The sequence below is a fragment of the Thamnophis elegans genome, chromosome 5 (assembly GCF_009769535.1).
Source record: "Thamnophis elegans isolate rThaEle1 chromosome 5, rThaEle1.pri, whole genome shotgun sequence".
Lineage (NCBI taxonomy): Eukaryota > Metazoa > Chordata > Lepidosauria > Squamata > Colubridae > Thamnophis > Thamnophis elegans.
The window spans coordinates 75502716-75610689 of NC_045545.1; the positions used below are offsets into that span (position 1 = coordinate 75502716).

Below are 107974 nucleotides of genomic sequence, written 5' to 3' on the forward strand. Positions count from 1 at the left end.
CTAACTCAATATGGGATTGTTTATATATTAAGAACCTTTTTAAAACAATTAGAAATTTAATGTTGATTTTAATTTTGTACAAAACTAAAGTTAGGATTCATCTTGTGACAAGTGTCTTAAAGGATTTTCTTCTGTATATGCTGGGAAAGATGTAAAATAATTTCTGAATAATACTTCTGTATTAACCCCAAATATCTAGCAAGCATACACCAAAGGCTGTGTAATTCGAGTTGAATTAGCTGAAGACTTTCTACCAGTTGATTGAAGCATGTACCATTTTTATTAATTTTATAGTCCTGATGCTGAAACGAAAACACTGAAAAGCAAATGGCCAGTTGTCTGGGTGAAGATCTCCTCAAGCTGGGTTTGTCTTCTTATTTATGTCTGGACTTTGGTGGCACCCCTGATCCTTACCAATCGAGACTTCAATTAAATGGTAACTTCTGTGAAAGCATGGAGATATGACGTTCTGCTCTGCTGAAAGCCAAAAGTTATTGCTTCGTGGACCTAAGACTCCAGGCATCATTCCTACAACAGGCAGACAAATAGAAGTCTAACTTGTGTAATGCTTAATGCAGAATCTAAGCGCTGTACATATTAACGTGTTAAATTCAAAGTTAGCATTCCTGTTATCTACTACAGCTGTGCTGTTGAAGGATTTCGTAAAAAGCTTGTGTAAACATTATCGCTACTGGAAGTGTGAACGGAAAGTAATATATTCTAAAGTTGTTTGGATATTTCACTGTATGGAAGTGAGTACCATTGCTACATTGCTTTACATTCCATTTCAGGAAAAAAATGTATCTGATGGAGCTTTGAATAATGGATAAAGTGTTTTTCTTAACAGAACAGCACTAATGTAATATACCAAGCCTATAAATGGCAATTTTTGGGATCATTGTAGAAAACAAATTTTGTAAGAATCTAGCATACTGCTAAACTTTTACTTTAAACACATTCAAGTCATGCTTTTTGAAACAAGCAAACTAACAAACAATGCTTGTTAATATATAATTCCACTGAGTTTGACATTATTTGCACTATAAATATGTTGGATTAAAACTAAATTTTTAGTGTCATTTTTGGTGCCTGGTTGTTTCAGCAGTTCTGCATATGATTATCATCTAGCCCAAGCAGTGAAGTTGGTTTATGTCTAAAGGTAAGTCATCATACAACTTACTTGTGGTGTTAGGCAAAGAACCTCCACATGGGGCTCTTGAGTCATATGTTCATATTCTAGTATAAAAGTTTAGTTGGCACAAGCACTAAAAGTACCTGTTTACTTTTACTCTACATAGTCTGTACATTGCACAGAGAGACAATTGTGCTCAACTGATTCCCTGCTTTAGTTGTAGTCCCCTATGCTGGTGCCCATCATTCTGAGAACTTCAACATGCAGGAAAGCAAGAAGCAGCTTGAAAAACAAATTCATCTTCGCAAATTGCATTTTTCATTTAGATCTAATTCAGTTTTATGCATTTTCCTTCACCATCCTGCAGAGTTACACTAGTTAGGCTTTAATAGATCTGGACAGTCGCTTCAATGATATTAAAACATTCATTGAAACAGCATGTTTATATATTAATATTTTAATATTAATAAGATTTAATATCCACTCATGCAGACAGACTGTTCATTTTATAAAGTGCAGTATAAAAATAAATGTATATACTCTAATTCTGTACAGAGAGAGAATAAAACAGATCCATGAACAAAATTGCAAACTTAGCCATAGAAAACAAAGCACCTCAATTACCCTCTGGAAAAATTATTACCATTTTTCTACTTCGGATACAGATTAACAAAGACAATTTGACATTTGTAATGAATTGTCAATGTCTTTTACTTAAGGCTTAATATTCTTTTACCACATCTGCTTGGATTTTGTTTATAGAAAAACTAATATAACAAAAAGATTCCTATGACCAAGATGCCAGACAATATGCATATTAACTAATTTCTTTACTTTTAAACCATATATGCTTAACTATAGGCACAACATCAATGTCTTAGCTCTGCCAGTACTGCTTCTAAAACTAATTCTACAGATAAACAAGATAAACATGGAGTGCAATTTAGACTATGCATTTTAGAGGTAAATAATAGCCACAAATTTTACAGAATCTACTATTCCAATATACCTGGGGAAAGAGATGTATACCAATAAAATGTTTAGTACAGGGTGCTCAGTTATTTAAGCAAGAGCTCTTTAGATTGTTACAAAAAATTAAACACTAGGAAAAAAGAACCATGGCATTTTAAACTTTTGATATCATCATCATTCATTGTCATTTGAAACTCTTCTTATTTAACGGAGAAAAAATAGATTGGGTAAAGTATACTTTAGAATAGTGTCCTAGAAATTATAAGCTTCCACGCTTTGCTAAAGAAAAACCTTTCCTGACACTGATTTATAAAACATTTTGTGATTCAGACTAGTTCCTTTATAAATTCAATTTCAGCTGCCAAAAGCCTGGCAGTTTTGATTTTTCTGCATAAAAATTACTTCCAATAAGGAAAAAAAACATGCATTTTAACATATACTTCTCATTTCTAAATTTCACCAGCATTTTCCCTACAAGAACACATAAGCAGAAAAGTATATATTGTACCGCCTTCTATATCTTTAAACTTTTTTCTCTATGTGACTGTAGGGAAAAAACCCACCAATGTGTCAAGAGCAGCGTAGAAACCAGTTTCATGTCTGTTTAGATAGCTATAATACCACACTGGGTTTGTATATTTAGAACTCCCAATTGAAGCACAGTCACATGACTAAACTGCTTCACTTTTTGGCAATAAGAGAAAGCAAGTCACTAATTTAGAAAAACTGAAATACATTTTGGCACTGGCAATAACATGATCAATCTACAGAGAACGTAATATTTACAGTAAGCACCAACTTTCTGGTCTTACTTGGCACTAGGCAAGAGCCTCCATTTTAGTTCCAACAATTTTAAAAGTGCTATGAGCTGCTACCTTATGAGCAGCAGTGAGTACAAAGTTCCCGCCTGCTACAGTTCCAGTCTTGCATGTGAAGAATGGGCCCAAAGGATCTGCAACTTTAGTTAAGTGTGTAATTGAGAGACATCTGAAAGATGACCCGCTGGTAGAGAAGATCTAAAGTTACATCATTAAATCCAAGTGAGGCTCTGAAGTTAAGCCCTTTCCTATACAGTATATTTTATCCTAGAGGTGAGACTGCTGGCCTTAGGGAATGAGGCCAAGATCAAAACAGCACTGAGGTCCCACTGACAAAATAACATAGTGACTGAGGAGAAACTACCATTTACAAATGGAGTATTGTGCTTGTAAAATGTCCTATGTCTGGTTTGCAGAGAACATTTCAAAACTTCTCTGTTCCAAAAATAAAGCTATCTAAACAAGTCACCCCTTTTCCTATCAGGTAAACCTTTACAACTATCAGTCTGTGTTTTCCCCCAACCTCTTTTCATGAGATAGGTACCAACCAACAGTGCTATAGTGGTATGCAAAATTATGTGCCTTCTCAGTTGGTCCCGTGTTATGCAAATTCAAGTATGGGAATAAAATTGGCTCATGGATTATTTGATGCTTTCTTTATAAAAGAAAAAAATGAGCATGTGCTTTCAACAGAACATCAATAGCTAATTGTTTTCTACAAGAATCAATTTCAAAGTGTAACACCCTGTAGTATATAAAGCTGTATTTTTGTAAATAATGCTGAACTTTATAGATGGCAACAGAATAAGAACTGGCTATCTCTTAGTTTATGGCAGATAAAAACTTCTAGTCAACTATCCTTGTATCATATAGACCACATTTCTTTCTTCCTCTGCAGAGTTAGCATTATATTACTGCACTTATTAATTTGCACGTCATTTTTGTCCCCTTCAGCCTGAGAAAGAATCTAGTGCTTTGCACCTAAACCTGTTTATTTGGAAGCAAGTCCCATACATTTTATCGCAACTTCCTTCCAAGTAATTGTGCTTAGGACCTTGTTATCAAGTAGCTTTTCTTTAGCTGGGTTCATTTGTGGTATCTGAGTTGCTTTGGGTCAATTACAATAACCTCCTGCTTGCTCAAAATATTTCCATTTGCCAGTGTGCCACAGAATCTCTCTTTCTTACAACTTTCTTCTACTTAGATTTGCTTTGGCTCCAAAGTAAAGTAATATCCATCCACACACATATGTTGTAGAAGCATGAGAGAATTAATATTCCCTTTGTAAACAGCAAGATGACATTTTGGAAGCTTTATCTGCTAGACTAGTAGCAGGAATAGAGCTGTGTTTTGAAGCTTCGCAAAGAGTCATCATGCTGGTTCTCATCGACCTCTTCACTCATTAAGGGATCATGTGGTGAACAGTCACTGGAGAAGGGCAGATGTGAGTCATCATACTTGAAGTCATCCTCTGATGCCAGCAGTAGCTCATTCCAGGAAGAGATATCAAGCTTTCCTGCCGTGCCACCATATTCTTCAGGGAGAATTCGCGGTGGAAGGTTGTGATGAAGAGATTGCAAGTCTGACCCATGAAGAAAAAACTGGGAAGAAAAGAACCATTTCAACACCATTCCAATTCAAATTAAACATACAGTATTTTAGAAAAAAAATGATACAACTTCCCTTTTAAGCTTAGACAATGGTTTACAGTATTCCTCAATACTACAAGTCTAATTGACAGCAGCATTTGAGACTAGACTGATATTCTTGAGCATCATAGGACAAAACTGAAAGTCTCACAATCTTTATTAACTTTTAAAGATAATTTCTCTTTAAACTGTCTCAAATTGTTTTAAGCTATATCCTGTTGGATAAGCTTCATTTGGACGAACCATTGAACTCCACGAATAAGCCAAGATTACTACTGTGTGGATGAAAAGAAAATCAGTTCAGATTTGTTCTACTCTCTAGAGAAAGCAAGCTCTATAGAAGACCATTTCCAAAAACTGATGCAGCTTAATATTCACATGTATTATCTCCCTTTTAGAATATCTGTCCCTCCTGGATGTTGCTTAATATACAATGGTATGTGGATTATCTAATGGAGTATTTTTAATCCTTTCCTTTGTTTTGTAAATTGCCTTGAGGGCTTTAGAAATGTATGGTGCACAAACTTGTGTAATAAATATATAACAATACAGCAGTTATATATAGGGGGAAAACAAGACTTCTACTTCATCAATGATTACATAAGCTTCAACTTACATAAATTGTGTCTAATACAATAGCAATAATAAATAAATTATCTCAGTTTCTAACAGGAATATACTCCTTTTGGGGCCTAATCTTTTCACAGGAACAGTTATTAGTCTCCACAGTAGACTAGGATATTTACAGAAATGTATGAAAAGAGAATAAATAATAGATCTTTTCTGACTTTGCTGTGGAGAATTATATTGGGTTTATTTACAAGCTCCAAGTAAAGGAATATCCAAATTTAGCTGCAGATGGATTTAATTTGATTAGCTGCAGTTAAGGTTGAAGTTAAGACCTCAATAGAACAAATGAGGCTTTCTTTCCCAGAGTATATATTTTACTAATTCAAATTAAACATTTTGAATTTTTATTAAAGTCACTTTGCACAGACTGCAGCTTTTTAGAAAAGAACTTAGAAAATAGAGTGGAGGGGACCTTGGAGGTCTTCTAGTCCACCCCCTGCTTGAACAGGAGACCCTATACAATTTCAGCTAAATGATTGTCCAGTCTCCCACATCGCACAGAATATATAAATTTCTCCTGACGTTTAAAATGGAAGAGGAAATTGTGAAAGAACAAATGATAAAATGGGCGCAGAACTTTGGCTATAATATTGAATTAGACAAATGGGAAAAATTTTGGGGAACAAACTTAAAAATGACACTATCAGTTGCATACAAGGAAAACCAGTACAAAATGTTTTAAAGATGGCACCTGGCATCAACAAGGTTGGCTAAAATTTTAACAAACACCTCCCCAAAATGCGAATCAATACACGGAACATATTACCATTTGTGGTGGACCTGTGAGGAGGCTAAAAAATTTTGGAAAAGGATAAAAAATTGGCTGGAGGCAACAACAGGGGTTAAAATAGAATGGAAACCTGAAGTTTTTTTATTAGGAATAATGTCTGCGAAATACAAAAAAGAAATCCAGTATTTAATAATACATATAATTACGGTGGCAAGGATTGCCTTTGCCCAGAAAAGGAAAAACAAATTAACTCCAAGCGAAGATGAAATAATAAGAAAGGTTATGGATTGTGCTGAAATGGACAAACTAAGAAATCCAGGGAAAAGAAACAAGAATCAATGAAGGAATACAACAAAACTCAAAAATAATAGTTATGAGTAAAATAAGAGGGTTAAGAATGGCGAAATCCAAATGAAATATAATAGAAGGGGAAATAATATAAAGTGAGCGGTATCGATTGATAATTGCTATTAGAAAGAACAGGAAGCTCCTGTTCATATTGTATTATGTAAATGTGGTGTACATCTTAAGTTTTGTGTGTGTGTATTTTACATATTTGTAAATTTAAAAAAAATGATTGTCCAGTCTCTTTTTTGAAAGCCTCCAGTGATGGAGCACCCACAACCTCTGAAGGCAACTTGTTCCATTGGTTGATTGCCCTCACCATTAGGAAAGTTCTCCTTAGTTCTAAATTGCTTCTCTCATTGGCTAGTTTCCATCCATTGTTTCTCAATACAATACAATACAATAGCAGAGTTAGAAGGCACCTTGGAGATCTTCTAGTCCAACCCCCTGCCTAGGCAGGAAACCCTATGCAGCTTCAGACAAATGGCTATCCAACATCTTCTTAAAGACTTCCAGCGTTGGGGCATTCACAACTTCTGGAGGCAAGCTGTTCCACTGATTAATTGTTCTAACTGTCAGGAAATTTCTCCTCAGTTCTAAGTTGTTTCTCTCTCTGATTAGTTTCCACCCACTGCTTCTTGTTTTACCCTCAGGTGCCTTGGAGAATAGTTTGACTCCCTCTTCTTTGTGGCAACCCCTGAGATATTGGAACACTGCTATCATGTCTCTCCTGGTCCTTCTTTCAATTAAACTAGACATATCCAGTTCCTGCAACTGTTCTTCATGTTTTAGTCTCCAGTCCCCTAATTATTTTTGTTGCTCTTCTCTGCACTCTTTCTAGAGTCCCCACATCTTTTTTACATTGTGGCGACCAAAACTGAATGCAGTATTCCAAGTGTGATCTCATCTTGCCTTTTGGTACTTTGGAAAATAGTTTGACTTTACAGATTAACAGACTAGGAAGGGACCTTGTAGGTCATCTAGTCCAACCCCCCACCCAAGCAGACCCTACACCATTTTTGACAGATGGCAGTCCAGTCTCTTTCGAAAGCTTCCAGCGATGAATCTCCAACTACTTTTGGAGGCAAGCTTTCCAAAAGCAACTACCTTTCTGGATCAGACTTGCCTCTTAAATCCAATATCCCTATAGCCATGATGGTGAACCTATGGCACATTCTTTTGAGGCCAAGCCTCCGGAGTGAAAAAAAACGGGCCTATAGGCAAACCAGAAGTTCGGGAATGTACTTCCGGTTTGCTCGTGGACCGGTTTTAGCCCTACGGAGTTTTCAGGCGCCTTCAGGAGGCATCCCTGAAGGGTCTGGAGGGCAAAAAACAACCCTATGAACAAACTGGAAGTCACTTCTGGTTTGTCTGTAGGGCCGTTTTTCGTCCTCTGGAGCCTTCAGGGAAGCCTCCTGAAAGTCCCTGAAGGCTCGGGAGGACTAAAATCGACCCTACAAGCAAATCGGAAGTCACTTCCGGCTTGCTAGTAGGCTTGCTTTTTGCCCTCCAGAGCCTTCAAGAAGCCTCTGGAAGGCCCCTAAAGGCTCCGGAGGGCTAAAACTGGCCCTATGAGCAAACTGGAAGTCTGTTCCTAAACTTCCGGTTTGCCCATAGGGCCATTTTTTCACACTCCATTTCAGGAACTTCCCTGAAGCCTCCAGGGTGTGTGTGTGTTTTTGCCCCCCGGCTCCTATAAAGCCTCTGGAGCCTGGGGAGGGTGAAAAAAGCACACCAAAAATGGGGGGGAGCACTGGTCATGCACGCATGCACGCTGGGGGTTGTGCACATTGTATTATGGGTGTGGCATGCCCGTGCACAATCCCCCTGCGCTTCCCCCGCTTTTACCACGCAAGCCAAAAAAGGTTTGCCATCACTGCCCTATAGGAACAAGCTAATAGGTGTTGAAAGCTCATAAGCCATGCATATATCCAAGAGCCCTCCCTAATATCCCCATAGACACTATATATTTCATACAGTTTTATTGAGTACTTACCCTTTTTACTATTTTTTCCTTTAGAAATGGTTTGAGAATAGCAAAAATGCCTTTGAATATGCGAGGTTCATTTATGACATTAACAGCTTTTATTCTAATTGGAAAGCCATCCTAAAAGAAAGAAATGCAATAACGTTTATAAAGATTAGTGTTTAGAAATAATGGTATTGGTTTTCAAAACAAACTCAGTCAGTCTTAATTTGTTTATGTAAAAATATTTTAACCACTATGCTCTGTACACATTTCCACTATAAATTCTGAGTGGGATAGAAACTGTTTGTTTCAGAGAGAAATTCTTGGCAGAATGTGTGTTTCTCAAGAATAACAAAAGATTTTAGCACAAAGCTTTCCTGTACAAATAAGGTATTCCTCCTTTCTTAGTGAAGTCACCACAGGAGGGGCATTTCTCATGTCAACATAAATATTTCCAAATGTATTATGCCATAACATTTTATGGATCATAGTTCATCTAAAACATGAAATATTACCCTAGGTTGGCAGAAGTGGGGTGTGTAGCTCAAGGACAAGGCTTTTAGGATTAATATGTTAAAATACTGTTCAGTAGCTGTCTACATTAATGAGCACCAATCACAAAACTTGTAAAGAATACAATGCATCTATCTCTAAAGAAAATCACTAAAGAAAATGTCCACTAGCATGCATGCAAAAGACACAGAATTTGGCATTCCAATTTTTTTTCATGTAGAATGCAACTGAAAAGCATATATATATGCTTTTATATATATATATATATATATATATATATATATATATATATATATATATATATATATATATATATATATATATATATATGTGTCACAACCCCTGGTAAGCCCCAATTATGGGAGGAAGCTAACTGCCTCCAACATCTGTCAATCGGCTCGTCACAAGAGTCCATCACAACAGAAACCCAATATTTTTACTGTTGCCTTTTGTTATATTTGTGTTTTTATTTGTGCTGATAAATAAATAAAGGGAGACTAGTATAGATCTATTTCAAGCTATTTAGCTCTCATCAGCTAGCCACACCCTTAGGCAGTTAGCTTCCTCCCATAATTGGGGCTTACCAGGGGTTGTGACACTAATATATACCTTCTTCCCTGGCTTCAGCTGATAAGGAGGAGACCTGTGGCTTGATGGCTAAGACGTTTGCCTAAGATGCAATACAGCACAGGTTCGAATCCCAGTAAGGGTGTGGCTAGCTGATGAGAGCTAAATTACAGACAATATATATATGTAGCACTTGCTTACTAACTGCCTCACTTAGTGACCAAAGTTAAGACACTATTAAAAACAGCTCTGTGACCAATTCTTGCATTTATGACAATGGTGATATCCCACAGTCACATAATCACCATTTGTGTGCTTCACAATTGGCTTATGGGAGAATGTGAAAGTAAAATTGCAAATTGCTGTCACGTGATGTCTCGCTTAATGGGCACCGTGATTTACGTAACAGCCAAATGAGAAGTAAGGATGGAAGTCTGTCGCAGTAATGATTTCCCACTTAATAACCACATTGCTTAACAATAGAATTGTCGGTCTCAATTATGGTTGCTAAGTGTGGATTGCCTCTAGTTTAGCAACCACAATTTAAGTTTTGAACTATAAGCAGAGATTGTCTCTTACAATAAACATGAATTATATCTGCACTATTTATTGGTAAATTGGAAGCTCCATGTGCCTAAGACTTGACAGGGGATATTGTTCTGAGTGGAACCAATTGGAAAAAAAGTTCTGGGTATGGACTTTCCCCAGACACTGTTCTATAGCAATAGCACTTAGACTTATATACTGCTTCACAGTGCTTTGACAGCCTTCTCTAAACTGTTTATACAGAGTCAGCCTATTGCCCCCAATAATCTGGGTCCCCCTTTTACCCACCTTGGAAGGATGGCAGGCTGAGTCAACCTTGAGCTGGTGAGATTTGAACTGCCAAACTGCAGCTAGCAGTCAGCTGAAGTAGCCTACAGTGCTGCACTCTATCCACTGCGCCATCTTGGCTCTTATATCCAATATCCAATTCACACTCATAACTGCAAGGATTAATTAATTAACACAACACTAGGGTCAGCTCCAAGATGGGTTGCTTTCCATTTTGTGGAGGACTTTTTCTCACGACAGAACATTCACCTGGAAGCCAGCCTAACACTGGTTCAGAGGGAAGTTAGTGATTGGAAAAGCTTCAAGTGCTGCAGAACAATTCTCTCCCATCCGGCCACGGGCTCTGTGCCTCCAAAGCCATTTCTTGTTTGCCTGATGGGGAGGGGGGAGGGGGATTAGGAATAGCAATAGGAGATGTGTGAAAAGTATGCTAATCTGGTCCTGATCCTAAGGCCAACTGCAAGCCAGGGCATCATTGCTGCAGCAGGCAATATCAGGCATAGGATCAAAGAGGGCATGGGGATTGGAAAGCTACTGCCAAAAGATGGGTGGGGAGAGAAGGTGAGAGAGAAAGGTAAGAGTCTGGTTTGTGTCCTACACATCTCTTTGCTTCTTGATCTCCAGGAGGCACTCTTGGTCTCATCACTGTGTCCCTGGAGTACTTCTCATTGGGGAAATCCTTGGCTTTTCCTGAGGTCCAGCTCCCACCTTCTACCTACAATTGAGGAGGTGAGCTTTTCATCTATTCTTAAGAGAAAGGGCTTAGAGCCGAGGTGGCGCAGTGGTTAGAATGCAGTACTGCAGGCAACTTCAGCTGCTGCTGCTGCAGTTTGACAGTTCAACTCTCTCACCAGGCTCAACAATGACTTAGCCTTCTATCCTTCTGAGGTCAGTAAAATGAGGACCCAGATTGTTGGGGGCAATATGTAGATGCTGTAAACTGCTTAGAGAGGGCTGTAAAAGCACTATGAAGTGGTATGTAAGTCTAAGTGCTATTGCTATTAGCCAGTCTGTCTCACAGATGAATGCGTAAGGACAGAAGTGTCTGGGTTCAGCACTTCTGGTTTGCTCAGCCATTTTGTTAATAAATGACCGTAGGCTCCAAAGGTGAGAGAAAATGGAGTGGGAGAGAATGGAATCTGCATCAGGCACTGCTAGTCGGAATCTTGCTCAATCTTAAGCAACAGAAACCAAAGCAATGAAATAAAGTCGACCAGCACACAAAGAACAGTGTGCAGGCACGCACCCACAACCATAAGAACAGTAGTCAAACAGTCATTACATCAAATTATTAAGTAAATCCACCTTTTCCTTATGCAGGTAGTTCTTGACTTACAACAGTTCATTTAGTGACTGTTTGAAGTACAATGGCTTTGAAAAAAGTGACTTCTGACCATGTTTCACACTTATGACCATTGCAGCATCTCCATGGTCAGGTGATTTACATTTGGATGCTTGACAACTGACTCACATTCATGCTAGTTGCAGTGTCCCAGACTCATGTGTCCCATTTTGCAACCTTCTGACAAGGAAAGTTTGATGGGGAAACCAGATTCACTTAACAATTGTGAAACTAATTTTAGAACTGCAGTGATTCACTTAACAACTGTGGTGAGAAATGGGGCAAAACTCACTTAACAAATTTCTCACCTAGCAACGTAAATTTTGGGCTCAACTGTGGTCACAAGTTGAGGACACCTATACTGGAAACTGTTGTTTTGCTACCTGAGAGCAGCAATTGCCTCAAGGATGTAAGGAAAGCCCATCATCAGGAATGTGGGGAAGGGCCTACTAATACCTAATTCTTAATAATCAATTACCTTGATTTTGGCTTTCGACAAACTTACAAAGGAGAGTGGCATAATATTCACTATACACTCTGTGTATATAGCACAGCCTCCAAAGTCGATAGACTTAAATGTTTTGTCTAATAGACTGCCATCCAATTAGTGCTTTTGCTATCAACGGGAAGCTTACCTAACACACTCATCAATCTTTTAACTGCAACTCTGCCCAGGAACAATGTAAATCTTACTCTTGAAAGTCGGCAGAAGTATGAGAATGCAGAAAACCAACCCTCCATATTCATAGCAAAATAGGCACTTGCTGCAACTGCAGCTACTATGAAACAATGCATTACTAAACAACTTCTTCCCTGTATCAAAGCCAGTAAAAGAATACTAGTTTCAATTTATGTCTGCCACATTATGTAAGGCTAAAACTAATAAGTTAGATTTTTTTTTTTTGTATTAAATGTTTATTCATTTTCATTTTCAATTTTGTACATTCACTTATATACGGGATATTTGCAATAATAATAATATAATAGTAAGAAAAAAAAAAACCCCAACCTAAACACAACTCATAAACCCAACCTATCGCTTTTCATACACCCTTCTTCTCCCCCTCCAACTTTCCTTTCTCCCTCCAACGATCACCCCTCCTACTTCCCTTTCCCCTCCTATCTTCCTTTCTTGCCTTCCTCACCCTCCTTCCCCTCTCATCCTCCTTACATTCCCCTCTTCCTCCCTCCTTACTTCTCCCTCTTCCTTTCCTCTACTTCTCACTATGGTGCATTTCTCTATTCCTTACGCCAAAAGAAAAAAGAAAGGAAAAAAGCAATAAGAAAAAAAAGAGGAAAAATAAAAGAAAAGATAAGGAACAAACAGTATACAAGTGTATTCTTCTATTCTATATATTGAAACTATATCTCCACCCACCCACCCACCCCCAATGAACCCCCCTCCCTAACCCCCTCGACTTCCCAGGTCACACACCCGGCACAGTTCAGTACATTCACCTTCAAAATATCTTATTAACAATAATAATGAAAATAAAATAAAAAGAACACTCCGAAAAAGAAAAAAAGAAAAACAAAAAAGTAAATAAAAAAAAATTGAAAAATCTTTTGCATTATGCTCAGCCTCCCATCATTCTTAAAATTTAAACAGTGTGAATCATTCCATTTATATTTTGTCCTCGTCCCTTACTTCTTTGATATTTACCCCCATCTTCCTGTAGACTCTCCAGATAGCCTTTCTTAACCTTATATTCAAATATTAGTTTATACAAAAATCAATTTATCTTCATACTTTCGCTACTTATCTTCCTATCCTTCGTTTCACGTCTCCATTCCTCCCAAGCCCAAATTGCATAAGATTAGGATCTCGCTCTTCACTCTAAAATCCTGAGCTTTTTATGTATACTTCAAACATGTAAATTCGTAAAATGTGTGCCCAAAATCCATACCAGTTCGTTCAATCCCAAGATCCCTTCATCAATATCCCGCTCCACCTTCCTTTCTGCCCCACTCTTCCCAACTCCATTCATCCCAAACCGCAATTCAAATAAATCTTAGTCCCCGCTTTCCTCACAGAAAACACTTCATGTGCAGTTTGGATTGAAATTCAAATAAGTCTTGTAAAAGTCCCGTATAATATCTGTCTAGAATAAGCAATGCTTCTTTCCATTCCTCATCAGTACACAGCTTTACCATTTCATACCAAACAGAAATCCTAAAGTTTTAATCAGTCCAAAAGCTTAGAAAGTATTTTAAAGACGTCGCTGGGTCTATATTCTTTACTCTTCTGCCCTTCCGGAAAGAAAGGCAACCCTCTGCCTTATAACCACGTGTCCCGCTGCTTTGAAAATATGACTGAATCCTCAGTTTCCGCTCTTCTGCCTCTCCAGTAGGGGGAGAACAACTCCCTCCTTCTTGTAACCAAGTGACTTGCTGCTTATCTTTCCTTCACCTTGTCCTTCCGCGTTTCCAAGTGAGTCAAGAAGCCCCGCCTTCAGAGTTTTATAATAAAAGTCCCGAGCTTCCGAAACAGAATTAATACGAAATCTTTGATTTTCAAATGTAACTGTGATTCCAACTGGAGCTTCCCATTTATACTTTATTTGACGATTTCTAAGTTCTTGGGTTAAAAAAGTATAACCTCCTCCTTGCTTGCAGCATCTGGAGCGGGATCTCTTTAAAGACAAACAAATCATGGCCATCGATTCGGAGCCTGTTATTGTAAAATTTTTGAGTAATCGCATTTCTGGATTCTCTTGTGAAAAAGTATATAATTATGTCTCTTGGAAGCTGTCGTTGCTCTGCTACACGCGAATTCTGGCGATAGATTTTTCAAATATTCCAATCAAAATTGAGTCCCGGACCTCCCACCGCTTGGCTGAAAGCTTCTACAAACGTCTGTTTCAAGTTCTCTCCTTTCTTTTCGGGCAGTCCTCTAACTCTTATTGCAGACGCCTTTCTGTTATAATTTATCATTGTAAGTTGTGTTTGAGTATCTGTAATCTCTTGTTGTAATGCTTGGATATTAGAAGTCAAATTAAAATTAGCCCCCTCCAAAGTTTCCAATTTCGTCTCCATTTCTTCAATATAATCTGTTAAAGTAGACGTGACTTCAAACATATTCGCATTTATCTGGGCAATTTTGGTCTGTATTTTATCGCATAAATCCAACACAAATTCTTTAATTTCTTTTCTAAAGTCATTAATTATTTGAAAGAGAAGCTCCTGTGTCAAAGAATCTCCAGTAGATGGCGTAGGAGACAAAGGCAGCGATTTGGTAACAAGTTCTTTAAGCACGAGGGGGGAGGATTTTTTTGCCTGTTTAGACCTGGGAGACATTATAGATAAAATCTGAGAATAGACAGATAAACAGTGTCTTCAGCTGGTCAGTTCTCCATAAATTATTTGTAGATTTTGCTCATTAATGAGTAGCGGTCTCCGGGGAAATAAAGCCAGTTAATTACGTCATCAATCACCAACACAGTAAAAACGCCATTTTGTATCCCAATTGCGCAGAGAAGTTCAAAGGAAGAACAAGGCTGGTGTTTAGTTAGTTAAAAAAAAAAAAAAGCACATCACAGAAGTGAGACCCGCTCGTATTATCTTAAAAACAATTTATCATTGTCCTGAGTGTGGGAGTCGGCTGTCTAGGGCTGCAAAAAGGCAGCTGCGAAGAACTGGCTGGAGATAAGAGCTCAGTTACGCTGGATCTATTCTCTGTTCGCAGCCCAAAAAAAAAGGAAAAGGGCTGTGAACTACGAATAAATCCTAACACCTGAGCTTCTGCCTGTCCCTTTCTGCCAGAAAGGGATGATATCTATTGATCTTAATTAGATATCTGTATCCAGAACTCTAAGAGGGGCTCCGTTGAGCTCCTCGGCGACAGGCTCCTCCCACAGGAAGTATGATTTTTTTCATACTAACAACATTCTTATCTATATTAAACTGACCAATATTGTTTCCTCATTACCTCCTATCTACTATTTGGTATTTCCTAGGTATTTCCTAAGAGTTTAAAATGTTTTTTTTAAAGACAAAATTACAGACAACCCCCAGATAAAACACATTACTTATGCTTCACTCTTTAGTTGAAATTTGATTTGATTTTGATTTTGATTTGATTTTATTGACATTTGTAGGCCGCCCTTTTCCCTGAGGGGACTCAGGGCGGCTCACATAAAATCAGGGAGGGGGAAATGCAAACAATGACATAGACACATGTAATAAAAACAATAGGCAACATGCATTCATCATTCGGGAGGGGCAACTATCTCTGTCCCCAGGCCTGACGGGCTAGCCAGTTCTTCAAGGCTGTGCGGAAGGCCTGGACGGTGGTGAGGGTACGAATCTCCACGGGGAGTTCGTTCCAAAGGGTCGGGGCTACTACTGAGTAGGCCCTCCTCCTTGTGGTTGCCAGCCGACACTGGCTGGCCGATGGAATACGGAGGAGGCCCAATCTGTGTGATCTAATTGGTCGCAGGGAGGTAATTGGCAGAAGGCGGTCTCTCAAGTATCCAGATCCACTACCATGCAGGGCTTTATGGGTGACTAATAGCACCTTGAAGCGCATCCGGAAATCGACAGGTAGCCAGCGCAGCTCGCGGAGGATAGGTGTTATGTGGGTGAACCGCGGTGCACCCACAATCGCTCGCGCGGCCGCGTTCTGTACCAGCTAAAGACGCCGGATGCTCTTCAAGGGCAGCCCCATGTAGAGCACATTGCAGTATTCCAGCCTAGAGGTCACAAGGGCCCGAGTGACTGTTGTGAGTGCCTCCCGATTCAGGTAGGGTCGCAACTGGCGCACCAGGCGAACCTGGGCGAATGCCCCCCTAGCCACAGCCGTTAGGTGGTGGTCAAACGATAGCTGTGGATCTAGGAGGACTCCCAAGTTGCGAACCCTCTCTGAGGGGTATAGAATTTGACCCCCCAGCCTGAGAGATGGAATATTGGTGGAATCTTTGGGAGGGAAACACAGCAGCCACTCGGTCTTTTCTGGGTTGAGCACAAGCTTGTTAGCCCGCATCCAGTCCATAACAGCCTCCAGGCCTCGGTTCATCACGTCTGCCGCTTCATTGAGTTGGCACGGGGCGGACAGATACAGTTGAGTATCGTCCGCATATTGATGGTATCTGATCCCGTGCCTGCGGATGATCTCTCCCAGCGGTTTCATGTAGATGTTGAATAGTAGGGGGGATAAGACCGAGCCCTGAGGCACCCCATATGTTAGGGGCCTAGGGGACGATCTCTGCCCCCCCACTAACACCGACTGCGACCTGTCCGAGAGGTAGGAAGAGAACCACCGCAGTACGGTGCCTCCCACTCCCACCTCCCGCAGTCGTCGCAGAAGGATACCATGGTCGATGGTATCGAAAGCCGCTGAGAGGTCAAGGAGAACCAGGATGGAGGAAAATCCTCCATCTCTGGCTCTCCAAAGATCATCGGTCAATGCGACCAAAGCGGTTTCTGTGCTGTAACCGGGTCTGAAGCCTGACTGGAAGGGGTCAAGATAGTTTGCTTCCTCCAAGGACCGCTGGAGCTGGTCAATTTATTTATTAAATCACCATACTTGAGGCTAGTCAGCTTTTCTTACAATACTTAAAATGTTAGACATCTAGCTACACATCGATTTATAAAAATGGGGACCAGGCTTAGAAGGAGTGCAATTATAGCTTATATTTTAGATTAAAAAGTCACAGGAAGAAACGGAACTGTTCATCAGCAATTTATTTAAAATATTTTACAGGAGTTATTGGGTTTATTTGGCCTCAAGCTTAAAGGCCTTTTTTCCTTTTTGTCAGCACCAAGCAAACAATCACACAGAGAACTAGAAGTTTTCTACCCAGTTAAAACTCTCAAAGCTGTCATATCTACTTTTGGGTGAAAATATATAGACAGACAGAAATGTTAGGCAGCAGAGGATATTGGAAGTCAGTAATGTTGTTAGATTGCTCAGTGCAATGGATGTGGTACGCCAGGCCTGTCAAACTCCCGGCCTCTGGCCGGATGCATCGCATACTAGTCACACCCACACCTGGTTTAGCGAAGGAGGAAAAAGTTCCAATACATCACATGTCACTTCTGTAACGACATGTTTGACAGCCCTGTGAATCCAGGCACAGCAGGAGGAGAAATCTGCAGTGGAAAACCTGATAGCAAACAAGCCCTGAGATCTACAGAACGAATTGGCTCATGGAAAAAACTTCTAGATTTGGACAGGACAGAGCAGGCGTCAGTGAGAACAGCTTGCCAAAGGCCCTGAAATTCCAAGAAGCTCAAGAAAGACTTATTTTTCCCTTTTCCATTCTTCTCTGTAGCGTAAAAGCAAGCCACAAAAGGGAAAGTAAAGAAGAGCCTATCAGAGCACAAGAAAGACAACACAATAAGGCAATCAGGAAACTTCAAAGGCTCCATACAGAAATGTCTTTATAGCTCTCAGAGCTGTCATATCTACCTTTGGGTGAAAATATATAGACAGACAGAAATGTCAATGGCAATTATATAAATAATCAGAAATTATTTATCTAAAAGCCATGTTAAAAAAAAAAACCTCATAGTAATTCATAGAAGAAAAGTGTGCCTGGAAAGCTTCTGTTCTTTTTTCCAACATCTATTATTGGAACCACAAATATTAACTTTGTAATATTTCCCTTGCAAAAAATGACCAAAGCATTTATATTTTGCATTATTTCCCCCACTCTCCGCAAAAGGTCCTGATTTGCACCACTGAGAATCAGAAGAATCAATAATTTATATTGAATATTTTTCCTTTAATGGTTTAAATCTTACCTGGAGTATTCCAACCATTTTTTTCGCTATGAAGGGGCCAAAGTGAGATGCCTTAGATAAACCGAGCCCTTTGTAGTCTGCAAGAATTACAATTCCATTCACTTGGGTCTCCTCAGACTGAATGAGTTTTTCTAATGTCAAGTACATGGCACGAACGTTTTCGGTAATTGGATAATTACTTGGTGTCCATTTGTCTATGATTAATAAGACAGAGACAGAAGTTAAAAGTTAAAAGAAAAACAAAGTACATTACCAACCTGAATGTTTTAACAATTATTAATAATCCTGTAAAAATCTTTTTCTAAGCTCCCATTACCTCTTATTTCAGAAAAATCCTGCTGTTTTAAGAAACATAATTAAACAGTCACATTGGACAAACCTTTCATGGTTGGACTCCTAAGATCAAACTGAATTAATACTTAAATGAATGCTGAGATTTGCAGTCCTATACAAATATACAAAGATTATACAAATAATCCTCAGAACAATAATCTTTTAGAATTATATTACTTAATTAAACACTAGTAAACAAAATTATGTTAATTGAAGATATAGTAATATGTACTGATATATTTATTGAACAGGTGTGGGGAAAATAGGAGGACAGAATGGCACATATAGTACCTTGACTGTACAAAATAAAGACAGGCTATCAAATAAACAAACAAACAATATAAAGTGGGCATAAATCAAATAAATAAGAAAGCAAACAAAAGATTCATCCATCTTAAAAAGTTAATCATACCTGGGCGAATACAGAGAACATGGCGTCCTTCATTATCTAAATGAGAAAGCACAGTGACAAAGCCAGATTCCAAGACAGCCTTTATAGCAGATGGCTTCAGATTTGTAAAAACCTCAGGCCAACTTCTCCTACAGCAATGATAGTTCACAAGAAGCTGAAGCGCCCGATCATAATCAAATTTCCTTGCTCTAAGGAACCTAAGCAAGAAAGCATCATCTAGGCATGTCCCCAGATTAGGATAATCTTTGCACACCATGTCTCTGAGGGCTTGAACATCTCGAAGCCGCCACTCGGGTTTTTCCTGCAGCTCTTCACGTGCTTTGGCAATAAGCTCAGCAGACAGGGTACACACATATGTTTTCTGCACTGGCAGGATCTCAATTCCTGACAGAGATCCCTCAGAGGGACTTCTAACGGTGCCATCACTATCTCCTGACATTGGTTAGAGAAATATCTGGGGGGAAAAACGTGACAAAATGCAGACAAAGAAAAATGACCAAGCTGATCACCAACTTTTACAAATAGATTTTTGGACAGTAGTAAACTATTGTGCTAATGTGGATATATTTAGATGTGTCAAATAGCAGATAATTCCCATTTTCCAGTAATAATATTTAACAGCAAACTTAATTATACACAATTATGAGAAAACGTGGGATAAACATGATCACATGATCATGGGAAAATTTATCTCCTAAATTCTCAACTGCTCAGAATATTTGGATTGGTACTTATGGGAATTGACAATTTACCATTCCAAGCAATGTAAGGCTTATACTAAACAAACAATTTCTAATTAAAGGAATTCTTGCAATTTATGACTCTACGACAACCCTGTACATGAGTTTGGTTTTCAAATGAACATCCATGAAATACATGCTGCAAGCACATCACTTTGGCAACTCTTGTTTCTAATTCGGTTGATTAGATTACCCAGAGATTATTACTTTTGTTAATAATTCCTTCTGCTTAATTTCAAAAGGGATTTCTAAACTGAACGTTGCAGTTCAACTGCTTATCTTAAAGCAATCAAAAAGTGAATATCTCACTTCTCCAACACTTTGACTTATATTATACACATCTGCAGATCACATAGGACATGGGGGGGGAGGCAAATATTTCAGCAGCAGCTTCTGGAAATTTCAGCTGTCAGCAATCTTTCCTGACATTAACAGCCTGGGGTTTCTTAGAATGTCCACACTCTGCTATAGTGATATTTGAAAGCTGCTGGCAATAGCAATAGCAGTTAGACTTATATACCGCTTCATAGGGCTTTCAGCCCTCTCTAAGTGGTTTACAGAGTCAGCATATTGCCCCCAACAACAATCCGGGTCCTCATTTTACCTACCTCGGAAGGATGGAAGGCTGAGTCAACCCTGAGCTGGTGAGATTTGAACAGCCGAACTACAGAACTGCAGTCAGCTGAAGTAGCCTGCAGTGCTGCATTTAACCATTTGAAGAAAGGTGAATTGCACAATCTATGCTTGCACTTTGCTCCAAAATGGGTGTATCTGTCTCTCTTGAAAATTGCTTAGTCGGATGAGGCCAAAAAACCTCTGATTGATTGATTCATTCTCATTCTGTATGTATGTATGTATGTATGTATGTATGCGTGTGTATGTGTGTGTGTGTATGTTGCCCCTTCATGGATTACTGCCTTGTCGTGGCAAAGGCGATTGAATAGTTTACTAAAGCTATAACATATATATATACACATACATACGTACATACATATATACACTGTTGATGACAGATGCCTATCACAACCTCCGACGCTGACCAAATCCAAACTGTGCTGATCCATGTGATGTGAAAAGATGTCTGTGATGTTTCTCTTCTCTCAGTGCATTTCAGAAAAGACAGTTCAGTCTAATGGTTAAGGCATAGGTTTTAAAGCAGAAGATTGAGACATCAAGCAGGGGAAGTTAGTTTGGTTGTGGATGCGCAGAGGGAAGCCAGTTGGGCGACTTAGCAGGGGAAGCCAGTTGGGTGACTTTGGGCTTTCAGTCACTCTTTCTAAGCCCAACCCATCTCACTCACTGGTGGTTGTTGTTGTTTGGGGGGAAATAGGAGAAGGAAGGTGTGTTGGGATATGTCCTCACCGCCTTGGGCTGTTGGTAAAAACGATACAAATAAATAAAATAAAATCTCCTAGCTAGCCACTGAGCGAGGGGAATCTCCCTGCGCTTCCATAGTCTTAATAGAATGGAAGAAAGCAGCCACGCCTAACACTTCCCCTCACCCCAAATTATTCATACGCTGCCAAAAACAGAGCAAAAGAGGGGGGGGGGAAGCCATCCCTCCAATTAGTTGGATTTTTGAACCGGTTGATTTCGGCATCCAAAACTAAGCGCCATTGAACTCAATAGGATGCCTGCTAAGTACATCTCCCCAGGACGCGGCTGCAATGAATTCCGTACTTCGACTGTCACCTGCTTCCTAGGTGACGAAACCCATCCCGACGTCCCAGGCGCAACAGGAACGACCCACAGTTGCGCATCCACAACGAAACTAACAACCGCCCGTGCAATGCCCGACACTCACCAAAACACCAACTAACGGGAAGAGACTGTTTCCAGGAGAACCGGGTCATAACCCGGAAACGCTTCGGTCAGCCTCACCGAGGCTTTTTCCTGTCGAGGAGAGAAGGGGGGAGGAAGGAAGAGTGAGCATGCGTGGGATTTCTCGGGCGAAGCACCACCCACCAAAGATCGTAATCTCTACAGCAGAAGTCTTCAAACTTGGCAACTTTAAGACTTGTTGACTTCAACTCCCAGAATTCTCCAGCTCGCAAAGCTCCACAAGTCTTAAAGTTCCCAAGTTTGGGGATTCCTGTTCTATAGGTTTAAAGTGTCTGTGGAGATTTTCAGTCATCCAGGTCGTGATTGTCCCAAAGGTGCTTTTTTTCAAGAGGCAGCTGGACTTTCTGGGGTTTTTTTCTCTGAAGATGTTTCACTTCCCATCCAAGAAATTAAGCGAAGCTGAAGAAGCTTCTTGGATGAGAAGCAAAATGTCTTCAAAGAAAAACCAGAAAGTTTAGTTGAAAAAAAATGCATCTTTGGCATATAGGTTTAAACCTGTAATTCCGGTTCACAGTGTCAACACTTAGACGTGGTGGCTAGGAGAGGTAGAATAAAGCAGAGAGGGGAAAGGTTTTTATTGAGACCAAACTTCTTGCTATAGGGGGGAAAGTTTATGCAAAAAAGACAAACAATAAACCAACTGCTAAAGAGCTTGACTGAAAAGCCAATTGAGTCCTTCCATCGAAGTACGAATTATAAGAGACGTATAAGAATTGATACCTGACTGAGGTTGTGCCTTTATGCTGTAGGAAGTTATCACCCAGCCCCCACCCAGAAAAATGAAATATTCTAGGAAATATTGAAAAGGCAGACTATTACATTTCCCTGGACGTGAAAAGGGAAAAACATTTTTTAAAGACAGAGTAGCTCCCTGCAGCTTCCTGCCCCCACCCTCTTTGTCAATGGGCCATTAAGAAGGCCAAGCCAGTCCCTTTACATAATAAAGAGTTCTCCCCTTCAGCTCCATGATGATGGGATTAAGGCATGATTAGCCTTTACCCACTCACCACATGGCATCTGAGAACGCAACCAAACCTGGATTCAAAACACAGCTGAGAAAGTTGCCCCTGTGACCCCATGGGAGTCTGACAACCAATCAGAATACATTTCTTATACAAGAACAGGAAATAGGTGGGGCTGAACAGATGATAAAAAGCTCAGCAAGCCCCTTCCTCGGCCTTCTCCACCAACATTGAAGCATGTGATTACCTTTTCTGTTCAGGACTCAAGCCATGTGGTCCTGTCCACCATTAAACCATCTTTCCAAGCAGCCTCCATGTTTCCAGTGTCTTTTCTCCCACTTGGAGCCGAACCCAGAAGGACATTTCTTTCAACAATGCATTAATCAAAATCTGCCCGTATTTACGCAGCACAATGTGAATAGCAAACCAATTAATCACATTTTCTCCCAAGGTGATGAATTTTTATAGTTCAGTGTCTGTTAGCTCCTTTAACCACGAATAAACTGACATGCAATTAAAGGTTATAGTGTATTTTTAACACTGATATAAAATAATATGGAGGCTTTGGGATCTTGTTGACCTATACAACTCTCAGAAAGTTATTTTTAATGGTTTTGATGGAATGGCTGAAAGAATTTAATGGTTTAGCTTGAAGGATTTTATATATAATCATGCACTACATCTCTCTGTAGGTATGCATAAAGAAATATCGGAGTTCATTTTTCAAAAATAGAAATCTATGAAAGAGGAATACTTATTTTTACTGCTACTGTTACTACATGTCCTTGAATTACAACCACAATTGAGCCCAAAATTTCCATTGCTAAGTAAGACAGTTGTTAAGCAAATTTTGCTCCATTTTATTTTATGAATTTTTTTGCCACGGTTGTTAAATGAATCACTGCATTTGTAAAGTTAGTAACATAGTTTTTAAGTGAATCTGGCTTCCCCAAAGACACTGCAATCATCATAAATATGAGTCAGTTGCCAAGCATCCAAATGTTGACCATGCTCAAGCTGAAGGAGCTTCTTGGATGAGAAACGAAACGTCTTCTCAAAAAAAACAAAAACAGAAAGTCCAATTGCCGCTTGAAAAAAGCACCTTTGGGACAACCATGACTGGATGACTGAAAATCTCCATAGACTGAATGGTAATCCAAATTGTTCAGACTCTATCCAAAATATTATCTCCAGTCCCAGGTAATACAACTTAAGAAGATTGTGGAAAAACTGGAACTGAATCCTAAGAAAAGAGATTGAATGAGATTGGTATGTTTATATTTGATAAAAAAATGACAGATCAGAGCATCCGTAGCAAGGGGGGGTTAATAGAGGTCAGGACTTTCTCATTCTCACACTCCACTTTTTTGATTCCCTATGTGGATACTCCTACAGAGCAGTGGTGAGTTTCCAAATTTTTTACTACCGGTTCGCTCGCATGCTCTTGCGCACTCGTGTGCATGTCGCTATTACTGGTTCGCCCGATTTGGGCTGAACAGGGAGCAACCCACCTCTGCTACAGAGGGAAAATATGATACCACCTTTCAAATATTAGAAAAAATGTCCCATAGAAGAACGCGTTCTTTCTTGCCTGCATTAGGATAATGAAGGTAAGTACAGAAAAGTAAATTCTAACTGAATGTTGGAGTAAACTTTGTAATGGGAAGAGCAGTGTGAGTGCAAACAAGCTTGCAATCATCTCTCAAGAAAGTTTAATCTAGATACTTGCACTGAGCAGGAGTTTGGAGTCAGTGACCTAAATGACCCTTCCAACTTGTGGAAAATTGGGGATGGTTTACATGTTGTTTAACAAGTGATTGCTTAGCAACTGTTTCAAGCTATCACAAAAAATCTCCAGAGCTACTTACAACCTGGTTTTGGAGTTCCAACAGGGGAACACACACACACGCACACACACACACGGACACGCACACGCACACACACACACGGACACGCACACGCACACACACACAATCATATTTGCATTTTCTATGCTTGATAACTGACTCACATTTACGGCTATTTTGCAGCCACAATGTTTGGTGTTTTTTGCCAGGGTTTGAAAAAAATGGGTTTGTTTAACAACTGTGGCATTCACATCCACAGCAAAAAAAAAAAGATTGTAAAATTGGGCATAGTCACATGGTGACCTGCTTAACAATCACCACGACTTAATTCCAGGTTAAGTTGGGGTTGTAAGTTGAGGACTATCTATATATTGAATGGGTTCTACTGAATTCATTTGACAAAACCGTAGTGGCTTTTTCTTTTCTTCCTTTTGTTAAACAAAATTTCTCCAACATTGTTAGTACTAAAACTTTTATAGCCCAAATGAGGTGGTTGGTTTGTAGAACATGCTGCACAAGAGGTACTACTTCAAAGAGTTGAGGGAGTAGAGAAAGCTTGCAGAAGATATTTTAATCATTGCTGAACAAATAGTCTAGCAATAAAGATAACTGACAAACTTAGCAGTGAATGCAGAAGACTAACACAGTTGTTAATTTTCAGAAAGGCAAAACAAAAGTAGAATCGCTATAGATACGAACCAGATTAGTGGAAAATAGTCAACCCAGAATTTGTTTTCTTCTCCAAAAGCTGGCATTGTGGGAGTTGTAGTTCTCTACTTCCTGGTAAAGGAAAGATATTCCAAGATCTTGACTGGTTCCATGTCTAAGGTTATCATAACACTACTTCTAAAGGCACAGACAGTAGTCCTCAACTTACAACCATGAAGGAACCTGCCCATGGAGCCTATGACCAATTTGATTTTAGGATCTTCTTTTGCAGCAATCATTAAGTAAACACATCAACTGTAAAGTGAACCAATGGTTCATTCTGAGCACAGTTTTGCTGAAAACCAGAAGTAAAACCTTTCAGCAAAAACATTGTAAATTATAGTCACAGGATACTGGGATGTTGCAAATAGCTATAAATGTAGCTGTGTTGTCAGGCACCTGAGGTTTGGTCACGTGACTTCAGGAGGGAGGCCTGACCATTGTAACTTCAAATCCAGGTCATAAATAGCCACAGGGTAGGTCCATCGTAACTTCAAAGAATCACTAAGTTGTAAGTCAAAGATTACCTGTACATAAGATTTCACTGTACTGTAATCATATGAAAGAGCAGCTTGTTCAAAGTGTATTAGGAAAAATATATTCCTAAACATTTATGCTGCCTTTTTGTTTAAGCACTTAAGGCAGTTTACAATAAAAGGGAGGCTGAATTAAAAATTGGTTGGAAACACCAACCTGCAAAACACCATGTCACACATTTCCTCTTTCCTCTATAAAAATATTTCAACATTTCTGCTCAAATAAGAAGAAAATGTTAAAAAAAAACAAAAAAAAAACTCCAGATTCTTACCAGAAAAGACTGTGCTAAAAGTTTTGGGTGTGGAAATCCAGTAAGGAACATTGTGATATTAAGAAGTCAGGAGAAGTGGTTATTTAGCCACATGGTGGAGCTGTGCCAAAAGAAAAAAAAATCTAAGTTCAAGGTGAAAAGAGGCTGGCTTTTTGCTTTTCCAAATAGGACTTGCAACATAGTGTTGCAATTAGGAGCATTTGGGTTTTAGAGGACCAGCCAAGTATGTCACTTTCCGTTTTCTGGTTTTACACGCATTTGCACATGCACACAAGCTATTCAGCTTTCCAACACATTCAGTGAAAGATTCTCACGCTTCACCCTCAGTTCGTGGCTACTATTGCAAACAACTCAGGATTCTGTATAATTCTGCAGTAGCATCTCCCAAAGGATTTTGGAAATTGAAGTCCGGAGAGGCAGTTGACAGATCTTTAGTTCTTTCACTTTGCCATTCCACTCTCCAGTTCCTAGGATATCAGTGTTAAGAGGAAGGGAATGACAAATCCTTTGAAATCTGTAAACAGCTGTGTGAGTCAACAAAAGTGACAAGTGCTGGGCATAGTTTATCATGTGCACACCTGAAACAAAAATGAGAATTGTTTGCTGAGATTTTATTGGCCTGGGGTGTGATTTCTTTTCCAATAGCAGTAATTACTTTTGTGAGCATCATGTCTAAAACTGAATTTAGACAGGCGCTTGAAACCTTACAAGCAGAACCTGATTCCATTTGATGTCGCAAATTGAAGTACATAGAAACAAACTGCGCTCAACCTTGAAGGAACTGAACACTGCCTGGCACAGGAAAATGCTGTCTCAGGATTGCCACGTCTTCAGCTTGTCCCTGATTCCTCTCAATTTTATGACTGCAAGGCCTTGAAAATGCTGTGGGTTTTATAGCAGTAATAGCTGCTTTTTCCAGCATAATATATGGGGCTATAAAACTTGTTCGCCAAGACCGTTTTCCACTAAGATGATATGAAAGGGGTGGGGTGGAATTTGAAAGCCATTTCACTAATTGAAGGAATAATAACATGAAAATTTTTCATTATACCAACCTTCCCCAACCTGGATCTTCCATATATATCAGTTTACATTCACGTTATTCCCAGTCAGAACATCTGTGAATAAGCATTGTAATTCAGCACATATGAAGGCCACACTAAGTGTAGTTGGTTAGATAGTTTGTGTTATACATTGTGTTATAGCCTATATTCTGTTGGAAATGTTCAGTCAGGAATAAGTCCTAGTAGGGTTCCTTCAGTTCAATTGGCAAAGACTGGAGATGCCAGATACACTTCAGAATGTATGGTTTTACTTGCAATTTGCACCAGCAACTGACTTTCTGACAGCTGATCTATTCTCTCTCACCCCATTCTTGCCATTCTACCTTTCCTTACAGGTAAAATTAGCAGCAGTGAAATTTAGCAGTGGTAGTAGTGATTAGTGATAGTGACAATTTGGTGTAGTGCAGGGGTGTCAAACTGACGGCCCCTGGGCCGAATTCATCACACGCAGGTCACACCCACCCCCGCTCTGCAAAGGCAAAAGCCATCACGATCGAGGTTGCGGTGTAGTGGCTTAGAGCCAAGGTGGCGCAGTGGTTAAATGCAGCACTGCAGGCTACTGCTAGATCAGCAGTTCAGCGGTTCAAATCTCACCGGCTCAGGGTTGACTCAGCCTTCCATCCTTCCGAGGTGGGTAAAATGAGGACCCAGATTGTTGGGGGCAATATGCTGACTCTCTGTAAACCGCTTAGAGAGGGCTGAAAGCCCTATGAAGCGGTATATAAGTCTACTGCTATTGCTAAAGCATTAGGTTAGAAGCCAGGAGACTGAATTCTAGTCCTGCCTTAGGCTGGGTAATCTTGGGCCAGTCACTTTCTCTCAGCCCTAGGAAGGACAAAAAGGCAAACCACTTATGAAAAACCTTGCCGAGAAAACTGCAGGGACTTGTTCATTCTCTGAGAATCAGACATGATTGAATGGGGGGAAAAAAGCAATAGACTAAGCCTTGCCTGTTTGTCTTCTGGGTTTCTGGCGTGCATGTGCCCGCAATGATCAACTGTCCTTTGTGTGTGCGGCAGTACTGAAAAGTGGTGTGCACATGCATGCCAGTCAGCTCATTGTCAGGTGTGCATGTGCACTGGAACCTGGATGTTTGGCTTTTCTGGAGCGTGATCCCTTCACAAATGTGGCAATGCCAAAATCTGGCCTGTGCATGCACACAGCCCAGCTGATCATCAGGTGTGCATGTGCGCTAGAACCTGGAAGTTCAGCTTTTCTGGAGTGAGATTATGAGGACCGCATGCTAGAACAATGTTTCCACACGACCTTTTCAGCATTTGGTGCCAAAAAGATTCGCCATCACTGGACTAAGGTCTGGTTATTTGCTGTTTGTTCAGAAAAAGGGATATGTTGAGATTTTGCACAATTGCAAGCACCTAATCATGTTATTATCTGATTACAGTCTAAAGACAAAATTGCATTTTCTTCTAATAATCCCCTGTCTTAAGAGAAGAAACCAGACCATTGGATTTATTATTATGCAAGGAACCAAAGTGACACATTAAATGTATCATTGTGTTCTTGTTGAAAAATAAGTTTATGAAACAAGTGACTTTGGGAGCGGACTAATAGCAGAAAGTCAAGGTAATATGCTTAAAATAGGAAGTATAACATTCCTCTTTATCCCCTGTAATTTTCAAACTGAAGTGAGAAGCTGATGTTTGAATCTGGGAAAACTGTTTGCAAATTCAATAGCTGCATGAACTATTTGGGAAACAGTCTGGAAGAAAGAGACAATAGACTTTGAAAATGAGGGACTATTTTGTAATGGATGGTCATCTATCCACGAGGGATAAAAATGAGAAGAGGAGATGAGAGAAGAGAAGACTTGGCCAAATGTGATTGGACACACTCACAAGAAAACTATTAAGACGTCAACAGTAGGCAGAGCTCATGAGGAAGAATAGTTAAAGACTCTTTTTGTGCTTTCATACTTTTGCTGCAAATTTTAGCATAGACCAGCTAGTTATCTAACTCTTTACACGAAAGATAAAGAGAGAAAGAAAAGTATGTTTCCCTCTCTTTCATGTCTTACATCATAGCAGTCCTGCCTTCTTTAAAAAAAATCAACTTTCTATTTTCCTCTCTTAGGACTCCCTCAGATTCTCCACAGCCCAGTTTTATAACCAGCCAAGCCCCATTTTATGGCAGCCCCTTCACCTGAATGCCAAGGTGCTCTTGTTCCTACAGTATACGTTCCTGATTGGAAAAAGTCATGGCAGCACTCCTTACCCCTCCCTCAACAGATTATGTATTACCACTTGCTATATCAGAAGGTCCCAGGTTGGGCTGGATGATACAGTTAGGTTCTATCCCTACAGCCACACAGATTGTTTTCAAGTTGTGGCAATTGGATTTAACTGAAAGAATCACAATCTGATTTCTCCAACCTACTTCATGTTTGAAACCAAAGCTAACCACACACCCCTCCCTTTTTACTTTTCATCCCTGATTCATTGCTCATGTATTGAATTTAACTTCTTTCTACTATGGATACGATATTTTTTTTCTGACAAACGCCAGGTTTTCTTGACGATAATTCAAATGGGCAGGCTAGTAATAGCTGGAGACAAAGCAGCAAGGAGATTATTTTTATTTGTTGCCAACCACTTGTATTCTCTCTTCCTCACATCTGCCTTTCTGGCCCTTACTTTTTCTACCCAATAGGCTACAGCCACAAATCAGCCTTGTCTGGTTAAATCGACAATTAATTTGCTCACACCTGTGGTACATTTTGTCCCGTGGTACATCTTGATGTTGAGGGAAATTTTCACCTCTAAAAATTTTTCTTTTTTCATTCCTTCCTGAAAAACTACAATAACTTTACTGCTCAGTCTTTCAGGGACCATTATTACTAAGCAACCAAATAATAGTAGAACCATGACTGAAAATTTGCCATAGTACATCCAGGCACCTTAGATTTTGTCTTGCAATGACCCACAGTTGTCCCTACTACTGTTTTTTTGAAGCATTTATCGGAGCTCACCAACCATTGGTGGGTTCCGGATCCCATTGCAACCTGTATGGTTGCAACGGGGCCCGGCATCCACCACATGAACGTGTGCACAGTGTGCACATGCGTCCTCTTGTGATGCCTCCGCAAGCCTCTGTGATGCTTCAGCTGCTCGGCGGAGCATCGCACAGGTGCTGTGCACTCTGTGCTCATGCGTGGAAGCACCAAAGAGCTCAAATACAGGTAAGGAGCTCAGACAGGCAGGTGGGCCCTCCAGAGCACCATACCGGAATGGTACCCGGTGCTCCGGGCAGGCACCGGTATGCCTGTACTGGGGCGTACCGCCTGCAACTCACCACTGTCACCAACAGTTCCTCCAGGCAGCCAATCAGGGAAAGCTGAAATTAGCTTCCTGCAAAGATTCTACTTCCATCTTGGCATTGCAACACTGTTTTCACAGAGCAAATCAAAGCATAGAAGCATTGGCTGCCCACAATTCTGAGACTTCATGTGAGACAGCTACAATCTTAAGCCACTTAGTCAGAAGGGTATTAATTCAGCTGCTCAGCAAGGACAGTAGCATGAGAATCTACAGGTACAGCATCATTGTAGTATTAATACCAAAGCATTATGTGGAAAGGCCCTTCCTTCTCTTCCTTCTAGACCTGTATCCTCCTTTGTCCCTCTTCCCTGGCTGTGATAGATGCTGATCAACACACAAATGTCTCGTGACCAGAGGCAGTAATTGTGGAGTAGGAGGAGTTGTTTACAGTCTTTCCTAATCTTCAAGTTATTTCTTCACTTTTACAACCAGTAACAAATTAACTTTCACTTTATCTTTCTTTTGTGCTTTAGTGGCTCTGTCCTGCCTTTGGCGTCACTTATTTAAGCTACAGAGAATTAGAGTGGCAGAAAACCTATTTAGTTTTGGTCAGCATTTTTGAAGGTTAGGCTGTGATCGATGCTACTTGAGGATGAATGCTTTTAAATATGAAAATTATTACATCCAATTTTTATTCCTGGGAATCCAAGGTGATCCACAGGAGATTTTTGGGTGAAATCAGTCAAATCCAAATCTGTGGAGCCCTATCAATGAATGTAAATCATTCCCTGAGGCAAGAAAATGATTTCCGGTATTTTCCAGTATCACTACTTTAAGTAGGAAAATGGAAATAGTTAGTAAAAATAATTCAAAATATGAAGTGCAATTGTCACTTAAGCAGTCGAGTGACTTAGCCATTGAACTCAAGAATCTATAATTCAGACTTTTATTTCAGACGGTGATCTTAGATAAAAGTATAACTACTCTTAGTCTTGTAATACAATATTGTTTTTAAAATTATGTTATTCTCAGGGACAGGGACATGAAGATCCCAATGGTTCCAGCTAGTGTATCCAATGGCAAGAAACTGTGGGAGCTACACATCAAAACTTCTGGAGGCCTCTGTATTAGATGGCTATATGGATCCAGAGCAATTTGGGTTTTAGGACTAGGATGAACCAGTGGTGGGATTCAACTAATTTATCAATTGGTTCGCCCAGGGTCAGGTTGGCTGTTGGAGGCATGTCCTACCCCTGTTCTCCAGCTCCACTGCACATGTGGGATGAGCCTCCAGTGATGGCCAACCTGGCCCCGGGCGAACCGGTTGTTAAATTATCCTCCCCCCCCCCTATCAAAGTGGATCCTGGGTTCTGCGCTGCAATGGAGAAACTGGAAATGCAGCGGCTGGCATGAGGGAAGGAGGAGCAGGGAGAAGAAAGAGGGATAGCAGCCTTTTCCTTCTCTTGTGCCGGCTGCTCTGCTGCCCGTTTCTCCATTGCAGTGCAGCACCCAGGATCCACTGATAGCTGGAGTGGGGGATAATTTAACAACCGGTTCACCCAGAGTCAGGATGGCATTCACGGGAGGCTCGTCCCACATGTGCAGCGGAGCTGGAGAATGGGGATAGGCCACACCTCCAAGAGCCAACCTGACCCTGGTCGAACCGGTGAAAACCGGCTGAATCCCACCACTGGGATGAGTTTTAAATTAGAAATAATTGTTCTGCTGAATTTGAACAGAATGTAAATGCTAATACAGGCAGTCCTTGATTTACCTTACCTGTTGTACCTTATGATTTGTGATGAATCTATCTTTTCTTTTATGTACACTAAGAGCATATGCACCAAAGACAAATTCCTTGTGTGCCCAATCACACTTGGCCAATAAAGAATTCTATTCTGTTCTGTTCTATTCTATTCTACTCTACTCTACTTGCATTTCTTTAGTGATCATGTGAAGTTACAAAGGCGTTGAAAAAATGATTTATGACCATTTTTCACACTTACAACCATTGCAGCATCCCGGTGATCATGTGATCAAAATTCAGATGCTTGGCAACTGGTTCATATTCATGGCAGCTGCAATCTCCCAGGGCTACGTGATCATCTTTGGTAAACTTCCAACCAAATGAAGTCAATGAGGAAGTCAGATTCACTTAACAACCATGTTACTAACTTAACCACTGCAGTAATGCACTTAACAACTTTGGAAAGAAAAGTCATGAAATGAGGCAAAATTCACTTAACAACTGTCTTGCTTAGCCACAGGCTCAGTTGTGGTCATATGTTGAGGGTTAACTGTAATTTAGTGGCTCGAGCTCAGTTTGAAGAAATTAGCCCTATACAACTTATTGTATTTATTTATTTTATATGCTGTTTAACTCACTGTCCAAATCACTCTGGGCAGTGTACAATGTAATAAAAATAGAAAAACAATTTAAATTTCAAAAATAAAATACACACTAAAAACTGAAGGTTCAGACAGATCAGGTGTCTTCTCTGTCACTGCACCAACCACCTCCGTCCTAAAGCATTTCCACTGGGCTGGGCCCCATGCTAACTGGCAAAGTGAGGCTTAAAGGCCCTTTTAGAAGACCAGAAAGGTGGGTGAGGCTCTCACCTTTTGTAGCAAGATTTCCACAGGGAAGGAGCCACAGCAGAAAAGGCTCTTCTCCTAGAACCATGATGGCGAACCTATGGCACGTGTGCCACAGGTGGCACGCAGACCCCTCTCTGCAGGCACACGAGCCTCACCCCAGCTCAGGTCCACTGCGCATTCACGCATGCCTCCCGCTGGCTAACTGGTTTTGGGGTCTCTGCCGCACATGCGTGGGACATATATACGGGAGGCACACATGCACATGGAGGGAGCATGCACGCATGCACACCAAGGGAGCATGCACGTATGCTCAGGGGTCACACGTGCATGCATGGGGGTGCACATGGGAGAAACATTTGTGTGGGGGTTCATGCATGCATTGCATTATGGATGCAATAAGCATGCATGTTTTCGGCACTTGATGCAGAAAAGGTTAGCCATCACTGTCCTAGAACTTGCCAGCTGAAATTCCTTTGCTGACGGGGTCTGCAGTAGACCCCTTCTGCCAGAACAAGTAAGACAGGCCACTCCAATTAAGGCAAGACAGTTTCTTAGATATCCTGTACCCATCCCATAAAGGGCTTTAAAGGTGATAACCAACAGCTTGAATGAGATTTGAAAGCAGATTGGCAACCAGTGCAGCTCATGTAACAGTGTGGTTACATGTGCTACCCTAGGTATTGTATGCAATGCGTTTTGAACCAATTGTAGCTTCTGGCTACTTTTCAAGGATAGCCCCATGTAGCATGCATTGCAGTAATCCAGATCAGAGATTACTAGGGCATGAGTGACTGAGTGCACATTCCACTTGTAGGCTGTTAGAAATCTTAGAAGAGATCTCAGATTTCCACATACGACTTTTAATTGACTGAGATTATATAAATCTGCCCATAAGAAAACTGTTTGAAGGGTGATTGAAGAGGTAAATCTTTTTACATGAGACAGGTCTATGTTACAACAAGCACTTCAATCTAGTTCTCTATCACAGCAAATGGGTGATGAATCTTCAGCATTAGGTTTAAAAACATCTTTAAGAGCAGGCAAAATCTGTAACCTGATTATTTTGGAGCATTGGTGATATTTTTCTTATAAACTAGAATTCTCGAGACATTTAACCTATAGCCTTTGAATGTAGATGACATATTTCAAATGTTACCACCTTGAATAACATGAATATGTATACATGCAAATTACACAAATGCTCTTATTAAGTTTATGCTTCATTTTATACTAAGCTATATGTTTAGTATAGGCCAAGCCACCTACTTTGTTATCCCATAAAATGTTTTTGATTTGACCATGGATAGCTCTAGCCAACTATGGTTTGTTTGGAACACCATGGCTAGTACTCCTGATATATGTGAATCCAGGCATTTCTGCATAATTCCATTATGCTACACTGTCCAACAGAAAAGAAATATAAAGAAACTAAACTCCTTGTATTTGACATTAATTGATCACCTTAGAAATAACATCTTTTTGTGAATGCTTAGAAAAGATTTTTGTATTTATTTTTTTTAAAACACGAATAAAGAAATACAGCTGTTTCCATTGGAAGGCAGTAGTCAACACAAATTAATATACTGTCCTAGAAGATGGCATGTAGTAAATCTACATCAAAAATAACTTCCTCCAACCTTGATACATAAAACATTGCTGCAGTTGGAGAAGCAGTCTTGTAATTTACATTGTTCATATAAAATGTGACGATTTCATGGAATCAATATTATTTACACAATAATTCAAAGAGAAATTATTCAGCCCATCATTATAATAAATTACATAGCACAACAGGTTCGTGTTTGGCAAACATTACAATACTTAGACAGTGACTAGGGGCTGGCAGGTTTTTTTTGCATCTGTCATAAAAGGACTAGATCTTAAGCAGCAGCCTATAAATGATGGTAGATTAGCAGTAAATTGGCTTATTTCCAGTAAGAATCTGACTTGAGCCCTTTTTAGCAGGGATTACTTTGGCTGTCCTTTTCATGCTGACAAAGAGATGACTCTACAAAATGTATTTGTGTTCATCATAAATAAGGGTTTCTCCAAACGATCCTTCTACGTTTTTTTTTTAAAAAGCAAGAACTGTAGTTACTACTACTGCATGCCCTCTACCAATGTCTTCCCAAAAATTCTGAGGAGTTATATAATTTTTTAAAAACATATTAGAATTGTAATAAAATTTTCATAATACAGTTGAGCTAAAATAGGGGGTCTACTTTAGCAGCCCTTAGTTGACCTCAGCTGGTCTTGAAAAGTTAAGCAGAGTGGGCTTGATCGATGTTTGAATGGAGCACATCTTCTAGCAATATTGAGGCTGTAGGCCGAACTGGGGGAGCAGGTCAAAAATTACTGTAAATGAATATGTTCATGAAGTCACCAGCTCCAAGACGTTGTTTACCATTGGCAACACCTTAGATCTAAGCATGTAATATACTATACACACAGAAGGATCTGGGCCTAGATGATTTCAGGACAGCTGGGCTTGGAAATACTACTCAAACTCAAGGTAGCATGGAATGACTTTTCAACTCACATGGGATGACGCGACACCAATGAGTGTCAGGAACTGCTTAATCCCAGTGTAGTGTTCAGAATAAGAGAATATGTGGATTTTGGAACTTCATACATAGAACAATAATCATTTCCAAAGCCAATTTAGTGTAGTGGTTAAGACATCAGGCTAGAAATCAGGATATCATATTTCTGGTCCCACCTTAGTGACCTTTGGCCAGCCACTCTCTCTCAGCCCTACAGAAGAGGCAATGGCAAACCACTTCTAAAAAATCTTGTCAAGAAAACTGCAGGAATTTGTCCAGGGAGTTGCCAGGAGTCAAAACTGTCTTGAAGGCACAAAACAAAACCTTCCAAACAAACCCCTCCTGTGACATTACTAAAATGATGAAGACTTTGGAGTGCCTTCCCCAACTTGGAGCCTTCCAGACATGTTGGATGGCAACTCCCAGAAGACTGATTAGGAATTCTGGAAGTTGCAGTTCAATACATTTGGGGGGAATCAAGTTAGTAAAATAGATTGGAGTAGTTTTGTGTAAAAAAAAAATACAGTTTGACACTGGTACTCAAAACAACTTGAGTTTAGGATTTTTTAATCTAAGTGTGTATGTTTGGAATCAAGCTTCAATTGGCAGATCTCAGGGTAGCATAATAGTTAAACTATACAATGATATTCTGGAAGTCTGAATACATCCCCAGTCCAGTTTTAGCAGGTAAACATTGAGAAGGATGGTGGAATTATCTTATGGCTTCTTTAGAATTATCATGTTAATTAAACCTACAGTTTTCCAAGAAACTGAAAAGGCTAAAGAATAATTTGATTACTGGTCTCCTAAGATAAATTGAAGCAAATCTTGGGGCTCTTAAGATCTGAGTTGGCTTTAGTTCTTTTTCAGCTTCTTTATGTCATATCCTTTGTTTGTTAAATGATGATAATTGAAGAAGGAATCATTCCAGGGTCTATTTCTGACTGCCCCCTGTGGAAGCTGTTAGCTGTAAGAGAACTTTGGGTGAATGTCATAACAATCCAAGTATATCCTTAGGACTTGATACTGAGCCATTTCTGTAAACTGCAAATTCTGGTGAAGAAGTACAGTTGGTCCACCTGGAGTCCAACTTGTTTGGCAGTGCTGGATTCATTATTGTCCCTTCATTGTAAATAGGAAGGAACAAAATGCCCTTTGCTCATTTGATAGAACATTCCCTGAAGCTTTCTTACCAATCCTTGCCAATTCCCTCTAGTGATTTCCATCATCACTAAATTCCATTTGGATCCATTTTTTTCTTGACTAGAACTGAATGGGATTCTCTCTTGGGCAGAGAGAGGAACCCCAGCATTTTCACAGAGACATGACAGGGATGGGATTCAAATTTTTTTACTACCAGTTCTGTGGGCATGGCTTGGTGGTGTTGCATGGCTTGGTGGGCATGGCAGGGGAAGGATACTGTAAAATCTCCATTCTCTCCCCACTCAAGGAGAAGGTTACTGCAAAATCCCCATTCCCTCCCGATCAGCGAGGACTCTGGAGGCAGAGAATCAATGGGGGAAGAGCCAGCCAGAGGCGGTATTTACCCGTTCAACTACCCTCTTTCCCTGAAAAGAAGACCTTCCCGGATAATAAGCCAAATCAGACTTTTGAGTGCATGTGCTAAAATAAGCCCTCCTTCAAAAATAAGCCCTCCCCAAAAATATTGCAACAGCAGCAGCAGCCATGAGGTGACCACGCTCGTCACCTCCTGCACCTCAAAAATAATAAGACCTCCCGGAAAATAATGCCAAGAGCTTATTTTGGGGGTCAAAAGAAAATAAGACCCTGTCTTATTTTCAGGGAAACACGGTAACTATTCAAAATTTCTGATACCGGTTCTCCAGAACTGGTCAGAAGCTGCTGAATACCACCTCTGAGTCATTCTCTCCCTCTTTTCCTAGTGAGCAAATGGCACAAACCTTGTGCTCTTAAAAAGCATTAGACCAGGGATTCCCAACCCCTGGACTGAGGCTTTTTTGGAACCAGGATGCACCAGTGTTGAGCTCCACTCACTTGCATGTCCACTTGCACAAGCAGTGGGCTCTGGGGTTCACAGACCCATTTGCCTGAGCGGTGGGCACTGGCACTTGCAGCCCCACTCACATGAGTGCACCCACCGCTCACACAAATGAAGCTGTGCGCATGCACGTGCACACCTGCCCCTCACATAAAACCATCCCTTCTCTCCCCCCCCCCACCCCCCATGCCACCTGGAAAAGTTGGGGAACACTGCGTTAGGCAAAAACATAAAGGAATGCTCTGTCAATGTCTATTAGTTACAAAACCTTCATAAGCAGAGGCAGTGGTCTTGAGTGATAGACCCTGAAGACAACAAAGAAGCTAAGAGGTACAGTGCATTGTAAGATGAAAAGAATCCTCACTAGATGCAGCAAGGCCATACTTTGTTCAGCACGAGGGTGCTTCCCCATAGAAGCTATTCATTTACCAGATGGACAAAATATCAGTAGCATATGCAACAATGGTGCTTGAAGAGCGCAAATGTCCATCATTCAACATCACAGACTGCTAGAGCTAGTGGGAGCATATGAGCCTATATTTTACATGTAGTATTTCCCCAAGGCATTTGAGCAGGCAGTACAAATGGTGAGTATGCCTCAGCTTCAACAGGCTCAGAGTCTCCGCATCTTTGTCTTCTTCTTGTTAAGGATCAAGACTCTGGAAATGTGTCACCCATAATGTCACAGAAAGAACTGTTTGGAGATGCTCCAGTAATGGGGCTTGGTTTCTTCCTATCTTTCCAGTCAGCTGCCTTTGAAAAAGAAAAAGAAAAAAGGCAGATTTGTAGAGAAAGAGGGAGGCGGAGAAAGTAGGCAGTGGCAAAACAGGCAAGTCAGTGCAATTTTTGGAACAGCCACCAACAGATCTAAAGTTTGACACCTGGTTATCTTTGCAAAAGTGTCCATCGAGGCTAATCTGTAAGTTATGCAGCATTCAGTCACAGATGCATGTGAATATCACTTCTTCTTCTTCTTTTTCACATGTAATTTCTGATTTTTTAAAAAAAAAATAGCACATTTTTGCCCTGGGAAAAGCTCGATAAATTGTTCGACCACCAGAGGGATTGAGTTGAGAACGAGGGAGGTTTCGTTTCTCCACATGGCGGTCTGAGTCATCGACTCCTCATTTAGTTGGATGCTAGATGACCTCCTGCTTTGTGATGGTGGGCTGAGGGATCGAACTGGGCTGCTTGGCTACAGTTGCGATGGCCCCCGGAAGTAGTTTGTATTGTTCAGCTCCGGAGCCAGATGGGGGGGAAGGTTGGGGAGTTTCAGGAGTGGCTGTGGGAAGAAAAGCTTTGTTACAACATATATTGTTACACTCAACAGACGTGATTAAGGCACAAGTATTTTTCCTGTACAGGTAGTCCTCGACTTACAACCAAAATTGAGCCCCAAAATTCCTGTTGTTAATGAAGTTTGCCTCATTTTGCCACATTTCTTGCTACAGCTGTTAAGTGAATTACTGCAGTTGTTAAGTCAAGTAACATGCCCTCAAATAAATAATAATACAATACATCTGATACTCTTTAGGAGTATCAGATTGAGGAGCGGTTACTACTGTAGATAGTGTAGTTTTCTTCCAGATGATGTCTTTCAGAAATGTTAGACTTCATTTCCCACGATTATCATTCACATTGGTCTATAAAATTAAATGTGATTGGGAGATATCATTTGCCAAAAGCTGTTTTACTGTGGCTGAGAACAAATATAGCATTCTCGGACAGATAGATCTTTTAAGTGTGACTACTTACACAACTGTCCATTATGGATCTGAGGAGGCATTGTGTTGGCCACAATGACATTTGTTCCCAAATTCTCCTGGATAAGGTGGGGATGCAGAGGATGATGGTGAGCATGAGGTGTGTCACTTGATGAACCTAAAACAATGAATAGGAATCTAAGTATTGGACAATATTCAGTGAAGAAAATTATATCCCATTCTAATCTTTGAAATGATCTTGGTGTCAATAACCATTTGGACAGGGAATAGATCAAGTTTTACCTCCTAACTTTCCAGTCTACTTAAATTATTCTGTTGATTAATAGTAGAAGCACGAACAGGTGAAGCCCAAATCACAGAGATGCATTTTGGAAGAATCAAAATGAATTAATCCAAGCCAATCAAATACTATTATTTCCCATTTTACTCAATTATATCTTTGTGGAAAAAAATATTCAATGGTTTATGTTTACAGCATGTAATCTAACAATGTGTCCTGAGCAATTTAGAATTTGATGGAAAGCTGGGCTACAACTTTTGTGTATCTGGAAAGGAATAAGAGATGTGATTGTGACCCACACTTTTTCTACTTCAAGTCATATCCTTCCTTAGCTGTTCTTCAGCTGCTTTGTAGAGGCTGAAGACAGTCATTTTACCACATTCTTTTCTATAAAGAATCTGGCACACACACACAGTCTGTAATACCAATATATCTTGAAAATGCTAGTTGAACAAAGTTTGATCTTGTCTCTACCATGTCCTTGGCTTAGCTACATACACAGATTTCTTGTTATTAATGAAATTAATTAAGCCAAAATGTTCATTGTCTGAGAAAAAAATCTGAAGTCTGTTGAGTTAAGTATTTCTCAATGTGTCATTTTTTCAAGTAGGCCACTGAAATTTTGGAAACATGAAAAAAGTATTCATAAAAAAACCCTTTACTGTAATTGAATTGCAAAATATGGGCACTAAATTAGAAAAAAAAAGGATTAGCAGAAATCTTGCTTCAGGAGGAAGATCAAACAATCAGACAAGATGTCCCAAAGATGCTTTTTCAAGAGGCAACTGGATTTTTCTGGTTTTTCTTTGAAGATGTTTTGCTTCTCATCCAAGAAGCTTCTTTAGAACTGAAGAAGCTTCTTGGATGAGAAGTGAAACGTCTTCAATGGAAAACCAGAAAGTCCAGTTGCCTCTTGAAAAAGCACCTTTGGGGCAACCATGACCTGGATGACTGAGAATCTCCATAGACATCTCTCAAACAAGATATATCATTGATTTTATTTTTCTTTCTTCTCTTAACTAAAGTGAGATTCATGGTACTGTACATTCTGCACTTGTCCTTCATTCTAGGGGCGAAAGTCCTGATGCCTAATTTCAGGTAGGTTTCTTCGACAACATTCACCTCCAAGCAGCATCTCTTGCAACAGGTTGTCAATTTTGGCCATGCCAAACAGTTTAACAAATTGGATTTGCTCAATCATCTGCCATGTGATGCTTTGGAGGGTGGGCAGGAGAAGTAACAGCTCCCCAAAGCGTCCTCGTGAGTCATATTGCCGGTCATTGATGTAGTCCTCCAGGCTGACCTGGACTTGATATCGCATTCGTTTGATCTTGATAGGGTCACTTAGGCCTTTAGCATCTGGAATAAAAGATGTTATATATTATGCCAATTTCCAAGGACAGAGATATTGAAAAGAATGAGGAGTCCTGTTTCAAATAATCTGGGGTAGTTTCTTGTGGAATGTTGTACTTTAAAAGGAAAGTTATTAGCTAGTAACTTACATGGTTTGGGTTACTCATCCATCTAACTCAATATTGCTGACCCTGATTGGAAGCAGCAATCCAAAGTTTCTGGCAGGAATTTCCCTACAACATTTGAAGTTGAAAGAATTTGAGTCTGGGACTTCTGTATGCATTCTGCCACTGAACTAGAGACTGAAAAGGCTAGAGGTGCATTATTCCCATATTCTGCCTTGCAAATGATTTGCATGAGCCCCAATTACATAGACAAATGCTAGGGAACTCTTGACCCTGTTACAGCCTTTGTCTCCAATGGCCATCAGCTCCAGTTGGGCATGGACAATTGTGAGGAGTGAGGGAGTTAGACCCCAAAATGTTCGACTTTACAGGTACAGTATAAAGTCTGGTAGAATTTAATACAGGGGCAGTTTATGAGTTGTCTCATAGTTTATGAGACAACTTTCATAACCAACTCCAGCTTATGAAACAGCACCACCAAACACAACACTGAAGAAACCATTTGGGGGCCTTCCCTAACAACCTGGTCATATAACTGTCCTGGGGAAGGGATAAAACCTGCAGCAGCCATGAAACATTTTTCCTTTGCATATGGACATTTCTATTTCATTTATTGGGGGCTGACAGAATAAAATCAATGCAACATAGACTAGAATCTGATTAAGATGTGAAACAGGATTACTGCCTCAGTGGATTTTTTTTTTTTTTTTTGAATTATGATCTTTTTCTCCTCACACACAAAGCATTCTGTCATGAAAGTGCTAATTCAGTGTTCTTAATATTTCATCCCACATTTTTCCAGACCTAATCGGTGGCAATTAAAATGAAATAGTATGCAAGTGTTTAGTGTGATTAATATAAAGTGTTGCTGAGGCTGATTACTTGATCATAAGCAGGGAAATCAGCAATGAAATGCCGATTCATTGTCCTTTCTGATAGTCTTCTTGATTGTTTCTGAGTTTCTATTTTGGTAGAAGTTGAGAGATTTTAATTCCACGTGGTCCTCTTTTTAGGTTTAGGTTTAGGTTTATTAGATTTATATGCCGCCCTTCTCCCAAGGACTCAGGGCGGCGTACAACATTAAAAGAAACACATAATACAAAAGTTAAAAAAAATTAAATAGAATATCCCAAACCCAATTAAAATTGACAATGATTTTTTTTAAAAAAAGAATTAAAATTAAAATTAACAGTAATCAATAATTTCTTTTGTTTTGTTCAGGCCAGGCTGACTTGCTGGAAAAGCCAACTTTTTAGGGCACGTCGGAAGGACCAGAGGTCGGGGATTATAAGAAGCTCCGGGGGCAGCTCATTCCAGAGGGAAGACGCTCCCACAGAGAAGGCTCTCCCCCTGGGGGTCACTAGCTGACACTGTCTGGCCGACGGCACCCTGAGGAGGCCAACTCTGAGGGATCACACTGGACGGTGGGAGGCTACCAGTGGCAGTAGGTGGTCTCTCAGGTACCCTGGGCCTAAGCCATGGAGCGCTTTAAAGGTCATAAGTAGTACCTTGAATCACACCCGGAAGACAACTGGCAACCAGTGCAGGCCGCCTAAAAGGGGTGTAACATGGGAGTACCTGGGTGCCCCCATGACAACCCGTGCAGCCGCATTCTGGACCCGTTGAAGCTTCCGGGTGCTCTTCAAGGGCAGCTCCAGGTAGAGAGTGTTACAGTAATCCAGGCGAGAAAGACCACTTGTTCAGTAACCTTCAAAACTACGATGATGCCTAAAAAGGAGACGTCACTAATCTTCTTTGAAATTCTGGCCATCATAGCATCCACATCATTGCAATTTACGATGGTTACAACATCCTGTGGTCACATAATCACCATCTGCAACTTTCACAAATGGCTTCCGACGAGTAAAGTGGGGAAGCCGACTGGAAGTCACAGGTCATGGCCATGTGATATCATGGTTAATGACTTCCAATGATTTGCTTAATGAATGCAGCCAGAACTGACAAACTGATATCGTAAGTTGGACGCTGTCATATGACATTTCATTTACAACTGTGATGCTTAGTGACCAAGTTGCTGGTCCTAAACACTGGTTCTAAGTGTGGTTGGTAAATGAGAACTATCTGTACTGTAACGTTTGTTCCTACTCTTATTATTACTGTTAGCGCAGCAGTGCTATGGCCATATTGAAAGGGAATAACGTAAAGAAAAGCCATCTCCTGTGAAGCCAGGCATGAAATCCTCTTATTTTTGCTATCAGTTCTGAACATTCTGCACATGTGCAGAGCGTTCATGATGATGTTTGGGCAGGTGGGCGGAGCCTTCCACCACCGCCATCACTAACGGTTCGTCCAAATCAGGGCGAACCGGCAGTGCAGAGCGTCCATGATGACGTTTGGGCAGGTGGGCGGAGCCTTCCGCCGCCGCCACCACTACCGGTTTGTCCAAATCAGGGTGAACCGGCAGAATACCACCTCTAGTGATAGGAACTCAAATTCAACAAGACTGGAGGGTATCAGGGCAGACTGATCTAGAACAGCAGTTCTCAAACATTTTGGTCGCAGCACCCTTACATTCTTAAAAATGATTAAGGATCTCCTCGCCCAAGAGCTTTGGTTTATGTGGATTATTCTCACCAATATTTATTGCATTAAAAATTAAAACTGTGAATTTTTAAAATATGATTTAAAACATTTATTCCATACGTTATTTAGAACATTTAACAACTTTGGGCAGCTCACCACAAAAGTTATTAACTTTTATTTGATTTTCTGGACCTTCTGAAAGGGTCTCGGGACTACACTTTGAGAACCCTTGGGAAGCTTTGACTGGAGAAGGGTATTGTTGAAATGAAATAGCACAACGGCATTAAGGAGTTGGTCTGGAGCAATAAATTCCTCAGTAATGCTACAGGACTACAATTTTAAAGGAAGCATCCTTATATTTCTCTTCTAATTGCTCAAAAATAGCATCTACCTGGATCAAAGAAGATAATGGCTTTCAGGCAAGCATATTCATTATCATCAATCTGCAGATCTTGAAATGTTAACACCAGCTCATCTAGAATTCGCACAGCTACGCGGCTGATTTCCAGCAATTCTGGGCAGTTTCGGGGGATTATGTGGTCATTTCCTGCAGGAAAATGGGGTTATTTAAATTCTCATTCAATCAAATTGCTTCATTCTTTGCATATTCTATAACCTTCTATAATTTGCTATAACAACAGTTGATCTTTTTTTTTTCCCATCTAAAAATCAGTTTCAATTCAATATTTAAGCCAATGGAAATATTTTATTTTCCTTATCTAGCTATTTAAAATTAGAATTACCAATCACATGGGATTAGTTCCTCTCCACCAAAACCATAATAATTAATTAGATAGTTGTAAAATACCCCTTTATATATTACTAATAAGATCTTTGAAGAAGTGTTCTGCTGACATGCAAGTATCATTGTAAACTACAGGTAGTCCTTGACTTACAACCATTCATTTAGTGATTGTTCAAAGTTACAACAGCAATGAAAAAAAAGCGACATGGCTGTTTTTCACACTTATGACTGTCACAGCATCTCCATAATCACATGATCAAAATTTGGGCACTTGGCAACTGGCATGTATTTATGACATTTGTCCTGGGGTCATGTGATCACCATTTGTAACCTTCCCAGCTGGTTTCCGTCTAGCAAAGTCAATGGGGGAAGCCAAATTTGTTTAATAACTGCATGATTCACTTAACAACTGTAGTGATTGTCTTAACAATGTGGCAAAAAAGATTGTAAAATGGAGCAAAACTCAACAACTGCCTTGCTGAGCAATGGAAATTTTGGGCTCAATTATGGTCATAAGTCGAGGACTATCTGTAGAGCTTAAGGATGCTTGTGTTATATTACTTGTTACACATCAACGTTTCTTGTCAATAAATGGCTTTCCCATACAAAATTGTTTCTCGAGTTCTTAATTCTACCACAAAACAATTTTTAAATGTTGGGCCTCTGAGGTAAGACAGCCCCTAGTAGCACATTAGCAAGCTAAATAAATTGTTCAATCAATCTAGTGTATTTTTCTGACTATAAGATGCACCGATGTATAAGACGCACTAAGATTTCAAAAAGGTAAGTAAGAAAAAATAGTTTTTGTCCTCCCTGGCCCTCCCTGGCCCATTCTGCAGGCTTCAGCAGGGCTTAGGGAAGGCAAAAATGTCTCCATTTTGCAAAAAGCAGGTGGAAAACAGGCCGTTTTTTTGCAAAAAAGAGGGCATTTTTGCCTTTCCCCAGCCCTGCTGAAGCCTGCAGAATGCTTCTGGGGGCCGGGGGAGGCAAAAATGATTCTGTTTTTGCAAAAAACAGCCCATTTTTGGCAAAAATGGGACGTGGGGGCGGGGCTTTGGGAAGCCAAAAATAGCTGGTTTTGGTATATGAGATGCACCAACATTTCCACGCTCTTTTTTGGGGGGAAGGTGCGTCTTATACTCCAAAAATATTGTACTTGTTCATTAGAAGAAATACCAGGAAAACTCAAAACGCATGAAAAGTTGAAGGCAACAACATCTGGATCTCCTCTTCCATTGAAGAGGAGACAACTAGATGTCAAGCTGGAAAGAGAGGCTAGACATTTGTTTTTCAACAGCAGGAGAACAGGAATTAATACCACACAGAGATAGCCTTCTTTCACTTCTATAAACAAGCTGCTATCTTGCTTCAGAAACTGTAAAGTCAGAGATGACAGCAGGACAAAAGAACAGAAAGTAATACCTCTCTCAATGTACATGTTGCTCTCTTAAAATTATTGCTGGTTTCTAAACTCATTAAAACAGATAAGTGAAAACAAATAGATGATGAAAAGTCAGCAACGCCAAGTGATTGGACTTCAACTCCCAGCTGGCTGAGGAATTCTGGGAGTTGAAGTCCACAAATTTTGGAAATTGTTGTGGTTGGAAACAGTACTATCCATGTTTACTAGATATAATTCCCCTTTAGCAAATGAGACGTTGCTAAGTAAACATACAGGATTTCACTTCAAGAAGGCCAACAAGTGCCAGAGCCTGTGTTATTTTTTTTAAAACCCTCCACATTGAAAAATCTACTGAAATTTTATGGGGAGAAGCTCTTTACCTAGGAGAAGGATGTCTTTGAACACCATCGAGCGTTTGGCTGCTCCCAGTAAGAGATGTTCCCCAGCGTGGGCCCGTAGCAAAGCCACCTACAGGAACAAAGGAACAAATATCTACTGTTACTGGCTAACCGAGAAAGACATACAGAGCATGGCACAAAGCTAAGGGGTGCCCACTAAGGAGGAGCACAGAAAAGCATCTTCCCATTGAGAACCATATTATTGAAGAGAACACAGTATGAGCTGAGCCCTTGTAATCACATCTCCCAAAGCAGCTGTGTTTATTTTGGCTGGCACATTTTGGGGAAGAATAGGATTTTCTTTTTATTTACTCAGAGCGTGCGTGCTTCCCAGGCTTAGCTGGCTGGAGTGACTACACTTTAAACCAAATTAAAAAGATTTTCTTCAGAGGTAAACAATCAGTTAATAACACGTTATGAAAAACAAAACTGAAAAATGTACGAGGCAGCAAAAAGTTCAAACTGATATGATAAAAATCAGAAGCAGGAACATAAACAACAATAAAATAGCCACAAAGCATTAATGTTTTCTAAAACTTCAAAATGGCCCTTTAAAGGTCTGGAGTCAAAGCCAACATCAAAGCACAATTGGGGGAGGATGGCTTTTCAGAGCTGGGGCACCACAGCCAGAAAGGCCCTTTCCCTAATAGCTCTTGGATTTGCTGGTGGGAATTTAAAGTCCTGGCCAATGCATATGTGTAGATAGTCAGTCTCTGTCAACCCTAGAAAGGAGACAATGATAATTGTCTTCTGAAAATCTTTTGCCCAGAAAACTACAGAGATTTGCCCAGGCAGTTGCCAGAAGTCAACATTGACTCCAAGGATGATGATGATGATGATGATGATGATGATGATGATGATCATCATCATCATCATCATCATCATCATCATCATCATCATCATCCATCTTGGATTATAGCTGGAATATAAGACTAAATGCTGTTCTGAATTACAGGAGTCACTTGGCCAGATCTAAGGCTGCTGAGTACAATATTTTTCCAGAACAGTTAATTCCCCTATGACTATTGGCCCGGATATTAGGTGGATGCACTGTTCCAAGTTAAGGATGCACTCTGCTTAGTTAATAAACAAATAAAAGCACACTGGTCCCCATAATAACTCTCCAAACTTTGCTTGAAAAGCTCCAGTGATGGGGCTCCATAATTTCAAGAGGCTGGTGGGTCCACTGCTTAGTAGGTTTCACTGTCAGGAAATTCCTCTTTATTTAGATTTTTGGTCTCTCTTCGTAAACCTTCCACCCGCTGGTTCTTGCCCTACCTTCAGGCACTATGAATAATAAATTCGCAGCCTCTTCCTCATGACATCTCTTCAAGTTTTGGGTGATCATGTTTAGCCTTCTTTAGGCTAAACTCAACTCTTTTAACCTTCCTAGGATTTAGCCTGCAAAAAACTCCTCACCATCTTTACTGCTCTTTCAACTCTTTCTAGCTGTTCAGCATTCTTCCACTGTGGTGATCAAAACTGGAGTCAGAGCATTTCAGGTGCGGTCTGACCAATGCAATACTGAACACTTGCATTCTTGCCCTGATACAATTAATTTTTCTGAATTTTTTTCTATAGCAAGGGACAGACAGGTTTTTCTTTTTAAAAAAAATCCTGCTTGCTATGTTGTTAATGATTGCATGGTGTCACTTTATACCCTTCAATGATCCTCAAGAATGTTCTGAATCTCCTGTTTCACATCTTTTTTTAAAAAGTCTTTAGAAACAAAGGTTAACACCAAGACGCAGTATGACATGGATGCTTTTTAATGTCCGACTGGGACTTCAGCTTTTCAGCAAACAGTCTCTAAACATTAACTGGAGGATTTGGGAAAGATTGTCTTTATGGGGATGGGCCAACATGTAAGCGCTGAACAAACATGGAGAAATATCATGTAACGAAAGAGCTGGAGAGAGTGCTATTTTCCAGAGGCATCGGTTTTAGGTTTGAGGCAAAGTGGAATAGGGTGGATTTGTCTGATAATAATAATGTAAAGGTAAAGGTTTCTCTCGCACATATGTGTTAGTCGTTCCAGATTCTAGGGGGCGGTGCTAATCTCAGTTTCAAAGCCAAAGAGCCAGCACTGTCTGAAGACGTTCTCCGTGGTCATGTGGCCAGCATGACTAAATGCCAAAGGCGCACGGAGAGCTGTTACCTTCCCACCAAAGGTGGTCTCTATTTTTCTACATGCATTTTTACATACTTTCGAACTGCTAGGTTGACAGAAGCTGGGACAAGTAACAGGAGCTCACTCTGTTACGTGGCACTAGGGATTCGAACCACTGAACTGTCGACCTTTTTGATCGACAAACTCAGCGTCCTAGCCACTCAGCCACCAGGGCCCCCATATGTCCAATAATAGATGCATTCTAAAAGTCAATAAACTCCTAGCTTAATCTGATAGATCTCTGACTCAAGGTATCACTAGAATCAAGGAAGCCTATACAATTAAGAATGCAGAGGATGATAGCCATAAGAATGTAACTGTTCGCTTAAATATCATTAAATCCAAAGCTTTTACATGTTGGGGAGGAATATATTATGATAGGTCACACAATCAGCCAGATGTTTAGACTGAATTGGGCATTTTTATCCGCCTTTCAAGTCCTTCCCAATGACTCCCCTAGGCAGATGTTGTTTGATGGTATTAAAGATACCACTGCAGGATGTAAGTTATTCCTAGTAAAGTTGCCTTTTTGCAATTGACTGATGAGGATTTTATCAAGGCCAATGGTGTTCAAGTTGTGCTTCAGATGTTTTCAGATATTAATATTGTGGTTGCTTGCACAGTCAGCCAGATGTTCAGCCAGGATTTGCCATTTTTATTCACCCATCAAGCTCTTCCTAAGGATTACTAGTATTACTGTCAACCAATTCAGCATTACAATACTGCATTTCAACAAATAACAGTGGGTAGAAACTGCAAAGCATGATCATTAGATGGGTATCTCAAAAGGATTACAGTATAACAATTTTGAAAATGGAATATGGAAGCAAAGTTTAATTAGAATAAGAGTGCAAAAAAGGGGCTCACCTGATCATCCAGGGGCAGCTCACAGAAGGCTGGGATATATTTGGCCCATTCCACAAGTACTAACAGTTGCTGTTTCATGGATTCACACACATCTGCAATATTTGCAATCTTTTTCCCTCTGATATCTCCGCTAATCCCTGACATTGGTGATGATATCTGCAAAACAAGGAGGGGAGTTCCATCTAATATTATTACTACAAAGATGAAAGGAAGCCATGCTTAATGTGAACCCTCAAAATCATTTTGAAGGTGGTACAAATCTATTTCCCTCTAAACAATTAAACAAACATAAATATCAGTCCTGAGTAAGTGATTTGGATTGGTGGGAATGCAGTTTTTAACAGCATGCACTCTTATTACCAAGACCTCTTTTAACATTTAATGCACTAATTCATAGCTGTAGCTTTTTTTGGTTACATCTTCTTTTAAGGTTATAGTCCTAATGCATTATTTTCACTATGCAAAGGAACAATATTTTGCACCCAGATAATTACCGATAACATTTATCATTGTTACGGAAAATATGCTTGCAATGGCGTTATGAGTTTATTAACAATAGAGCTAGAGTTTTGCTCATGGCGGCATTAACAAGCATTCCTCCAAAACTTCATCCTGTGGCATAAACTACTCAGCCCTGGCTCCTGAGTTCTGAGTAATAAAGCCATTGAGAACAAGTTAAGGATAGCTATTATTGGAGGTTGCCGGTTGAATTTGCTCTCCCACCCAACGTAATATGCTGGCAGGAAAGAAAACTGCCAATTGTTCTCCCTAATCAGATATTATGCAGTCAGCTAACTCCATATAACAAGGTTGTCTGTCCTGCAGTTTAAGACAAAATGGCCATAGAGGGTAATATCCAGTTATGCAGTGGCTGGAGAAAAGGAGACATACAGTATATAAAACAGCTAATAGGTGCTTGGCAGTTCCTTGTCCTGACCTTATTGTCAATAAAGCATCATGGATTGTGCTTTTAATAAATTTGTGTGGGAGAAGAGGAAAAGCATTACTTTGAACCTAGGACAGTTAAAGGAATAATTAAGGTGCTTTTACAGTAGGCTGAGAATTTTAAAACCATACTGCCACCAACACACGAAGGGAAAGCTACAGTATATAAACAAGGAGCAAACTCCACACTTGCTAGCATTGATGAGGTTACATAGTGGGGTATTGAAACGTCTGCAAGCAAATAACCAAGCTCAGAGAGCACCACTGACTCCATAGTTCAACTCTGAGCTGCATATATATTCTTCTATTGAAACTTCTATACCTTTGTTCCAAAATAAATCCCTCTATTTATTGGAGAAGCATCTTTCAATATTTATAAACATGCTCTCCAGATTAAGATGTCCACTGAAACAACAGTGGGCTATGGGAGCCTTCTAATCACATTGATGCTAATTATTTCTAAAACAGAAACAAGTACCTGTTGTGAAAGGACTTCTGCTTGCAATAAAACATTAATGGAGGGTAAGCTACTGTCTTCATAGCTGGATCGCCGAGTACTGATTCGATCACGCTCATTTTGTACAGCTGAAATAAAAACTCCAACATTAAAGATATCTAAGCCATTTACATGATCAATAGGAACACGAGTGACATTTCAAGCTTGTTTTTTTTTATACTATATTCTACATTTGAAAGATAAAACTTTGAATCCAAGCAGGTTCACTTCCATGGGAAAAAACAGAAAATGTATAAGAATGGGGAGGCTATTTTTTTGTCCTTTATGGACCTCATATTTTGACTGGAAGGTTGAAAGTTCTATCAGAGTTGGCATAGGGAAATGGGGATGGAAGGCAAACAACAAGCTTAACGGAAGTTTTATTCATAATTGGATTTCAATCAGTGGATTTCAAAAAATTTTACTACCGGTTCTGTGGGTGTAGCTTGGTGGGCGTGGCAGGGCAAGGGTACTGTAAAATCTCCATTTCCTCCTGATCAGCTGGGACTCCAGAGGCAGAGAATAGATGTGGGCAGGGGCAGTCAGAGGTGGTATTTACCAGTTCTCTGAACTACTCAAAATTTCCGTTACTGGTTCTCCAGAACTGGTCAGAACCTGCTGAATACCACCTCTGATTTCACCCAATAAAAAAGCAATGATTATACGTTGCTGCTGTTGCTATGAGAATGATGCTGATTGGAACTATCACAAAAACCTCAGCTGGGCAATTAAATGAAACAAGGTAATATTTAATTAAGTATATGTATGGAATATTCTCTACGCTATTGTGCACTTTTAAGAAGGAAATTCAATTGTAATAAATGGATGGATTTTTTTTTTTACATTTTAACCTCTTGACCCAAAGGAGAAAAAAAATTCCTCCTCAACTTCATTAATATACCAATGTCATGACTTAATCTTTTTGTTTGTTTTCAGTTTTGTTAACATTAACAGATATTGAAACATGTTAGGCTTCAATTATAGTGGGGAAGTATATCAATGAAGACTCAATCACCCAGGACAAAGGTGTCTAAAGGTAATCATGGCAACTAGACCAAACTTTGTTAATTTGAGATGTTTTCTTGCTTATCCAAGCAACTTCATCAGACAGAGCAAAATTATAAATTAAATAGCAAAATTGGCAATGGACATTTGAGGTGTTCCTTTTCATACCCAGGGAAAACATGTTCTAATATTTCCTGATCAGACCTGTGACTGACTGTGATTACTTGGCTAAGGCCCAAGAAGAAATTACCCTTAACAAGTCCAAGAAGTACCTAAGTTATCAGCTCTAGTAATCAGATACTTTCACTCTCTCTCTCGGACTAATCACAAGAATATCTCTGTTAAGCGATATCTGATTGTTACTGTTACAAGCAGTAACTCTCAGATTTATTTTCCAATCAGCTCAATAATAGAGTTATAATGAGGCTATACTGAAATGAAAACTCTGCAGTCAGCAGCTATTAATAGGAGGACTCAAGGTTATGCTGTGTGTTATCAGGAACTCAGGAGCTCAGTCACAGTATGATGTATCCTCAATGTTTGCTCAGTATTTAGCTGGTCATGGACCCAATGTAACTTCTATTGAATATTAACAGGAAAATACAAGTTGAGCAGGCACTCTGGACAGATATGAGGATTTCATTATCCAAGCAAAATGGAGATACATTTTTAGGAACACTTGTTCTTTAGCTACTAATGTTAAGCATTGGCAGCATCTAAGCATTTGCTCTAGCAACAGGATGTACCAAAGCCAACCCAAAGTGTTAGTGTCACTTAAAAGTGGAAAGTTTTGTTGTAGCATAAGGTGGACAGCTCCCTCATTATGGCTGGGTTTCCGCCAGCCCTAAAGAGCAGCGAGGCCCATTTGAAAAAGCATAGTTGCCCGCTAAACTCAATTCTCATCCCGGAAAACATGTACCATAATAATCTATTTTGTGACATCTTAAAAGATCACACATGCACTCGCATACAAGCTTTGTGGACAAGACTCCACTTCATCAGATGTGGTTGGGCACATCCATAGGTAGGAATATGAAAAACCAGTATCCTGTTTCACAGCATTTAACTAGAGGCCTAAGGGATGCACTAAGTCAGAAAGTCTGGAATGATCTCACCGTGGAGATTCGGACCCTCGCCATCCTTCAGGCTTTTCGCAAAGCCGTTAAGACCTGGCTGTTCCGGCAGACCTGCGGCTGATGAGTTCCCAGCCCCACTCAAATTGTTGTGACTGTTGAGGAGTTTTTTTTAATCTGTTTTTTGTATTTTGTTTTTTGTCTTGTTTGTTTTCTTTGTATTGTCCCCATTCCCTTTTGGTTTGTTAGCAGCCCGAGTCCCTCTGGGAATAGGGCGGCATACAAGTCTAATAAACTGAAACTGAAACTGAAACTGAAGGCCTAAGAGATGCACTAAGTCAGAAAATGGGAGCCCCACTTCCACCCCTTTTCCTCCTTATAATTCTCAATTCAGAGGGAGACTGTTTTTAATCTTGGAGGGAACACAAAGTGGGCATTCATCCTTCGGGATTGGGCGGCCTATAAATTTACTAACTAACTAACTAACTAACTAACTAACTAACTAACTAACTAAATCCTGAGTCTGCCTTTAAAGCAAACTAAAATGGCAGTCATAAATCCATGGTCTGAGAGCAAATTTCATGTTAACTATGTATGCACTTTGTAGATTTGTGATGCAATAATAATGATCCATTTCATTTTAGAAATCTGAATGATTTCTTCCTATTCCTATTTTTCCCAGATAATAATTCAGATGGCAAACAACAGCTGTTGTGTTCTATCCAGGCAGTTCCTCCCAGTGTTATAATGGTCTCTGACAGCAAAACTGGAAAAAAATCTCTCTTATCTGATCTACATCCTCAGAGTTAGAGAAAAGGGGAAATTTGAATTTCCAGATGAAATGCAGAACAACTGTTGTCATAATTGCTTTGATATCTTGGATTATATTTCTGTTGGCCATAGTTATAAATCTATCTACCTCAATTAAACAGATGTTCCTGTTTATGTTACCTGTGATACATCATTTAAGACTCATTAAGGTATTCCCCCATAGTGTCTAGTTTGCCTTTCCTTTTGACCACGTGGCAGTATTTATGGGAGACTTTCCTCTTTTTACCTTCTCAATGATCTACTGGCTTGAGAAAGTTATCCAGTGAACCTATGATCAAATAGTGACTTAAACTTAGATCTTCTCAACTCAAGTCCAAAATTTTAATTATTATTTCATACTCAGATATTTCATCAAAATTCCTGTCAGATGTGTATGGGGAAAAGGGATGCCTTCTATAGAAACTGATAATCTGCACAGCAGTTTTCAAAACTGTTTATAGCATAGTTACACAATGAAAAAGCAAACTCAGTTGATGATTCCTGAAAGGATCTTACCTTCTTTCTTCATTCCTGCTCGAAAACATTTCTTTAGCCTACAATATCGACACTGGTTCCTTTTGTCCTTGTCTACAACACACTGTCTATTAAACCTGCAAAGAGAAGGAGGGAGACATAATTTGAAAATAAATCAATCTACAATTTTAACACATAGTAAATTACATTTGCTGCAATAATATATTATGAAATGTGGTGCAAATTGCAGGCTTTTGATATTGTACATTGTATACCAAATATCAGAAAAGATCTTTCTTTTTTTCTTACAACTCTTCTATATCTTGCCTTTTCCAGACAAATCTTGCCAGTTTCTTAGCCAAGTTAAAATATATATCTGAGATGCTCTTGTAGACCTTCTGGACTAAGTGAAAATGCAGAGCACAGATACACAAGTGCTAAAAAAGAGAATGAAACTCAGGAGTGTTGATTTCATTTCATCAAATCCGGAAGTTGGGGCCTTGTATTTCAAACTCAAGCTTGATGCAGGAAATCTATCCATGATCGGTGGATCTTTGTCCTTTTCTATAAAAAGTCTAGCAAGGGGCTTCTTACTTGCCAATTGGTTTTGTTCTTAAAACTGCTCTTTATGACATTTACAAAAAAAATGTCTCTTTATATTGAACCAATATCTACTCTCCTGAAGCCCAGTAGATCTACACTTATCCATCTAAAACAGCAGAAAACAATCTTTTGATCTGCTTTTATAGGATCACACTTAATGCTCTTAAAGGATGACATCATGCTTTCAATTCCTTTTTCTTCTATTCTCAAGCTAAATGTATTTATTTCTTTCCCTTCTTTCCTTTTGAAATAGTTCTTGATTCAAGAAAGAGTACCTTATAAAACTAAGCCTTGTTATCCTTTAAATGTTAACAATTGATCTTATCATTTTAGTAAAGTCTGCCTTCACTCTGCCTTCCTTACCTGCAAGAATACATATGGTTCTTTCTGACACTTCTTCTGAAGAACCCTTTGCAGCCATCACAACTGGATGCTCCGTAATGCTTCCCCGTAGCGCGATCTCCACAAATGGCACATAACACACTAGCTCCAATGTTGTTAGAAGCATTGAGATTTGTAACTTCAGATGGGGAAGTGTCTGTTTAAGAAGATGTGCAAGAAACAATCATGAACAACACACACTAAATCAAGAAATCTTAGAGGTATACAAATTCATAGAAAACCAGCAGTAGTAAAGCTTTAAGGAGCTCTATGATCCATTCAATTTTTCAACATATTATCCTAATACATATTAAACCAAACCGGCATTTTCCTCATTTTGTATTCACCATCTTCAAATCAAATATTGTAGTCATTCAAACCAGCATTGTCTATATGCTTGCAAACATGTGCTTTAAACTAAGGCACTGACTCAGGGCAACAATCCTCCTTCTGAATCATTCTAAAAACGCAAACCTTCACATCACTGGGTTTCCCTATTAGTCAATGTGGCCTAGGAAGAGCATATACTCTTGAATCCGCATACCTTGTAAGTCTATAGTCGACAAGTAGCATCTTCAGCCAATCATTGTTTAACCCCAGGTAGTCAACAGCTGAACACAGAGAACACAAACCAATCAGCTTTCACTTATTTCACTTCAAATGTAAGAATGACTCCATTTCTAAACTCTATAAAGTAATAGCCGTCCCTTCTTTCTCAAGAAAGGATGAGGAGAAGGCATAAGGGGAAGAAAAGTTCCTAACAATTCTTTCCCCAAAATATGGTGTCATATGGAATTTGTACAGAGCCGAGGTGGCGCAATGGTTAAATGCAGCACTGCAGGCTACTTCAGCTGACTGCAGTTCTGCAGTTCGTCTGTTCAAATCTCACCAGCTCAAGGTTGACTCAGCCTTCCGAGGTGGGTAAAATGAGGACCCGGATTGTTGGGGGCAATATGCTGACTCTGTAAACCATTTAGAGAGGGCTGAAAGCCCTATGAAGCGGTATATAAGTCTAACTGCTATTGCTATTGCTATTATTGTCCACCTGTATTCATGTGCATTTGGTGGTTTGCAGAAACATTCTTCCCAACAAGCTATGAGATCATTTAATGTGATTACAAGGAGCCTTCCTTTCACCATGGCACCAATCAGAAAGCCTGTGAAGTTTGTTAACTATTATCAAAATAAAGAAGCTTCAAAGTCATTCCTTTCAACATGACATTAGATAAGCAAATCCTGTGCTATACAGCCAATCTTGAAAGTAATCAAAACCTCCATTTTGGGGCTCCACTATGTGCATGAAATTTAAGCTAGGAAACAGAGGCACGAGAGACTCTTTCCAAAGGGCAGAAAAATGTGTCCCTGGTAAAACATACCAGAACAAAAGAGTGGCAAAGTTGGGTTTCAAACTACATCGACAATTCAATTGTAAATAATGTTAACTAATCTCTTATATGTATGCATAATCCTTTTGCTCGATGCTCAGAAAGCAGTGCACAATTAAAACGAATGCCCAACAAGATAAAAAGAAATATATCCATTAAAAACAGAAAAAGGAAAGAAAGCTTTAATACAATAATGTAGAGTAACATTAACCAATACAAATGCTATTTTCATTAAATGTTGATGGAATTAACGTAACCTCTCTAGAACGGTTACTGCTATGAGTGGTTATTCCTTGAGTATTCATCAAACTCATTTATATTTCAAAACATAGTGAGTCCCAGATGTTTATGAGAGGAGATGCAGTCACCTTGTTTAGGGATTTTGATTTGATCCACAGGCATATTTATACTTTTATAGCGAATGCCACATTTAAGAATATTTATTTGTATTATAAAATAGGTCAGAAAATTTTATTTGGTCTTCATGGCTTATTTATAATTCTGCTGTACTAATAAAGATATTTGAGTTTGCATTTTTGCTCTTTAGTGCCTTGGCATTTTACCTTGTAAGGTAAAGGTAACGGTTCCCCTCGCGCATATGTGCTAGACGTTCCTGACTCTAGGAGGCAGTGCTCAAAGCCAAAAAGCCAGCACTGTCTGAAGACGTTCTCCGTGATCATGTGGCCGGCGAACGCCAAAGGCGAACGTAACATTGTTGCCTTCCCACCAAAGGTGGTTCCTATTTTTTTCTATTTTCATTCTTACAAGCTTTCGAACTGCTAGGTTGTCAGAAGCTGGGACAAGTAACGGGAGCTCACTTTGTTACGCGACAGCTGTAATTTTACCTTGTAGTTTTGTTCAGACTCACTCCTTTTTTGGAGAGTGGAATAAGCAACTGAACTGTAAATTATGGGCAGTTTCATATGGAAGAAAGAGGTCACTCACTTGTGCTTTTCTCCCAAGACATTTGGGGCTTTTAGGAAATAATCAACACTTAAACATTAGGTTTAGAAATAAACTGGAAGCCAATTCAATTATTTCAGTGTTAAAGGGTATGTAAAATACATGACTAGCAATACTACTGAACATTTTATGATAGCTGTAATTTTCAGATAGAAACGTAAACAAGTAATAAGGTCTGAATCACTGAAGTTAAATCTGTTCTCTTTCTTCAGAAGAAATGCAATTGCTTCAGCAAAGAAGTACTCCTGCTTGTTGCTACCACCACAGTATGTTAGAAAAGCACGGTAGTGCCAAGTTTTAAACTTAGTCTGTTCACACAAATGCTGTTACCCAGAAGAGGCATGGTCCCAAATCCTGGGATGCCAGTTGTTCACCCTCAAGGTTCACCCTCAAGCAGATCTTTATTGTGATAAGATAATGATTAGCATTTCCTCAATCTACTTGACATCATTTGAAAAAGAGAGCCAGAATTGAATAATATCAATATAGAATCAACTCTGAAACGTCAAATCATCCACTCAGTAGTTCCATGTCAAAACTGAAAAGCACAATACTGAGGAACAGCATACATCACGGGCTTGAGCAGTAGTCTTCTACCTTAACTTTATGAGTTAAACCATCAGAAACTCCCATTCCATGTTGATCAAGTAATGAGCATGGTCAACAGTGCTGAAAGCAGCTAGGTGGTTAGCAAAATTAAGAGACATTCACCTTCTGCCAAGTTTCCAGCATGAATCATCTAACATGGTGACTGAGACTGTTATAGTTCCAGGATCCAACCTATGTGTAAAATAATGTATGTATGTATGTATGTATGTATGTATGTATGTATGTATGTATGTATACACACACACACAAACACACACAACATAAACAACACACACACAAAATCAATTTTAAAGTTATTAAAGTTGACATTTAGACTTTACCATAATGTTTATAGCTATATTGGAAGCTTCCTCTTATTTTAGGCTTAAAGTCACATTGTGTATATAACACATTCATTCAATGTTTTTTGAGCATTGAAAACATTTCATTTACATTGTTCCAACTGCCTTGCAAAGTGAGTCAGTATTTTATTTTGATAGTATGGGTGGAGGAGACGGGGTGGGAGAGAAATTAGTAGCATAGATAAACAGGGACTTCCTCTTCCAGGGTTTAGCCTATTCCCATGAAAAGTAACAATAGAAACTACCGTATATACTCGAGTATAGGCCGACCCGAATATAAGCCGAGGCACCTAATTTTACCACAAAAAACTGGAAAAGTTATTGACTCGAGTATAAGCCTAGGGTGGGAAATGCAGCAGCTACCGGTAAATTTCAAAAATAAAAATAGATACCAATAATGTTTTTGAATATTTATTTCAAAGAAAAACAGTAAACTAGCGGTGTATTCAATGAAATACTTCACTCACCTCATGATGCTGATGTCCCGCTGTGATGATGATGTTCCGTGCAGCCGCGGGAGCGATGTCCCGCCTCCTATGACACACAGCACAGTGATTCCTATCATTGGATCACTGTACCAGAGGAGGTGGGACATCGCTATGTGGCTGCTTGCCATAACAAGGAGGAGGTGGGACATCGTTGCAGAGCGGCAGGAGGGGGAGGAAGGGGAATCGTAAGACAGCCCTGCATTACATTAGAACGTGAGGAGGGGGGATGGTGCGGTGCGCGCTGCGCGGCAAACTGACACAGAGGGAGGGGAAACTCACAGGGGCACTGGGCCATTCACGAGTGTCACCCAGCGGCATGGCCCCGCCCCTTTTTCTCCTCCATTTTGGGCAAATTTTTCACTGACTCAAGTATAAGCCGAGGCGGCTTTTTTCAGCCCAAAAAGTGGGCTGAAAAACTAGGCTTATACTCGAGTATATACAGTAGGTTGATCTGTAAACCAGGAGGGCCAGATTAAGTTTATGGAGATACACCCAGCACTGTCTGGGCCACCACAATCATTATCAATAACACGCTTCCAAATGCTCTAAAACCAACCAACCATTCAGGAAGGAGAAGCAACGCTACAGAACATTGCCCTCTAATCTTTCCAAGAAGATCCTGAAAGATATTAAGGTCAATGATATTGAAAGCCTCCAAGAGATCAAGGAGAACCAGGAGGACTGCTCTCCTCCAATCCCAGTATCTCAAAAGATCATCCACAAGAGTGACTAATACAGTTTCTTTATGAATCCTATGCCTGATTGCCAGACGTCCAAATAATCTCCTTCCTCATGTACACTAACAATGTTATAAATAATCAGCTATATCAATCATAATAACTCATCCGTGATTTTCTGAACTGTGTTTGGGATTTTGCTGGCCAAGATTCTAGCTAACCCGAGACTTTCAGAAGTTGTTCTGAAAAAATTTAAAAAGCATTGACATTAGTGAATAAATATAATGCACTGCAGATTATCTTCTTAGTAACTTATTTGTATTTTATTTAAAATGCAAAAAGGGACTTGATTTCTCTATATGTGTTGGGTTTGTAATATAGAACTTCCCTTTCCACTGCAAACATATTTTCTTCTCGCTGCCACATTGGATCCTATCAATTAAAGTTACCTTCTGCTCTTCTGGAATAGCAAGCAAGGTAGGTTAATGGGTGATGCTGCTAACAATGATGAGTGTGCACATTTGATTGCTACATACTTTTTCACAATATTGTGCAATAAAAAAATTAAAAAGATAAGTAATTATTCCTTCTCTATACCCACCAATCCTAATTTTCCAGCAAACATCTCCAAGAGAAAAAGGGAAATGTGAAACTGCAAAATGAAGAAAGCAGTGAAAAAAAAAGAGATGATAAGGATCGGATAATAGGTTGGCATTTCTTTGGTCAGTTATATAACCAAGCAGCTATGCTGTACAACAAATTGCACCAAGTAATCAAATGATACTTGTAAAGGGAAAGAAAACAAGATAAAGAGTTCATTGTATCATCAATCAAATAGATTGTTATTTTGCAGACTCTCCCTGGTGAGATCAGTGCTTTCTGATCAGTTCTTGTGAAAGTTGTTGCTGTATTTATGAATTTATCAGCATGCATTGGCCAACTGGCAAATTCTTATGGAGTGGCCTTGGCGATTGGTTACACCGTTGAACTCTTATGCTGTGATGTGAAGTTTCTCTTCACATTCAACTGGGGTGTACCCAGGGGTGGGTTCCGGCAGGCACTATTGCCAGTTTGCGTGCTGTGCATGTGCATGTGCAGTGCAATAAGAAATGTTCTGCGCACGTGCAGGAGCGAAAAGCAAGACGGTGGTGCCTACAGCGCCGTCTGGAGAACTGGTATGGGGACATGGCATGTCAGTTCAAGTGACCCAGGCTGCCAAACCACTACCAGTTTGGTTGAACCGGTCCGAACCGGTAGGAACCCACCACTGGGTGTACCTTTCTGTAATTTAAGATTGTTATTGTCTCAGACTCTTTAATGACAAAAGGCAGGATTATTGGTATGGTATTTCTTCAATCTTGGAAAAGATTACAAGTAGTCCTTGACTTACAACAGTTCATTTAGTGACTGTTTGAAGTTACAACATCACTGAAAAAAGTGACTTATGGCTGTTTTCCACACTTAGGACTATTGCAGCATCCTCGCTGTCACATGATCAAAATTCAGATGCTTGGCAACTGACTTATTTTTATAACGATTACAGTGTCCCCAGATCATGTGACCATCATTTGCAACCTTCTGACGAGCAAAGCCAGATTAATTTAACAATAGCAGTGATTCACTTAACCACTGTGGCAAGAAAGGTCGTAAAATGAGGCAAAACTCGCTTAACAAATGTCTGGCTTAGCATTAGAAATGTCAGGCTCAATTGTGGTTGCATTGTAAGGTTTACTTGTATTATATCAACTTTGTATTTTCAAGATTAAAGATACCCATTTTCTTAAGCCCATCCTCATAAGAATTTGCTTTATTTGATTATCTTTATCTGTGTTCCACGTTGCCTTTTGAAGTTTCTATGAATCTTCCTTAGAACACTATGAATGAACAGAAGGGAGTCTGACCAATGTAGACCATAGAAGAAATATTGCTTCCTTTGACTTGAAAATTACATTTCAATGAATAGATGCATGTAGACTTTATAACTGTATGCATCTATAATTGTATTTGTCTTTTTAGCAGCTGCATGTATTCAGACTGTAATAGGATTATGCAATTAATAGCCTTTAACAGTTTGGTAAAGTTTTACAAAATGAAGACCAGGGTGCATGTGCTTCCCTGAACACCCAAGATACATTTATGTAGAGATGACTCTTTCTCATTTCAGTCAATTTCCAGCAGGTGTCAGCAACAGCCACACCCAAATGTCAATGCACACTTTGTGGTGACCCTAGATCAGTGATGGTGAACCCTTTTTGGCTCGTGTGCCAAAAGTGGGGAGAGCGAATGGGGGGTCATGCAGAGGCATGCCACACCCATAATGCTCCCCAGCGCTCCCCCCATTTTTGGCATGCTTTTTTCACCCTCCCCAGGTCCAGAGGCTTTATAGGAGCCTGGAGAGGGCAAAAACAGCCTCTCCCCCTCCGGAGGCCCTCTGGGGGCTTTAGGAGCTTCCCTGAAGCCTCCAGAGCACGAAAAACCGGCCCTACAGGCAAACCAAAAGTTTGGGAATGGACTTCCGGTTTGCTCGTAGGGTTGGTTTTAGCCCTCTGGAGCCTTTGGGGCCTCCAGGAGGCTTCCCTGAAGCCTCTGGAGGGCAAAAAATGGCCTCAAAAGAAGGCTGAAGTCAGCTGGCCACTGTGTGCATGCGCGCTGGCCAGTTGACAGGGCAAGCTTTGCGTGCCCTGACAAATGGCTCCGCATGCCACCTGTGGCATGCTTGCCATAGGTTCGGCATCACGGCCCTAGATACTGTAATCAAGCTACTATACAAATAGTTGTAAAAATCTGACCCCGGGTAAAGGGAGAAAAAAGTTGAACATGCTGAATACTCATTCATTACCAATTTTAGTAGTTTGGAGAGTTACGTTCTACATACAACCTTTTGGAAAAGTGGCTTTCATTTTAGTCACCTCTCTTTATTATTAGCTTTTAAACTTTAACTTATAATGTTAATACTTAGAGTTAGATACTTCAAAAATGTAAGAATGAAAAATTGGCAGTAATATTCCAAATAAAAGATTGAGACAATTATCACTAAACCTTCAATAGATATTCTCCAAAGAAGACTGGGAATTGTAGTTTACAGAGGGAGCTGGGAATGCTTTTGTGCTTCTCCATAGAACATCTTCCATAGTTCCATGTTTATGTACAGGCACACAACTGTATTTCCATTTAAGATGTCCTAAAACATTGTTGTGTGACAGTAAGGAAATCAGGTATGATTTCCAGAAAATGTAGAATACATCTCTCTAACAACAAGAACAAAATTTATCATAAACTAGCCCATTTTTTTTTATTTTATAGCATGCTGTTTTCCAAATAGTAGAAAGTTCTGAATTTCAATGAATGCCACTGAAGTTATCAGACTCATTGAGGCAATAAGGTATGTGGTATTTTGCCAAAAGAAAAGGATCAAGGGAACAGCCACAGCTTTTAAGCAAAAAATGCATAATATAAGAAAACAGACTGAGCTTATAATTAATCATAGTAGTAGTAATGATCACTTCTTGTAAAATCCTACATGAAGTGTGAAAATGTCTATATGAAGACAATAGCAAATATTTTCTAAATTATACAGCTACGTTACTGTGTGAAATGATAGTAGTAATAAAAGCAATAATCCTAATCATATTTCACCACAATTTTAGTCCTAGGTGGGATTGTGCACACATTTAGAATTATATCAATTATAAGTCTAAACATCATTGGAATCAATTACATTTATGCAGTCTCATTCTCAAATATGAATGTATAGTATAAGGACATAGTGGCAGACCCCTGATTACGCTTCACTCTAACTGCAGATTATTATGACACGGACAATATGAAGAGTTTTCATAGGTATAACTCTACCAAAAAAAAAACTGCATTTCCTAATAGGCCCTTGAACTCCAACCTCTTTTTGAACAATAAAAAGTTAGGTGTTGCATTCCTCCTTTTAAAACCTACTCCTACGGGAACAATCATCCCATTTCATTTATTTTCCTTCTATACTTCCCAACCATGCTTCTTTCTGGGGCTATTTTTTTCTCCACAGTCAGATTTCTGTGTAGTGCAAGAGAAAATGATAATGGGGCTTTGATTCCTACACTGCAACCATCCTGTGAAATGTTCAGCTGGTTAAAACCAAGCGGAGTCCCACGCAAAATCTTACGGGGAAAAATATTTGCACTCGGGGCACCAAAGCCTCCTCCACCGCCAGACTTTTACAGAGGTGGAGGATGGAACTAAACATACTGTAATCATGTTTGTTCCACACTATCTGGCTGCTGTCAAACAAACAAACAAACAAAAAAGACTTCTGAATCTTTCCTGTCCCGACCCCAACTTTGATAGAGAAAAACAACATTCTGAAATGGACTTACCACTGCCCATTGCCAAGACTTGCATATTCTCAAACTCCAGTGTCGTATATGCAGGATCTAAAGCTGCACTGTAATCTGCCATCTCCATGTCTATCAGGGCTTTGGAAAGGCGCATTATCATCTGCAAACACGGGCCAGATTGCAGTGATTCCACAGCCAGAGGTTATTGGCCCCCTCAACCTCTCCAACTGATTTTGCCGGCGTCCCCTATCTGTTGGCCTTTATTTCAGATATTTCTCTGAAAGAATCTGCTGCACTTCAAGGCCTATACTACCCAAATGGGTGGAGGCAGGACGCAAGGGGGGTTAATCGTTAATCATCTCACCCACTAGTGAACACTGCTGTGCTCAGCCTCTTATTTCATTCTGCTTTGCTTTTCTCCCTCTCTATTCCCTGTTGACGATTGTTTATGACAGGCTTCGTCACCAGCTTGTTGCTGATTTCTGCTCCAGGACAGGTGAAAAACCATAGCAAAGGGCCTGCTATCTACACTCCGATTTCCCCAGTCCAGTGTGGTACCTAAGGTGTCATTATTAAGATTACTTTATTGGTAGCAGAAGCTGCAAGGATCACTTCTGAAAGGCAGAATACCATTTCCATCTTCCATTGGGAGCTGCTGTCCTGTCCCTTCATCTACCCTTTCTCTTCCTCTCTTCTCTTCTCCCACGCCCTGCCATTTCTCTGTTGGATGAAGGTCATTGGAATGGTAATTTACACACGGTCATACACAGGAACAATGTGGGACTTTCATTTTACTTCCCTATAAAACCAGGTTTTACGGGCTCTGACTTCATTATCAACAATTCCCTCCACAGCATTTACCTACAATAGATCTTTCAGTGCCAGGCACGCAAATGCAAAATGCAACACTGACTGTGTCCATGGATCCCAAAACCCCACCTTCCTGGTGATCCTCTCAGTTCAAAAGGTACACAGCATTTGGGCCAGGTGACATCTAATGTTTAGGAGGTAAGAACAGCTGAAAGAGATCTGGAGTAGCCTGGAGAGGTGGAATCCATTGTTTCTCCTTGATCATTTTCCTGAAGAAGCTGACCAAATCCTCTGAATCTAGACAGTATAACACAGGAAACTGTATGGTCTTTCTCTGCCCCCACTCCTGATTAGGACTTATACAAAGGTTGGCATCTTACAACTCCAAGTTTTCATGGAGACCTTCTAATCATTTTGCAACACCATGCCACTCTTTTCACCATTTTCAGATGCCAAACATAAATTAGGTAGTGTGAGTCCTAAAACAGACTTTCCACAGTTAAAAGACCCACATTTGTCAATAAAACAGTAAAAAAAATCCATCTACCACTTGTGAAAATGGATTGCCCCCACTTGAATTATCGACTTAGTCCCTGAAAAAATTAAAGTCTACTGTTGAGAAAAAGCTTCATATCCCCTAAGCTGGTAGTAGCTTTTTCAGAAACAGTTTGAATCACTGGTATGGTGTGGGTGTCAGAATAAAATGCCCCACTTCTAGAGCAACTTTCCTGAACCCACCACTATTTTTAAACTGTAAAAATGACAGCAAGAGATCCTATCATGAATTTTCTTAGTTCGACAAGTACAACATGACAATCTAGACTGATCAAAGTTGAATGATATTACCAGGAACCAGTGCTTTTTGAGGTTATAATCAATTCTTGCCACTTGCTTTTGTTGATAAAATCATCCACACCCAAGCCTACAAAAGAATATTGATTGTGTTTCTATTGCTCAATGCAGAGTATTTCCCTACTTTCATTTGATACAATAAGTCATGTTTTTCAGCTATGCTCCTATGATACCGCTTTCACTTTTATGTTTAAGTTGTTTGTTAGTTGTACTGCTGTTGAGTTGTGCTTTCCTGCTTAAGCCTACAGCAGCCATCAAAAACCACAGGGTATGTAAAATTTGCTAGAGTTCCCAACGTATTATATTGCAGATGAAACTAGATTACTAATAAATGCATGGGAGCAAAATAGGACTTTCTATTATTTTCTCCCTAAGGAGTTGAACATAGCAATGACATGCTTATGCTCTATTAGTTCTACAGAATATTGCCAGATTCTCCAGCTGGCAGTATTGTAAATGTCATAACTCCATGTCCTTTAAATAATGGAATTATAGGGCCACAGTTCTAAATAAAAAACTCACAGCAGGTAATGGGAGAATATTCAATCACTCAATTTAACCTTATTCATATACAGTATATCTGCATCCTTTTAGAACTGGCTTTGACTAGTGTATGGTCCAGGAAATTGATTGCCCAAGGAAATATATCTGCAGAATCCAGTTAAGCTTCTTCCAATTAATTTAACTGGACTTTCTGGGTTTTAAAAGCATTGTTTTGTTCTTAACAACCTATTTTTTCTTACACATGCTCTGCCAATTTTCACCTATTGGTTACTAATTGCCCTTTTCTCTCTGCTGTGTAGTGTCCATTTTAGTTATGTAATCATACTTGATTTTGTTTAATTCCAAGAATTCATCTGAATGACATAAACATCAAGAGCACACTTTTTCACAAAGTACTATTGTAATTATTGTCAGCCTTTTACCACAATGCAGCTAATACAGTTAAATAAGGATCTATACTTGATTCATTTTTACAACTGTAATAATTTGTTTGGCAAAGTACATTTTATTCACATACAACTTTCCTGGAACGTAGGAAATCTCCAATATTTTAGTGTCTGTATATTAAACATAATGGAGATGTATGCGTGTGTGTGTGTGTGTGTGTGTGTGTGTGTACACACACACACATATATAAATTAGATGTAAAGAAATGCATATTTAATAATACTGAGGGAGCACATGGTAGAATGTTAAAAATGAACTTAAAAGGCCATTTGTAGCGGTAGTTAAAATGCCAACCAGAGAGAACGTAGTATACATTTCTGCTGAATGCCAACATTAGGGAAGTTTGTTCTCTCAAGCTCACCTTATCTTATGTCTGCTGCAAAAGAAAATACGATAAGCCCATGCATAGAAGCTCCCTGAATGAGGAGTGGGATACAAATGTGATCAGTTCTCTGCTAATCAGTTTTTGTTGTTGTTGCATTTGAGTCAGTCTTGGCTCCTGGCAACTGCCTGGGTGAGTCCCTGAAAGTTTTTGGTTTTTTATCAAAAAATTTCAGAAGTAGTTTGTCATTGCCTCTTTCCTAGGGTTGAGAGCAAGGGACTGGCCCAACGTTTCCCAGCTGACTTCATGCCTAAAGTGAGACTAGAACTCAGAGTCACCTGTCTTCTAGTCCTGAAAAGAATCATGTGGCTCTGTTGTATGAAGTCAAACCCTGCATTTGGTACAATTCTGAGTTACAGCTACAGATTTTAGAGCCTGTGGCTTACTGTGCCTGAGGAGGGGTTTTATGGTACTATAAATTATATTGAGTATAACCAGATTAATAACAGTAAATCAATGTTATCATATTGAATATCAGCTGAATTGCACCAAAGAACCAATAATAATTAATGATTATGGCTTGTTCTTTTCGTAATGAAAACACCTTATCTTTTGCAACCCTTAAGATTTAAACTGCAGATAGTACATTAAAATTTCTGCAGGCAGTTTGAACTGTTTTTCATGATTTAATGTCTAATATAAATCTCAGTGGGTACTCTCTGACCATTCAATGGCCAACTTGGTTGCAAAAAGTACTACATGACAGACAGAGGCAGCACATTACATAATATAATATATAATAAATATAATATAATAAAAGGAAGAAGAAATGTTGAAGGAAGAGACAGTGTAATATCAGAAGTGTGACAAGTGGCCAGGAAATCAAGACTCATGTGCTCTTGCAAATGCAGAAGAAAGCAAAGAAATACATGCTCATCTTTCAAACTGGCATTGGAGACAGGAGGCATCTCACAATGCATTACTTAATTCACATCTGTGGTGCCAATGCTTTTCTAATGGAATTGTTGTGAGGAAAAATGGGAGAAGTGTGACACCTATATATGTCACCTTGAGCTCCTGATCAACAATTGTGATATAAGACTAAGAAATATAACTACAATACTGAGAAAACCACCTCTACTTCTAACACCCAGCAGTTACAGATGCAGCTGATTTTGGCCATCAAAATAGATAGAAGATCCAGAGATGGTATTCAGCAGGTTCTGGCCAATTCTAGAGAACCGATAGTGGAAATTTTGAGTAGTTCAGAGAACCGGTAAAAAACCACTCTGACTGATCCCGCCCCTATCTATTCTCTGCCTCCTGAGTTCCAGCTGATCGGAGCAAATGGGGATTTTGCAGTAATCTTCCCCTGGAGTGGGAGGGAATGGAGATTTTACAGTATCCTTCCCCTGCCATGCCCACCAAGCCACGCCCACAGAACCGGTAGTAAAAAAAAAAAAAGAATCCTACCACTGCTATGAGCATCCATTTTGTACCACTCCTGCTCTGGAGCTGACTGTCTTCATATTAGCCCATATTAAGACCTGGTCAAATATTGAAGCATCCACGGAATCCCATGGTTTCCCTTCTTCTATCAAAAGTAAGAAAACACTGTTGTGGCACCAACTCCACCCTTTTGAGCATGTCTCTGTTATCACTTAGAAAAAGGTTGTGTTGTGGCACCACTTTCCTTAGACCAGCATTTCTCAATCTCAACAACTTTAAGATGCATGGACTGCATGGGGTTGAAATCCAGACATCTTAAAATTGCTAAAATTGAGAAACACTGCCTTGGACTCACCCATTGCCCCTCCACAGGTGCTGCTGGGCCAATAATTTTATGTTTCTCTATCTAATGTTTGACATAAAGCAAAGGTGTGGCTTTTCATTTTCTTTGCAACATTGGGACATGCGGATAGTTTTCTCTTGGCTCTGCTCTCACTTCATAATGTCTTCCAGAATGCTTTGCAAGCATGCCCTGGTAAGAATTCTCTGTAGCAGACTTTCCAATGTAAAGAACATAAATAAATCAGATCTTAATACTTTTAGTCAGTGGTTAGTCTACATCATAATCCCTGTATAACAATCCACCAGATATGATTTCCTCTGTTTTTATAAGCAACATGCATCTATCTTCTGCATACCAATTTGTGGCCTAAGGAACACTTTCCACACTCACATCATACAAACATAGAGATGTTATGGCACAGTAGATAAGATGTTAAATGACCACCCAAGGAAGCCAGGTTCAAGTCTATTCTCAGCCATGAAAACTCACTTGGTGACTTTGGACTAATTACACTCTTTTAATTTAAACTCAATCAACTCTCCGGGACCAAACACTACGAGGTTCAAGTCTACCTTAATCATGGCACTCACTATATAACTTTGGGCCAGTCATTCTCTCTCAGCCCAACTCTAATTCATGGGGCTGTTCTTGTGGGAATAAAGTGCAGAGAGATCCCCATGGAAGCCACCTTGATCACCTACTGGAATAGCATGATAAAAATGTAAATAATAATAATAGTAATGCATTGCACACTAGTCAATTGCAAAAGTCAGCTTTACTAAGAACTGTTTACATCCTGCAACAATAACTGTGATACCATCAAACATCCATATCTGCCTTTCCCAGGTCTTTGAAAAAGACTTGATAAGTAGACAAAAATGCCAAATCCAATGTGAACATCTGGGTGAGTGTGCAACAAACCATGCATTGCACACTATAACCCAGATTAAATCTATGATGAAAAACTTCTAATTGCTGAATTTTAATTCTCATCAAGCCATAAAACCAGCAATGGTGAGATACTAGAAGTTACAATTCAGCAATAACTGGATAGACAAAAGTTCTCTATTCTTGCTATAGATCTTTAGCCTGAACTCATAAGATTCCCAATGAACAATATTCCATTTTCTTCCAGGAGCTACATTCCTCTAAAAACCCATAAACAAGATATGTGCATGAAGTCAATAGCTTTTGCGTATTATTGCTCTTCAGATATGTCATATTAGGTGACATATTAATGACTGACAATTTGGTTGTTCCAGATCAGGGGTGTCAAACCTGCAGCCTGTGGGCCAGGTGCTGGGTGCCAGCCCCGCCCCCACCCAGTTTAGCAAAGGGGGGGAAGTCCCGATACAAAACATGGCATCACCGTGACGATACGAGCTTGACACCCATGTTCCAGCTAGTTCACTGTTGAATTGAGAGGAAGACCACTAGCTTCCACATCTCAGACTTGAGCTTCTCTGAGGAAATGATTTGATTTTGATTTGATTTGATTGCACTTATATGCCGCCCTATTCCCGGAGGGACTCAAGGCGGCTCACAAACCAAAGGTAGGGGATACAGACAAGAGGAAAAACAACAAAGAAGCAACTACAGAAAGAATTTAAAAACAATCAACAGCCACACAATTCGAGTGGGGACGGGAACTTGTCAGCCCCAGGCCTGTCGGAACATCCAGGTTTTAAGGGCTTTGCGGAAAGCCTGAAGGGTGGTGAGGGTCCAAATCTCCACGGGGAGCTCATTCCAGAGAGCCGGAGCAGCCACAGAGAAGGCCCTCCTCCGGGTGGTAGACAATCGGCATTGGCCGATAGATGGGATTCGGAGGAGGCCTAGTCTGTGGGATCTAATAGGTCTGTTGGAGGTAATTGGCAGCAGGCGGTCTCTCAAGTAATATAATAGAATGGAATAGGCTTCTGGAATGTGACCATTAAATATGTCATGGTTACTGCTTGAAAGAACATATCTTAATCTTTCCTCTTCAACTAGAAATTACTGAGCCAATAATTCATATAAGAGGGTCAGAAAGGTAGAGAAAGAGACTCAACAACAGCCCCACTGAGAAATCTTTCATGCCAAATCAAACTTGGATAGGATGATCCTTACGATTAGATAAATGTGTACAGACATCAAGTTAAACATGCACAGGATTTACTATAGTGTCTAGTATAATATCATAAACCCAGCTTGTTTTGCTCAGTTTAGCAAAACATGCCTTAAGTCAAACAAGCTCCTAACTAGGTAAGACCCCATCACAAAAAAAAGTTTCCTCTCCTACAAGGTCTGACAGGATTAAGGTTACTAGAAATAGCAATCAAAAGGTGTATGTACAAGGCTAGTAAGGTGGGGGAGTTTCTTAAGGGGAACCGAAGGATTAAATGCTTGGAAACTGACAATGAATCATAAAGCCTTTCACCTCTACTGAAGATGACTCAGATGTATTGCTGGTGGCTGAAATTAAAATCTTAAAGATTAGTTGTCTTCAGGTAATCTTTTGGCAAGAGCCAGTTCCCTACTTCTGTATTATGGAAGAGAACATTGTTCAGTTATTGCAATGGATTATTCTGTTTTAAATGCGGGAAATATGTGCCTGAAAAATTGGAAAACTGTACAGTCTTCAAAGCACAATGTAAAAATATCTAAAAGACAAATGCGGACTCAATTGCAGAGTTGTTTCTAATAGGGAAGAGTATTAGCCTGCCATGATTGCCCCTACCTTTTGGGAACATTTCCCACCAAGAAATAGGGCAGGCCCCAACTCTCCTTGTCCTTTTGGAAAGGTTTAAAAACATGTCTCTGCTGTCTTGCTTGGGTCTCACGGAAGAACACACAGCCACCTCCTGGCCCTTTCGATTTTCCTACTTCCTTTGCTAGCCCTGGCACCAAAGTGACCTGCCATGATCTCTCCAATTCCCCACAAACTCTCTGCTGGGGAGCCTCAAAGCAACATAGAGAGAAGCAGATGTAGAAGCAGCCTAGGGCAGTAGATGGTCTTACAATCCCACCATGCTCTGAGGAACCCTTTGGGTTGCAAATACAGGGCCTGGACAAGTAAAAGCCAGTCTTCAAAAGCTGCATGCTTAGGCGTAATGAAGTAGTAGCCATCCATGCAGGTTTGCTAACTGAAGCAGCTGGTTTATCCTGTCTTAATTGTAAGGCATGTCCAGAGAATTCCCCCCCCCCTTGCATCTGAAGGCAACAAACTAATTTGGAGGTTCAGGTATTAAGGCATAGACAACTCTTATCTTCCAACATCTCCCATGCTGCTGGCAGCCACTTTCTATGCCTAAAAGTATGGCTTACCGTGAGGCCTCCCTTGCTTTAAAATCAGTTGGATTTCTTCTTTTCATAGAGATGAGTGCACGTCCTGTCGTAATTCTCAATAGACAGAACACCGTAGCAGCCTATTCCTGTTCCATTTCCCAGGCCCCACGATAGGTGAGCCCGTTGGGTCACAGTCCTGTGTTACAAGACTGAGAGCTAAAGTCCCAGGGCCATCCACGCCAGCACAATCATCTCTCAAACCATCCCTTCTGCTTTTTCCCACCCCCCCGATGAAATTTCAAATTCCAGTTTGTGGACAAAGTCCTACCTATCTGACAATATAGATCTCCGACCACTGACCAAACTCCATTCCAAGTGACAACCTAGTTATGCTTTTCCCCAAGCTCTGACATTCAGTGTTTGGAACTGCTGGGTAGATTGCAAATCACCTTGTCTCGGCCTGAACTGCTGTGCACTTTGAAAGAATGGATTCTGGCTACTTGTGTGACTTCAAAGTCAAGCGTTGGGGAAGAGGATTCCTTCTGATTGCCAGTAACAAAGCAGGTAGGAAGATCCCCGACGCCTGCTTTCCCAGCACTATTTCAAAGGAAAAAAAGATGAAAACAACTATTGTGCTTGAAGTAGTCATTTTGGGCCATACCTTAAGATTAAAAAAGACAAGACAATGTGAAAGGGGCAGGGTACTGAAAGCCAAAGAGATAGGAAGAACGAACTCTTCCAATCACTGGCACTTGATGTAGTTAACAGATAACTTCAGTACAGCTTTCTCACTTTTCATCCCTTCCTCTTCTCTTCAGATTAGGGCAAACTTACTTGTGTGCTAATCATTTCTTGGCCAGGTTATCTCAGATGAAAAAATTAACAGAAAATAGTTTACTGCATGACTTGCTCACCACAGCAAGAAATGACACCAAAAGCTGTCAAGCAAAATTTTCAACCAGCTTGCTCTTTTAAGATCTTGGGCTGAATCTAGCCATCTACGTTTAAATGGTGTGCATGTGTTTTAAAGGATGATTTTTCCCTCCCCCTGTAAAGTCAATATTTTGTTCCTGCCCCTTTTCCATGACCTGAGGATATATTTGCTTTTTGGCTATTTCCAAAAGGAGATGATACCCCCCCTCCCTCCCAAGCCTGTATTTTGTCAGACTTTAGTAAACAGGGATTGTCTTTCCACACCATCAAATCCCATTTGCCTTTTGCCTAAATTCATGTCTTAACAATTACAGAGCCCTTTCCCCCTTCCCCCCTGTGTTAATAAGCACCCCTGTGGAATTCTGCTGAATCAGAAGGGTGCAAGACATTTATGGGTTACTAGCCAACTTGGTGGGGAGAGAGAAGCAGGGGCAATCCACACTGCCACTCATAAAGGGGTCAGGCATGCATGTATGAATCTGGAGCTCCAGACACACACAGCTTGCAAACAGCTATTTTCTGGCTCTTTGAATGACAACTAGGAGTTGCTGTGAGGCTAGCAAGGCTGTTTAATATTTGCCGTTTGACTTCCAAGGGACAGTGTTGCTACACGAGAGCAATTGTGTGGAAATCCTGCAAAGGATCACTAGAACCACATTTCCACAGGAAGTTTCATGTACTTGGGATTAATATTTTTTTTAAAAAATACTAAATCTCAAAGCTAGGAATTTTTTACAAAGCAACATCTATGGTCAGATTTTTTTTAAAAAAAACTTAGGTTGCCCTAGTAGGCCTCTCAAAAGATTCAAAGAAAATGACCTTTAGTGAAAAAGGGATCAGGAAAGATACCTAAAGGGGGGGAAAGCTCATGGGATTCCCACAGCTTTAATAAAACTGCAAAGTAAATAAGAATAAGAAAAACCTTTCCTTTCTCTTTAAATTACCAACAAATCAAAATTGCTTCACTCAGCTCCATAAATGTCATTTGTACTATGTAGCTGTTTAAGATAAAGCTGCAAAACTCCCAAGACTGCACAGACTTCACATTCCTTTTTGATAATAGTACAACTTGCCAACCTGCATCTCCCTATGACAGCTTTTCCAAATCTGGGTGTCTTCTGTCTGGATCATCTCTTATTATTGAGTTCCAGGAGAAGTAAGATAATTCAGAAACACCCCCCCACCCAATGCATGCATTTGGAAAGTACCCAGATTGGAGGGAAATTAGGCTCCCTTAATCTAAACTACAACAGGATTTTTGTGCTAAAGGAATATTAAAAGGTGGCTAGAGCTTGTGGGACATTCGCAGTCAGCCAATACCTGACTTGCATATAAATGAGCAGAACATCAAAAGTTGTAATAATTCACACAGCCATTTGCAATGGATAAAAAGATGTGTGTCAAATAAAAGTGGTTAATTTATTCTTTTATCAACCATCCCCTCCCATCCCATGTTTGATCATCATATACTGTGAATTACTAATAGTACAATTGATGATTACTCTGGAGAATGACACCCATGTTCCATACAATGATGGCCTTTCATTCTATTACCCTCTTATTTTGGCTTTTTTATTATTCTTTTCATTTTATTATTGCATCATTGTCTTCTTTTGTTGTGTTTTGCATCTCATGCTTTTTCCCCCTCTTTTTAATGCTTCCACTGAATTGTAAGTCACCTAGAATTGCTTTGGAGAGTTGGGTTGGTATACAAATCAGATAAAAATCAATTTGAACCAAGGACTTCTTAATTCTTAAATGAGCCTCTTGGGATCTCTTCATTAGTCTCAGATGAAAAGTTGCTTATACTATCCAAAAGTGCTGGGCAATGATTTAGTCTTCCTCTTTGTAGTGAATTTTCCTTGGAAATGAAAGATGAAATGAAAGGGTGAACAATACCTGGACTGCAATAAATCACATCTGCACATTCTCTAAAAAAATGTTAAAAAGAAATGTTTTTGATTTCACATTTACAGCACCTTCCTGGCACTAATTAAAGCACCCATGTCTTGCTTTTAGTTTCCATGCAATTATTAAAGCAGTAGCATCTTTTTGAAGTTTCACCCGGAAGCTAGAAAAAGAGATGTGGCTGTTTTAATGAGTAACAGGAAGACTGTGTACTTGGGTTAGGTCAGAAGATTTTCTTCCAAAATATTTTTGAGCTACACAAAGCACTACTATAGAAGTCCTTGATTAAGGGAGGGGGATTGCCAATCAAAGCATTGTCTTGAAACTTCTTTTAACCACCAAATTACAAAAACCATACTGTCTAATAGAGAGCTTCCCGAAATGAGAAATATACGCAGAGAGAATCCAGGAGAGAAGAGAAGACATTTTTAGTTGTACATTCTTATAATGAATCCACTTTCCCAAAATTTCATTGAATTGTTTTCATTACTTATTATGTTCATTTTAATATTTGGATTTTATTGCAAAAACATTAGAATGGAAACTATGCACTTTTTGAAAATGTTTTGTAAGAAATGCTTCCAACTTCACATAAAGATAACATATTTTGCTATTAACTTTAATGAGTGGATTAATTAAAACTGAAACATCTTTTTTCAGGCTACATTAATGGGTAGTATGCAGGTGCTTTCCTTCCACTTATGGGAAGTCCTAATTTTTTTTTCAGTTTTAAAAAAGATTTTTTTAAAAAATTAAGGCCTGTACTTTAAAACCAAATGAGAAAAATTCTTCAGCCAAATTACTTCTAAAAAATGCTTATCCTCTTTTAGGTGCAAGAATATAAGGCCCAGTAAAATAGCTTTTAGTGAAGACAGGAATTTAGAAAACGGAGCTCAGATTTCATAGGTTTAACAAATTCTCTCCCCAACCCCCTTTTTGTCATATGACTGGTCATTGGGGTTTCACCTAGTTGTTTGTTCCAGCACTGGTTTCCTGAGTACTATCTATTAATCTAGCCTTGGGTGTCTAGACCAGTTATTTCAAGAAGGTTCCTGTTTATTTCAAGATAGGTGATATTGGGAGAAAATGAAATGGACCCAGGACTCTTCTCCTTCCTTGCAGAAATTATAGTGACTAACTGCTCTGTAAGGAAGAACAAGAAAGCCATTAATACTATGGATGGAACCAGGGATGGTATATACTTACCTTCCCTACAGGTTCGCAAATGTGAGTGCTAAATAAGATGCTATAGAGCCGGGCGCGGGTGGGCAGAGTCACCCATGATTTCCGCTACCAGTTCGGGTGATCCAGACCGAACTGGTAGAATAACACCTCTGGGATGGAACTCCTTTTTCTCACATGATTATACTGGGAACCGTGTACTTGCTGCCAGAGGCTTCTTTCCTTTTGTGTTGTATCTTCTGCAATCTATCTCTGAAGAGACGGAATGTTTGGTTTTCATTATTAATTAAGCCACTTGGATAGCTTTTGTGGTGAAAGCACTAGTTATTGGTACATAAATACAAAAATTAAAACAGAAACCAATAATAATACCCAAAACATCCCAAGGGAATTATTGGATTTCCCCCCCACTGGGAAATATAAAAAAGAATGAAAATACATCCGTGACACACTTTTGCAAATTCCACAGCCCAAATTAAAATTTTCCTAAAAGACAGCATGGATTGGCTCAGGAATATTCAGAGATGGGGTGGAAAATGAATGCTGTTCCAAAGGATGAGATAGCAACAGAACAGACATGCTTCCAAAGTCCCACATGATGGCATCATTTTGTCATTGTGACTTATGGCTGGCCAACGCTGCCAAATATTCTAGGATAAAGAAAATCATTTGGAGAAAGAGAATCTTGTAACTATCCAATATGAAGGGTTTTATAGATGATAACCAACAATTTCTTGAATTGTTCCTGAAAATCAGTTCAGTTTCTGAGGTAGAGGTGTCACATGGGCATACTGACATGTGCTCATAACTACTTGGACCACTCAATTCTGGACCATCTGAACTTCCCAAGTGGTCTTCATGACCAACTCCATGTAGACTGTGTTATAGTAATCCAAACAAAAGGTTCCAGGAAAGGACATAAATGGTTCATGAGATGTATTTATGGGAAAACTTTCTTGGCTACAACTGTCAGCAAAATGTACAGCTCTAGGAGGGCCTTCACATTATGTACAAGTTCCACTTTGGCAAGTACAACTACATGGAGAACTAAGGTCACAAAGGACCAAGAGAACCACTGATACTGCATTTTATGTTAGGACTTTTTCTTAAAGTAGCTACAAAAACATTTCAAACTGAACCAAATTTTAGGCCTCTTTAACTATCATGGCTTTCAATAGAGCTTGCAATTTTAGGATTAAAAAAATACTGATCAGAGGGGAGATCTTTCTTTTTTTAACTATTGATCTTTTAACAATAATTAATAATTAATTTACCAAATGTTAAATTTGTTAACAAATGTTCAAGCTAAAAGCCCCCCCATCCCACCCCTGAATTTTGAAACATATCACACAGGCTGTTTGGTCAATAAGATTAGATAAGAAGGACGGAGTGCTTAAATTCAGATTTTACTTTTTATCCGTGCCAGATCCCAAAACAAAGTACTGGTAAATGAGTGAAAGAATGGGTGGAGTGGGGGGGAAAGGAATTTGGGGTTTTCTAAAATGAATAGATGTGATTGGGTTATGCTAGAAAATTGAAAGAGCACCGAAAGGGTACCAAGGAGACTCAGGAAAAAAATATTACACAGATAGTTCTGCAATATTCAATATCAGATACAGAGAACCCTTGATGTTTGTAACTGCAGTTTCCAAACTTCTAAAACACTGAGCATGGTAGTTGGGACTATAGCAAGTTTATATCAACAGTATTTAGAGGGCCACAAGATTGACTAATGTTGGAAAATAGCTTATTTCCCATTCAAATCTGACAGGAATGAAGAGGGACACATTACTTACTGCTATAAGAAAGTACAGTTTAAGATTTACTGAAATTGCTGGTCCTGTTCCAAAGTAAGCTGGGGTTTGTGTACTTAAACTTTAATATAAATAAATAAGAGATAGAATGTATTTATATACTGTCCCTCTAATAAAGCAACCATATTTTATTAATTTTTTAAAAAGTATATAGTTTAGGGTTTAGAATCAACTGTTTAGATTAAGATCTTTCCACTTTCACTCAGATAAGGAACAGCTATCGAAACAACTTGCAGTAAACCCAGGTCATTCAAAATAGCTAGGCCCAACTTTAATGAAACACCACCTAAACAAAATAATATTGCTTTTTCCTGCTGTTTGATTTTCCCTAGCAAGCTAATACCCTGTTCTGCCATAAAATAATTAAATTATGCTATAGCCATAAAATGCACCATTTAAGTTAACTGAGTATTTCAACAAACTGTACCATAGGTGGTGGCATGTTGAAGCCACGAACCTTTATAAATCAATCATCAACTGATAAACAATACAATGATTAACTTTCAGAACTGGTGTCCCCAAAGCTGGTTTCATGGAAATATGCTGAGGGTGGATAATATTGGGTAATTTAATTAAGGTGGAGAAATAGTTGGTAAGGCATGAACCTGTGTTTAAAGAGAAGTACAGTATTAGTGAAAACAAGACGTATTTTGGAAGAAAGGGAAGTGGAAAAAGATCCAAAAATCATTTAAATCTCCCCTGATAATTCTTTTTCCTGTCTCTATTTTGATGAACCTGCTAAGAGAAAGCTATGGAAAACAATACAATGGTACCTTGAGTACTCAATTAGAATAGAATAAGAATAGAATAACCGAGTTGGAAGGGACCTTAGAAGTCTTGTAGTCTAACCCCCTGCTTAGACAGGAAACCCTATACCATTTCAGACAAATAGTTATCCAACATCTTCTTAAAAACTTCCAGTGTTGGAGCATTCACAACTTCTGGAGGCAAGCTGTTCCATTGATTAATTGTTCTAACTTTCAGGAAATTTCTTCTTGTCCTATGCTCAGGTGCTTTGAAATCTGCACAAAACGAAGTGACTACAGATACTACACATTTTCATATGTGAAAATTTCAGTGAACTGCATTTGCTAAAGTAAAATAATGTATCTCCAGTAAGGGAACTTCATTTTAGGGTCAGCAAATATTAGATCACAGCAAAGGCTTCTTCACCTAATCATTGAAATTGTAATAATTATGTAAATCACACCTGAAAGTGTTTCATGTACTAACTATGATATTGTGCCACACAGGATTTTGGTTTTGCCAGGGTCACAGATTATCAAAAAACAAGGTTTTTCATGGACTGCTCTCAATTGTACATTGTACATGGACTGCACATGAGGGTGGAGGCATATAGAAGATGTCTTTTTCAAGCAAATACAGTCCTCAACTTACAACCATTTATTTAGCAATCATTCGAAGTTACTACAACACTGAAAAAAAGGACTTACAATCGGTCTTCACACTTTTTTACCATTGCAGGAGCCCCAGTCACATGATCAAAATTTGTGTGCTTGGCAACCATTGTGTATATACAATGTTGCAGCATCCCACAGGTCATATGATCTCCATTTGTGATCTTCCCATCTGGCTTCCAACAAGCAAGGTTAATGGGGGAAGCTGGTTTTCCCCATCAAACATGTACCGTATTTATCGGCGTATAACACGCACCGGCGTATAACACGCATCCCCCATTTTAACACAAAAATTTGAGTAAAAATTTTTTTCATTAAAAATAAATGACTTGGAAGCTCGGAACTTAATGTTGGATTAAAATTTATAACATTAGAACATGAATTACTTCCCCACCCTCTTCTGTCACATCATTTTCCCCCCTCTGATCCCCCTGTACCACCTAATCCCCCCCCCCAGATCCACCTGTACAACCTAATCCCCCTGTACCACATAGTCCTGATACCACCTGTACCATATAACCCCACCCCCCATATCACATACTCTTTCCCCCTGCGCCACATAACAAGCCCCCCCCACATAAACCCCTATTTCTATATGTTTTTGTTTTCACCACAGTACCTGGCCTGTGTCGCTAGCAGACTCAGGTTACTCTTTAATTGCGCTGACGAGTAACGTCCTCAGCGTAACGTCAGGGACGTCACTCGTCAGAAGTACGGTGGCCTCGGAGGGTCCTGAGGAGCAGCCTTTAAAACAGCAGCGCGGGCGGCTGCGGACTCACAGCTGATTGGGAGAATGCCGGCGCGTACACTTGGGACCAGAGAGCAGGCGGGCGGGAAGGTAAGCACCCGCAATGATGGAGAAAAAATACAGGCGGCGGGCGGCTCTCTGGCCGCTGCGAGCCGCTGCTGCTAGGATGGGGTTAAATCAGGCAGCGGGCGGCTCTCCAGCCGCCGCTTGTTCAATGATGGGGTTAAAGCGAACAGCAGGTGGCTGGAGAGCTGCCGCCACTGCTGCAAGGTAGGGGTTATATCAGGCAGGGTAGCTGGAGAGCCGCCGACGCTGCCATGAAATGGATGCTGCACTTCTATGAGTATCATGGGCGCCGGTGAATCAGCTGGAGCAGGCAGTTTGGGACCCGGCGTATAACACGCAGTATCGGCGTATAACACGCAGGCAGGGTTTAAGCTTGCAATTTTAGTTTTAAAACTGCGTGTTATACGCCGATAAATACGGTAATTCATTTTTATGACAAAAATGTCACAAAATCAGGCGTGAGTTATTTCCCTTTTGTTAACTACCCTTTTGTTTAGCGATGGAAATTCTGATTCCAATTGTGGTCATAACTTAAGCACTATCTGTATTTGTGCAAACTTTATATGCACTAAATGGAATTTGTGTATAATAGATCAGATGGGGGGGGGATACCATATATGGTCCTTAATGCTCACCTTTCCCTGCTATCTTGTTAATTTTTTTGTTTTACATTTAAACAGTCACAAGGGGGAGGGCTAAACTACAAAGAATGAACTACTGAATGAAAGTAACTCCAAAGGAGAACAAATCGTTTGGATGGGATTGTACCCTGAAATCCTAAAATGTTATGAGAAAATGAAAAATATCGAGCTAATCCCGCATTACCAGAGATGGGCTGTTGTCGGTTTGGACCGATTCGGGTGAACTGGTAGTTCCAACTAGCAGTTTGCCCCCCACCCTGGTGTTATCCCGTCCTATATATTTGTGTTTTTGATGCTGTGTGCATACAAGGAAGGCGCGTATTCACATTTTCAGTTCTGGGCAAACCAGTTGTTACATTATGCGATGCCCACCTCTGCTCATAACCCACCAGTTGTGAGCAATGGAAGCTCTAGTCCAACACATTAGAAGGACATTAATCAGGGGAGTGTATAATTTTTATAATTTTTATGTATAATAATGATGCAGTGTAGCTAATGTGGGTTTATAATCATTGGAACTAGCAGATAGAGTTTTATATTTCTTCCAATCCCAGGTGGGAAATAAGTCTTCGTCTACATCAGATATGAACATAGAGCACCAGGTTTTTGGTTTCCTCTTTAATGTTTTCCTTGGACGTATTTAGATACCCTTTTGTATGACAGTTCATTAAAACAAGTTTTCTCCACATATTTTAACACCTCAGGGAAACACATTCCAGAATTAGGCAGTCTCTCGTATGTTATTTGAAATTGCATAGTCCAAATGGGACTATATTCTATGGAGTCCTTGGTGCTCTTTGAGTTTGGTTGTTTTCCTACAGACGTTTCATTAACCAAACCAAGTAACGTCATGAGTACTGATCATGTTACATAGTTGGGATAATGAAATATATTTCATTAACCCAGCTAAGTAATATAATCAGTGCTGATGATGTTACCTCGTTTGGTTAACGAAATGTCTGTAGGAAAACAACCAAGCTCAGATGGCACCAAGGATCCTTCATTTCAACCCTGAGTTACAAATATTCTCCTTTATTGGTACTGTATCCTGTTATTATTCAGAATGTCCAAATGGACTTATTTGGTGCAGTGGTTAAGGTGGTAGCCTAGAAACCAGAGGACTCTGAGTGCTAGTTCTGCCTTAAACATGAAAGCCAATAGGGTAACTTTGAGTCAGTCACTCTTTCTCAGTCCAATCCACCTCATGGGGCTGTTGTGGAGAAAATGGAAGAAAAGGAAGGAGTTTATTATGCATGTTTGCTGTCTGGATTTACTTACAGAGTAATAAAGGTGGGATTTTAAAAAATGTCAAATAATTTTTTAAAAATAAAAATATCTAACAATAAATCCAGACTTAAGACTTTCTTATCAACAGAAATTGATTCCTAGATGTATCATTGTGCATTTTCTTCATAAAGAGTCTCAGAACAGAGCTTTTCCCTATTGATTGTGGTGCATTTCTTCCATTGGTAATTGTGCAATATAGCAAAACATCTCAATAGCAAATATCACTAAGTGATTTGGATTTGGATATCAGTGGGGGAGGGGCGAGAGTAGTAGGCTTTAATATCACATTCCAAAATTATAGTTATCTATTGTATAATGACATGTACAGGTAGTATTTATTTATTTATTTATTTATAAAATTTATATGCCGCCCAATCCCGAAGGACTCCAGGCGGCTTACAAAAAACAGGAAAAAAAAAGGTTTAAAATCGCAACACTACATACATTCATTCTAATAGGGGCTGGACCTCAACAGTGAGGTCAACAGCCCCAGGCCTGCCGGAACAGCCAGGTTTTTACAGCTTTCCTGAAGGCCATGAGAGTGGGTATGGGCCGGATCTCTGGGGGGTAGCTGATTCCAAAGAGTCGGAGCAGCCACAGAGAAGGCTCTCCTCCGGGGGCCCGCCAGCCGACACTGTCTGGCTGACGGCATCTGAAGGAGGCCCATTCTGTAGGATCTTACTGGCCTAGTACTTGACTTATGACCACAATTGAACCCAACATTTATGTTGTTAAGTGAGAATTTGTTAAGTGAGCTTTGCCACATTTTATGACATTTCTTGTCACAGTTGTTAAGTGAATCACTGCAGTTGATAAGTTAGTAATCCGGTTGTTAAGTGAATCTGGTTTCCCCATTGAGTTTGCTTGTCAGAAGGTTGCAAAAAGTGATCAAATGACCCCGGGATGCTGCAATGGTTATAAGTATGATTTAGTTGCTAAGCATCGGAATTTTGATCACATGATCATGGGGATGCCGCAAAAGTCAGAACTGTGAAAAACGGTCATAAGTCACTTTTTTCAGTGTCTTTGTAACTTTGAACAGTCACTAAATGAAGTGTTGTAAGTTGAGGAGTACCTGTATTTGCCCTACAATGCTAATAGACAGGTCCAAAACAGCTGCCATATAAATACACTCTTGAGAGAACATATATAATTGTAATTACATAAGAGTTTGGTTCTTGTCAACAGCCTTTTTTAATTTAAAAAAAACCTTGTCGAATGTTCCTTTTTGAGCATTTAGACTTTTTATTAAAATTATATCTTAGACCAGTGTTTCTCAACCTTGCATTAGAGGTGGGTTGCTGCCGGTTTGTCCCATGCGCCCATGCGCAGAAGCCAATGGTGGGTTGCATGCGGTATGTCCCGGTACGGGCATACCAGTGCTTGCCTGGAGCACTGGGTACCATTCTGGTACAGTGCTCCGGACGGCCCACCCAACTGCCCAAGCTACTTACCTGTGTTTGAGCTCTTTGGCACGGAGCGCACGGCGCCTGTGTGATGTTCCACCGAGCAGCTGGAGCGTTGTGGGGGCTCGCGGAGGCTCATGGAGGCATTACAAAAGGCAAGGAGGCATGCGTGCGCTGCACACGTGTGCACACGTACTGCACGTGTCCATGTAGTGGACGCCGGGCCTTGTTGCACTTTACCGGTTGCACCAGGATCCGGAACCCGCCACTGGCAGAAGCGTTGCGCACGCAGAGCGTGCCCGAACCAGTAATAAAAAAATTAGCAACCCATCTCTGCCTTGCACACTTTAAAATGGGTGGATGTCAATTCCCAGAATTCCTGGAAATGGCTGGCTGGGGATTTCTGGGAGTTGAAGTCCACTCATGTTGAGAAACACTGTCTTAGCTTATTACCTTTAAGACTCTGAACTATTTTGGGAATGAATGGGGTAGAGAGATTCTGCAGGATAGAGTTAAAAATGAAGAGTTGCTTCTCCACATTTCCAGGAACCTCCAATGTTTGGAAGAATCTGAAGGTCAAGCAAGAGATTATTTGTGATATATTGGCTTCTCGGAGAATGTTTGCTCAGAAATTAGTAGACAATAAACTAGCACTGCAAAACTTCCTGCTAATCAAGTTGAAAAAACACATAATGCTTATCCTCACAAAAATTGTGCTATGCTTTTCCTCCTCTTCAAAGAAATTAAAGCTATGAATGTATTTCAAACCAACTGCCCTTTCCTTAGAGTAGGGGAATTTGGGGACAACCCTCAACCCTTTGGATGAAACTGTCCACACATCCCCTCTTAGAAAGCGCTTCTTGCTTTTGTCTCAAACACCCAAGTGCATTTTTGAAACTATGTGTAAGTGTTGCTTAACAGTGAAATGTAGATGTTAACAAATAAAGGATTTTATTTTCACAGTTCAGAGCTAGGAAGATTTTATTTGTACCTCACTCAAATTCAGTGAAGTCACATTTCCTTGATTTATTTGGAAACTTCAAGAAAGTTTGCAAACAGCATTTTCCTTCCCAAAACAAACTAAATGAAGAAAATTAATCCTATTGCCCAGTACCTGGTGTTTCCTGAAGCAAATCATAGCCATTCATGTTCCAGATGGACCTGCAGATTCCCCAGAAGAAGAAAAGAGGACTAGAGGGACATCATGGACAGAAAGAGGCTTCGACACAGCCAGCACCTCAAGGAGTCTGAGCAAGGCGCCATATTTAGTCTGACTAAGCAACACAAAGTCAGCTGAAGTGTGGCTGGAGGGGGGGGGGGCAGGTTGGTGGAGGGATAAACTAATCCCTTAATGCTAGTCACAATGCGATTTGATTGGAAGTAGGAGTTCATTCAGTAAAGTCGCAGGCTGTGTAAGGAGTTAGATTTCACCAAAACCTGATCGGGTTTCATAAGGCAGGTCTCAGGCAGCATTTGAAAGCCCAGATTGTATGAAATGTCCGATCCTTGCCCAAACCAATTGTTCTTTGCCTATCCATTTTTTTTTTTTTTGCAGACGCTTCGAATATGGGAGTGAATTGGAGGAGAGGCAAAGCTAATGGCAGCATCAACCAAAATAGAATCTTTTGTATTTCATTGCCCTCTAGCTGCTTTTTCCCCATAGCTCTGCAAGGGCATTAAGACAGGAAGGAGAGAATTATGGATTTTGTAAGATCAAAAGCAAACTACTAGATGGCTGCTACATGCACTCTGAGCACTTAATTGATGAGATGCTGTTTTGACCTTAGCTTTTGAGTTAACTTTTGAGTTCAACTTGGCAGGAAGCGAGTAAAAGTTAGTTTTGCCACTAGGTGGCTATCCAGGATAGTGAATAACAAAGCACAACCAGAAACTTCAGAGGACATTCTAAATCCTGTCTTCAGCAATTGGAGATACATGTCACTTCTGCTCTTTCTATTCATTTCTGGAACTAAAGCATCTTTGAGTTCCAATTTGGAGCTAAAGCATCTTTGAGTTCCAATTTGGAACTTTTTGCAAGCCAGAATATACAACTTTTTGCTAGCAGAAAATACGACTTCAGCAACAGAGTGGTCAACACCTAGAATGTTCTGACTCCGTTGTTACATCCTCAAACCTCCACAGCTTCAACCTTAAGCTGTTTACTGTGGATCTCACCCCATTCCTAAGAGGTTCGTAAAGGGGGTGTGCATAAGCACACCAGCGTGCCTACTGTCCCTGTCCTACTGTCCCCATTCATTTGTACTCATTTCCTTGATCATGTTCATATTTATATTTGTACCTGCTATTCTGTACATGTTTGACAAACTAATACATTCAAAATTCAATACACTTTTTCAAGCTAACTCAAAAGGGAGAACAAAATAGCCAGTCTCACTTTTGCACCTCTTTGCTTGTGTAGGTGAAGAAGGTAACTTGCCACTTCCATTTTATCCAAAGCAACAAGCTAGAATGGGCAAGAAATGTTGGAATTTAACTCCCTATGCACTTGGCTTCTGTATCTGTAAAAGTATTGATCAGGGAGGCAAAAAAATATACAGTTACAGTGGCTAGCAGAAAAACTGCAGTTTTATCTCCTTTCTTTGCTTAAAGCGGTATATCTCAACTTCAGTCACTTTCAGACGTTGGAACCTCCAATCCCAGATTTCTCAAGGGTCGTCCTTTGCATGTTTCTATGTAATAAGTCTCTGGTTACATAAACAGGCTCCCCCAGGACTTTTGTCACTTACAGGTAATCTTCAATTTACAATTGGGAACAGAATTTCCATTGCGAAGAAAAGTGTTTATTAAGTGAGTTGGGGCTCATTTTATAATCATTTTGCCATGTTTGTTAAGTGAACCCCTTCAGTTCAGTGGTGGGATTCATTTACCTTCCCTAATGGTTTACAAATGTGAGCGTGGTACATCGGGGTGGATGGGTGGAGCCTCCTGCAACTGCCGCTACCGGTTCGCCAGAACCAGAGAGAACTGGCTGAATACCACCTCTGCTTCAGTTGATAAATTGCACAAACATTAAGTGAATCCAGTTTCCCCCATTGACTTTGTTTGTTGGAAGTCAACTGGGAAGGTTGCAAAGGGTGATTGTGTGACTCCGAGATGTTGCAAGCATCATAAATACATCCTGGTCGTCCAGTATCTAAATTTTGGCGACATGGTTGTGAAGATGCTGTGACAGTTGTAAGTGCAAGGACTGGTCATAGGTCACTTTTTCAGTTGTAACTTTGAACAGTCACTAAATGAATAGTTGTACGTCTAGAATAGGGGTGTCAAACTCACAGCATCATGGCGACGTCACATAATGTATCGTGACTTTTTTCCTCTTCGCTAAACCGGGCATGGGCGTGGCCAGTGCGTGACGTAACTGGCCTGCGGGCGGTGAGTTTGACACCCATGATCTAGAACTACCAGTATTGCCTCTCTCAGTTCAGTTTCCTTTTCTTTTCTGATTCCAACTTCTACCATTCACTTCTCTGATTTTTCTCCATAACGAAGAGGGACACCACAGCCTCTTTATTATATAACATTTCCCCCTTGAGGCCTCCTTTCTATGTACAAAGATGTCTGCTAGCCAACAGAAAACAGATAGGCAACCTAGAATAAGTCTTTTTTCCCACCAAAAGTTCAGTGCAATGAAGATTATATCGGCTTGTCATGCAATAATTTGTGATAAAGTTAATCCTGATCTTCTTAAATTCAGAGAACCTTTATCTGCAGAGTCATTGCGTGATTGCTAGCATCTGAAAAACACAAAAGCTATAGGCATGTTGTGATCTTTCTAATCTAGTGTTAGCTGATCTAGACATGAAATGAATTCTGATGGTCAGTAGCATTAAAATCAAGTTTTCTTGACAAATAATTTTCAGGTTTTAAACATAACGGATCTTTTTCTAAAAACATACAAGATAAAGTTTTTCTGAGGTCTAAATTTGACTCAAGGACAATTTCCTGATCCAGAAAGTTCCGTGCAAGAAAGAGCATTTTTAAATCAGGGAACAAATCTTAAAACACATTTTCCTATAAGCAGAAGCAACTCAATATTTCCTTGAGTTTAAAAAGAGGGCATTTCATATATAAAGAAACTCCCTTTTATTGCTGGGATCAATGGAGAAGGTAGTTCTTACAAAATTTTAAGGCTATCACTGACTTCAAAATGGGTTGAAATACTCTTGAAAAACCATATATATTAAAATATGCATTCTCATTACAAATGCTTCTTTTTACTCTCTGTGAATATGGTTTGATGTTAAAAGGGAAATAAGTCAGAGGACTTAAAGACTTCAGAAATATGCTAGAGCTAATACAATTTCTATCCTTTTCCTACTTAAGTGGAAGAAGAATGAATATTTTAAACTGCTAAAATATTTTTGAAAGTAAGCATATTTAAGCTTTTAAGAAAAGAAAAAAATATTGAAAAAATGCAAAAAGTCAAAAAAGAGAAGATAAAGCACAAGGTTTATAAACAGAATGTACAAGGATCATATATTTAGGTTAAAATTTCCAATGCTTCAATGTTTATTTTAAATGATATGGTATATGTAAATCATTTAACAACTACTAATTATTCTTAAAATCTTAGTAAAATATGAATATCAATGGCAAATAGCAAATCTTACAAGTTACAATAAATCTATATATGAATGTGCCAGTTTTAAAATGTTAATTGTATTATTTGTATCAATAAAATCTTTGATTGTATTATTTCTATCAATAAAAATAGTTTTTAAGGTGCCATAAGGCATGGTTTTATGCAACAATCCTCCTCTCCTAATAGGCCCACCTCATATAAAAATGGGCACTTAAAATTAAATATACACACAGCATCAATTCAATATGATTTAAGAAAAGATAATATCATACAATATGTTATTACAATAGAACTAATTCTATTGTCAATGTGTCAGCATTCCAAGTAATGCACCCATTGAAAGCAGAACTCCAAGGCAGGTAGATTCGTCATATAGGCACAGCCGGTGAAAACCAACTCTGAAAATTCCCACTGTTTTCACCTAATTACATGAATTAAACTCTCCCACTCACCAGTAACACCAGTCACATGGTCCTTGAGGCAACACAACATGGTTTCAGCCAGATTTGCTTCAAGGTTTACATGTGACCCGACAAAAGCATGCACAACAAAAGCGCGCCGACAAAACCACATCGCTAAAACCGCGACATCATCAACGCGCTGACAACAGCACGCCGACAACAGCGCGTCGACAGAAGGGCGATTTCAGTCGACAGAAGGACGATTTAAGTTAAGGTAAGGGTTAGGTTTAGGGTAGGTTTAGGGTTAGGTTTAGGGTTAGTGTTAGGTTTAGGTTAGCGTTAGTGTTACATTTAGGGTTAGAGTTAGCGTTAGGGTTAGCGTTAGGTTTAGGGTTAGGTTTAGGTTTACAGCGCGCTTCTGTCGGCGCGCTGTTGTCGGCGCGATTCAGCGCTCATTCGTCGGCGTGGTTTAGAACTCGCAGTTTTGTCACCGCAGTTTAGTCAGGCGCGCTTTTGTTGGTCGCCCTTTTGTTGGTGAATCGGTTTACACAATGGATCTGTAATTGATCCCCAATGACATCCAAAAGAGCCACAGGTTGGCCATTTTCCCCGAAGACCTTAAGCATGGTGACTCTCATGGAATGGAATGGAATAGAGAATAGAATAGAATAGAATAGAATGGAATGGAATAGAATAATAGAGTTGGAAGGGACCTTGGTGGTCTTCTAGTTCAACCCCGTGCTCAAGACCCTATACCATTTCATTTCTTTGCTTTGAGGATGTCACAGCATCTCCTAAGAAACTGTCTTCCATCTAGCTCTTTCCCATTACACCATCTGATAGGTGGCATTCTTCACAGGAGATCTCTATCCAGCCACATAAGGCAGACAGAATAGAAGCATCTTGTACTTGAGAGCAACTATGTTAATGTATTGAATGTAGTATATTGAATGTAACCTTACATAAAATCACTTTTTTAAAAGTCCATCCCCAGAATGAGTTATTTGTCAGTTGCATATCCTGGTTTAGTTTTCCCTCCATGTTTTCAGAGTTTCCCTTGACTCATTGCAACCACATTGTATATTGCATTGTTGTTCTGTTTCACAATCTGAAATATGGTTTGGCAAAAGGAAGTTTAACACAGTGAATGTACTTCCTTATTTTGGATGATATATTGTAATGTTGACAGGAGATAAGACAGTTCCTTCACTGGTAGAAATACTTTATTGAGTTATCTAAGGAGTGTCACCTAAAATTAAACACTTCATTGCAGATATTTTATGTACAGTATGTAATAGAAGCACTGCTGCACACATCCATAGTTTTTTGTAGTTGTGAAATCATTACACAGCATTGGGATGTCTACAGGGACATCCCTTTATACTTGCCAAGCTTCTTTCCCACCAATATTCATATGTATTTATGTATGTATGTATATACATACCTACCTACCTACATACATACATACATACATACATATATATGAGAGAGAGAGAGAGAGAGAGAGAGAGAGAGAGAGAGAGAGGGAGGGAGGGAGGGAGGGAGGGAGGGAGAGAGAGAGAGAGAGAGAGAGAGAGAGAGAGATGCCATCTTTCTATAAATCTTGGTGGGTATGTGTGGAGTGCTGGCTTTGTTTCAGTAAGTGGAATGATTGGTTGTGTGGTTGTATCATGATTGGTAGATTGGTGCTGGCTGTGTGTTCATTGTTGTTTTGTGTTGTAACGGCCTGGGTGGTAGATGGGGCTCGTTTGTTGACTAGAACTGGTTTCCAGATGTCTGGTAGGCAGGAGGTATCATCACGTTTATTCATATTGTGGGGGTGTTTCTCTATTTCGATAGCTTCCATAATTATTCTCTTGTTGAAGTGTTCAGTGTTGGAGATTAATTTGGTTCCTTCAAAATTAATTTCATGTCCTGTAGCTTTAAGGTGCTGGAAAAGGGAGGAAGTTTTTTCTTTTTTTTCTTACTGCGTTCTTGTGTTCTGTGATGCGTGCATTTATTCTCCTGTTTGTTTGTCCTATGTATGTTGTAGGGCAGATTTTGCATGGTATTTTGTAGACTCCTTGGTTTTCTATGCAAAATCTGCCCTGCAACATAAATGAATTATATCTATAGTGTCAAGTCACAGTACTTTTGACAGTGGTAGTGTGCATTTTGGATTCAAGTTCTGCTAAGATATAGCCTGTTGTGCCTTAAAATGGCTCCTACTGTACAGTGGAGTTACCATGGTAACGGCTTCGCAGTACTCCACAAAGGGGCTCCCTCTAATACAAAATTGGGATAAATATATACCTGGGCTATGCTAGTAAATAAATAAAAAGCAAGCTGCCCTGTGGAATTATTATTTTCAAGAAGGTCCCCTGGCTTTAGTTAGGCTCCACTGATGCTGGATTTATAAATATATTCAAAACTTCTGGAAAAAGCTGGATACTAATAAGTGAGTATCAATATCCTGAGGGATTAGAGAGGGCAGCAGGAAGCATCTCACTGCTTTACCTTCTAGTAAAAACAGAACATAGAACAAAAGAGTGACTTCATATTAGTGATTTGATAACTGAGGAAACTTAAAAAGAACTTTAAAACATCAAAGTCTGGGCAGGTCTAATGTCCTCTTCTCAAAGTGACCAAATTTATGCCATTGAAAAGTTTTCAACAAAGCCCTTTGAAATAGCATTGTTCTTGTTCATGTACCCAAACAATAGGTGCCAAGAGCTATTCGGGCATGAATTTGAAACGAGAATACATAAATTCTTCATTATTAAACTTAGCCGCCCGGAGTCCTATGGGATTGGGCGGCATATAAATTTATTAAAAGTTAAAGTTAAGTTAAAGTTAAACTGCTTATTTTCCACCAATTTCACTAAAACATTTTACAAGCTGACTTGAAGACCTCTATAGTAACTTGTGGAAGAGAATCTCATGCATGCACTACGTACAATACAGGTAGTCCGCAAACTATGACCACAATTGACCCCAAAATTTATGTTGCTAAGTGAGACATTTGTTAAATGAGTCTTGCCCCATTTTATAACCTTCCTTGCCACAGTTGTTAAGTGAATCATTACAGTTGTTAATTTAGTAGCAATAGCAATAGTACTTCTGTACCACTTCACAGTGCTTTACAACCCTCTCTAAGTGGTTTTTAGAGTAAGCATATTGCCCCCAACAATCTGGGTCCTTATTTTATCTGACTTCGGAAGGATGGAAGGCTGAGTCAACCTTGAGCAGAGGAAAATTGAACTGCTGGCAGCAGGCAATCAGCAGAAGTAGCCTGCAGTACTGCATTCTCGCCACTGCGCCACCACAGCTCATAGTAATAAGCCGTGGTGCCAAGCATCTGAATTTTGATCATGTGATTATGGGGATATACCAACTCTTGTAAGTGTGAAAATTCGTCATGTCACTTTTTTTCAGTGCTATTGTAACTTTGAATGGTCACTCAACGACCGGCTGTAAGTCAAGGACTACCTATGGTTGCTCTCAAGGATCACAAAGTTTCTTGAACTTCCCCCCCCCCCCATTATGTTTCATGCAGGGACGTGCAGTCACTAGAGGCAGGGGAGGCGGGGCCTCACTAGTCTCCTCAGGAAAAGGAAAGAATTTTAAAGAATTTTTTAAAAATAATTAAAGCCAAGGTAGTTGCTACCAGACTCCAAGTCACAGTGGCTTGGAGTCTGCTTAGTGTGAACTATAGGAGGAGGTGAGAGAACTAGGGTCCTCCTTTGCATAAGGAATTTTTTCCTTTTAAAAGTTAAGCAAGGGTTAAAAAGCGAAAAATTTCATATGCAAAGGAGGCACTGATTCTCCTGCCTCCTGATCTGGGAGCAGCGAATCATGCCTTGCACTTGAGCGACTGCGCAATCTAGCAGCAGGAGCCTTGCTTGTAAAACGCGCCTGTGTGAGCAAGTTCAACTCTCCACTTTGCATCGCGGGAGCCGCCAAGCGCCTTTGCTGCAAACCCGGGTCTTGGCGGCTCCCGCGATGCAAAGTACTCCGCTTCCTCCACTGCCGCCACTTTCCCCTCTGCCCTGGCCGTGGCTTATGCCATGTTCGGAGTGCTGCCCTTTCCAAAAGCCCCGCCGAAGCCCCAGCACTGTGTCCGCTATAGAGCGGGACGCATCCTGCCTGTATGGTAGACACAGCGGTGTGGCTTCAGTGGGGCTTTTGGAAAGCCGCGCCAGGGCTTTGCCTCACCAGCCATAAAGCTTACCGCACGTCACTGGTTTCATGGGATAATTTAATTAGAATGCTATTAAAAAGAGGACAAATGCCAGAACAGTTTGTCAGCGACCAGCAGTTCAAATCATAGGTGTACAGCTATTCCTCCCCTTACAACCATTCATTTAGTGACTGTTCCAAGTTACAAGAGCACTGAAAAAAGTGACTTCAACCTTCCTCGCACTTACAACTGTCACAGCATCTCCATGGTCATATGTTCAAAATTTGGGTGCTTTGCAACCGTTGCAAAAATGGAAAGATGTACTAATTACCACAATTGGAAAAATGCTTAGAGAAACTGATGTTACTGTTTTGATCAAAGAGAAGAATGCATCTAACCTCATTTCTATTTGGAAATCACTTCTGGATTTTGTGCTTGAGATACAACAAAATATATAAAACTTTGACTTTGGGATAACTCAGAGGTGGGTTCCTACCGGTTCGGGCTGGTTCTGCCGACTATTTCTTTTACCTTTTTGTTTTTTTTGTTTTTTTACTATTTACCATTTTTTTAAAGTTCTGTGCATGCGCGCAGAGCACACATCAAGCATGGGCGCACAGAGCATCCCTGAGCAAACCAGCAGTAAAAGAAGCCGGAACCCACCTCTGGATATACTTATTAGGCTTTTATTTTTGTTATAGAACTGGGTAGGATATACTGAGTATGCAAAGTAAAAAGTTGAGATTATAACGTTATTATGTTCATTCTACTGTGCTTAAAAGAGTCAGAAGTTAATACTTTTTTTTTCATCTTTCTCCCTTTATCCGACCTTTCTCTCTTTCCCCTTTTCCAATTATTCTCAATTTCATTGGTGTTTTACACTGTAATGAGTTTAATAAAATTATACTATAAAAAAGAACTTTTGAAGTGGATGGGACCAACTTTCATACGTTGAGCACATTACCTATCAGGATTGAAGGAGTGACTAGATCCAGCTGCTGCTGCTGTTGAAATGCATAGAAGAAAAAGAAAGCCTTATTTTTTTGCATGGCAAATTTTCCCGATTCTTTTCCAACTTTCAGTTCTCATTTCATGTATCATTTATTCATTGTGCCTTTCAAAAGCATAAGTGATCAGCCATGTCATTGGGAAAAGCTCAGGTTTGATTTGAACTGATTCTGGTAAAACATTTCCATTTCAAGTTCTACCATGATGCGTGTTAAAAAGGCAAGAGGGAATGAAGGAAATCACACCAATGTCAACAGAGAGTTTTCCCAAATGAGGCCAAGTATAATAATTGAACTGTAGAGCTCTAACTTCCTTAAATGTTGACACTGTCATTGTGAATTACAAGAAATACTGGTGCTTACAGAGGTTAGCGTTAAAATCACAGTACAAACCCTACTTTCTAATCACACAATCAAAATTTAAATACCCTTATTGTTATTAAACTGGTATTTAAAACAGTTTTATTTTGGTGTTTTTATTACAAACACCAACTGTATTTGTGATTTGTTTTTTTAATTCTTCTATTAGTAAAAGCTACAGAAAACCTTAAAGGTAAGGTTCCCCTTGCACATATGTGCTAGTTGTTCCCAACTCTAGAGGGCGATGCTCATCTCCATTTCAAAGCCAAAGAGCCAGCACTGTCCGAAGACATCTCCGTGGTCATGTGGCCAGCATGACTAAATACTGAATGCACACGGAATGCTGTTATCTTCCCACCAAAGTGGTTCCTATTTTTCTACTTGCATTTTTACATGCTTTCAAACTGCTATGTTGGTAGAAGCTGGGACAAGTAATGGGAGCTTACTAGGGATTCAAGCCGCCGAACTGCCGATCTTTCTGATCGACAAGCTCTGCATCTTAGCTACTGAGCCGCCTTATGTCCTCGTAATTAGAGGTAATTCACTTTATTCACTTAAACTAGACAAAGATCAGTTTATGAGCTGAAAACAATTTGGGGTTAAGCAAAAAAAAAAAAAGACTCCATTTAATGTTTCTACTTTGAATGTTCTGATTTTTTGCCCTCAAATTTTATATTTCTTTAATCTTCAGGTAAGTAAATAAATCGTGGCATGTATTTACTTAAAGGGAATTACACAATTCCTTTCTCTCTGGTAATCAAGCTCTTTTACTCAGACTGACAGCCTAGGACAGAAATATGGTATTTACAATGGGTAGAAATTATAGGTACATCCAGTTTATATGAAAGTGGCTCATGCATTGCACATCTTTACAAATCTCTAGTCAAGCAGATCTGGCTTCAATTGGTGAGCTCATATTAAGCATAACTTGGGAAGAAGGAAGCCAAGCCTACCACTGTCTAGTAGTCTCCATTAGAAACTCAGTCTACTATAGGAACCACTTACATGTGAGCAAACACTTTTACTAAGACCTGATTATTGATTTGAACAAGGAAATAGGGTGTCACACCACTTATTCTGGTTTGCACAGCTTTTATCAGCCTTGCTCTGAGAAGCATCAAAGTGTTTGGTTTTGCCTATATCCTCAGATCATTGTTGACATTGGCTAAGTGAAGAGGTACGGAGGTATGGAGTAACACTACTTCAGGAAACAGAATGGCTGCTAGCCTTAAATCTTGTGTGAGCTGGCCTATTCTTGTAACAGTATGGAAGTGATCTACCTAGACCCATTCTTAGATTTTCCCCATGGGAAAAAGTTATCCTTTTCTTCCAATGATAACATAACTGCTCATTTCTTCATATCTATTTTCCAATGAAAGCTAATTAAGATGGGGGCTTTTCATACAACGTTCTTGAAAGAGAACTGAAATGAAAATAGAAAAATATGTTCAGAAAATCTGCAAATAACGTCTCCTTGAGGGGAGACTTTTTTCCAATGAAATATCTCTGTCAAAAAAGTCCATGCAATATAGAGAAAGGGCATGCGCTTCTGCCCTTACTCTGCATGTGATTTACGGTGATTTTAAAATTGTTTTGATTGGCATATGAAACTCATGTATGATTAAACCATGTATTAATCGGGAAGAAGACTGCATTGTTTGATAAACAAAAAGATTAAACAATGACAAAAGTTATAATCACTGACAAAAATTATATTGCCTTGGGAAGCAATTTTTACATATAAATGTTCAGCAACAATCCAAATAGAAATGCCACATGAATTATAGGAATATCCACAGTAACTTCCTCTTTCCCATGATGTAAATTTCTGATAGGTGTATCCAGATGACAAACAGAGGGAGAAAAATCCAAGTGACCAAGAAGATGGTCTGAACAGCCTTGATGTTTTGCTTCTATCTGCTGTTATCCAGTTTTTGGCACTCCAGATATGATCATCCTATTTAGGTCATAACATATGTTGCAATATACAGTACTTGTTAAAACTATACACTTCAAAATGATTCAGAAATAGTGATTTCGACCATGCTTGACCTCCAGCATCTTTTTGCTTTTTATTAAACACTTTATTTTTTTCCTGCTCAATCCTGAAAAAAATAAGCCTGCTTTGAGAAGGTTATGTATCATCAAGATGTGTCTGCAAATCAACATCACCTCTTGGTAACCACTTAGATAAATGTTCTCTGTGATGATCCATCCCTAACCTGGTCTTTTAGGTTTTCCAAAGGTGCACTCATTGCCACTGTAACTGAGTCCATCCACCATGCTGCTGGTCAACCTCTTGTCTTTTCCTTCTACCTTTCTCACTCCAAAGTAGAATAATTTAAGATTGATTATTTGTGCCTTGGGTTCAATGATCCAAGTTTTGTTTCCTTGGCTATCCGCATTGTTCTCAGGGGTCTTCTCCAATCCAAAGTTTTAAAGCATCAACATTCTTTCAATCCTGCTTTTTCAAAACCTAACTTTCATTTCCACAGTGTCAGAAGGAATGATATTGCTTGCACAATTCTGAACTTTGTAAGTATAGACATAACATGGGATCTGAATATCTTTTCTAAGGATTTGTGGAGATTCTCAATCATCCAGGTCATGGTTGTCCCAAAGGTGGCTTATTCCAAAAGACAACTGGAATTTCTTGGTGCCTTTTGGAAAAAAATACCTATGGGACATGTTTTCTAAGGATTTAATGGATGCTTTACCAAATGCTAGTCTGCAGTGAATTGCTTGCATGCATCTATAGTTCATGGTTGATCCTAAAAGAAAGAAGCCATTTACTGTTTATCACTTTGATATCTTCACTGTGAATTCTAAGGCTGATTCTTATACCTGCTGTCATTAGTTTGGTCTTCTTTATATTTGATTTTTCACTATGCTTCTTGACTTTCATTACTAGCCCTTGATATCCTTTTTTGGATTTGGGGGTAATATAATCAGCATAGCATAGGTTATTGATGTTTCTTCCTCCAGTTTTAAAACCATGCTCATCTTCTTCCAGTTCAGCTTCCTTTAATAAATATAGGTTGAATAAATAAGGGGACATTGTAGTCTGTTTCACATAATGTGGCTTTCAGGACTCTATATATTTCTCATGAGGACAATGAGATGTTCTGAGATTCCTATGTATCTGAGCACATTACACAATTTGTCATGATTGATACAATTTGAGGCCTTTCTAAGATTTGAAATACCCCTTTAATTCAACTCTTAAAGCAGCTACAGCTTTTTTTCCATACACATGGAAGATTTTAAAAAACAGGTTGCTATAATAAATAAAAGAGAATTGCTGAACTGATCTGAAGCATTTTTCCTAATTATTTTTGAAATGTGCATATACTGGCATTCATATTGTGTACAGAAACCACACTTCTTATTCTCAACAAGTATAAGCAAGGATCATATTCAGGGATAAATAATCTGGTATTCTCCAGTTTGAGAATTACAATTCTAATTAATCCAGCTATTATGTCAAACCATAAGAATTTGTGGTAGTTGCATTTCAAAAAATGTGGAAGACACTATCTCTGGTCATATTGGTTGGGGATTATGGTAGTTATAGTTTAACAGCACCAGATTAAGGAAAACTCAAGCACAGTGTGGGAATGGAAGTACATAGTGTGGATGCAATCATCCAGCTTCCTTCAGCTTCCAGTTAAATATCTAGTAAATGTCCATAACCATTTTGTGAATGGATAATAGTTCTAATTGCATGTATTTTGTGTCAGTGCTTACAAGCTCTCCCAAATTACAGATGTATCCATTGGGCCAAAGTATTAGTTCTAGATTAAATGTATTCTCATCCTACACATATATTAATAATAGTCAGTTGGATCCAGATTTAATGCCAAGAAGAAGTGGTTAGTGCAATCCTATACCACTCTGAAAGTCTGGAGATGTTCCACAAGATCAAAGAAAATATTTCCAATGCTGTGTAAATGGAGAGGCAAGGAATAATCTAATAGAATAGATAGGCTAGGCTAGGCTAGGCTAGGCTAGGATAACAGAGTTGGAAAGGACCTTGGAAGTCTTCTAGTCCAACCCCCTGCTTAGGCCACCTCAGACAAATGGTTATCCAATCTCTTCTTAAAAACCTCCAGTGTTGGAGCATTTACAACTTCTGGAGGCAAGTTGTTCCACTGATTAATTGTTCCAACTGTCAGGAAATTTCTCCTTAGTTCTAAGTTGCTTCTCTCCTTGATTAGTTTCTACCCATTGCTTCTTCTCCTACCCTCAGGTACTTTGGAGAATAGCTTGACTCCCTCTTCTTTATGGCAGCCCCTGAGATATTAAATAGTCCCTTCTGCTGGAGAACTTTCATTTGCCTGATTCTTTCCAATGTTTCTTTGTATTACTGTATTAAAGAAGATGAGCAAGTTAAGAAATAATGGAGTTGTATTATCAGTTTCCAGAGCACCTGACTCTATGGGGTCATCATTTGTTTTGAAGTTCTCTAAATGACTGAGTGCTATAAATCACTATCCTTCCTGTGCCATTTGTATATGTATTTGTGGATTACCCAGGAACACTCTTTAAATACCTTATTGACAATGGCTGAAGGATTAGTAACATTTACCCAGTGCTCAGTAGGGGCAAATGAGAAGGACATGTCTAATCCCCATATTTTTGTGTTGTTGGGAGAAGGACCTTTTTTATTGAATTTGATTTTCTAAAGTAGGCAGACTTAGGCCAAAAGACTAATTTGGGCTGGAAACACTGGGGACAGCTTGTCCTCATTCCCCTCAAAGATCCCAGTCATTAAAACACTGGAAATAACTTTCAAACCCAATGACAATCCTGAGAATCCACAAAAAAAGAACAATGCTTCAAAATTATTAAACTGAGCTTATTTCAGAATCTATTCAGCAAAAAAATAGAAAGAAAAATCACTAGCAAATCAATAATTCAATTCCACTGGAGTTAAGGTTTTTTGGAAGGGTCCCAGTGGACAATTTACAACTTGTTTAGAAAACTCGCCAGTTTTATTTTCTTTATTTCTGAGATGGCTCTGGAGCCATAAGTACATGACAAGTCACGGCCATTGAAAAAGAGAGGAGGTGCACAAATATCAACTGTTCATGCAACTTCTTTCACTGGAATTTAATTACACATTTTTTTCTATTACACCCTAAAAAAGACTATCTTCCTATTATGTTCTTTCCATCCATAGTCAATTTCTTGTAGCAGGAAAAAAAGCAGAACTTAAATACTAGTGAAATACATGTATGGATGATGCAGATAGATAACATCATGTGGAATCTTTGTAAAACTTCATGAATGACGTGTGGTTTCCATGTTTAAAAAGTGTACGTTCTGGAATTATATTTACATTCAAATATCAGAATACTGTCTTCACTTAGTGGAAGCGAGACTAAGTGGCACTGCAAGCTATAATTTATTTAGAAATGATGAGAATTGAAGTTGGGATTCATGTTTTGCCAATGAAAGATTAACCCATTTCTTTTAGGACTGGCTTTTTAATATAATGGGTGATAGATGCTGCACTTTCATGTGGCTCTTTCTTGCTGTTTGTTTATATTCTATACATACCCTGAAACTTTTCAAATATACTTAGCCCTAAATGTATAAGCTTTTTAAAGCTCCCTTCTTCACTTCTTGCTGCCTCCTTTATCAGTTTCTTTCTCTCCTCTAACTTTGTCCAATTAAGTCAATGATTCCATAATCCAATTGAATTATGTTTGGAAATTTGAAATAACTTTCCATTATATTTTAACACTACCTTTGCAAAAATGTACGTATGATCATTTAAAATACTAGTTTATACATCAGATGAACCTTCCTCCATGTCTGGAGCCAGGGCAAGGTTGCCCTTTAAAAATAACTTATTAAATAGTCTATTGAAGATTATTAGCTCATGTTGAACAAAATAATTCCTTCATCTTTCCCCAGATATATTTTAATTAATACAAATGTGCAAACAAGCAGGACAAATGATATACCCCATTGAAAAACCAACTTCTCGTCATCTAAATTATATCCAATCATGATTTAAAATCTCTTCTTAATTTGAAGCATTGGCTGATGAGGATTTTTCCCCCCCCTGTGTCATGCCTTTTAAATTGCTGGTGGTATGCCTGCCCCCACTGATTTATATGTAAGCCATTTTGGCTGAAGAATGAAAAAAAAAATGCTAGAAACAAATGCAGAAATGATCTGATAGGACAATGGGGGAGGATAAGTTAATCCTCCACTTCTCTGTGCTATCTTGGAAAAACCCCTTTCTTTTCTTTTTGTCTTTTCTTTTCTTGCTTTTGTGTTGTTCCTAAGGAAAGAAATAAATGAACTGCTTTGCCTAAGTCTCTTGCTTTTATTGTTGTCTCTTCATACAACATACTTAACTTGATTTTCTGGGTTCATAAAATCCTTCAAATAATCTAAACAGGCTGCATTCTGACAACATGCTAAAACAAAGAGAATCTAGCAAGATTAATATTAGTGAAGCTTGGCATTTTATGTAAGCACATGTGCTTGGTTATGAGTGTATTATGCACACAGTGTTGAGATACCAAATATTTCAGCTCGCAAGTCTATCTGATTCTGGGGTCTACACTGAGCCTTCTGTATTATATACAAATACACACAAACAATATATGTGCCATCAGAGTAATAGTAATGAGGGAAAAATCCCCCCCCCCATTTTTCTAAAGAAGTCACTGAAAAATTTGTTTCTACAGCAGCTGTAGCTGTATATCCTTTGAAGGCACCAACTTAAACACACTGATATACGAAGCAATTACTCAGAGGAAAATAATAAAACACAAGACACATCACTGCATTTTCAAGAGTTGTGTATATTACATCTATGGCACATTCTGTGTGCTTGACAGAAAATTGGAGAATGTTGTTTGCTGTGGAATTCTACTAGAATTTTAATTTCCTTTTAGCTTATAAAATTTAGTCAAACGCATTGAGTTCTGCATCAAACAAAGCTGACCCTTTGACTTACAAGAGAAGTGTTTTTTCATCAGCATACAAACTGCCATCTAATTGGTACCCCAGAATTAATGTCTTGTAGGCATGGTGGATGCTATCCATTTAATGCAGGCTAAATTTGGAAAATGAATTGGAACTATTCATTGGGGCTATAGTCTGATGCTGTCAAAATTATTCTTTCAACACAGATCAGCAGGTTGCCCACAGTGGAAATCAAAAAGTTTTAAATGGCGACTATAATCACACAATTAAAGCCCAGGATTCACCTGGGTTCGGGAGAACCCATAGTTAATGTCATGGCTGGTTCGGAGAACCGCCAAATCCCAACCCTGGCTGGCCCCTTCCAGGAGTCTCCACACGGCCTATTTTGCATGCGAGGTAAGTGGAGGCTCGGGGAAGGGTTCCCTTAAGTTCCATTTCCAGCCTCCGGAGGGCGTCTGGAACCTGGGGGAGACAATTTTCACCCTCTCAGAGGCACAAGGAAAGCCTACGGAGCCTGGGGAAGGCAAAAAATCTCCCACCCACCCGATGTGGTGCAGGAGGCCAACTAGGCCATGGCCACCATGGCCACGCCCACCCTGCAACCGGGCAGAGAACCCGTTGCTGAAATTTTTGAAGCCCACTCCTGGTTCTAAAGCTTTTAGAGCAGATGCACTCAGGCATTTAAAAAGCTGGCTACAAGGTGAGAGACCCAGATTAAAATACCCATTTAGTCATGTGAGAAGTTATCATCCAGCCCTCTCCCAGAAAAATGAAATATCCTAGGAAATATTGAAAAGGCAGAATATTTCTCTGGATATGAAAAGAAAGAAACATGTTTTAAAAGACAGAATAGTTGTCTGTAGCTTTCTGCCCATCCCCACTGTTAATGGGCCATTAAGGCCAAGCTAGTCCACTTTTACATAATAAAGACTTCTCCACTGCAGCCCCAGAGGGGATGGGAGTAAAGGCATGATAATATTGGCCCTTTACTCAACCGACCACATGGCATCTGAGAACTCATCCATACCTGGATTCAAAACACAGCCTAGAGAGTAGCCCCTGCATGGCCCCATGGGAGTCTGACAACCAATCAGAAAACATTTCTTACACAGGAACAGGAAACAGAGAGGTGGGACTAAACAGGTTATAAAAAGCCTAGCAAGCCCCTCCCTCAGCCCTTCTCTTCCTCTCTACCAACATTGAACCATGTGATCACCTTTTCCGTTCAGGGCTCAAGCCATGTGGCCCTGTCCAACAATAAACCATCTTTCCAAGCAGCCTCCATGTCTCCAGTGTCTTTTTCCCCAATTGGAGCTGAACCCAGAAGGACATTTCTTTCAACAGTCATAACACTCACAGAGGTTTCATATCACAGGATAAATGTGAGAAAAGAGTACACAGGAAAAATAAACCTGGGCAAAATGATAACATAAATTTGCGAATTGCTTATTAATTAGCTGTAACTTCAAAAAAATATTTTCCCCATTTCCCTCTCTCACAAATTTCCCTTTAGAGTTATGCTTTTTAAACTCCTAGATTGGAACTTTTTTTTACTGAAGACAGACAAACTATTTTACTAATTATCTAAAAGTATGTTTCATCTTGTAAAGGGAGAAAAGGATTCTAAAAGTTGCCCTTTTCTAGTGATTCTGGATGTGTCCAGCTTGTATGCCTGCCCCAATCACCTAAAATTGTAATTCCTCCAGGCAGAAGACAAAGAGACTTCCAAAGTTTTAGAAACCAAACAAAACCACCCTTTTGCATTATATTGGCTTCACAATAGCATCACATTTCAAATCTGACAGAAACAGAAGGTGAGTCCTGCTTGATAACATAGCTCTATGTGTATCCCAAAACCGTTTGTTGCAATTTGCCACAGAAACCTAACAGCGGTGTACAGAATATCACCCTAAAGAGTATAGTAGAAGAAAATTATTCAATAGGTGACTTGAGGGAAACCATATTGAACATATATTTGATTTCAACTACATTTAAGTCAATGTTCATGTTTATCCTGGCTTTACCCGCCAGTTTTATAGTAGATTTTCTGGCATGTTGTTCCAGGAACAAAATAATTCATTCACAATCAGAAAGGAAAATTAAAGGAAAACACACTACAGTGAATGATATGAGGCAACCACAGGAAATGAACACAAGGGTGTCCCTCATCTTTGTGCAGAAAGGCACATTACAGTTGGACAGGTTCCAGATTTTCTCTTAATACGAACAGTACAAAGGTGTTTTGTTTTCTTTACAACTTCCAGGAAAGCAGAAGAAAACTGAAGATGGCTCCACTAAACGCAGAGAAAATGAACACACCGGAATGAAGAGCCAGCAAATATACTGACTTGAAATTATCCACCAGTGCCCCATTCATTTCTGTCTTGCAAGGAGACTGCAACACAATGGTCTCTGGCAGGTTTAGAACTCTGTACCATGAAGGAATACACATCATTTTGCTCCAGTTGTGGTTGGCAGCTTCAAAAAGGCCACTGGGTCCATGTCCATTCTTTTCTAATCACTTTTGGAAATTGTTTGTTTTAGCTATTAGGAACAACAAGATTTTTCGTATTGGATGAGTATCTTTCAATCCTTAATAAAAGAAGTTTTAAGTACAAATGTAAGAATTTAAAACAAATATAAATATATTTGAAATAAACAGCCAAAGGAGGATTAGAACTTTGATTTTGGAAAGTTACAAATAGACAAAGGGTCCAGATGGATTTGAAATAAAAATTTGGAATTATGAGAATCCTTGAGAAAAGGCTTTTGTTTTGTAGAAAGTTAGCACCCACCCCTCTCCTAGAAGACTGAAATATTATAGGAAATATTAAAAAGGCAGAATATTATATTTCCCTAAAGGAGAAACATGCTCTTGGAAAGCAGCATCCCACCTTTCTTAATAGCCCCAGCAAGCATTGGCCAGCCTATCTACAAGACAATTAGACCTTTAGTTCCAGGGTGATGGGATTAAGACATGACCCTCCAGGACATAATAGGATTATCTATCAGCAGAGCTCACCACATGGCACAACCAAGCCCCTTCATTGCATCACTCAGCAAGGTTCATCTAATCGTATCTCAGACAACCTCAGCTATAGCCCCCTGGGAGTCTGACAACCAATAGAATACATTTCTTGCACAGGAATAGGAAGCTCAAGGGCAATAACCAAGAATGGGTATAATACCTCTCTCTCTCTCCTCCATGTGTTCAGCTGCCCAGTATCTAAAACCCATGTGGTCCTGTCCTTCAATAAACCATCTTTCCAAACAGCTCTATGTTTCCAGTGTCTTTCTCCTCATTTGGAACTGAACCAGATGGATATTTCTTCCAACAGTTTTAAATTCTCTTTTTTAAAAAAAATGATGGATGAGACTTTGAAGGTAGGACACCAGAGGCAACCAGAAGAAACGAATGATTTCAATTAAAGGAGAAGAACACTTAAATTTGACTTACCAATACAGAATATTAAATTGAAGGATTTTTATGAACAATGGATGTGGAAATTAAATTTAAAAGTGACTGTTACTAAATAGTGTTAAAAAGGTATTATGGGAGAGGAACAAGTTTTACCACACAAGACCAAAGCTGATCAAAAAGTGGATTTTAAATTGACAGGCTAAAAGAAAGATATGGAAAACATGCTATCCTCGACATACAAATGAAATTGGTTAATATCTCAATAATTAAAAGAGATATTACAAATAACAAACCAAAGAGTGACTTGGGTAACTTTCCTATAGTAAATTTTCAAAAGAGACTTGTTAAAACTTTGAAGAAATTTGTCAAAGAGATAAATGAAAAGAAATACAGTTCTAGGACATTGTTTGAAGGGATTAAAGTTCAAGGTTATTAAAAGTAGGAATATTAAGTTGGTTTATTTGATCAGCGTTAAAACAAAATATATTATTTAATCTCTAGTAACCCTTAATGGACTTTGCTGATCAGGATTAAATAATAATACTTTGTTTATAGATAAGAGATGGAATACAAGAAGAAAAGATCAGTTATTGTATTTTAAGAGAAAGTGATGTTACAAAATTGTTTATATTTCCCATGATAAAAGAAGTTATTTCTTCAATTTTTTTTGTCCGCTATGTTCTTATTTTTTCTTTGCTATTTTTCTATTTTTTCTTTCTTTTCTCTGTATTTTATTTTTATTATTTTTGTTTATGAGAGTTTTTATCTTTTTAGCTGAAATTTTAAATGATGATATTTAAATAATATTAAAAAAGAACAATCCAAAGGAATATCATATGAGTTGATGATCTGATTTTTAGACAAAAAATGATAACACTTTTCTACAGCAGGGCAACTCTTCCTTTGGCTATGGAATTATGAAGTTCTCTTTCACCATCAGAGCCAGCTTCATCCCACCTTTATATTATATTGTAACATATATATAAACATATATATAAACATAAACATAAACATAAGCATAAGCATAAGCATATACATATACATATACATATACATATACATATACATATACATATACATATACATATACATATACATATACATATACATATACATATACATATACATATACATATATATATATATATATATATATATATATGTATATATATATATATACTGTATATACTCGAGTATAAGCCTAGTTTTTCAGCCCACTTTTTGGGCTGAAAAAAGCCGCCTCGGCTTATACTCGAGTCAGTGAAAAATTTGCCCGAAATGGAGGAGAAAAAGGGGCGGGGCCATGCCGCTGGGTGACACTCGTGAATGGCCCAGTGCCCCTGTGAGTTTCCCCTCCCTCTGTGTCAGTTTGCCGTGCAGCGTGCACCGCACCATCCCCCCTCCTCACGTTCTAATGTAATGCAGGGCTGTCTTACGATTCCCCTTCCTCCCCCTCCTGCCGCTCTGCAACGATGTCCCACCTCCTCCTTGTTATGGCAAGCAGCCACATAGCGATGTCCCACCTCCTCTGGTACAGTGATCCAATGATAGGAATCACTGTGCCGTGTGTCATAGGAGGCGGGACATCGCTCCCGCGGCTGCACAGGACATCATCATCACAGCGGGACATCAGCATCATGAGGTGAGTGAAGTATTTCATTGAATACACCGCTAGTTTACTGTTTTTCTTTGAAATAAATATTCAAAAACATTATTGGTATCTATTTTTATTTTTGAAATTTACCGGTAGCTGCTGCATTTCCCACCCTAGGCTTATACTCGAGTCAATAACTTTTCCAGTTTTTTGTGGTAAAATTAGGTGCCTCGGCTTATATTCGGGTCGGCCTATACTCGAGTATATACGACCCCTGGTAAGCCCCAATTATGGGAGGAAGCTAACTGCTTCCATCCTCTGTCAATCGGCTCGTCACAAGAGTCCATCACGACAGAAACCCAATATTTTTACTGTTGCCTTTGTTATATTTGTGTTTTTTATTTGTGCTGATAAATAAATAAAGGGAGACTAGTATAGATCTATTTCAAGCTATTTAGCTCTCATCAGCTAGCCATATATATATATGTTGTATTTGTGCTGATAAATAAATAAAGTATAGATCTATTTCAAGCTATTTAGCTCTAAATAGACACTAAATACATACATACATACATACATACATACATACATACATACATACATACATACACACACACACACTATATATATATATATACATACATATACATGTACATGTACATGTACATATACATATACATATACATATACATATACATATACATATACATATACATATACATATACATATACATATACATATACATATACATATACATATACATATATATATATATATATATATATATATATATATATATATTGCTTTGAGATGACTAGAATACAATGCTTTACATAAATAGAAATTGGTATGTACTATGAAGGATATAAAAATCCGGATGACCACTATCTGTTGTGAAGTGTTAAGTGAACCAGATCAAGGATAGAGTCCAAGTGGGCAGCAGAAATCTCACTAGCTTCTGAGATTCACTTCTAAACATTTCTTTTCCCCAGTGACCAACTTAATATAGGTTCATACGACAAGCAAAGCATACTATTATTTTAATAATTAGTTTAATTTGGGTTTAGCACATTGTGATTCGTAATGATTGGTTGCCTATATCCAGCTGCTAATATAATTTATTAATATAAAATATGTAATATGCAAGTATTATAAATAACATAATAAAACTCCTTATTCCAGTAGGTTATAACTTGTGGTTTTGTTTTTTTTAGTTTTGTTGATTAAAGAGGTGGTCTTAAGTTGCCACTTTTGTCAACGAAGGACAATGGGCAACACAACATGTACTGGGAGAATCTTTTCTGCACATGTTTAATTCACAAGAAATCAATGAGCAAAACAGGACTGGAAAGGGCTCTGTTAGTGCATGGGTACATAGCTCAGACAGAAAAGTCATTATTGTTCATCTTTAGCGACAACAAATGCATTATGCGTATAAATATGGGTTAAGCATTCAGCCCACCTCAGAACTCACAACTGGAAATATAAGCGTGACTTTATGCCATTTGAACACCACAATGCAGTCCTTCCATATATATCTATTCAGAAATCAGTCTCATTGAGAAAAATCTGCCTTCCTTTGTTACATCTCTTTGCAAAGTTTTGTGCAAAGGTTGGCATGGTCTCTCTTTCTGTCTTTCTCTTTCTCTGACACACACACACACACACACAACAGCAACGTACAAATTTCAATACTGCATTTGAAAAGTTTGCTTTTGTTCCTGTCTCAGATCTAAGGTTAGCTGAGTTTAGTTCCTAACCTCCTTTCCTGCTGGTTTTACATTAAACTTAAAAAAAAAATTGGCAAATTCATTCTCACTTCAAAATCAAAATAAACTCAGTTCAAGGAATGCTTGTTCGCTTTTTCAAGTCAAGGGCAGCAGTGCTGCTTCTCCAACAGACTAAGAGAAAGCCAACTACAGGGAATCTGAGACCACAGATAGCAGGAAATGCATGTTGGCCTAGCGCATAAGGTCTCCATAGATCAACAACAAACAGCAGGATTTGTCGGCCCCGAGTGTACACAGCTTTGCTCAACCTCTGAGCGTCTCTCCTCAAAAACAAGAAAAGATAGGCAGACAGGAGCCTGTGTACTCACCATACGGAGGGGCCTCCATCTTAGCACTTAGCTGTGTGCTTACATTGACCATTTCTCATCAGTATAATTCTGAAGAAAATGGGAAAGTGTAAAATAACAAGAAAAGAAGCTGGGCGAGGGAGGGAGGGAGGAAGGGTGAGGAAACCTGCCTCGCCTGTTATCTTATTGATTCGCTTAATCAGGCCTAATGTGGGTGGAGATGTTAAATAGTAACCAAGCTAGTATGGAAACCAACTTGCAAGGTGCCGTCTGCCACGGTAGCTATAGTGACTGCTCCCAAGCTTGAAACTCAAACATGACTATATAGCACACTTTTGGGATTTCCACTGACACCTGGTTTCAGGCCCGAGGTGATTCCCTACGAGGAAAAACTGCTGTCCTCTGGATTCTCCCTGACAAAGAGGCACA

The 107974-nt window shown here is 39.4% G+C and overlaps 3 protein-coding genes and 1 long non-coding RNA gene across 9 annotated transcripts in view; 2 read left to right on the forward strand and 2 right to left on the reverse strand.

The window, feature by feature from the left end:
• The window catches only part of SERINC3 (serine incorporator 3), a 16000-nt gene extending 15010 nt beyond the window's left edge, over positions 1 to 990 (forward strand). Inside the window, 1 exon segment of the mRNA XM_032218601.1 lies at positions 295 to 990. The gene's annotated coding sequence lies outside the window, so the exon portion shown is untranslated.
• A 3013-nt stretch (positions 991 to 4003) lies between these two features.
• Positions 4004 to 21642, reverse strand: TTPAL (alpha tocopherol transfer protein like). 5 transcript variants are annotated; one of them, XM_032218228.1, is made up of 5 exons: positions 21535 to 21642; positions 18991 to 19444; positions 18246 to 18439; positions 8273 to 8383; positions 4004 to 4523 (listed from the first exon to the last, which is right to left on the reverse strand). In XM_032218228.1, exons 2-5 carry the CDS (start codon positions 19427 to 19429, stop codon positions 4248 to 4250), a joined length of 1020 nt encoding a protein of 339 aa, XP_032074119.1. In that variant the 5' UTR covers positions 19430 to 19444; positions 21535 to 21642; the 3' UTR covers positions 4004 to 4247. The 5 variants fall into 5 exon arrangements, with proteins under 5 accessions (XP_032074119.1, XP_032074121.1, XP_032074117.1 ...); XM_032218230.1 differs by lacking the exon at positions 21535 to 21642 and adding an exon at positions 21411 to 21528; XM_032218226.1 differs by lacking the exon at positions 21535 to 21642 and adding an exon at positions 20722 to 21528.
• A 16010-nt stretch (positions 21643 to 37652) lies between these two features.
• HNF4A (hepatocyte nuclear factor 4 alpha) lies at positions 37653 to 107703 on the reverse strand. 2 transcript variants are annotated; one of them, XM_032217350.1, is made up of 10 exons: positions 63620 to 63875; positions 54775 to 54949; positions 53851 to 53945; positions 50429 to 50535; positions 49006 to 49161; positions 45951 to 46038; positions 43815 to 43970; positions 40524 to 40760; positions 39153 to 39278; positions 37653 to 38679 (listed from the first exon to the last, which is right to left on the reverse strand). In XM_032217350.1, exons 1-10 carry the CDS (start codon positions 63738 to 63740, stop codon positions 38537 to 38539), a joined length of 1404 nt encoding a protein of 467 aa, XP_032073241.1. In that variant the 5' UTR covers positions 63741 to 63875; the 3' UTR covers positions 37653 to 38536. The 2 variants fall into 2 exon arrangements, with proteins under 2 accessions (XP_032073241.1, XP_032073242.1); XM_032217351.1 differs by lacking the exon at positions 63620 to 63875 and adding an exon at positions 107567 to 107703 and having other exon boundaries at positions 37948 to 38679.
• Positions 71937 to 103041, forward strand: LOC116508704. Its single transcript, XR_004255400.1, has 2 exons — positions 71937 to 72135; positions 102717 to 103041. It is a non-coding gene; the product is annotated as an uncharacterized LOC116508704 (long non-coding RNA).
• Positions 107704 to 107974: the final 271 nt, after the last annotated feature.

What these genes read in the sequence shown, in the direction of transcription:
- HNF4A (XM_032217350.1), bottom strand. Translation starts at nt 63,740, where the DNA reads ATGATAATGCGCCTTTCCAAAGCCCTGATAGACATGGAGATGGCAGAT. An exon ending in CAGAAGTCCTTTCACAACAG is followed by an intron (nt 49,162 to 50,428) that starts GTACTTGTTTCT and finishes CTTGTTTTGCAG; the next exon opens with ATATCATCACCAATGTCAGG. An exon ending in GCAAGAGATGCTGCTTGGAG is followed by an intron (nt 39,279 to 40,523) that starts GTGAATGTTGTC and finishes TCATTGTTTTAG; the next exon opens with GTTCATCAAGTGACACACCT.
- TTPAL (XM_032218228.1), bottom strand. Translation starts at nt 19,429, where the DNA reads ATGTCAGGAGATAGTGATGGCACCGTTAGAAGTCCCTCTGAGGGATCT. An exon ending in TGTTCTCTGTATTCGCCCAG is followed by an intron (nt 18,440 to 18,990) that starts GTATGATTAACT and finishes TATTAATCATAG; the next exon opens with ACAAATGGACACCAAGTAAT. An exon ending in AGGAAAAAATAGTAAAAAGG is followed by an intron (nt 4,524 to 8,272) that starts GTAAGTACTCAA and finishes TTTTCTTCCCAG; the next exon opens with TTTTTTCTTCATGGGTCAGA.